A 144,179-nucleotide genomic window follows, 5' to 3' on the forward strand; every position below is an offset into this window, starting at 1 on the left:
TTTTTTTTACTACAGGAAACCAAGGAACTGTTGCTCAGCCAACACAAAGGGTTGTGATTTATACATTTTCATGTATCAATGTGATGCATTTAATCATCACATTGCCCTTCATGTTAAAACATTTTTCTTTTGAAAAACTAAATGTATGAAAACTAAATGGATTTATACAGAGCTGTCATGTAAATAGTTATTTAAAAATAAAAAATTTGAAAAACTATCCTGCTATTGATTTAAGTTGCAATGTCTCAGTTGAGTGTTTTGAACATGCATGCAGCAATCATAATATTATAGCTGACATTGACAAGTAAAGCTTTGTGGTTACATATCACATCTATTCTATACCACCTTGGAATAGGTTGGGTGATAAACGCTTCTTCCACCACCTAGTGGACACAGTACATGTCAACATATTTTCTCTGTTCTGTGTTACCAGTGCTGGCCAGTACAGACAAAGCCCAATGTTACCAGGAAGTTTGATGAGATATTTCTGTGCATATCCTATCAGTCACGGTGGCTCTGTTTGACAGACAGGTTTCTATCCGTTTTGCTGTTGAATGTTCTAATTTAAGCCACAGTCATTATTACCCCAATAGCACGAGTGGGTGGGTGTTGTATTACTGTCAGTCCTATGTGTCAGAATAGGCAGTCACACGTTTCCTTATGAGTTTCATATCAGCTCTCTGAGACTGGCTGATACTAGAACAGGAAATAATTGATGCCACAACACCAGTCATAACTCAATGGACCCGGCCCGGTAACCATCCCGATTTAAATCCCCAAATCCATCTGGCCACCATGTTCTCATTCTGTTTCTTTGTAGATGGAGCGACGTAAACACTCTCCTGTTAGTGCATTCCGCGGCTCTCCTGTCACAACACCGGGCCTGCTCGGAGGTTACTTCAGAGAAACAAAATAACCTTAGAACAACATGGACACTTCCTCAGACGGTGGGCGTGAGAAAACACTGAGCTACGTTGATCCTCAGAGCTGCTCTGATACTAATCAGGAAAAATGGTGGAAATGACTGAACGTTTAGAACAACAAATAACAGGCCCGGAAGAACTTTTCAGTAAATCTGAAAAGATCAAAACCAGGAGGTTAATCTCTATTACAGTGTAATACTTTACTACTTCCAAATGCTACATAGGGGAAATATAGTTAATATAATTATTTCCACGAATGTAGGGTCTACTGATTAGCCACTCAACGTGACCACACACATCAGTATATTCACCCAAAATGTGCATCTACAGTAGACGAGCACTTTACAGATTAATCTTGTACACTTGTCAACCTGTGGCTACATTAAACACAGAGAATAGACAAACAGCTTGGACAAAAGCAGGTATAGCTTTTGTTTTTATTTATAAATGACAGAAATTCAGTAAAGAAAACACTCAATAGAATAAATCACAGCTGCCAGAAATGTACATCTATGATAGAAGTAGTGTGATGAAAGTTTGTTTTTGCAAGTTGTGCTTATGGCTATTGTTTATGAATGCAAATCTAGAGATGTATGCTTTCTGAATTCATTCTATACTTTAAGAATTCACTCATGTAATGATGCAAGAGAAATGCATTTACACAAATAAATGAACTGTACAGTTAATACACTATACAATGTTAAGTACCAGGGGGTTACTGACAGACTATATTTCTAGAGCTTGTGATCAAGCACCGTTTTGACCACACTGCACAGGCATGACCTTGAACCTTGAAGGGCGGGGGGGGGGGGGGGGGGTCGTTCCACCAATTCGTTGCCTTTTGAGTAGTGTAACTTGGTGAAACAAAACAAACATTTTGTTCCACCTAATTTAAAAGGTCTGTCATAAAGAGCACATGTTCAACTTAATAAAAAAAAATGTTTTACCATCTCAAGAGGTTAAAACCCTGTTACAAATCACCATAACAGGGTTGACGGCTTTATCTTAAATCATCCATGAATCCCCTTGTGACAGGGGGAGGCAATTGAATGCTAGCTTCACAATTTAAAAAATGTATCGTTAAAACATTTATAGCCTGTCTATCTATGGGTAACAACGTTGATGTGTTATGCTAGAACTGCTCAGTTTTCCACCGCAAATTGCTCGAAATGGTAGAACCAGCTCGCCTGCTTTTACACGGTTTGACTATTAGATGTTCAGTGTTTTTTTTCTCTTTTTTCAATAAAAAAAGATAGAAATTAAAAAAAGGAATTGTTTACCATATTGAGTTGAGTTCATGTTATAGGGCTCACCTTAAGAGGGACAGTTGTTTTTTTGTTTTTTTTTATCTTAAAATGAATCACTAATCCCATGAAATAAATAACCTTTATTCATATAAAAAAAATCTGATTAATTGAATTTTCTATGTGGTCTATATTAAAGGGAACTTTATTTAATATAGCAGACTTTTAAATGCTATACTTGTGCACAGTTTCTACTTAACATATCAAAGGGACGCAAAAAGGCACTGATTTTGTGGTACGACCCAGAGGCATGTTAGGTTCTGAGTGAAGGGGATTGCCATTGCGTGACATCAGTGAGGACCTGATCTGTTTCAAGCATTTTAAACAAGATTACAGTAATGCACAGGATGCTCATTCTTAGGACAGCCCACCTACCTAGTGCCAATGGAGGGTGGAAAATACACAATACACAGAAAATACACAGTCAAGGTGTTATTGTAAAAATATGTACAGATGCAATATTTACAGAATATTTTAAAAGTTATTAAAAGTTGATCATGGCATAACAGATGGTTGAGTAAAATGTTTTTTGAAAATTGTACAATTCACATGATATAGAAAAAAACTAGTGAAATAAGTTTCACCCATTAGTGTTGTCTATTCCACCTAAGTTATTGTAAAATGTGTATTTTCTTAACAATCCATTACAATGTGTTATGATATCATGCTGTATAAGCCATCATAGTGGCAACATTAATGTTCAGGCACAAAGTATTCATTAATAACTTTATCCCACAGGACACACTGAGTCTTATCCATCTTAAAGAAATATATGACATCTCTTTGTACCTTGAATGCCCTCCGTAATAAGCTGACTTTAGCAGAGAGCCCATATTTAAGTGTCACAGTCAAAGGATGGGGCAGTGCTGGCCACAGGAGAAGTAGAGCATCTCTAGTGCATCTGGCTCCTGTGGAATTTTCTTGACATCTGTCTGACCTTTGCCAGACTGACCTTTGCCAGGCTGGACCACCACAACCTTTCCACCTCCCGGGCCTTCTATTAGAGGGTGCACTTTATTATCTGGCATCTTGAAGTCAGTAGGGGAAAAATCTGGCAGGGTTCCATTCTTCTCAGCCCACAACTTGGATTCCTCTGCATTGTCTTTACTGTCCTTCGAGACGTCACCCATGGCACTGCCCTTGCTGACAGAACTTAGGTCATCCTGGTACGGGTCTGAGTCACAGCCATGAGGCAGGTTAAAATAGGTGCACTTTGCCACAAAAGGCTTCACAGTCTTCACCATGTCCTCCCGATCGGTGTGGCCGAAAAGGGAGTATGGAACATCTTCTTTTGCGTCTTTGCACTCATCTTCCGTTAACGCAGATGTGTTCTTGTAAATATTAATAGGCTCTGAGACGGACTTTCTGATCACGCACTCTCTGAGGAGCCACTTGTTTTCTTCTATTGGGACACAGTCCCCAGGCCCGACCTGTGTATTGAAGGCGATACACCGCGTTGGCTCACTGTATGTGTCAAAAGAGCTTGTGGCATTGAAGTATGATAAGTCCAACATTACTTTGGTCCGAGCATTATGGAATGGGGAAAGGCTGATCTTACCAGGAAATTCTCTGGACTTTGGTCTTGGGACAGATATTGGCTGACTTTCACTGGCAAGGACTTTTTCATTTGTATCTTTCTTCCCATAAAGCCTTTCAATAGTTCTCCTGACAAAGCCTTTCGTGATGGATTTCTTCACATAATCATCCTCACCACTGGACATCTCAGTTGACGTCAGTGATCGATGACTACCGTCAGAAGTCCCTGGTCTGTTGTCAGACAGATCTGAGCTGTTTGGGCTGGTTAGTCTTGTTTGTCCATACTGAATGTCCACAATGCTTTTTGCCATAAACATTTCCTTTATTTTCTTGACCCTATTTCCCTCAGGCTCTCTAGTTATACAGCCATCATAGCTAAATGCTAGCGAGGAGGATTGTGGAGCTGGGGGGGACATGACTACAGTTTCTGATGTATTTATAGGCCACGTTGTCCTTTTACAAGTGTGCACAGGAGCTTTGTCTTGCTCTTTGACATCCTTAACAACATAATTGGTTGTTTGCATCTCAGATGCTTCCTCCACAAGCTCGGCTTGTTCATTAGATAGATGGGATACGCTTGTTAAATCATTGCCACCTGAGAAAGCGGGAACCTTTATGTGGGCAAACGGTTTGATGCCAGTTGTCTCTAATGTAATGCTTTTCCTTTGCTCTACATCAGCAATCTTCTTATCCAGTAGTTTTACTCGCTCTGCTACAGATGGTAATGGTTCCTTAAAACGGTTGGTTGTTTTTGCCTCAGTCGTTTCGTAATTCGTATCCTCCTCAAACGGCTGTTTCTCTACGAAGCTTTCCTCATACTCTGCATAACTCTCATCCTCTGTATATGGCTCATCCTTTACGCCAACATGTTCTGCCTCAGAGCTAGGCAGCTTCTCTTCACAGCGTACTTGCTTCTTCTCTGTGCCACGCCGATTATCCTCAACGTTGGCTTCTTCTACAGTATCAGACTGTTGTTCAAAGCTAACATGCTGCTCACTATCCTTTCCGCTGTCCTTGTCTATCCTGTCATCGCTAGAATGCTGTTTGACCAAGCTAGGCTTCATTTCTATGACAGTAGACACTATTTCCTTTTCAGTAGTCTGCTTCATCCATAAGTGAGTCTGCTCATCCTTCACGTAAATGTGTGCATTTGCATTGGGAAGGTTGTCTGCACGGTTTTCCTCTTCCTCGTCTAAGCTAGCCCGGTCGTCTTCAGGGGTATACTCTCTTTCCTCTCTACTAACCTGCATCTCTATACATTTAACCCCTTTCTCTTCGTGACTTGGTTTGTTCTCAATGTGACATTTGAGCTCTTCCTCTAAGCTAGCCTGATCTTCTTCAAAACTAGACATGTTTTCCTCACTGCTAACCTTTACATCTGTACATTTAACCCCTTTCTCCTCGTGACTTGGTTGGTTCTCAATGTGACATTCGAGTTCTTCCTCTAAGCTAGTCTGCTCTTCTACAAGACTAGACATGTTTTCCTCACTGCTAACCTTTACATCTGTACATTTAACCTCAGGCTCTTCATGGGTTGGTTTGCTCGCAACATGACGTTCCAGCTCTTCATCTGAGCTAGCCTGGTCTTCTTTAGGGGTGGACTTTCCGTTCTCACTGCTATCCTGCAGGTCCAAGCATTTGACCTCTGGGTCCTCATGGTTTTGGCCTATGTGACACTCACGTTCTTCCTCTGAGCTCGCCTGCTCCTCAGGGGTGGACTCGCTTTCCTCACGGCTAACCTGCAGCCCACAATAGCTTGGCTGATCATCTATGTAACATTGTTGCTCTTCCTTCAACCATTCCTCCTCCACACATTTACTTTCTGACACCACATGGCTAATTTGGTCCTCAACATGACATTTATGTTCTTCCTCTGAGCTAGCCTGGTCTTTTTCTATGCTTTCCTTACAGCTGACCTGCAGCTCCATAGATGTAACCTCCTGCCCCACATGACTTGGTGGGTTCTCAATGTAGTATTCTTGCTCTTTCTTCAAGCTTTCTTCCTCCTCCACATAGCCAGCTTGTATGTCCCCATCCTTCTCTTTAGCCTCCACAGAACAGGCTGGCTTGTCCAAATAGCCATCATGCAATACTAAACTGTAAGCTTGCTCTATCTCTGAGGATGTCTGTTCTTCATCATGGTTAACCTGTTTGTATGTACATTTAGCCTCCTCTTCTTCACAGTTGTCCTGCTCAAGTTCAGCACCTTCCTTATTCACTGCCTGTCTGTTTCTGTGGCAAATATAATCCTCTTTAAAGCTGTGTTCTTCTGAGGAGAAGTACTGCTCTTGCCTACTGCTTGGGCTCTCTGGGATTGGTGACATTGTATTTTCAGCCACCTCTTTGGGATGGTGAATATTTGTAAATGTTTTAATGATGGATTTAACATCAATAGTAGCCTCTTTATTAAGCACATTATCTTTGGCAGCCTCTTCATTAGGGACTGAGGTTGAATTGGCATTTACCCTTCCCTCTGGGGATGACTCCACTTTTTCATTAGCTTTTTCAAACATTTTTATTTCATTCCCATCCATGCTCATGCTCACCCCTGTTGAAAGGGCTGCCAATGCTTCCTTGACCTTTTCTGGCACATCAAGCTCATTTATTAGCTTATCGATGTCCAGTGCTTTTTCTTTAATGTTGTAGTCCTCCACTGGGCGTGTCTCAAACAAGAGATCATGCTCTGAACTGTTCAGCGCTGAGCTGCGACTTCTGACTTTGTCATTGAGTTCCTGGAAGCCCTTCCAACTTTGCAGCAGTTGTGAGGAAGTAGACTTTTGCAAATCTGACAGGCTAGCTTTCAACTCCTCTGCATCCTCTATGTTGGCAATTTCTCTCAGAGACTCTATCATTTTCAAAGCCTCAGCACAGCTTACACTGTTTGCATTCAATTCAGGTATGTTCCAGTTAGTGAAGCTTTCCTTTAAGGTAATAACAGATAAGAATGCCAGGAGAGCTTTGGAGGATGACCCAAATGTAGAGGCCACATGGGAGGAGAAATCAGGTAAGCTGTTTGACTTTTCAAGACAAGATGGACGATTGTTGTGTGTGATTTGTCTAATTGACCGAATTGAGAAACAGAGCTTCTCTAGCACAGGTTTCATGTCTGGCTGGGGAGGTAGTTGTTCTCTGTATGATGGTATCTGTGCTTTTGTTAGATGCTCCTCTGCTGTTACTTTTGTACTGTCTCCCTGATCCGAATTGCTCAGGTTATCATCACCATTTGTCTCTTCGTGATTCACCAAAGCGGGACTGGGAGGTGTTGGTGTCTTCTTCATGGAGGAATTGAGATGTACTGGCGTCGACTTAGGCGATAATGGCGTTTGGCGGCTTTTCCTTGGTAGAGGTGTCCTTTTCAAGGTGGGACTTACTGGGGACGGTTCGATTTCCAGAGGGTGATTTCTAGATACTGGCTTTTTTTTTGCCTTGAGTCTTGTAGGTGGTGACAGTCTATTTTTCAATGTGCGATTACTAGGTACTGGTATCTTTTCTGAAGAGAGATTACTGGGAGCTGACTTATTCCTCGTCATAAGAGTGGGTAAATTTGTTCTTTCAGGTGAAAAAGTGTTGTGCAATTGTGTTTTCAAAGGGATATGTCTTGGTAGTGGTGTCCTTCCTTGTTGAGGACTGCTAGATAATTGGGTATTTTCTGAAGTGGAGTCATTACTGGGTAATGAAGACTCACTGGACAATGAAGACTTATTTGATGGCGATGTCTCTTCCAATGAGTGGCTGTTCGGTAGTTGTGTTTTGTCTACTGTGATTTGAGCAGGATTTGATAACTGGGCCTTCTCCAAAGTAGGATTACTGGACAATGAAGACTTATCCACTGACAATCTTCTGAGTGATAGTTGCTTTTCTAGGGAGACATTACTGATCAATCGTGTCTTCTTCGTTGGGAGTTTAGGTGATGATGTTTCTCTCAGAGTGGAATGGTTGAACAATGTTGTTTTTTCCAATACATGGCCAGCGGGTGATAGATCCTCCTCTGATGGGGGGGAGATTGATAAGGCTCTTTCATCTGATGTGCGATTAGTAGGTGATGTCGAGATGAAACATGAGGGACTACTAGCTAATGAAGCCTCATTTAAGACGTTGGATATTACGGTTTTAGCAGGATGTGATGTCTTGTCAGATGAGAGACCATTAGAGATTGGTGCCTTATCCACCAACACCTTTTCCACAGTAGGATCACTGGATATTGATGATTTTTCAGCTGAGGCTTTCCTGAATGATAGTTGCTTTTCCAGGGAGAGATTACTGAGCAATCGTGTCTTTTTTGTTGCGAGTTTAGGCGATGGTGGTTCTTTCAGAGTGGAGTGGTTGAACAATGTCTTTTCAAATACATGGCCAGTCGTTGACGGAGCCTCGTCTGATGAAGGACTGCTTGATAAGGGTTGTTCTTCATCACCTAAACTACTAGGTGATGAACACATTAAATATGAGGGACTGCTAGCTACTGAAGACCCATCTGAGACTTTGTTGGACAATGGCGTCTTCTCTGTTTGTGTTTTAGCAGGCAGTGGTGTCTTCTCTGTTTGTGTTTTAGCAGGCAGTGGTGTCTTCTCTGTTTGTGCTTTAGCAGGCAGTGGTGTCTTCTCAGGTGAGAGACAGATTGAGACTGGGATCTTCTCTTTTAAGGAGCTATTTGGTACTGATGTATTTTCCAATGACAGATCATTTGGGATTGGTAGCTTCTCTACTGAGATCTTGATGGGCATTGATGTTTGTTCCAACGAAGGACTGTCAGAGGGTGATGGCTTTTCTACCGAGATTATTGCAGGAGGAAAGACAGAGAAACCGTTGGAGAGAGGTAGATTTTCAGCTGAGGGATTAGTTGGCAACCTTTCCTGTATAGTATCAATGTGTAATGGGGTCTTTTGCAATGATGGGTCAGAAGGACATGGTGGTGTTGTGTTTTCCATAGTCAGGTTTGTCTGTGTTGCTATATTTTCAAATGTTCTATTTGGAAATGCTGCTGTTACCAAAGATGGACTACTTGGTATTTGTGTTGTTTCTTTCAAAAAACAAGACTCATCTTCTTCAATGTCCATTTCACAATTGATTTCTGACACATCTGGAACAATGTCCCCCTCAGTTTCTGGCTGAGACATTGTTGGTGTCTCCACATTTTGAGTTTCCTCCACTGGGTCTGGGTACACAGTTGGGAGGGCTTTCTCTAGCCAGTTCTCAACATATTCATTGATATTAGAAGAGGACGAAAGGAGTGCAGGCAGTGACGAATCATGACACTCTTTTGCAATCCTTCTCTCCTCGTGCACGGACCTCTGCCTTTTCAGTGTTCCCTTCACCTGGGCCTCCGTAGGAAATGAAACGAGCAATGATTTCTTCTTTACTGAAACTGACGTTTCATTTCCATTTTCACTAACATTTAGTTCTTTCACTGACGATTCCTTTGGGTTTTCAATATTTAATTTGATTTCCTTTCCTTTTAGTTTATTTTTCATTAGATTTCTGGCAGGTTTTGGTCCATAAATTTTCCTTATCGATGCATTGCGGCTAAACCCCCCAGTTTTCACTCTTTTATTGTTTTCAGGACCATTTGCACTACTCTCTTTACGTCTTTTGTCTGGTGTTGTACTCCTACGAACCTGGTACTTTCTCATCTTGGTCTTTGAGAACCTTTTCTTGACTTTCTTTACAGCTTTAGTGGTGGAATTTTCTTTGCTTGCTTCAGAGACCAACTTTGGGATCTCGTTGTCTTTGGTGGGCTTGGAGAGACTGGTTTTATGGACATTTAGTACCCTGTGTCTTCGGACAGATCCTCCAGCTTTAAAACTGGGTATGGTGAAGTCAGATGACAGAGACTGGTCAGCCCTCCGCACGCTGATTGACTCTGAGGCTGTAGAGAGTCTTTCCAGCTCCATCTCTAAGTCATTGCTAGAGGAGAAGCGGGCTGTTTCCGAGGTGGCTGGTCTCCTATACATCAGACCATACGTGGACACACCCTGGACATTGTACTGGCTGTTAGCAAGGAAATTGTCCTGACAGGTCTGCTGCTCGTATATCTGCATTACACTTTCTCTGACTTCCTCCTCGCCATTTTGGATCTGTAAGATCTCAGCCCCCCCTGATTTAAAAGTGGATTGAGTCTTATTGTAATTGTTGATATCCATAGAGCCAACTCTCCTTGGTTTAGGGACTGGCCTGCTGCTGCATTGTCTGACCATGCAGTACTCCTCTTTGACCTCTCCATTCTTAGTTGTCTCTATGTAGGAGTATGATCCCACAATGTTCTCCTGAATCTCATCTCCTAATGGTGTGTTGATGTTCTCCAATGAGGCCTGCTTCTGTCTGGATCTCCTGGGTCCTGGGGTAGGAGCCCTCCTGAGAGAGACCTCACTGACATGTATTTTAGAATTATCCTCATCATCTCCTTCCACACTGGTAAGTCCACTGGCCTCTGGAGACATATCATCCTCATCATCATGATCCTCCTTGTTAGCATTGTACCCATTGATGGTGCCCATGGCGTTGGGTTGTGTTGGTGGTAGGGCATTGGACTCAGGAGATCTGATCTCCAGCTCAGACTCAGCCACACTGAGCTGGCTGGCCACACTGGACCTGGTCAGGGTGGTGGTCCAGTGGAGGGTCTCCTCCTCCTTGATGGTCAGTCGTACCTTCATCTCCACCGTCATGCTGCCATCCTGGTTCACCCGAAAGGACTTCTCAATGTCATCATCACCGGGCATACAGTTGTCTGCCCCTTCATGTCCGTTGTAGGTGTCGGCGTCCGTTTCGGCAACTGACTCCAGAAAATGGCCAGCCTCCAGCACCACAGATCCCGTGTTGTTACTGGGGAGGTCACACTGACTTCCTGCAACGGAGTGGTGTATCTGATTCACAAAGTATCTCTCTGACGATGAGGAGAAAAGATGTGATTTGCTGCTGGACACAGACTTCTTTTTCCCTTTGGAGTGGATCAAAGGAGAGAATGTGAAAAATGATGGATGGACATTTTTTTGGAGGTAAGGATGTTTCAGCAGGTCATCAAATCCCCCAGAAGCAAGAAGAAAAAGAGAAGAAAAACAGTAGTTAGAAAACCAGATCCACTGTCCACACTGTTCTTACTGCATCATGACGGGCTGCATATGAAGAGAGTAGGTCTATGTAGGTCATCCATGGTATTATGGATGAAACTAACGTCTCAGCACTTTCCCACTGCTTATCCCGTAAAGGTATGTAGACAGGGAGGGGATAGATTACTGCTAGACAGACAGCACTGTAGATGTGACATACATTCATGTCTAACAGTGCATCTTCATATTCTCAAAGTAATGCGAAACATGGCAGTTAAAAGGGATATGCTGTCAAAATTCTATTTAAAACATCAAGGCAAAAAAAATACAAAATGTTGAGTGAACATAGCTAATTAGACTTACGGGGTGCCGGTTGTTTTAGTCTTTTAGATGCCATTCGCCTGGCAGGAAGCCATGTTGGAGCAGAAGATCTCTGTGTCTTGTAGTTTCCAGACTTAAAGGCCTCCCGACCGGCAGCTACTACAATACCAGAGCATAGAATCAGAGCAGGGAGCCCATCCACCTGCAGACAGACAAATTAAATATGTTTTTATTGTACTCTAATAGAAGTGGAATTACATTTTAATGGGAAAAATGGCATCTATTAATTATTAAAATAGCCCACTTGTAAAATCCTGCCTTAAAGCTAATACTTTATTTATCCAAATTATTTTCACCAAATACCTAGTACCTAAATCATGGAGGTACCTAAATCATGTGCAATTTGCTAAAAAAATATAGAAGAGTTGAAATTATCAATTGAATTGTTTGTAATTGATAAATTGATAATTCAATAAATATTGGACACCAAGGCTAAATCAATCTCATGACACATCAAAAAAAGGTCCCTACTCCCTAGAAACAGTATCCCAGAATGCCTTCTCAGTTAATATGATTAACAATTAAGGAGCTTAGGACTTTCTCTTTCTCTGGCTGTTATGTGTCAGTCAGGCAACATGCTGCCAATCAGTTAAGGCTGGGTCACCTCCAGTCATGACGTGAGGGCATCACAGGATAATACCAATGTTGAGTGAGGTAAGAGTTGAGAGCCTGAACCTCTAAAGGAGAGGCACACGTGTTTGGTTACAGTATCAGCTGTATGTCCTGCTCTAACTGGAGCTTGAGGTTGAATATATGAAAGAAGTGTTACTGAACAATAACGAGCAAATCTGAAATTATTATTATTATTAGCAGTAACTGTAGTGTCCATAGGCATGGAGAGAGCACTTACCCTTCTTCCATCCGGTGTGTGTAGTTTGACCACAGGAAAGTGCATCAACTCGGACACGTAATCCAGCAGCGCCTCAAAGGTGGGAGTGGTCCTCTTCTGTAGCATCATATTGTGCTTGACACTTGGGTCCCCATTCCGAAACACCATTAGCCTCTTAGGTGTGCGCACAGTCACAGGTTGTTTTTTGCGCATGGGCCTGCCAGGGTTCTGCTTGGCCAGTTGCAAGGCCCGACGGCGGGCGCTCATGGGCCTGGCATGGTACCAGGGTGGAAGCTTCTTACTGGCTGCTGCCATGTTGATGGGTTTGACCTTCCGCTGGTCTGAGCAGATGTAGGCCTTCCCATCCTCCAGTTCATCTAGTGTGTGCACCGCATGGACACCCCGCGGGGTGGTGATGTTCCTCACTCCGAACGGCAGCGGGACCTTCTTGGAGAGGCTGTCCAGGAGGGCATCGAAGGTCTTAAAGGTGCGGCTGTTGATGGCCATGCGCAGGCCACTGAACTGAGGGTCACCGCTCTTGTAGAAGCAGACGTGCTTGGAGGCGATGGGGTCTGTGATATAGGGGTGACGTGACGTGGTCACTGTGTGCCCACTCCCCGAGGACTGGTCCTGGGGGGGCCTTCTTGGACCCACCTCACTCATTATGGCTGGTTAATAGGCTATGGAGAGAAAGAGATGAATGACAGTTGGTCATTTAATTAGAAGAAATCATGGTTAACACTAGATTGATTATTATCAAATCATTTTATTTGTCATGCGCCGAATACAACAGGTGTACCTTACAGTGAAAATCTTACTTACAAGGCCTTAACCAACAATGCCATTTTAAGAAAATACCCCAAAAAACAACTAAGAAATAAAAGTAACAAATAATTAAAGAGCAGCAGTAAAATAACAATAGCGAGGCTATATACAGGGGGGTACCGATACAGAGTCAATGTGCGGGGTCATCGGTTAGTCAAGGTAATTGAGGTAATATGTACATGTAGGATGTGTTATTAAAGTGGCAATGTATAGATAATAAACAGAGAGTAGCAGCAGTGTAAAAAAGAGAGGGGGGGCAATGCAAATAGTCTGGGTAGCCATTTGATTAGATGTTCAGGAGTCTTATGTCTTGGGGGTAGAAGCTGTTAAGAAGCCTTTTGGACCTAGACTAGGCGCTCCGGTACCGCTTGCCGTGCGGTAGCAGAGAGAACAGTCTATGACTAGTGTGGCTGGAGACTTTGACAAGTTTTAGGGTCTTCCTCTGACACCGCCTGGTATAGAGGTCCTAGATGGCAGGAAGCTTGGCCCGAGTGATGTACTGGGCCATACGCACTACCCTCTTTAGAGCCTTGCAGTCGGAGGCCGAGCAGTTGCCATACCAGCCAGTGATGCAACCATGCTATTGATGGTACAGCTGTAGAACTTTTGAGGATCTGAGCATCCATGTCAAATATTTTCAGTCTCCTGAGGGGGATTAGGCTTTGTCGTGCCCTCTTCACGACTGTCTTAGAGTGTTTGGACCATGATAGTTCATTGGTGATGTGGACACCAATGAACTTGAAGCTCTCAACCTGCTCCACTTGCAGCCCCGTCGATGAGAATGGGGGCGTGCTCGGTCCTCCTTTTCCTGTAGTCCACTATCATCTCCTTTGTCTTGATCACATTGAGGGATAGGTTGTTGTCCTGGCACCACACGGCCAGGTCTCACCTCCTCCCTATAGGCTTTCTCATCGTTGTTGGTGATCAGACCTACCACTGTTGTGTCATCTGCAAACTTGTTGATGGTGTTGGAGTCGTGCCTGGCCAGCAGTCATGAGTGAACAGGGAGTACAGGTACAGGAAGAGACTGAGCACGCACCCCTGAGGGGCCCCCGTGTTGAGGATCAGCGTGGCGGATGTGTTGTTACCTACCCTTACCACCTGGGGGTGGCCCGTCAGGAAGTCCAGGATCCAGTTGCAGAGGGAGGTGTTTAGTCCCAGGGTCCTTAGCTTAGTGATGAGCTTTGAAGGCACTATGGTGTTGAACGCTGAGCTGTAGTCAATGAATAGCATTCTCTCATAGGTGTTCCTTTTGTCCAGGTGGGAAATGGTAGTGTTGAGTGCAATAGAGATTGCATCATCTGTGGATATGTTGGGGCGGTATGGAAATTGGAGTGGGTCTAGGGTTTCTGGGATAACGGTGTTGATGTGAGCCATGACCAGCCTTTCAAAGCACTTCATGGCTACAGATGTGAGTGCTCCAGGTCGGTAGATATTTAGGAAGGTTACCTTAGTGTTCTTGGGCACAGGGGCTATGGTGGTCTGCTTGAAACATGTTGGTATTACAGACTCAGTCAGGGACAGGTTGAAAATGTCAGTGAAGACACTTGCCAGTTGGTCAGCGCATGTTCGGAGTACACGTCCTGGTAATCCGCCTGGCCCTGCGACCTTGTGAATGTTGACCTGTTTTAAGGTCTTACTCACATTGGCTAAGGAGAGCGTGATCACACTGTCATCCAGAACAGCTAATGCTCTCATGCATGCTTCAGTGTTACTTGTCTTGAAGCGATCATAGAAGTAATTTAGCTTGTCTGGTAGGCTCGTGTCACTGGGCAGATCGCGGCTGTGCTTCCCTTTGTAGACTGTAATAGTTTGCCAGCCCTGCCACATCCGACGAGCATTGGAGCTGGTGCAGTACGATTCAATCTTCGTCCTGTATTGACGCTTTGCCTGTTTGATGGTTTGTCGAAGGGCATATCGGGAATTTTTACAAGCTTCCGGGTTAGAGTCCTGCTCCATGAAAACGGCAGCTCTACTCTTTAGCTCAATGCGGATGTTTCCTGTAATCCATGGATTCTAGTTGGGGTATGTACGTACGGTCACTGTGGGGACGACGTCATCGATGCACTTATTGATGAAGCCAGTGACTGATGTGGTGTACTCCTCAATGCCATCGGAAGAATCCCAGAACATATTCCAGTCTGTGCTAGCAAAACAGTCCTGTAGCTTAGCAGCTGCTTCATCTGATCACTTTCTTATTGACCGAGTCACTGGTGCTTCCTGCTTTAGTTTTTGCTCTCATATTAATCTAATCCATCTATGGCAAAAAATGTTGTTTTTTTGTTTAAAATCTAATCTATCGATTTCTGAATGTGCTATAGCAACAAAAACCACTCTCTCCTGCTGTGTTTCGATAAGTAAGGATTCCAGGCATATGCGTTGTTAGTGGCTGGGACGTAGGGTTCAGCCAGGAGCTGATGGACAGCCAGAAGATCGAATGAAATGGTAGGAGGGACATCCCAGCTTCAAGTGGTGTCAGATTTCACATCCTGCTTCACACAGGCAGAAGAGACATACTGCTGTGTCCGTGAGAATCAGGGCTACTGCTCAATGCAAGCCATTTCGATTTATAATAAAAAATGTTGGTTGGAACCAGAACAGGTCCCCAAAACGGGGCTTTACACCTAAGAGGTTTTAAAGTGCTGTGAAAATATTTTCAAAATTAGTAATACATCATACAAGTGGGAGGTAATGCAACAATTATCTTTCCTTATGTACTTGAATGATTATGCTATTTCAATTATTTTTAAAAGTATATCTTTTTTTGTCTATTATACCTTCTTCTTTACCAAAGAAGAAGTGAACACATGATGATTATGATTACAGACGTAATACAAGAGACAGGCCCCATTAGCAATGCTCATTACGCATAAAGGACATCAACAAAAAATCACATTTTCCTCGTTAGGCCTAATTGTTTACTGGTCCGATTAAACTGGTAACAGATTGAGTGACGTCTTGAGGGCATATGTTGTTTACTTCAAAGGACATGGTGTTATCAGGCTTAACAGACTACTGCCAGATTACAACAAACTACAACAATGAATGAAACAACACTGTATTCATTATATAGGATTCTTTGCTATTTCAGGCTATTGGATAATATTAAAGTAGTTGAATATAGTTTAGTCTCTTTGATCCAATTTCTGATCAGGAATTTGTACAAATAAGCATTTGTGCTGATAGTGTAACTATTTATCACATAGGCCCTTTCATTTCTATCACAAAATATTATTGTAAAGTAACATTGCCGACACTGTTATATGGTAGAAATATACAACTTTATCTATATTTTATCTTAAAGGTTATCTATGTGTTACCTACAAAGTAGCTAGGCTAAAGGTAGATTAATTTGAACAGAGGTATATGCGACAGCTCAACTCCTCTCATCGACAATAAAACTAAAACTAAAGTAAATTAACATTTCATTAACATAAAAGATTGAGTAAACTCACCTAATATCCCATGATAAAAATGTCAGTTGGTGTATCCACAAAACTACCGACAAAATGCTCTGCATTATGGCTACTGTTGGCCAGCTCTGTGCTGGGAGCTAAGGGTTATTTAGGGAGGCAACATCATGATTAATTTGCTTAATCTTTACTCAAAGATAATCTCCCCTAGAACAGTGTTGTGTGTGAAGAGAGTGACTGTGTGTGATAGGCCAATACACTGCCCAGATCAAAGAATATAATTAATTCAGCTGTCATTCATTGTTTCCAGGAAGTAATTTGAGAGATTCCCACCTGAGGGTACTGTACTTATAATAATATTAGGGTCTAGATCAGCTTTAATATTGCATATAGATTGTAGCTTCCATCAATGTAATTGTCTGCGTCATCTCCAATCACCCATATATTTTTGGGTAAATACTGTATATACAGTACATTGATATATACACACATATAAACACACATACACACACACACACACACACACACACATACATACATATATATATATATATACACATATATATATATATACATACATACACACACACACACACACACACACACACACACACACACACACACACACACACACACACACACACACACATACACACATACATACATACATACATACATACATACATACATACATACATACATACATACATACATACATACATACATACATACATACATACATACATACATACATACATGTATATATACACAGTTGAAGTCTGAAGTTTACACAAACCTTAGCAAAATACATTTAAACTCAGTTTTTCACAATTCCTTACATTTAATCCTAGTAAAAATTCCCTGTCTTAGGTCAGTTAGGATCACCACTTTATTTTAAGAATGTGAAATGTCAGAATAATAGTAGAGAGAATTACTTATTTCAGCTTTTATTTCTTTCATCATGTTCCCAGTGGTTCAGAAGTTTACATACACTCAATTAGTATTTGGTAGCATTGCCTTTAATCTGTTTATCTTGGGTCAAACGTTTTGAGGAGCCTTCCACAAGCTTCCCACAATAAGTTGAGTGAATTTTGGCCCATTCCTCTTGACAGAGCTGGTGTAACTGAGTCAGGTTTGTAGGCCTCCTTGCTCGCACACACTTTTTGTTCCATAGGGTTGCGGTCAGGGTTTTGTGATGGCCATTTTGCCACAAATTTGGAAGTATGCTTGGGGTCATTGTCCATTTGGAAGACCCATTTGCGACCAAGCTTTACCTTCTTGACTGATGTCTTGAGATGTTGCTTCAATATATCCACATAATTTTCCTTCGTCATGATGCCATCTATTTTGTGAAGTGCACCAGTCCCTCCTGCAGCAAAGCACCCCCACAACATGATGCTGCCACCACCGTGCTTCACGATTGGGATGGTGTTCTTCGGCTTGCAAGCCTCCCCCTTTTTCCTCCTAACAATGATGGTCATTATGGCAAAACAGTTCTATTTTTGTTTCATCAGACCAGAGGACATTTCTCCAAAAAGTATGATCTTTGTCCCCATGTGCAGTTGCAAACCGTAGTCTGGCTTTTTTATGGCGGTTTTGGAGCAATGGCTTCTTCCTTGCTGAGCGGCCTTTCAGGTTATGTCTATATATGACTCGTTTTACTGTGGATATAGATACTTTTGTACCTGTTTCCTCCAACATCTTCACAAGGTCCTCTGCTCCTGTTCTGGGATTGATTTGTACTTTTCGCATTAAAGTACGTTCATCTCTCGGAGACAGAACACATCTCCTTCCTGAGCAGCATGATGGCTGCGTGGTCCCATGGTGATTATATTTGCGTACTAGTGTTGGTACAGATGAACGTGATACCTATAGGCGTTTAGAAATTGCTTCCAAGGATGAATCAGACTTGTGGATGTCTACAATTTTGGCTTATTTCTTTTGATTTTCCCATGACGTCAAGCAAAGAGGCACTGAGTTTGAAGGTAGGCCTTGATATACATCCACAGGTACACCTCCAATTGACTCAAATTATGTCAATTTGCCTATCAGAAGCTTCTAAAGACATGACGTAATTTTCTGAAAATTTCCAAGCTGTTTAAAAGCACAGTCAATTTAGTGTATGTAAAACTCTGACCCACTGGAATTGTGATACAGTTAAATAATCTGTCTGTAAACCATAGTTGAAAAAATTACTTGTGTCGTGCACAAAGTAGATGTCCTAAACAACTTGCCAAAACTATAGTTTGTTAACAAGAAATTTGTGGAGTGTGTGTATATGTGTAATATATATATATATATATAAATAAATAAAAAATTAAAAAATCCTACAATGTGATTTTCTGGATTTCTCTTTCTCATTTTGTCTGTCATAGTTGAAGTGTACCTATGATGAAAATTACAGGCCTCTCATCTTTTTAAGTGGGAGAACTTGCACAATTGGTGGCTGGCTAAATTGTTTTTTGCCCCACTGTGTGTGTATATATATATATGTGTGTGTGTATATATACACACACACACACACACAGTGGGGCAAAAAACTATTTAGCCAGCCACCAATTGTATTATATAACTCAACTCGTCGTGTCTGGAGGACAAAGAATGCTGAGTTGCATCCAAAGAACACCATACCTACTGTGAAGCATGGGGGTGGAAACATCATGCTTTGGGGCTGTTTTTCTGCAAAGGGACCAGGACGACTGATCCGTGTAAAGGAAAGAATGAATGGGGCCATGTATCGTGAGATTTTGAGTGAAATCCTCCTTCCATCAGCAAGGGCATTGAAGATGAAACGTGGCTGGGTCTTTCAGCATGACAATGATCCCAAACACACCGCCCGGGCAACGAAGGAGTGGCTTCGTAAGAAGCATTTCAAGGTCCTGGAGTGGCCTAGCCAGTCTCCAGATCTCAACCCCATAGAAAATCTTTGGAGGGAGTTGAAAGTCTGTGTTGCCCAGCAACAGCCCCAAAACATCATTGCTCTAGAGGAGATCTGCATGGAGGAATGGGCCAAAATACCAGCAACAGTGTGTGAAAACCTTGTGTGAAGACTTACAGAAAACATTTGACCTCTGTCATTGCCAACAAAGGGTATATAACAAAGTATTGAGATAAACTTGTGTTATTGACCAAATACTTATTTTTCACCATCATTTGCAAATAAATTCATAAAAAATCCTACAATGTGATTTTCTGGATTTTTTTCTTCTCATTTTGAAGTGTACCTATGATGAAAATTACAGGCCTCTCTCATATTTTTAAGTGGGAGAACTTGCACAATTGGTGGCTGACTAAATACTTTTTTGCCCCACTGTATATATATATATATATATATATACATATATACATATTATTTTCCACTAACCTCTACACTCAACCTCTCCCATCTATTTCTGATGTCCATCCATTTTCCATATATTTTCTTTTGTTTATATATATATATATATATTTTATTTATTATTATTTATTTTTTTACCCTGTTTTATCTTCAATTTCATGGTATCTAATTGGTAGTTACAGTCTTGTCTCATTGGTGCAACTCCCGTACAGACTCGGGAGAGGTGAACGTCGAGAGCCTGCTTCCTCCGAAACACAACCCAACTAAGCAACACTGCTTCTTGACACAATGCCCAATTAACCCAGAAGCCAGCTGCACCAATGTGTCGGAAGAAACACCGTGCCCTTGGCGACCATGTCAGCGTGCACTGCGCCCGGCCCGCCACAGGAGTCGCTAGTGCGCGATGGGACAAGGACATCGTTGCCGGCCAAACCCTCCCCTAACCTGCACGACGCTGGGCCAATTGTGCGCTGCCCCATGGGTCTCCAGGTCACAGCCGGCTATGACAGAGCCTGGACTCGAACCCAGAATCTCTCGTGGCAGAGTGCCTTAGACCACTGCACCACTTGCGAGGCATATATTTTTAACTGTGCTGTTTCACAAAAGTTCTGAACCTATATGTATTTTACAGACACATTATATTTTACATCAGTTATCTTGTTGTTATTAGTCCTACCCTTCAGCTCCATTCAATCCCTCCCATCTATCTCTTAACACCATCCAAATTTGATTTATATTTGTCATATATATTTTTTTAACTGTGCTGTGATGTTTCACAAAAGTTCTGAACCTTTCAATTATCATAGTTTCTACTAATTGTAAATTAAAGCAATATCTTTTTGCTAAAAGTGTTATTATATTGTTAATCGATTGACTATGACTTTTCAAATCACCCAATAGTGCTATCTGCAGAGTTAGCTCTTGTAAGGGGTGTGTAACTGGTGGCAGGGAAGTCAGACGCACGAGAGCAGAACTAGGTAATAGCCGGAGCAGTGTAATTGCAAAACCAACGGCATAAAGAAATAACCAACATGGGTACAAAACCGGTAAACATGTCCACAAGCACTACAACAAACAATTCCACACAAATACAAGGTGGAAAAAGAGGGTTAAATACACAGCAAACAAGACAAAACAAATGGAAAATAAAAAGTGGATCGAACGCCGCCCGAACAAGGAGAGGAACCGACTTCGGTGGAAGTCGTGACACTGCAGGTAAATTTTGCAATTCTTCAGCCATTTCTGGACCTGTAACCAAAAACAAGCTACATATGGACAGTACCAAAATAAATAATCTCATGACTATATCGCTTTGCAGCAAAATCTTCAGAGCATGTAAGGTTGTATCCCCCATACAGTATATATAACATTCTATTGGCTGCAAGAATTTTGTATAACAATTTAAATTTAAAAAAATCCATGTTTTGAATCCAGCGTTATTTTGCATATCAGTTCCTAAACCATGTGCCATGGAATTGATACATCTAAAATCTCTTCCCAACTATTTTCTATATGGCACAGCTGTCAATTGTTTGGTCCTCAAATGAAACTGGTATACCTTTTTATTCAGCACAATTTTCTTTAACCAATTTTGGTCTTTAATTCAGGGCCGACAGACAAGTTTCTTACTTTTTCTCCCTTCCACTTGCCTCTTCCATTTTTTTTGCAGTAATGCTGTAATTAGTTGGTTGTAATTTTGGGTAGAGCAGACATTTCCATATATTTTTGTTAGCTGCATGTGTGACATAACTCCACAAGTCATATTTATGATATAATTTACAAAGATTATGCCTGTTTAAAATTTTTTTTTGAAAAATTTGAGTTTAACCACAATAATTGTTGTATTATTTGTTCTGTCTTTGCTGTTGGATTAAACTGAAATTGCAACCAACTTTCTATGGTTTGTTTTCAAAATAGCTATTTTGGAGATTTATTTTCAAATAATCGAAATTGAGAGGTCGTAATCAGAAAAAAAGGGAAAAAAGCCATTCTTGAATATGAGACATTCTTACTAATTTGCTAGAGAACCAGTTTGGATTTAAGTATAACTTTTGTATGACTGACACCTTTAGTGAGAGGTCAAATGCTTTCATATTTAATAATTTCTGCCTACCAAATTCATATTAATTAAAAAAGGCCCTTTTAATTTTGTCTTTGCCTCCAGGTGTCGCCCATCTTCCCCATTATCCCTTGTGTATTTATGTTTGTCTGTTGCCAGTTCGTCTTGTTTGTCAAGTCAACTAGGGTTTTTGTGTCAGCTCCTGCTTTTTCCAGTCTCTCTTTTCTCGTCCTCCTGGTTTTTGACACTTGCCTGTCCTGACGCTTTACCCGTCCTGTACCTTTGCCCTTGTTGATGTAATAAACATTTTTACTTCGACACGGTCTGCATCTGTTCTTACCTTGATACCTGATAAGCATCATACCCAAGAACATTCGAGACTGTAATCACTGCCAAAGGTGCTTCAACAAAGTACTGAGTAAAGAGTTTGAATACTTATGTAAATGTAATATTACATTTTTTTGTAATACATTTTTTTTTCAAACATTTATTATGGGAGATTGTGTGTAGATTGATGAAGGATTTTTCTTTTTAAATGGACTGGATATTTATATTTACCATTCGGATCCTATTTCAGTAATATCAGATCTTCTTGTTGTTCTTCGTGTTGAGTGTCTGATAATTTACCATTTATATAGGAGTGGTTAAAACATGCTAATAACGGTCCTCTGAGTATATGAAAAAAAATGTTTGGTATACCTCCACTAGTACGCCATCCAGCCCTGGAGTTTTCCCAGACTTAAAGGCTTTAATTGCATCAATAAGTTCTTCCTCTGTAATTAGGCCTTCACATAAGTCTTTCTGTACAGCTGTTAATTTTACATTATTAATAGAAAAACAATCCATACGATTAGCTTAGGTTAGTGGAGATGGAGAATACTGAAATTAAAATGTATGCTTAAAGTACTTTACTTCCTCTTTCAAAATATTGTTTGGTGAAACATGGGTGACTGTCATTTGTAACAAGTTTCAGTAAATAATATTTGGTAGCATTTCTATGTTGAAGATTAAAAAACAATTGTGTGCATTTTTCCTCATATTCCATCCAGTTCACTTTATTTTTTATAATATATTACACTTGGTCTTTCTTGAATAAGTTCCTCCATTTCTTTTTGTTTTTCCTCTATGGTACAGTTTTTATTGCTATCTACTGTATCTGTACTGTTAGTCCCCCATTTCCTTTCTTAATATGGACTCTTTTGACCTAAATTGCTTTTGTATTTGAGATGAATACTGAATTGCATGGCCTCTAAAGGCATATTTAAAAGTGTTCCATACACTAAGGGGATCTGCTGTATCTATGTTATGTCAGAAAAAGTCAGTTATAAATTATTCTGTCCTAGTTTAAAAAAAGTTAGCATCCAACAGAACTCATATGGCAGGCGAAAACCTGAGACAAATCCAACCAGGAAGTGGGAAATCTGAGGTTTGTAGTCAAAGCTGAATACACAGTGTCTATGGAGTCAAGTTTCACTTCCTACGGCTTCCACTAGATGTCAACCGTCTTTAGAAACTGGTTTGAGGATTCTACTATAAAGGAGGGGCTCATGAGACCTGTTTGAGTCAGTGGTCTGGCAGAGTGTCTCAGGCTCGTGATGCACACTCCCGACAGAGTTAGCTCTCGTTCCAGTGCTTTTCTTCAGACACAGGAATTCTACGGTTGGAACATTATTGATGTTTTATGTTAAAAAAATCCTAAAGATTGATTCCATACATCGTTTGACTAGTTTCTATGACCTGTAACGGAAATTTTCGAGTTTTGGTCTGGACGAAGTGTTCGCGCCTCATGAAGATGAATTACTGGGCTGAACACGCTAACAACAAGTGGCTATTTGGACATAGTTGATGGTCTTTATGGAACAAATCAGTAATTTATTGTCGGACTGGGATTCCTGGGAGTGCCTTCTGATGAAGATCATCAAAGGTAAGTGAATATTTATAGTGTTATTTCTAACTTCTGTTGACTCCAAAATGGAGGATATTTCTCTGGCTAGATTGGGCTCTGAGCGCCGTTGTCAGATTATGCTTTTTCCGTAAAGTTTTTTTGAAATCTGACACAGTGGTTGCATTAAGGAGAAGTCTATCTTTAATTCTGTGAATGACACTTGTATCTTTTATCAATGTTAATTATGAGTATTTCTGCAAAATCACCGGATGTTTTGGAATCAAAACATTACTGGACATAACGTGCATATGTAAACTGAGATTTCTGGATATAAATATGCACATTATCGAACAAAACATACATGTATTGTGTAACATGATGTCCTATTAGTGTCATCTGATGAAGATCATCAAAGGTTAGTGATTCATTTGATCTATATTTCTGCTTTTTGTGACTCCTCTCTTTGGCTGGAAAAATGGATGTGTTTTTTTGACTTGGCGGTGATCTAACAATCATATGTTGTGCTTTCGCTGTAAAGTATTTTTGAAATCGTACACGATGGGTAGATTAACAAGAAGTGTATCTTTCATTTGCTGTATTGGACTTGTTAATGTGTGAAAGTTACATATTTCTAAAAAATATTTTCAAATTTCGCGCGCTGCCTTTTCAGCGGAATGTTGTCGAGGGGTTCCGCTAGCGGAACGCCTGCGCTAGAAAGGTTAATGAACATGCACCTGTGGAACGGTCGTTAAGACACTAACAGCTTACAGACGGTAGGCAATTAAGGTCACAGATATGAAAACTTAGAACACTAAAGAGGCATATCTACTGACTCTGAAAAACCCCAAAAGAAAGATACCCAGGGTCCCTGCACATCTGCGTGAACGTGCCTTAGGCATGCTGCAAGGAGGCATGAGGACTGCAGATGTGTAAATAAACTGTACTGTGAGACGCCTAAGACAGTGCTACAGGGAGACGGGACGGACAGCCGATTGTCCTTGCAGTGGCAGACCATGTGTAACAACACCTGCACAGGATCGGTACATCCGAAAGTCACACCTGCGGGACAGGTACAGGATGGCAACAACAACTGCCCGAGTTACACCAGGAACGCACAATCCCTCCATCAGTGCTCAGACTGTCCGCAATAGACTGAGAGAGGTTGGACTGAGGGCTTGAAGGCCTGTTGTAAGGCAGGTCCTCACCAGACATCACAAGCAACAACGTCGCCTATGGGCACAAACCCACTGTCACTGGACCAGACAGGACTGGCAAAAAGTGCTCTTCGCGGTTTTGTCTCACCAGGGGGGATGGTCGGATTCGCGTTTATCGTTGAAGGAATGAGCATAACACCAAGGCCTGTACTCTGGAGCGGGATCGATTTGGGGGTGGAGGGTCCGTCATGGTCTGGGGCGGTGTGTCACAGCATCATCGGACTGAGCTTGTTGTCATTGCAGGCAATCTTAATGCTGTGCGTTACAGGGAAGACATCCTCCTTCCTCCCTCATGTGATACCCTTCCTGCAGGCTCATCCTGACATGACCCTCCAGCATGACAATGCCACCAGCCATACCGCTCATTCTGTGCGTGATTTCCTGCAAGACAGGAATGTCAGTGTTCTGCCATGGCCAGTGAAGAGCCCGGATCACAATCCCATTGAGCACATCTGGGACCTGTTGGATCGGAGGGTGAGGCCTAGGGCTATTCCCCCCCGAAATGTCTGGGAACTTGCAGGTGTCTTGGTGGAAGAGTGGGGTAACATCTCACAGCAAGAACAGGCAAATCTGGTGCAGTCCATGAGGAGATGCACTGTAGTACTTAATGCAGCCGGTGGCCACACCAGATACAGACTGTTACTTTTGATTTTGACCCCCCTTTGTTCAGGGACAGATTATTCCATTTCTGTTAGTCACGTCTGTGGAACTTCTTCAGTGTATGTCTCAGTTGTTGAATCTTGTTATGTTCATACACATATTTACACACTTTATGTTTGCTGAAAATAAATGCAGTTGACAGTGAGAAGACGTTTTTTGCTGAGTTTATACCTCATTATGTACTGTACCTTAGCATTTCGTATCTCTCCAAAACCATGACAGTGATTTCTTTGTAGGAGGTTAAAGGCAACATTTGAATTATCGCAAATCAAAACTTTGGCTACCCGCTGACAACAGACAATACATTAATTTCATACATATTATGGCAAATATTGCTAAATTAAAACAAAATATATAGTTTTAAGAGTGTTAGCCTGATAATTTAAATGTAAAATAGAAAATATATAAATATATAAATTACACTATAAGTGAGAATATCACTGAATACTGATAATATAAAGTGTAATTAGTAGCACATATGTCTGGAATCTTATAAAATTAAAGCAGGTTTGTCCATTCTGACCAGTAGGGCCAGCAGATGGTAGCTTACCCATTTCTAATTGTCCAGCAAGGTAAGGCAAGGCAGTAGACCTAATCTCATTCTTTAGATGATAAGGATTAGGGGGCTTTCCATTAGAATACCCTCAGAGAGGAGCATTTTATTCTCGATGAGGTGAGGTGTGTAGGGCACGCACGTCACGCCATGCCATGACACGGTCATTTCTGGGATACACTTACCTTTACGTTGAGTTTAGCCCACCTTCTCACGTTGTTTAATTAATACACCTGTATCCTGTTCATGCAATCAGTGGCACCAGTGCATGCAATGTACCTTGAATATCTTTGACGTTTGTGATCCCACATTTTCCTATAGAAACTATATTTATTATTAAAACACTTTTTATTTTTGATATACGTCTAACTTTCAACAGATTACAGAGTTATCAAGGTTGTAGAGTGGATTATGGTGAAATCTGAACTGAGGGTATTAGCCGCTTGTTTATGATCATCTGTATATCTGCACTCAGATGTTATTCAAGGGTGACCAAAACTGAACTACACCAACTATTTATAGTGAGAGAGGGATTTACTCAGGAGGTAGCTTCATTCCTGAGAAGGCCTGCTATGTAAGGCCTTGATCAGTATAGTAAGGGACCAAAGGAACATTATAATGCCAATTTTACTTACAGTAAGAAATGTTTGAAAACAAAACAATGTCAGAGTGACATGATGTAACAGCAAACATCCATTTTAAAATTATAATTGTGTGTGTGGGAGCAGCATGTGTTTCTGCGAGTGTGTGTGTGTGTGCTTGCTTGATATTCCAGGAAAGAATTCCCGCTGAGCCTGACCAGACAGACGTGGAAGAATTCAGGAATGCCACTGCAGCCTCCCCGTGCATCCACTGTGTGGCCTGTTCCCAAAACAATACGGAGCAGAAAAATTTGACAAATCCTTAAAAGGAAGCTGGAGTGAACAATGGAGGAAGGCCTCCAAGTAAACAGGTAGGCTTGGAGCCTGCATACCCCTCATTTCAATCCTCTCCTCCCTCCAGTGATAAGAGACTGGGGAATGTTTAAAGCAGGGGGCTTAGGTTGGGCGGGGGGGGGCACACAGATAGAGCAGCAGAGATCCTGTCCCACAACTGACATGTCTTGTTCCTACTGAAAATTCACCCAAGCTTCAAGCTTCATCCACCTTCAATGTTAACACAAGGGTTCTGCTTCTTTAACTTTCTCAGTCAGATTCTACTAAATCAACCAAACCAATCTACTACTATGTCAGTGTGATCATTTGTGTTTCTTCTTCCTCTTCTTCTCACAGTCCCGATTACACTTAAAATCACACACTGTCACAACATCTGTCTCAACAGATTCCAAGTGCATTGCCACTCATACCATACCCTTAGCATCTATAACTAATTGGTGACAAGTTAGATTCAAACCTATTCTGTTAACAGGAAAAAATGTGTGGTATGTTTTGCCCGTTGTACCCTCTCTATATTTGGCCTGGTGTTCTCTATGCAGCTGCTCATGCAGATCTGTCTGGGCGTACTCACATCAGACACCTCTCTACGATGTAATTCCTCAATCCACGGCCACACTCCTCCAGTATGTCACACACTAAGTGTTGGGGTCAATTCCTGCTCTTCAGGTCAACAACACTCAGCATTCAGAGAAATAAACACCTTGGTTTTGCTCTTTGTTCTAAAGAAGTTATGGGAGGCAAGAAACAAAATCTTATTGAGTGCATTGTTTTGAATTAGAATATGCCTATATGGCTGACGTGGGTTCCTGGGAAGATTCCAACCATCGCAGCTGCCAGGCAACCAATTATATGTAACTCAACTGCAATCTCACCAACGAGTTACGGCTACGACTGGCCATTCCAATTAAAAACCAAGCAGCTGGTCAAGCTCCTATCTAAGCTATGCTCTGTAACATACACCAAAGGAAAAGTTTTGATATTTTCAGAGATTTCTTAGTTGAGTATGTAATGGTACAAATTACATTTATCCTGAGAGGACAGTTAAATGTGGAGTCAAGTAAAAAAAAAAAAAATCCGGCCTGCCCACTTTGTTAATGTCCAAAAAATGCCTGCTATTCAGAATTCCATCCGACTGACATCATGCTAATATAGGGTTGCACTTTTTTCCCTTTTTCATCAGCGGAATTCCCAACTTTTGAATGAGCAGTGTCTGCCAAACAGGACTCGAGGTCACTCCACCCATGCATGTATATGCACACACACTTCCCATATCGACAGATCCTCCCAAAACACACATTTGCGGACAGAAACACACTCAGAGGTCCCACACCCCTTCCATTTTACAGCGCTCTGTATCAGCTGTGCCAAGTTTCTAATCTGCCTGGTGACATCCCTGCTTCCACCATGGGGCAGAGGGAGAGATAAGCACACTCCTCTGTGCGGTAAATCACTCCACACACCCACTCATTCACTCGTTTGACTATTATTCAATTAGCCTGCTCTCACAATGGCCACGGTACCAGACTTCTACAATCAGACAACAAAACGGCTTCTACAGTAATTAGCCAATGACATACTCCTGGTTTTGTTATTGCAATACAAGCTAGATGATGGATACTGCATCCAGTACTACGTGATCACTTACATGGGCTCCCTGGGAAACAATAAGGCTTTTATAATGAACCTGCGGTGAAATAAATTGGGAACAAACTGCCTGCAGTCCTAATTATAGGACTGACTAATTACTAGTGTTATACTGAATCAGACTGAGCAGACAGTCTACTGTAATATCCCTATACTTGTGACTGCTTGGGAAATGCTCCCACTGAGCTCTATAGAGAATACTACGACACTCAACAAGTACTAGGGGAGAAATGACTAATAGACATACAGTAATTTGATAATCTAAACATGTTTCTATTACGCCCCATTGTAATGTTGTACATTTCACAATCTTGAAGTGTGCAGAGTAGACGTCTCTTTTGGGTCGGTTGGGAGACAACAATCATTTAATAGCTCACGCAATCATTCAATAACATTGTAATAAAAAAGCAGAAATGGTCACCGTGTGAGTACTGACCCCAGGGCTGAGTGCCACACGGCTGTTAGCTTTGGAGAGAAGTGGAGCGGGCGGAGGGCCAGTCTGCTGCCGGGACGGAGGACGGCCTGGCTATGTTGCGCCCCAGATAGCGTCCCGGGGTGAGGAGTGATTTATCCGTCTATGTTTGGGATGGGGCCACCATCAGACAACCTCCCTCTGATTAGGGGTCAGTCTCAGACAGAGCAGCCAGCCAGCCATGAGTGGAGCAGCACAGACCAGACGTGCAGCCTGCCTCCGTCGCGTCCGAGCCCCCGGATGCATCCTGACCACCACACAAATGGAGTTTCCATACACTGCCCCAAACACACACACACACACACACACACACACACATTGGTGAGCCAGGAGTCAACCCAATTGAGGTGGCCTTGACATTCCCTCAACACAACAACAAAAGGATTCGGTGAATCTCAGTCCCCCACTGTTTAACTCCTGTCCCAGTGGAGTATTTAATACCACTGTGTCTTCCTAACACTCGGGGTTCACTTGCAGGTTACTGCCGCCCCTGTTTTACTGGGGCCTTGGATCCATTGTAGGCATTTTCTGAACATTGCAATAGCTGACCCTTTCAATATAAAGGTGAACCCCTTCAGTTCACTGTACCTTTCATTTGTAATCTTAATTCCATTGCTACAACTATAATTATGTATTTAATCAATTATCAGTATTTATTATTTTTATTTCATAATCAGTGCTTTGAGCTCAATGTATAAAGTGGTTTATATATTTTATATATATTTTTTAACATGATTTCATTTTGTTTCTTGCTGAATTTGTAAAATTACAAAAAAAGCATATATTTTTTGTACTCTTCCATACAGTGTTATGACAAAGCAATGTGCAGTTTTCACGTAGAAAACTACGTCTTCAGAAGTCATTTTCCAGTTATTCAAGGAAGTGACTGCTAATCAGTACAGATTAAAACCTGAACAATACATTGTAAACTATCTACACAACTATACCGGGAATGTTCATAAATCTTACAGCCATAACTACTATCTGCATCGGAGTTTCTGTTCTGCAATATACAGGGAAACAGAGGGCTGGACAAAGCCTGGAAATATACTAAACGACCTCATACAGAGTACATGCAGGATATTTACTGCCCATTTCTATGAGTGATTTACAGTCCTGTATAGATACCAGGACAATAAACTATGATTGATCAGACTACATATACATAGGGAGATGTGATGTAATTCCATTGAAGCCATTCAGGCTTTATCCCATCAAACTGTAGCCTACTGTACATTCAGCCCACAACACTCAATTAAATCATACACATTCACGAACAAACACATACACACTCTCCTGCCTCTCCTCTACCCCTTGGCTCTTTCTCTCCCCTCCTCTCCTCTGTATCTCTCTCTATCTTTCTCACTGATTTCTTAACACCCCTGTTCCAACATGAACATGAAACAGCATACAGGTGTAAGATCTTAATTTGACCTGTATTTGTTGCTTGATCGGTGGTTAGGCTATTAGCTGGTCAAAATGAGGCTACATAAAAAGTGGAATACTGTTAATATAACCGTGTGTTAGTACGGGTTTTCAGTAATTGTATGTAAATCCTCAGCAACAAAAAAAGTGATCCAATTAAGTTCTTACGTCTGTATGCACACAACAGCAGAGAATGAAATCACCCTGTAGGAAATGCCTTACAAAAACAAAATCACTTTTCAGATCTATGCAAATAGAGCACATATGGGGAAGTCTAAAGCGAAATGGTGATCCTGTATTGTCGTGACCAAACAGTGAGCTGTGCTGGGGATTACAGGGCCAAGGATACCCCTCCCTCTCCTGCATGCTCCAAATAGGGCCCACTGGTGTTCACATGCTGGTTCTCTCCCTTACCTCCCAACTCTGTGTCTGCAAATCCCAACGTTACCTGCACACCTCCCGGCCCTGATGTTTGACACAGACCATGTGACACATACACTCACCTACATATTTATTTGGACAGAGAAGGTAAAACTTTTAATCTGGCTCTATACTCCAGCATTTTGGATTTGAGATCAAATGTTTTATGAGGCAACAGTACAGAAAGTAACCTTTTATTTGAGGGTATTTTCATACATATTAGTTTTACCATTTAGAAATGAACGCACTTTGTGTATCTAGTCCCCCTATGAAAGTGTCATAAGTACTTGGACAAATGCACTTATAGTGTGTTACATTTTGTCAAAGGTTTAGTATTTGGTACAATATATTCCATGCACACAATGACTACATTAAGCTTGTGACTCTACAAACTTGCTGGATGTATTTGCAGTTTGTTTTGGTTGTTTCAGATTATGTTTTTGCCCAATATAAATGAATGGTAAATAATGTATTGTGTCATTTTGGAGTCATTTGTATTGCGAATAAGAATATCATGTGTTTATTAACACTTCTACATTAATGTGGATGCTTCCATAATTATGCATAATCATGAATGAATCGCAAATATTGTTGAGTGAGAAAGTCACAGATGCACAAAGATCATGGGGGGTGTGATATTTATGCTTCTGTAACTTTTTCACTCATCTTTATTCACAATTCATTCATGATTATCTGTAATTATGGTAGCATCCACATTACAAATGAGACAACATTTGGTGTCATTTGCCAGTCATACAGAGCCTGAAGACAAAATGCTCAACACCAACCACAGTGACAACATAGTATATAGCCTGGCCTACTTCTAGCCTATTACTACTACAACAACAATACAATAGTCAAGTGCGTCATTTTAGTTGATTCTCCCAAGCTATGTCTTGGGAGTGAAAATAGTGTGCTCATTGTTTTTGCTATTATTAGTAGTAGCCTAGGCTAACACGGCTAATACAATTAGCCAGTTAGTCAAATACCGGCCCACCCTCTCAGAATGTCGAGGTCGAGAAAACAATGTACTGCTCAATTGTCACCGTGTGTGGATTAGGAAAACGTCGATTAATTTAGGCAGACTGGTGAATTTCGAGTGAAAATAAAAATAGAGAATTTTGCTGTCCTGTGTAACCTTCCCATTTCAAATTGTAAGTGAACCATTTGCTAAGGATGGAGTTTGGTGACACACTAATCATTTTTGCAAAGTGCAAAGATGTAGGTAATATAATCAGCAGCTGCACCTCACCGTGTCGAAAGTTCCGTTGAAAGGCTGCTGCCCTGACAAACTGCGCGAGACTGCCCTCTGGCGGCATTTTTAAAAATTGTATTTTAGTTCAGCTTCTAACTTTATTTTCAAAGGGATTCAGAAAGATGAATTTTCTGGTGCAAAAAAACGGCACAATATTATATTAATTATATAGAACTATAAACATAAAACGAATTGCATGTAGACACATCTGAGAAAGCAGGATGAGAGTAGCCTTCAGTAGCTTAATGTCTTTTGAATGGGTGTCAATTTATGGATAATAATACACGAGGCCTGGATACTGGAAAGGAGACTGTACTTGAAAAAGGGAGGAACCCGCCGTCTGCTCTTGGGGAACTGGAAGTAAACTGTTTGCTATTCTAATGACACAGTGTGTTTATAATATGTTTGAAGTTTATAGTAGCTCAAAAACATAAATGGAGACTTACTTTCCTGTGTAGGACACACTCTAAAAAAGGCCTCTGTTAAAAAAAACATAAGACAGACCTAACATATATTCACTATTAATTCAATACTGTGGAGAAACCTAGTAGCACATTTTGATTTAATGAATTTGTTATATTTCAATTCAAACCCTTAAACTTGAATAATACTGTTATAAGTTATTATTAGTAAGATAGTCCTTGAACAATAATGCGTAACGGAGTTATTTAGCTACCAAGCATAAAAGTATAGGCAACCCACCTATGCCACAGATGTCAAAGTGAGAAAAGAATAATGGCAGCTAGGGACTATCTGTTGTTGCAGATGTACCAGTGTGGGTAAGTCATGTTACTGGCGTTCTCAGCACTTGGTGTGAGTCTAGTTCCTTGTTGTTTATCCTACGACAGTGTTTTTAATATCGCACCTGAACTGACACACACACACACACACACACACACACACAAACACACACACACACACACACACACACACACACACACACACACACACACACACACACACACACACACACACACACACACACACACACACACACACACACAACAAAGGGGCCTGACCCAGGTCATGACACTGACCTCTCTCACTCTATTTAGATTTTATTTTCATTTTTTTTTCTTTTTTAGGAAATCCTACCGGTGATCCCAAAATAGGAAGAGCGGTGTGAATTTTATAGAACAAGGTTTCCTCTCGGATGGAGGATGTTCCCAGCCTATCTTTCATGGATAGAGCAAACAGGAGTCATTGGGGCGAGGAAGTGTGAACAGGTGCTCTCGGAAATATTCAAAGATCCACAGAAATAAAACACAATGGTCCACTTTAATCATATTATCACTGCCACTAAACACTATATCAAATTCCACTATATTCGTTTTTCAATTGAAATGTTCTTTGCTGGATTTTTTTTAATGTTCTGGTTTTATTAGTATACATATTATCAAAATAAATAAATATGATAAAAACCTTATTTAATATTGATTAATATATTTTAAATATCAGTTACTTTGATTATACCTAATTTCAAATTATTATAAAATTAAAATATTTTACTTATGAAATTGTTTATTTATTTAGAAATAAATACTTTCAGTGATTTGTAACTTGTCCTTTATGGGTGGTTCTATTCAAAGCGCAATTGTTTATGAAATAAAATTTGAATGAAGGTCTCCAGTAGCCTCAGAAGCACTCTGTAGGGTAGCACCATAGTGTAGCTGGAGGCAGCTAGCTTCTATCCTCCTCAGAGTACATTGACTTCAATATAAAACCTAGGAGGCTCATGGTTCGCACCCCCTTCTAAAGACTTTCTACCAGCATGTCACATGTGCAACCAGAGGGGGAAAAAACTCTAGAGCACCTTTACTCCACACAAAGAGACACATACAAAGTTCTCTCTCACCCTCCATTTGGCAATTCTGACCATAATTCTATCCTCCGGATTCGGGAGGGGTTGAAATATATTATGGATCACAAAGGGAAACCCAGCCGCTAGCTACCCAGTGACGCGAGCCTACCAGACGAGCTAAATGTCTTTTATGCTAGCTTCGAGGCAAGCAACACTGAAGCATGCATGAGAGCACCATCTGTTCCAGATGACTGTGTGAACACGCTCTCTTTAGCCAGTGTGAGCAAGACCTTTAAACAGGTCCACATTCACAAAGCCACAGGGCCAGACGGATTACCAGGATGTGTACACAAAGCATGCGCAGACTAAGTGTCTTCAGAGACATTTTCAACCTCTCCCTAACTGAGTCTGTAATACCTACATGTTTCAAACAGAGCACCATAGTCCCTGTGCTCGAGAAAGTGAAAGTAACCTGCCTAAATTATTACCTCCCCGTAGCACTCACGTTGCTATCCATGAATGCTTTGAAAGGCTGGTATTGGATCACATCAACACCATCATGCCGGAAATCCTAGCCTAGACCCACTCAAATTCGTATACCGCTCCAACAGATCCACAGATGACGCAATCTCAATCGCACTACACACTGCCCTTTCCAACCTGGACAAAAGGAAAAATCCTGTTCATTGACTACAGCTCAGCATTCAACAACATAGTGCCCACAAAGCTCATCACTAAGCTAAAGACCCTGGGACTAAACACCGCCGTCTGCAACTGGATCCTGGACTTTCTGACGGGCCGACCCCCAGTTGGTAAGGGTTGGTAACAACACATCTGCCACACTGATCCCAAACACTGGGGCCCCTCAGGGGTGCGTGCTTAGTCCCCGCACGACACCATCACAATCATAAGTTTGCTGACGATATAACAGTGGTAGGCCTGATCACAGACCACGATGATACAGCCTATAGGGAGGAGGTCAGAGACCTGGCAGTGAGGTGCTAGGACAACAACCTATCCCTCAATGTGAGTAAAACAAAGGAGCTGATCGTGGACTATAGGAAAAGGATGGCCGAAATGGTCCCCGTTAACACCGACGGGGCTGAAGTGAAGCAGGTCGAGAGTTTCAAGTTTTTTGGTGTCCACATCACCAACAAACTACCATGGCCCAAACACACCAAGACAATTGTGAAGAGGGCACAACAACACCTTTTCCCCCTTAGGAGACTGAAAAGATTTGCCATGGGTCCCCAGATCCGCAAAAAGTTCCTCAGCTGCACCATCGAGAGCATCCTGACTGGTTGCATCACCACCTGGTATGGCAACTGCTCGGCATCTGCGCTACAGAGGGTAGAGCGTATGACCCAGTACATCACTGGGGCCAAGCTTCCTGACATCCAGAACTTATATACTAGGCAGTGTCAGAGGAAGGCCCAAACAATTGTCAAAAACTCAGTCACCCAAGTCATAGACTGTTCTCTCTGACACTGCCTAGAATATAGGTCCTGGGTGTCAGGAAGCTTGGCCCCAGTGATGTACCGCAGCGCCAAGCGGTACCGGAGTGCCAAGTCTAGGACCAAAAGGTTCCTTAACAGCTTCTACCCCCAAGCCATAAGACTGCTGAACAATTAATCAAATGGCCACCAATTAATCAAATGGTCATTAATCAATGACCCTCCCTTTGTTTTTACATTGCTGCTATTCACTGTCTATTGTCTTTACAAATTACCTCGACTAACCACCCCCGCACATTGACTCAGTACCAGTACCCCATGTATATAGCCTCATTATTGTTATGTAATTTTCTTGTGTTACTTTGTATTTGACATTTTTTTACTTTAGTTTATTTAGTTAATATTTTCTTAACTGTTTCTTCAACTGCATTTTTGGTTAAGGACTTGTAAGGAAGCATTTTACGGTAAGGTCCCTTCCCCTGTTGTATTCGGCGCATGTGACGAATAACATTTCATTTGATTTTGACTTGACTTACACAGTAATCATGACAACTTCCATAGGACGTCCTCCAACCTATCAGAGCTCTTACAGCATGAACTGACATGTTGTTCACCCAATCAAAGGATCAGAGAATGAATCTAGTACTGAAAGCACAAACTACAGCTAGCTAGCACTACAGTGCATAAAATGTGGTGAGGAGTTGACTCAAACAGAGAGAAACGCAATAGCTGAACAGTTTTCTTCCAAAATTAAGGAGAAGCAAGAGAGAGAGAGTAAGAGAGCTAGCTGTATTTTGTAGTATACATTCTCTCACTTTCACTTTCTTAGCTAGCATCAATTGCAGCTAGCTAGTTTAGCCTACTTAAACACCTGGCTCAAACAGAGAGAAATGCTATGTTAGCTAGCTGACTATGTCTATCCAACACGGGAACTCTTCCAAGTCAATGTAAGCTTTTGTTTTTTAAAATTTATTACCGCCGGGGCCTGCTTGTGTTACTGCTAAACTGCTTGCTGCTGACTGTACACTGTACTGCATGATTGTAGCGGTTTTACAAACTCATTAGTTCTAGTAGCTGGTCACAGACAGCTGATGTTTTGTGCACTGAAGTCCACATGCGAAGGGAAAAGGTGAGAGGAGTAGAACGCGTAGATAGACGCGAGAAGGAATTATATATACTGTTCATGAGCTGTTTGTATGTGGCTGCTATGGAAGTGAACTGTGTTTGTGTGTGATTCATTGTGCCGATTATTTTGAAAAATGTATCTTAAATGGAAGCAAACGTAACAAAAAGGGATAACCATACCTGAATATGTCCAGTAGAAACTATAATTTGCTGTTGGACTAATGATCGCACCCTAGATCAGCTCAATGCAGGCAAGAGTGTGCAATGCGGTATTGAATGTGTCACTGCCTGTCACCTTGATTACTCAAAATTCTCTCGACCTGTGCACCTACGTTGTAAACTTGAATTCATAGGCGTTGTAGCAACCTCATAATGGGTACAGGGTAAATTTGAGTATCATGCAGTAGCCTAACCCTATTGATGTTACATTGAGCTGGGTGAATGGAATATAAATGACAGTCATCCAATATGCTGTAATAGACATAAGGCCATGTTCGTTAAAAAAGAACCACCCTCCCTCATCTAAAACGGCATCGACCGCCACTGTGCTGGTAAAAGTTAGTAGTCACTGTTTGTCAATATAATGTCTGTTGACAGACATGCACAGGGGTACAAAATTGATCTCTGATACTATTTCCTGAGATTTTCCTTAAGTATGTGATGCCTTGACATACAGGGGGTAGCTGTGAAGAAAAGATACTGGGAACGAACATCAACACTACCCCCCAGTTATTTGTGGGCTCGACCACAGCCTCGCCTCCCCATACCCCCACCTCAATCCCTTTCTTCCTATGGCAAATAAGCCACGAGCTAAATGTTTAATGTACAGTATATACATTCACAGTGTGTGCTCTGCTGTTAACATTTTATTTATTTTAGTGGTAGTATTTATTGGTTTGATCATGTTGACATTTCCTATTTTCCTTCAGGCAGAAATTAGTGCATTCATATAGCATAACTCTATAAACGGTGTATAGAAAATATTGTATAAAAGTAAATTATAAGGCTAAAAATCAAATTTTATTTGTCACATACACATGGTTAGCAGATGTTAATGCGAGTGTAGCGAAATGCTTGCTACTCTTAATGTCTCTGAAAATGGTGCTGTAGAACCACTCAGCGAATCACTGATATAGTAACTGAGGTCATGTCAAAAGGAGAGGGACCCACATTATGTTTCTTCACCACCCACACCCACTCCTGTGAGAGCTATTTATAACCGTATGAGACAAGGCAAGGGGCAGAATCAGAAGAAAAACTAAACGATTGAATCACTGCATGGAACAGAGATTGACTTGATGTGGACTATATTTAGTGGCAACACAACTGGACCCTGGTCGTTCTGACAGGCAGGGGCTATGAAACCGATCAGTCCCCGAGAAGGAGGGCATTTGCCTGGGATTATAGAACAACCCTCCACCCCAAACCCTGGTTTAGACAGGGAACAGACACACCCTCCTCTGTGTCTGCAGCTGTCTCACATTCTGTATATGCAATCCACTATTATTGACTTCATTGGCAGCCAGAGTTGCTTACTGTCAGTTTTACTGTCCTTTCTTTCTCTTACTTTCCTTTTTTTAATGTGATTTAATTGCACAACCTAAATATTCCAACTGTTCATGACCAAGAATAGTTTGCAGGGAACTGCTTTGATTTTGCTCTTGCATGTTCTCTGTCTTCCTGGGTGCCAGTTATGACTTAAAGTATGCAGGTTTTGCTTTGGTTGTTGTTCAGATTAATAGATTGTATCTCATTAGTTTGTTTTGTGTGTTTTTGTTGTCATAGTAACCCTTACCAAATACTCAATTGGAGGCTTAGGGCAAAGCCAGATTATTCAAGGCAAATGTTATTCATAAGACATAACATGGGTCTCTTCTGTCTGTTACAAAACAGACACAGAGGATTTTCAACAGTGTTAAGTTGTGTCAGATATTGGGGTATCTATTTATTTATGTTTTATACTGGTTAAAGCTGTTTGTGACTTTATCTGTGAGTGGATGAAACTTGTTTTACCATGTTTGTGGTAAATAAAGCCATATTTCCCAAGTTGTTAGTGTTTGAATAAAGCTGTATTTGTGAAAGGCAGCTAGCTACCTGAGGTAAGATTAGTGCACTGCTGTGATTAAGTGCTCCTGTGTTAAAGTAGGGAGCCGCCCGGCCGAGCCTAGAGGTAATCTCCCTGACTACTCCCCTCCCTCCCCTTCCCGGCCTGGCCGGCCACTCGCTGTCAGGTAGGCCTCAGGAGACTTCACCACCTCTCCTAGTACACAGGAGCACCACATAAAGCCACTCTTTCTTGGACTGTAGGGTACGTCTATCAGTGTGTTGTCTCACTCTCTCTCTCTCTGTCTTTTCTTATCCATTTTCCTGCCCATTTTCCTGCTCCCCCCAAACCATCCCACTCCCAGTCTGTGCAGGTGACCCCCCCCCACCCACCCACCCACCCACCCACTCTGTTGATCTTGCTGTGGGGATAATGGTCTGAGCTGGTCGGTTATGCCATTAGCTATCCCAACAGAGCTAAACCCAGCTGCAGACTGAATTTACACAGATTCACACCAATTAGACTGGATTCTCCAGTCTAGCCCAAAGGGAAGTGTGTCACATGTTATGAAGGGGGGAGGGGGTGCAAATGTTTCACCTGTTGGGCGAAACATTTGCCTATCTGTGTTTTGTGTGTGTGTTTGGGGTAGTACTTATGTATTACAGTATAAAGAGAAAATGGCAGTCATATGCTGCGCTGGATTAATGACCATCTTGGATGTTTTAAGTGGAAAAAAGCACAATGTGTAACAAATTAGATTAATAAAATAGGACTGGGACAGTCACCCGCACTCGGATATGGTTTATCCATATGTTTAAAACAAGCCTTTTATTGTTCTTGAAGATTTAAAATCTCTAAAACGAGAGCATCATTATGAGTGTGGGAAGTACAGGGAATAACCTTGAGCTCCAACCTCTGCTTGTGTTACATGGGAGAGATTTCAAAACATTGGACATGAACAAAGTGGAGGAATATACGGCTTTGGAACATGCTTCCTCTCGAGCACTGAAAATGTTTTCTGGGGTCAGGGGGATTGACCCTTTAGAGAAGAACCTCTTCCTTTCAAAAAGGAACATCTTTATTTATAAAACGGTACCCAGTTGTTCAACAATAAATACATCTGAATTGTTGTCTTGATGCACTTCATAATACCTTCCTCATCCTTTCAACATCAAATGTCCATATTCTTTATCTGTTTTCTAAATGAATCCATGCTATAGATATACTATCTGTTGAAAAACTTAAACATATACCTTTTATTTGGCTATCATTATATATTTGTATAAAAAATGTTTAGTATTGTATGACTCTCCATTGTCTAGCATGGGTGTAGTAAATATACTCAAATTTAATGGCCTCTGTCATTAATCAGGGGAGACTAAATCACTTAGAAACAGGATGTCCGGGACATAAACTGTATTCCCATACTGTGAAAACAAGGCGCCATGTGTAAATCAGACCCTGAGATCACCTCTATTCTAAACGGGGCAGGAAGCCGGTCCAGAGTCTTCCACTGTGGATGAACTTAGTTGCCAGGTGATCTGTTCCAGAACATTCCACAATGATACCATCATGAAAAAAAGGTGTATATTTGTTAGATTTTTTTTTTTTTTTACAATGTTGTGAAATTAATCTAGACTACCACTAATGTCTACACAGTATACTAATAAGTCACTGCATCAAAAAATTTGATTATTAATAACTTTAAACACATGGTCTATAACCTCTACAGACTAAGTAAATGTTGCTATATATAAACAATGAAAACATTGCACCAATAACTAAATATGGCTACCCAGGAGCATTAATATACTGTAAGAATCTATGTGGTACAGTATTTCAACAATGAAAAGAGGAGGTAATGTAATTAAAAACCAAAAAACAGAGAAGGGAACATATATTTTGGTTCAAAACTTTATTTTTTAAAAGTGCAAAAGTATAAAACAGCTATACATAAAACCTTCAAATAGTAACTATACATTATCTATTTTCACAAAATGTATTTATATTCCTGCTCAGGAGCTTTCCCCTTTGCACAGTGTGTGAAACTATCATCATCACAATTCAAATGTCCTATAGCTTCTCAGCTCATAAAGTGACACAAATTGAATGTCCTTCACACAAAAAGAAAATAACATACTGCATTTAAAACCTCAAATTAAAGAGTTCCCACTGTCCCCACTTGACTTGAATGGTAACAGAATGAAAGAGAAAGACAGAGCTAGACAGGGAGGGAGAGATAGCGAGAGAGAGAGAGAGAAGATAGAAATAGAGAGAGGAAACAGAGAGAGACATTTGAGGTCAGGTTATGTACTGTAATAGCTGCAGTAGTAGAGACGTGATTGACAGACAGGGCGGACCAGGAGGTTAGGAGTTGTTGTAGTTACAGTAGTACACTGTGCTGGCGTCAGAGAGCACAGAGGATATCAGGTTCTCAGGTCCCTGCATGTTGGCCTCATGCACCCCATAAGACAGGCCTGTCATGTCTCCAGGTCTGGAGGAGCTCAGGTACTGCTCAAACTCACTGCGGTCCACCTCCCCAATCAGCTCTGAGGGGTGCATCTGCTCCACCTGGTCTGCTGGGTGGGGTTGGGACTCTGGGGGAGGGGAGAGCTGTCCTGCCCCATGGCCTGGATGTCGCTTGGGGTGACTGGGGCTGCAGTGCTGGCTGTAGTACATGGCCAGTTGGTTGAAGGTGGGGGGCATGGGGCCAGCCTGGGAGGCTTGCTGCTGCTCTGTGGGGGAGGAGTGGTGTCTGTGGAGCATGGGGTTGGCATGGTGGTTGGAGTGAGGGTCCTGAGGTGGGTACTCTGCCCCCTGAGAGTGGTAGGCATACACGGGCATCATGTGGCACTCCTCCTGAGAGTGGCTGTGGAAGAACATGGAGTCTGTCTCCACGGCATCCAGCGGGGACGTGTCGGGGGTGGGCAGGCAGTAGGATTCGTAGGAAGCCCCTCCGAGGGCCTGGGCTTCGCGGTAGTGGCCGAGGGATTGAGGTGACACTTGGTAGCCATGCTCATGGTGGTAACCCATGCTCTCCATACACACCCTACCTTCCCCACCCAGGGAGGTGCTCTGCTGGTTGGGCATGCTGTGGACCAGGAACCCGGAGTCCAGGCGCTTAATCCTCTTCGCCTGCTTCCTCCTCCGGGGTCGGTACTTGTAATTGGGGTGATCCTGCATGTGCTGCACCCGAAGCCTCTCAGCCTCCTCTACAAACGGCCGCTTCTCCGAGACAGGAAGGGCTTTCCACGACTTCCCTACAGATCAACAACAAAGCCCACGTCAGTTAAAGCGGCATCAGGCATGTAGTCTGGTGATGCGCTCCAAAATAGCTCATCATCAATTTAGTAACAGCAGAGCTTTCATTTCGAAATAACATTAGTGTTATTATTGATCGTACATTTGTTGTGATTGATTCATTTGAGTTACCTAGACTATTTCAATGGCCAGAATAAGGGCAGGGTGATGCGTTAGCATCATGTGCTTTTTCAAGAGAATTATGCTTTTTCAAGATAATTTGGTCCTATGCAAAGAGCCTACTACAAACCAAAATCATGGAAGTATAGGCATAAAATAATATTTAGAATATTGCTGCTCGAATATATGCAGTATGCTTCCACGTGGTAACACACTGCTTAAAATTATACAAATTCCCTAGCATTTGATCATAATATTTATGAAATATTATTGAAATACTTGCTAAACAAGAAATTCCCATTGGTCTTTACAAATATCACGTCAGTAACAGGCCTACACAAGCAATTGCTATTTAATTTCCTTACCCAACATTTTGCTCAACTCCGCATTGTGCAGGTCTGGATTTTGTTGTGCCAGCCGCTTGCGCTCATCCTTCGCCCACACCATGAACGCATTCATGGGTCTCCGGATCCTGGGCTCATTCTTCCCACGGTTCTGGTTCCCGGAGCTGGACTCGCTCTTCTCTTTGGTGTCCCCGAGAGGGCTCAGGGGGTCTGCCCAGTGACAGTGTCCCATTCCAGGCATCATGATTGAGATCGCGCACCTAGCCTGGTTCTGATCGTCACTGGCGTAACCCGCATCGGGACTACTCATCGCTGTTCACCTTCGGGCTATCGACACCAACCGGGCAGCAACTCGCGTAGATAAAATGAGAAAATAAGTGTCACTTGCTGTTTAGGTATATAAAATGAAAGTTTTAATAACGCAAGTAAGAGTAACGATTCAAGACTGAGTGGAAAATGTCCGTCACTGTTAGATAATAGCTTGGAGCTGACTAAACTAGAACTGACTATCTACTCTGAGGTTGGGGATACTATAAGCGCATAGGCAACCAATCACAATAGGGTGGGAGTGCTCAGTACGCCTGAGGTGTAAAAAGTTTCAAGTTAGCTGCCTTCCAGCCTTGTTGGGAGCGGGATACCACACACTGTCCTCTGTGTAATATGAGGTGCCCACTGTTAGAGAATGGATTAAACATTTCATTTTCATTTAAATGTATATTCGTTTTTTTCTTCATGTGATACAAGACTGTGGGCGTAGGCCTAGTGTTACTGTGCGTTTTACAGTTATGATTCAAATAGAACATATTGAATTTGTGACATAAACTCCACACAAATGTTTTGGATACATCAACCTATAGGGCTACAGGGGAAAAATAATGCCTAATTGAGCAAATATCAAATAATTAATAGTCTACAAAGTCATTTATTTCAGAAACATTTGAATTCAATCCATGTGCTGCTGTTCTGCGAGACATGTTCTCAATTGCTCATGCCATCCCTTTTAAATATTTGTTTACGTTTTTTGTCATGTTTATATAACTTATCACTGTATACCACCTGTAAGTTTAAACTATCCTAAAGTATATATTATTCAGACATAGGTCTAATACACACGCACTCTCTTTCATCTGTGTATTGCGATGCTGGATTTGGTAACTGGAAGTTCAGGTTTACGCAGGAAATAATTATATTTCTAATGCGCAGATTTTAGCATCATTTTAGACTGTCTGCCAGGGTTCACAGCCATTGACTGGGGCTGGATGTAGATTATGTTGATTCAAAGAAGCGTTAATTAGGGGTTAGACATTCTTATAGGAGATGCTGGTGAATACACTATATTTGCAAACAGTCGAGATAGATTAAATGAACAGTCATCTATCGGCCTTTGTTGTCTGTGAAGTGCAGAACCTGGGACCACAGTTAGGGGACACAAGGGCCATAGGCAGTGGTGATTATTGGACCGTATTCCTCAAGGCCGAAACATGACATGGTTGTATCTGACAGCAAGGCTAGGGTAGGTCTCCAAATCGGTTTCTCTCACCCTAGCAGAAGTTATTTTTTAAACGTAACCTTTATTTAACTAGGCAAGTCAGTTAAGAACAAATTTGTATTTACAATGACGGCCTATGGGGAACAGTGGGTTAAATGCCTTGTTCAGGGGCAGAACGACAGATGTTTACCTTATCAGCTCTGGGATTCAACCTGGCAACCTTTAAGTTACTGGCCAAATGGGCTAACCACTAGGCTACCTGCATTATATCCTTGTCTTTTTACTTGAAACTGTTAAAACAAGTAATTAAATTAGATTTAATTTAATTACACTAATATATCACTAAAAGTATGTTGCAGGTGACCTTGGTCACTCTGGATCCTAAACCCTACACACACTACTCTCCTCCACACATTGGCAGGAGCTCACCTGAGCTGAGTACTGGCATCTCAAATGTTCTACTTCTTGAGCTCCTGTTCCTCTTATAGAATATTAGCTCAAGAGTATTGTGGAGCTCCTGCACCTAAATATAAACAATACCGGCACCCAAAATGAGTTCTAGTACCTTTTTCAGTCAAAGTCAAGCACTGGTGGTGGATGAATGAGGGTGTGTAATTGTGTATACTTTGTAAAGTAATTTATCAGTCCTTAAAATTAGGAATAAAAGAAGTCCAGCAGCCTGAAAAAGCTATATATAGGAAGTATTTAAAACTTCAGAAAAATCACTTCTTCTTTTCATCTGCCACAGATATGACCACTGTTGATATAAAACCATGGCTGATCCCTTGTCTATCGCCTACAATCCTGTAGAAAGTCACCAATCACCATGCAGCCTACATGAGACCTGAGAGAACAAGGTGAGGTGAGAGAGCTACTGTTGATTGAATCATCTGCAGCCAGAATATCAGTCCACCCACACACCTCACACTATTTGAATGTTTTAATAAGCAGTCGAGAACCAAGCCGTGTCCATAGTGGTCAGGAATCAAAACAACAGCCAGAGACTGCAGGCATCCTTATCAGTAACGGCAGGGCTTAACCTGCCAGCTCCCTTCTTTTCTTCATCTGTCCTCGAGCCGTTCCCATCATGCCATGTAGACACAGTTAGATACAGCATGTCAGACTGGAGCCTTTCCTCTCTCAGGTCAAAGAGGGCTGACAGAAATATGAGAGATGCTTATACAACCCCATCGTGCCCTGTCTCGGTATAGCAAGGGGATCCAGAGTATACTGGCTGACCCTTTTGGAGGGGGTGGTGTTAGAGGGGTCTTGCTCTGTCACAGTCCGTGCGCTCGGACAGGATCTGGTGCTATAATATTGGCATCGTCTATTTTACAGCTGATGACCTGATACGGTTTTCCCCCGTGATCTCATGACTGGACTGAAACCTCACGAGTTTGAAAATGTGTGTGTGCATGCTTATATATGTCTATGTGTGTGTTTGCATGTGTGAGTGCCAGCAGCTATGGTGTGTGTGTGTGTGTGTGTGTGTGTGTGTGTGTGTGTGTGTGTGTGTGTGTGTGTGTGTGTGTGTGTGTGTGTGTGTGTGTGTGTGTGTGTGTGTGTGTGTGTGTGCGTGCATGCCTTGGCTGTCTCCTGGTGTGTGGGAGAGAAAAATACTATATTTTGATGGGAGAAGTCATAAAGCCACATTTCCTATACAAGGTGAGGTTCAGAGTCCCCCCAGAGGAGGGGAGTAGGGCAATAAGAGGAGGCGACACGCCCCGCGGCCATCCCCCGTCCTCCCGTGTCCCCCACCCCGTGCCTGGGGAGTCTGGGGCTGGGTGGGGGCCAGGGCTCTCGACGCCAGCCTCTGGGCTCCACGCTCAGGGAGAGGTCACTAGGCTTGCTTACACAATGGCATTATCTCAGTTCCAGCCTCGGCTACTGCAGCGGTGAGCACTTCCTGTCCCTCCGCAAGCACTTCCTGTCCTTGGCGTAGCGGCACAAACTGTCCGCCTTCCAAGCGAGTTCTGACACACTGTCGAGCTGCTGGTCGCCAGACTCACTGTATAAATGTCTGTGGGCGGCTTTCTTGGGAATTGCACAATGCGATTGCCGAGTCCTTTGTGTTGAGTTGCGAGGCAGCCATGTTTAGTTTAAATCACTGGTACGGAAGGCATATATATGTTAGCACTCTGCTCAGATCCCAAGACACTATCAGGCTATAAGAGCCTGAGCTCGGTCAAAGCCATAGAAAGGCAAAGGTTTACCAATGGAACTACTACTCAATTTCAAACGTCATCATTCATTGGAAGAAATAGTATCGTGGATATTCATTTATGCTATTTTGAAACATTAATTCTTCCAATTTCAAGGCCCTCCAACAGTGACACACAAAAAACACATGAAAACACAAATGAACGAATAAATGAAGGCTAAAACACACAGTGCAATCACTGACCAATAGGAAGTGAATAGAATAAATAGTTTAGACTAGGTCTGATTATGATTACCTCTATCAACTGCCTTGACGGTGCTTGCAGGAAGGGGGAATGGGGAGGATGGAAGAGGAGGTTAAAGAGGGTAGAATGTAATGCAACAGGTGTTCTCAGTCATACACCATACTCCTCTCTCCCTCTTCCATCACCAGTATGTAAATAGAAATCTAAGGTGATTAAAGCCACTTCATAGTGGCTAATGAAATGCCATCAGACGCTCAGCCTCCATTAAGGCTGAGTTGTGAAGCGACATGTAGTTAAGATGACATGCTGTATCTATTCTTTTGCAACGCCCCATATACTGTAGGAACACAACTCTCTGAAGCTGTAATAACCCGGCTAATTCAGTATCCTTACTTTCCATTGTGTAATCAAATCGGTGAATGTATGTTTGACTATGGTATTTAGACTTTTTATGGGTTTTTTTTCCGTTTTTTTAAATGATCTCATTAGTAATCTGATCCATGAAACAGATATAAGATATGAAAGCTTGTGCTCAGGTCAGGTTACGCTCAGATGGCTGATGGGAAAGGTTGTGTGTTGGTTGAGTGTGGTCCTGTTCATTTCTTACTTCCCTGTGTTAAAGCCTGTGACCTCAATGTTTGGACTCCACAATCCCACAATACCTCAGTGTGAAGCAGATCAGAAAATGAACAAGAGAAAGATCTTACTTTCTTTCTGTCCTCAACTGACATACCTACCAGTCGATGTTGTTATTGTAAAAGATCATGTGTTTTCAATGACTTTTCTTGTTAAATAAAGGCAAATAATAAAGTCACTGAATACAGTGCATTCGAAAAGTATTCAGACCCCTTGACTTTTTCCACATTTTGTTACCTCACAGCCTTGTTCTAAAATTGATTAAAAAACAAAATTCCTCATCAATCTACACACCATACCCCATAACGACAAAGTGCAAACAGGTTTTTAGAAATTGTTGCAAATTTACAAAAAAATCAAAAACAGAAAGACCTTATTTACATAAGCATTCAGACCCTTTGCTATGAGACTCAAAATTTAGCTCAGGTGCATCCTGTTTCCATTGATCATCCTTAAGATTTTTCTACAACTTGATTGGAGTCTACCTGTGGAAGATTCAATTGATTGAACATGATTTGGAAAGGCACACACTTGTCTTTTAAGGTCCCAGAGTTGACAAGGCAGGTCAGAGCAAAAACCAAACAAATTGTCCGTAGAGCTCCGAGACAGGATTGTGTCGAAGCACAGATCTGGAGAAGGGTACCAAAACATTTCTGCAGCATTGAAGGTCCGCAAGAACACAGTGGCCTTAAATGGAAGAAGTTTGGAACCACCAAGACTCTTCCTAGAGTTGACCACCTGGCCAAACTGAGCAATGAAGGGGAGAAGGGCTTTAGTCAGGGAGGTGACCAAGAACCCGATGGTCACTCTGACACAGCTCCAAAATTCCTCTGTGGAGATGGGAGAAACTTGCAGAAGGATAATCATCTCTGCAGCACTCCACCTATCAGGCCTTTATGGTAGAGTAGCCAGACGGAAGCCACTCCTCAGTAAAAGACACATGACAGCCTGCTTGGATTTTGGAAAAAGGCCCCTAAAGACTCTCAGACCATGAGAAACAAGATTCTGTGGTCTGATGAAACCAAGATTGAACTCTTTGGCCTGAATGCCAAGTGTCACATCTGGAGGAAACCTGGCACTTTCCCTACGGTGAAGCATGGTGGTGACAGCATCATGCTGTGGGGATGTTTTTCAGTGGCAAGGACTGGGAGACTAGTCAGGATCGAGGGAAAGATGAACAAAGCAAAGTACAGAGAGATCCTTGATTTTAACCTACTCCAGAGCTCTCAGGACCTCAGACTGAGGTGAAGGTTCATCTTCCAATAGGACAACAAGAGAAAATAGCTGTGCAGCGATGCTCCCGATCCAACTTAACAGAGCTTGAGAGGATCTGCAGTGATGAATGGGAGAAACTCCCCAAATACAGGAGTGCCAAGCTTGTAGATATATACCCAAGAATACTCGAGCCTGTAATCGCTGCGAAAGGTGCTTCAACAAAGTACTTAGTAAAGGGTTTGAATCCTTAAGTAAATGTCATCACTGTTTTTTTATATACATTTGCAAAAAAATCAAAGTTTTTTGCAAATGTCATTATTGTGTGTCGACTGGTGAGGGGAAAAAACGATTTAATCACGTTTAGAATTTGGCTGTAACGTAACAAAATGTGGAAAAAGTCAAGGGTTTTGAATGCTTTCAGAAAGCACTATACACCCCCCCTCTTAGCCAAAAGGCTGTGTGTGTGTGTGTGTGTGTGTGTGTGTGTGTGTGTGTGTGTGTGTGTGTGTGTGTGTGTGTGTGTGTGTGTGTGTGTGTGTGTGTGTGTGTGTGTGTGTGTGTGTGTGTGTGTGTGTGTGTGTGTGTGTGTGTGTTGTGGGCTATAGATCCCCCTCAGGGGAATGCTGGGAACATGAGGCCATGAGGAAAGGGGTGCAGGGGTGGATGTGTGTGCCTCAGACAAGCACAACACAGAGTAAACCCTCTCCCCTCTCTTTTCATTGTTCTGAAGGCGTTAATCTGTCAGGGATCTTCTGGGAATCAGGTGGGAATCTCCTTGGGCACATTGTCATTGTTACCGGTCTGGGCTCATTCTGGTACCCTCTCGTCCCTTTCTACCACCCCAACACACTCATGCATGCTCGCACACTCTCTCTCACACTCCTCTGGGGGGACTCTGAACCTCACCTTGTATAGGAAATGTGGCTTTATGACTTCTCCCATCAAAATATAGTATTTTTCTCTCCCACACACCAGGAGACAGCCAAGGCACACACACACACACACACACACACACACACACACACACACACACACACACACACACACACACACACACACACACACACACACACACACACACACACACACACACACACACACACACACACACACACACACACACACACACACATCGCTCTGGGCTGATGTAGTTGTGATTAAACCTGTTCTTGTTTATCTCCACAGGTCAGTTCAGAGATGAGCATATCCGCCTCATCCCCCGCCTCGCCTTCACTCTCTGTCTGTTTGATTAATCCCAGTCCTGGATCCAAGACACGTTTTCAATCTTCCTTTAGTCATGCTAACAGGAGGATGTTTGAAAACTTTTCACCTAAAGTTGTGGTAACCTCTGGTTTTGTGGACTTCCAGGGGGTCGAGCAACAATAAGACGGAAACGCAAAGTAAAATAATCAAAGTCACTTTCCTGAGTACATGACAACTATGGTAGTGTTTCTTCACTCATGTAGCGTATGACTTCATAGGATATAAAACTATTCCTCTTCAGTTTACAGTAATGTACTGTTAAACCAAGTTTCTTTGGAATTTATGGTAACATACTGTAAAAAAAAATCACAGTAACTTACAGGTAAAAAACTGGCTGACAGTAACTGGCTGACAGTAACTTACTGTAAAAAACACAGGATTGTTTTTACAGTGCATATACAGAAAGGATCAAACACTTAAAATGTTGAAATGCCAAATGACCAGGGATATACGGACTAAAATGAAAGATAAGATTATAGGATGAGTCCCTTTAGGTCCCCACTGCAGTCTGTAGAGTGATTGGGGACATGTGTGTTTGAGTCCAAATGAATCCAGACTTAAATGAAGGTACAGTCTGATTAAAGTGACCCCTCCTGCCTATTCCAGTAACTTTACCTGTGATTGATAAGTCATTGTGTCATCATCACCATTTTAGGATAAAAAGGATAAAAGTCTCACTCACTCGTGAATCACATTTTAAAATAGAAGCACAGGGGTGACTATTAGTTAACCGGGGAAAGGGAAAACCCATGTTTCCTTACTCAAATGAACAGAGAGGTCAGTCCTTAAAGGGAGGACAATGGCCGCATCCCAAATGGCGACCTATTCCCTGTGTAGTGCACTATGGCCCTATGGGCCCGGGTCAAAAGTAGTGAACTATACAGAGAATAGGGCACCATTTGGGACGTAACCGATCTCTTTCATCTTGATCACTTTTACTGCCCTGACCTGCCTAACTCTCCACCAATGACCACTGCATTGTCTTGGCCCACGGGCTAATTGTGACTTGTGTTTATCATTTTTATGACTTTATCCGTGAAGACAGAGGTATGGCTGGCTTCCTGACACTCCAGGCTTCTTTTTAAACCAATCACATTATTAGGGTCAACATTGGACGCCCCGTCTTCAAACTGTATTGTTTTCGTCAGTGCAATAATGTTCCCAAACTGATAAGACCCTATCTATTTTGGGTTTTGCGCAGAAAGGGATTTGTCCCTGATACATGATTTCTGTGTTCCGGGGAAGAAGTTATTTTAAGAGTTAAGTTTCAGGGACAGCATAAACTGTGTGATAAATGGGGGATACAGTCAAATCTGAAAAATATCTCTAAGATCTGTTTTGTGGTATGATCAGGATGACTCGTGGTGAGAAAAATGTGTAACCTTTATTTAACTAGGCAAGTCAGTTAAGAACAAATTCTTATTTACAATGATGGCCTACCGGGGAACAGTGGGTTAACTGCCTTGTTCAGGGGCAGAACAACAGATTTTTTACCTTGTCAGCTCAGGGATTTGATCCAGCAACCTTTCGGTTACTGACCCAACACTCTAACCAATAGGCTGTAGATTGTCTTTAAAGGGGCCATCAGCAGTTAAGACATCTATTTATGGACTTAATTATGAATGCCATGTACCCATTTATTAGAATATAACTTAGAAATGCCTCATGAGCTTAGCTCAATTGTCGTACCCAATCAGAACTCAACACACTGTATATGCTTATTTACCTCCAATGTTTGTTTACAAAGTAAAAACTATCATTTTGATATCATGGATGGTCAGTCCTTGCATCCAGGGCTCTGCCTATGAATTTCTCCAGCCCCATCCCTCAGCTTTTTACCGCTTTGTTATTGTTTCTACTGTTGATTGCCCATTTAAACAGCGGTATTGTTCCTCTGACAACTTAGCTACCACATAAATAGTACTCTCCACGTCTTGGCATGCATTTGACCCCTCCGCCCTGAAAAGAAGTCCCTCAATTCATCTCATCTGTCACACATAAAGGTGACGCATAATAGCACCTTCCTATTTCCATTCCTATAGTTTAACACATGCAGATGCCTATGCATCCACGTTTGTGTGCCTTTTAACTAACTGTTGAGTGCAGAATATGAGTTCATTCCTAATCTGTGCACCGTGGCCCATGCCTTTGAATGGGATGAGAGGGACAGTGGGGCCTTTGTATGTGACAATCAGGGTGTGAATCGATTCCTCAGGCGGTCAAATACTCCTCTCTCTTTCATGCGTGGCCTTTGCCTGGTCGAGGTGCTAAAGCGTCACCGCAGAACAAAACGCTGATACCCCCAAGGGTGCTAACTGAACACCATGTTGGCGCGAGAGGCGACCAAGGCGACCAATACCGATCAATAGTGTGTGATCAGTGGTCTACTCTCTCTCTCTCTCTCTCTCTCTCTCTCTCTCTCTCTCTCTCTCTAGGCACAGACAGGGGATCTGTGGATCAATATGGTGAAGCACGAGAGCTGGAGAGGAAGAATGATCTCTTAGACAGAAGATAAGAGAGACACCATTGCACATTGCATTCAGCGACAGCATAAACATCTGCATCACCGGTCTGGCTTCTACTTATTCAACACAGTGCCTAATGAAGAAACTCAATGCTACTGCATTGATATAAGTTTATGATCTCGTGTGGTTTGTTCATTTGTTGACTAATTGATCATTGTTTATTGCCGTGATTGAATGTCATACATTTGTCGTAAAGAGATTGCAATTACGATTTTGTTTGGACACCATTGTTCATTTTCGGGAACTTCCTCACAAACGTAGTGACTTCTCCTTTGATGGTTTGTGGCGACACGCTCTTCACAACGCTCATATCCCCTTCATATATGGAGATCACTGCACCGTCACAATGATGCTGACATAATACACATGCAGTGTATTCGGAAAGTATTCAGACCCCTTGACTTTTTCCACATTTTGTTACGTTTCAGCCTCATTCTAAAATTGATCTTCGCACAATAGCCCATAATGACAAAGCAAAAGCAGGTTTTTAGAAATGTTTGCGAATTTATTTAAAATGATGGAAAAAACGGAAATATCACATTTACATTAGTATTCAGGCCCTTTACTCAGTACTTTGTTGAAGCACCTTTGGCAGCGATTACAGCCTTGAGTCTTCTTGGGTATGATTGGCACACCTGCATTTGAGGAGTTTCTCCCATTCTTCTCTGCAGATCCTCTCAAGATCTGTCAGATTGGATGAGGAGGGTCACTGCATAGCTATTTTCAGAGAGATGTTAAATCGGGTTCAAGTCCGGGCTCTGGCTGGCCCACTCAAGGACATTCAGAGACTTGTCCCGAAGCCACTCCTGCATTGTCGTGACTGTGTGCTTAGGGTCGTTGTCCTGTTGGAAGGTGAACCTTCGCCTCAGTCTGAGGTCCTGAAAGCTCTGGAGCAGGTTTTCATCAAGGATCTCTCTGTACTTTGCTCCGTTCATCTTTCCCTCGATCCTGTCTAATCTACCAGTCCCTGCCCCTGAAAACATCCCCCACAGCATGGTGCTGCTACCACCACGATTCACCGTATGGATGGTGCCAGGTTTCCTCCAAATGTGACACTTGGCATTCAGGCCAAAGAGTTCAATCTTGGTTTCATCAGACCACATAATCTTGTTTCTCATGGTCTGAGAGTCTTTAGGTGCCTTTTAGCAAACTCTAAGCGGGCTGTCATGTGCCTTTTACTGAGGAGTGGCTTCCATCTGGCCACTCTACCATAAAGGCCTGATTGGTGGAGTGCTGCAGAGCTGGTTGTCCTTTTTGAAGGTTCTCCCATCTTCACAGATGAACTCTGGAGCTCTGTCAAGTGACCATCGGGTTCTTGGTAACCTCCTTGACTAATACCCTCCCCCCCCGATTGCTCCATTTGGCTGGGCAGCCAGCTCTAGGAAGAGTCTTGGTGGTTCCAAACTTCTTCCATTTAAGAATGATGGAGGCCACTGGGTTCTTGGGGACCTTAAATGCTCAACTGTGGGACCTTATATAGACAGGTGTGTGCCTTACCAAATCATGTCCAATCATTTGAATTTGCCACAGCTGTAGAAACATCTCAAGGATGATCAATGGAAACAGGATGCACCTGAGCTAAATTCCGAGTCTCATAGCAAAGGGTCTGAATACTTATGTAAATAAGGTATTTCTGTTTTCTGTGGAAAAAGTCAAGGTGTCTGAATACTTTCCGAATGCACCGTATCAGCCCTTACAAAAATGTCCATTCAATATAATCCACATAAGAATTCACATTTTCTGTTGTATTAGGATTATTTTCCTACTGTAGCAAACTGGCTCAAATTAAGACCATACACCTGTATAATGCCCATAAAGGAAACACGGGACATTACACACAAAATGTGCTGGTCCACAAAGGACCCACACAGCCATATCCATTAAAATATTCTTAATTAACAGTTCAAAATAATGAACTTGTAGTTGTGTTCATTAAATAACTTTCTCCAGATATCCCGTGTCCCTACATGTTTTACAATATAATATAAAAACACCTTCAATTATGGGTATTCTTTAATTGATTGTGTTTCATATGTATGCCTAACATTCCAAATACAGCCTAATCAACTTGCAGATTTGTTCCACTTAAAACAAAGGCTACTGCACATGCAGCTTCTCTTCCTACTCCCATGCATATACAGTTGAAGTCGGAAGTTTACACACACTTATGTTGGAGTCATTAAAACTCGTTTTTCAACCACTTCACAAATGTCTTGTTAACAAACTATAGTTTTGGCAAGTCTGTTAGGACATCTATTTTGTGAATGACAAGTAATTTTTCCAACAATTGTTAACAGACAGATTATTTAACTTATAATTCACTGTATCACAATTTCAGTGGGTCAGAAGTTTACATACACTAAGTTGACTGTGCCTTTGAACAGCTTGGAAAATTCCAGAAAATGATGTCAGGGCTTTAGAAGCTTCTGATTAGGCAAATTGACATAATTTGAGTCAATTGGAGGTGTACCTGTGGATGTATTTCAAGGCCTACCTTCAAACCCAGTGCCTCTTTTCCTTGACATCTTGGGAAAATCAAAAGACCTCAGAAAATAATTGAAGGCCTCCACAAGTCTGGTTCACCCTTGGGATCAATGTCCAAATGCCTGAAGGTACCACGCTCATCTGTACAAACAATAGAACGCAAGTATAAACACCATGGGACCATGCAGCCGTCATACCGCTCAGGAAGGAGATGCATTTTGTCTCCTAGAGATGAACGTACTTTGGTGCGAAAAGTGCCAATCACTCCCAGAACAACAGCGAAAGAGATCGTGAAGATGCTGGAGGAAACAGGAACAAAAGTATCTATATCCACAGTAAAATGAGTAATATATAGAAAGTAACCTGAAAGGCCGCTCAGCAAGGAAGAAGCCACTGCTCCAAAACCGCCATAAAAAAGACAGACTACGGTTTGCAACTGCACATGCGGACAAAGATCGTACTTTTTGGAGAAATGTCCTCTGGTCTGATGAAACAAAAATAGAACTGTTTGACCATAATGACCATCGTTATGTTTGGAGGATAAAGGGGGAGGCTTGCAAGCCAAAGAACACCATCCCAACCGTGAAGCACGGGTTGGCAGCATCATGTTGTGGGGTTGCTTTGCTGCAGGAGGGACTGGTGCACTTCACAAAATAGATGGCATCATGAGGAGAGAAAATCATGTGGATATATTGAAGCAACATCTCAAGACATCAGTCAGGAAGTTAAAGCTTGGTCGCAAATGGGTCATCCAAATGGACAATGACCCCAAGCATACTTCCAAAGTTGTGGCAAAATGGCTTAAGGACAACAAAGGCAAGGTATTGGAGTGGCCATCACAAAGCCCTGACCTCAATCCTATAGAAAATGTGTGGGCAGAACTGAAAAAGCGTGTGCGGGCAAGGAGGCCTACAAACCTGACTCAGTTACACCAGCTCTGTCAGGAGGAATGGGCCAACATTCACCCAACTTATTCTGGGATGCTTGTGGAAGGCTACCCAAAACGTTTGACCCAAGTGAAACAATTTTTAAGGCAATGCTACCAAATACTAATGGAGTGTATGTAAACGTCTGACCCACTGGGAATGTGATGAAAGAAATAAAAGCTGAAATAAATAATTCTCTCTACTATTATTCTGACATTTCACATTCTTAAAATAAAGTGGTGATCCTAACCAACCTGAGACAGGGAATTTCTACTGGGACGAAATGTCAGGAATATTGAAAAACTGAGTTGAAATGTATTTGGCAAAGGTGTATGTAAACTTCCGACTCCATCTGTACATGCAGGCCTACCCTGGCATTATATTGTCCTCTATGGTGCTTAAATTACAGAAAATGTAGAGGAATGTGCAGTGTGTTGTTATCACACAGCTGTGGTTTTATGGAGGAAATGCACTGTGTGTGAGTGCTTCCTCTCTGAGCTCTTCCCTTTACTCTAACGGTGTATAGAAGCAGCACTATTGACAGGAAGATCCTACTTTAATGTTTATACCACATGTTAATTAGCCTCACATTTTAATTACTCTCCCATACATGTTCTCATCACTCACAATGTAAGGAGGCCATACCATTCACTTAACGCTCACACGTAGCATCCATTCAATTATTACTCTCAAAATATGCCTGTCTGTGCAGTCATATATCAAGACAGATGGTTTGTGACACTAATGATGCTGAACAAATGACTTGTGAAAATTGTATTTATTTTCTTAATTTGATGACAGCTTTTTGGTGGATGTTATTTTAACTTTCAGTGCAGGAATTTAATTGATTTAAGAGAATTGATCATCTAAAAATATGACAGTCAAATGAACGTAGCCAGTTGTCTACATTACATACAAATTTCTAAACTTTACTCAGTGACATGCACACAAAGGAATAATTTTATCAATACTTAAGGTTGGATGTCTTTTCGAAATTCAAAGGGACTTATTGCTCCGGATAACCTCTCAGTGTCTGAGTTCCTGATGTTAAAACAGAGATAATCTCCTGACAGGTCATTTACACACAATGGTGTGGAGCATCAGTATCAACCCAGTCACAACTCAGTACCCTCACCAAGTCAATGTGCTTTCAATGTCGACCTCAATCTAAATATAAAGAACAAAAACATTTTCCTCCATTAGAACATAAACGTATTTCCCAAAAGCCTTCAAAGCTAACCCAAACAGATAAATTAGTAATGTAATTAGTTGTCGAATTCCGTCTATTATGGAAGATAGAATATCTTACAAGGATCAATAGTATTGTGTGTTGAGGACAGTGTCTGGATCTAAGCATGACACTTAGCCTCACACTTAACTTTTGAACTTTCAACCTAACCTCAATGACAAGTGTCAGATGACCAACTTCCCCCTGTGATATTCTCACAAGATAAGAGGGGAAACTCTCAGACATACAGTACATACCCACAGTCAGAGACCCTGAATACTATCCACTGCCATCAGTATACACATGCACAATACAACATTCATACACTTACATAGTTAGCGTCCGAAATGGCGCCCTATTCCCTATTTAGTACACTACTTTTGACCAGAGCCCATAGGACTCCGGTCAAAAGTAAGGCGTCGTATAGGGAATAAGATCCACAGGCATATATTGAGACTTAAGAGAAACTTGACCACTTCTGAATGTTAAACATATCTTTCTGACATCGTGGTCGATACACAGCAAGTGGACCTTGAACTTTGTAGCGATTGCTGCATTTGCGCAGCAGGTTATAAGGCTTTCTGGCTCGATACCATCAAAAACATTGTCTTATTGCTGGGGGCTGTGGAGTATTTGGGACCTTATCAGATGGCCTTGTGGCTTTACAATAACACTGGCTCTATCAGTGCCAGGCAGACCCCTATCTGGCAGCGCTGGCCTACAACAACTATAAATACAGCATGCAAACTACGCACACACACACACACTCAAGACGCTCCCAACCTGGGGTGTGTGTGCATCCACTAAAACATGGGATTTATAACGGACTGACCATGACACTGCAGGGCAGTAAGTGTATTATTCTAAGACCATACGTGTCAAGTGTTTAAAGTAGGAGTGCTGATCTATGGTCAGTTTTGCCTTTTAGATCACAATGATTAACACTCCCATTCGGAGTCACTTCGCCGATGATGAGAACAACCCTATTCCACCCGAGGAGGAACTTCATTTGAATGATGTGGAGACAACGTGTGACGCTGAAAGCAAATTCCACATTTCATAACCTGCTGCCACATGAATGACCACTTCGATATAATTCAAGGCCCTAGGCCTACACTTTTGGAATCACCAGTGTGGTGCAATGAAATACATTTCCACAGAATTGTGATATCTGTGGCCACAATATTGTACGGCGATGCACAGTATGAATTTCCCTTTATTAGGTAGGAGGTCAAGCACAGATTTGATGGACCGTTTCTTATGAGGTGCAGATCTACTCCCATTGTGTGATGAAGCACAGATTTGCTGAGAAAATCAAAGCTGTTGATTTCCTGCGCTGAGGAAACCCCCTTTACGGAGAATGGCTTGATAATGCCCCAGAGCGCCCCAAGCATCCGTTCAGATAAATAAATTCATAAATAAAAACACGTCCGATGACATTAAATGTATTGTTCCTCTTTCAGGCTATGAAGTAGGAACCATATTGTTTATAATAAATAAGTGTATTAGCAGTTTTGGCCCAGGTGGGTGACAGGGTCCGGGATATCCCCCTACGGCCCCCGCCACTCACACCCCTAGGCACCTACGTGCCCAGGGCAGAACGCTTCCATTTAAGGCGGTGGTGGCCTAGGAAGTGGGGTGCTGGGTAGTGGCAGGCTGACTAGGCTGAGCCCCTGTCACGTTTTCTCGTGTGATAAGAGCAGGAGCAGGAAGCCATGTGAGGGCAGGAAGGAAGAGTGCTTAAGCTGCCTGGAAGGAGTGAGAGAGGGAGAGAGTCGGGAGCAGTGGAGAGGGAGACTGAGCGTAGAGAGAGAAATACCATCAACGTATATACGGGGAGTGAACGATAGTAGCAAGAGGAGAGCGGGAGTGAGAGGCGAAAAGAGAAAAGCAAGCTGTGTGGGTACGTCCCCAATGATACTATGGGTCCTGGTCAAAAGTAGTGCACTACATAGGGAATATGGTGCGACTTGGGACGTTTCCTGTACTCCAGTCCAATGACCTTAGTGGAGTCTCTCTGTCTGTCTGATGAAACCACAGGCTTAGACAGGTGGGAAGGCTACAGCCCTCTGGCCACAGTGGACTGAGTTCTCTGTTGGGAAGCCCAGAGGGAAATAGGGAACCTGAAGTCCATGGGGGAAGTGAGTGGACGACTACATTTGGTTAGAGAGGCCAGGAAACACTGATACATACATCCACAGCTCCAACAGACCACACAATGACTAAGAAATAATATGGATGGAAATGATTAATCATAATGCCATATTGTGGTAGTGGAAGAGATAAAATATGCTAATATGATAAATGTGAATTACATAAAACCCACAAAAAAACATATACAGCTAATAATAAGTCAAACAACACATTCAACAACTCTTTCCTTCCCATGTTAAAAGTGGAAATAAATATGTGCTATGAATATAAAGACGGACACCCCTTGACACACCTGAACTATTTGGGTCGTCATAGTCACAGGTGAGAATGTCAGAATCTCAGCTCCACCACTCAACTCTGTTTTTCTCAAATTCCCTCTTTTTAATCAGTCTGTTCATCTAAAAAGGATTTCTCTATTTTGAGGATTTTAATCCAGGGTCTGTGTTAATCTCTGGAACTCAGGGATTGGAAGAGAGTATGGACGGGGCATCAAATTAATTTCATGGGGCTCAGTGTGAACTGGGTATGGTCATGAAGGTCAAATGGTCGCTGCCTCTTTTGTTTATTTTCCAGTCATATGAAAACATATTTGGAAACTTGAAGACAGGAATTCATGTCAGCCAAAAGGGTGGAAATGTAACTAAATTAAATGTTATGTGAACAAGGACTGATTATATAAAGAGCAGTCATTGTGGCAATATAGTCCTGCAGGCCAATGGATGTGGAAAAATACAGGTCAAAGATGGCTGTGATTAGGATTGATTCCACAGCACAGGTAGACGTTGCATGCTAGAGTGGGCCCTCCCCTGGAGCTAACTGGGATTGCACCATTCTTCCAGGGCACTCAGAGTTTACTGCACTCCATGGATGTGTCCCAAATGGCACCCAATCTCCAATAGTGCACTACTTCTGTCCAAAGGGCTCTGGTCAAAAACAGTGCACTATGTGTATATATATATATATATATATATATATATATATATATATATATATATATTTTTTTTTAATATTTATATTTATATATACATACAGTTGAAGTCAGAAGTTTACATCCACCTCAGCCACTAGAATGCCCACCCAAATCACACCCTGACCTAACCAAATAGAGAAATAAACAGGCTGTCTAAGGTCAGGGCGTGACATCCACTTTTTTTCCAAACATAAAGATGGTCATTATGGCCAAACAGTTCTATTCTCTAAGGTCAGGGCATGACAGTACCCCCCCCCCCCCCCCCCAAACCTGACTCTATGAGGGAGGGTCAGGGTGGGCATCTAGCCTCGGTGGCGGCTCCGGTTCGTGGCGTAGACTCCGCTCCACTTGCTGATCCCTCAGCTTCCGTGGAACCGGACCATGGATCGTCGCCGGAGGAACGGGACAGTGGATCGTCGTTGAGGACTCCGGACCGTAGATCGTTGCCGGAGGAACCAGACCGTGGATTGTCGCCGGAGGAACCGGAACGTGGATCGTCGCCGGAGGCTCCAGACCGTAGATCGTCGCCAGGGACTCCGGCCCGTAGCTCGTCGCCGGAGGCTCTGGACTGCCGACCGTCGCCAAAGGCTCTGGACTGCCGACCGTCGCCGGAGGCTATGGACTGCCGACCGTTGCTGGAGGCTCTGGACTGCAGACCGTCGCTGGAGACTCTGGACTGCAGACCGTCGCTGGAGACTCTGGACTGCAGACCGTCGCTGGAGACTCTGGACTGTAGACCGTTGCTGGAGACTCCGGACCTTAGATCATCACTGGAGTCTTCATGCCATGAATTCGGGCAGTGGACCGTCTCAGGAGGTTCCAGACTTTGGACCGCCTCAGGAGGTTCTGGACTGTGGACTGTCTCAGGAGGTTCCAGACTGTGGACCGTCTCAGGAGGTTCCGGACTGTGGACCGCCTCAGGAGGTTCCGGACTGTGGACCGCCTCAGGAGGTTCCGGACTGTGGACCGTCTCAGGAGGTTCCGGACTGTGGACCGCCTCAGGAGGTTCTGGACTGTGGACTGTCTCAGGAGGTTCCAGACTGTGGACCGTCTCAGGAGGTTCCGGACTGTGGACTGTCTCAGGAGGTTCCAGACTGTGGACCGTCTCAGGAGGTTCCAGACTGTGGACCGCCTCAGGAGGTTCCGGACTGTGGACCGCCTCAGGAGGTTCCGGACTGTGGACCGTCTCAGGAGGTTCCGGACTGTGGACCGCCTCAGGAGGTTCTGGACTGTGGACTGTCTCAGGAGGTTCCAGACTGTGGACCGTCTCAGGAGGTTCCGGACTGTGGACTGTCTCAGGAGGTTCCAGACTGTGGACCGTCTCAGGAGGTTCCGGACTGTGGACCGCCTCAGGAGGTTCTGGACTGTGGACCGTCTCAGGAGGTTCCGGACTGTGGACCGTCTCAGGAGGTTCTGGACTGTGGACTGTCTCAGGAGGTTCCAGACTGTGGACCGTCTCAGGAGGTTCCGGACTGTGGACCGCCTCAGGAGGTTCCGGACTGTGGACCGCCTCAGGAGGTTCCGGACTGTGGACCGTCTCAGGAGGTTCCGGACTGTGGACCGCCTCAGGAGGTTCCGGACTGTGAAATGTCGCCGGAAGCTCTGGACTGGGAACTGTCGCCAGAAGCTCTGGACTGGGAACTGTCGCCGGAAGCTCTGGACTGTGGAGGCGCACTGAAGGCCTGATGCGTGGGAGAGGTACAGGTGGCACCGGGCTGATGACACACACCTCAGGGCGAGTGTGGGGAGGAGGCATAGGACTTACTGGACTGTGGAGGCGCACTGGAGGTCTGGAGCATAGAGCTGGCACAACCCGTCCTGGCTGGATGCTCACTTTAGCCCGGCAGGTGTGGGGCGCTGGCACAGGACGCACTGGGCTGTGAAGGCGCACTGGAGACACGGTGTGTAGAACCGCATAACATGGTGCCTCAACGAAAACACACACCCCTGGGCGAGTGCGCGGAGGAGATACAGGACGCACCGGAGGCCACCGGTGCACATGGCACCGGACTGGTGTTACGCTCCTCAGTACGCCCGCTCTGCAGTGCTCTCAACACCAGCACCTCTCTCCGGAATCTTGCGTCGAGCTCCTCACTCGATTCCCTGACTGGCTCTGGTTCAACCCTCGGCTCCGCCGACCACTCCGTGTGCCCCCCCCCCAAATATCTTTGGGGGGCTACCTCTCGCTACCTGATCTTGTCGCCATTCCTCTCTCGCTGCCTCCGTCTGCTTCCATGGCAGTGTCTTGTCCCCTGCCATTACCTCCTCCCAGGTCCATGATGTCCTCCACTCCTGGGCACGCTGCTTGGTCACTTGGTGGTGGGATCTTCTGTTACGTCCGTAGTCGGAATGAGACCAAGACACAGAGTGGTAAGCGTACATCTTACTTATTTTTAGATGAACACCAAAAAAAAAGAAAAACATGAAACGAACGTAAAGCTCTGTAATGCTAAACAGGAACTATACAAAGACAAGATCCCACAAACTAAGGTGGAAAACAGGCTGCCTAAGTATGATTCCCAATCAGAGACAACAATAGAGGGGTGGCAGGGTAGCCTAGTAGTTAGAGCGGTGGACTAGTAACCGGAAGGTTGCAAGTTCAAACCCCCGAGCTGACAAGGTTCAAATGTGTGGTTCTGCCCCTGAACAGGCAGTTAACTGACTGTTCCTAGGCCGTCATTGAGAATAAGAATTTGTTCTTAACTGACTTGCCTGGTTAAATAAAGGAAGAAAATAAAAAAAGTAGACATCTGCCTCTGATTGGAAACCATACCTGGCCAACAAAGAACCAGAATGCCCACCCAAATCATACCCTGGCCTAACCAAATGGAGAAATAAACAGGCTGTCTAAGGTCAGGGTGTGACATCCACCTTTTTTTCAAACATAAAGATGGTCATTATGGCCAAACAGTTTGATTTTTGTTTCATCAGACCAGAAGACATTTCTCCAAAAAGTACAATCTTTGTCCCCATGTGCAGTTGCAAACCGTAGTCTGGCTTTTTTATGGTGGTTTTGGAGCAGTGGCTTCTTCCTTGCTGAACGGCCTTTCGGGTTATGTCTATATAGGACTCATTTTACTGTGGATATAGATACTTTTGTACCTGTTTCCTCCAGCATCTTCACAAGGTGCTTCACAGGGTCCTTTGCGGTCCTTTGCTGATTTGCACTTTTTGCACCAAAGTACGTTCATCTCTAGGAGAGAGAACGCGTCTCCTTCCTGAGCGGTATGACGGCTGCGTGATCCCATGTTGTTTATACTTCAGAAGCTTCTAAAGCCATGACATTTTTTTCTGGAATTTTACAAGCTGTTTAAAGGCACAGTCAACTTAGTGTTTGTAAACTTCTGACCCACTGGAATTGTGATAAGGTGAATGATAATCTGTCTGTTAACAATTGTTGGAAAAATGACTTGTGTCATGCACAAAGTAGATGTAGAAAATTACAGGCCTCTCTCATCTTTTTAAGTGGGAGAACTTGCACAATTGGTGGCTGACTAAATACTTTTTGCCCCACTGTAGGTAGATAGATAGATAGATAGATAGATAGATAGATGATAGATAGATAGATAGATAGATAGATAGATAGATAGATAGATAGATAGATAGATAGATAGATAGATAGATAGATAGATAGATAGATAGATAGATAGATAGATAGATAGATAGATAGATAGATAGATAGATAGATAGATAGATAGATAGATAGATAGATAGATAGTACCAGTCAAAGGTTTGGACACACCTACTCATTCAAATATTTTTATTTTTACTATAATAATAGTGAAGACATCAAAACTATGAAATAACACATTTGGAATCATGTAGTAACCAAAAAAGTGTTAAACAAATCTAAATATTTGAGATTTGAGATTCTTCAAAGTAGCCACCCTTTGCCTTGATGACAGCTTTGCACACTCTTGGCATTCTCTCAACCAGCTTCATGAGGTAGTCACCTGGAATGCATTACAAATTAACAGGGGTGCCTTGTTTAGAGTTCATTTGTAGAATTTCTTTCCTTACTAAAATATTTGAGCCAATCAGTTGTGTTGTGACAAGGTAGGGTTGGTATACAGAAGATAGCCCTATTTGGTAAAAGACCAAGTCCATATATATCATCCCATCTGGTTTGCGCTTAGTGGGACTATCATTTGTTTTTCAACAGGACAATGACCCAACACACCGCCAGGCTATGTAAGGGCTATTTAGCCAAGAAGGAGAGTGATTGAGTGTTGCATCAGATGACCTGGCCTCCACAATCACTCGACCTCAACCCAATTGAGAGGGTTTGGGATGAGTTGGACCGCAGAGTGAAGGAAAAGCAGCCAACAAGTGCTCAGCATATGTGGAAACTCCTTCAAGACTGTTGCAAAAGCATTCCAGGTGAAACTGGTTGAGAGAATGCCAAGAGTGTGCAAAGCTGTCATCAAGGCAAAGGGTGGTTACTTTGTGGATTTTTTTTTGAAGAACACTTTTTTTGGTTACTTTGTTATTCCATATGTTATTCCATATTCCATATTTCATAGTTTTGATGTATTCACTATTATTCTACAATGTAGAAAGTAGTACAAATAAATAAAAACCCTTGAGTAGGTGCATCCAAAATTTTCACTGGTACTGTATATATTTGCATTTTTCTTAAGTGTAGTTTTGTAATTCAATTAAAACAAGCAGACAAAAGAATTGCAGGTAACATTTTTGCAGTAAGACAATGGAGTAACCTTAGCTGTAGGTAGCCACACGTTGTTTTCCCCACAGGCGGTCAGGGCTGCGACGTTCTATCTAATACCAACTAGGACTATAGGGTTCTATTTGAGACGCATTCTGGTAATATGTTTTAATTGGGTGTAGTATCCTACTAAGTGGGGGTTTCTCCCTTGCTGTAAACTCTATCAGGTACAGGGCCTCCCCAGCTGCCACTAAGCAGTAAATAAATATGAGACTATTGTTTTCCTGCAGTCTAACTGTCCTTGCTCTCCCGTGCTGAGTAAATGCACACATACAATGGGAGGCCGGGCCGCAGTGTCAGTCGTCATCCCCTTGGATCCCCGCTCCAGCTCTCCTCACCATGGGAAAGTGGCTGCGGAGGAAAGGAGAGGCTGACAATGAGGTAAGTTTGCAACCGATGCTTTTCCCAAATGAGGTTTTACATGGAGTCAGCCTGCATACATACGTTCGACAAAACACCCGGCTCACAATTTTTTTATAGCTTCCACAGCGACATTACAGTAAATGTGAACGGGTCTCAGATCCCAACAAATCTAATCCAATCAAGTTTTATTTGTCACAGGCGCCGAATACAACAGGTGTAGACCTCACAGTGAAATGCTTACTTACAAGCCCTTAACCAACGATGCTTTAAGAAGTTTTAAGAAAATGAAGTGTTAAGTAAAAAATCGAAAATAAAAGTAACAAATAATTAAACAAACAATAGAAGAAAAAAAACAATAGCGAGGCTGTATACAGGGGGTACCGTTACAGAGTCAATGTGGGGGGGGGGCACCGGTTAGTCAAGGTAATTGAGGTAATATGTACATGTAGGTAGAGTTAAAGTGACTTTGCATAGATAGTAAACAGAGAGTAGCAGCAGTGTAAAAGAGGGGTCTTGGTAGCGCTTTGATTAGCTGTTCAGGAGTCTTTTGGCTTTGGGGGTAGAAGCTGTTAAGAAGCCTTTTGGACCTAGACTTGGCACTCTGGTACCGCTTGCCGTGCGGTAGCAGAGAGAACAGACTATGACTTGGGTGGCTGGAGACTTTGTCCATTTTTAGGGCCTTCCTCTGACACCATCTGGTATAGAGGTCCTGGATGGCAGGAAACTTGGTCCGAGTGATGTACTGGGCCATACGCACTACCCTCTTTAGTGCCATGCAGTTGCTCTCGATGGTGCAGCTGTAGAACCCTTTAAGGATCTGAGGACCCATACCAAATCTTTTCGTTCTCCTGAGGGGGAATAGGCTTTGTCGTGCCCTCTTCACAAGTGTCTTAGTGTGTTTGGACCATGATAGTTTGTTGGTGATGTGGACACCAAGGAACTTGAAGCTCTCAACCTGCTCCACTACAGCCCCGTCAATAAGAATGGTGGCATGCTCAGTCCTCCTTTTCCTGTAGTCCACAATTACCTCTATTACAACAGGGTTACATTATTGTTGATATAATTTTTTGTTATTTTATATGGCACTCTTTAAATGACATTTTATTAACCTTCGAGAGGAGAAAACAACTATAGCATTCGGCGTGTTGATTTGTCCTTCCTGAAGGGTGTGCTACTGCTGAGAAGATATCCCCCATTAAAGTCTGAAAGTTGTGAGGCTTAGTGGCCACCTCAGGGTGCGTGGCTTCCTCTGCTGTTTCTCCACATGAAAAAGGCGGACAGCCAACGTACTGTAGTCTCCGAGAATGCCTGGAAGAATGAGCTAGGAGGCCTTGAGCTATAGGCTGTGGCGATTTTAGCATATACTCTTGGTGGGGCAACCTCACCCCAATTTTTTTAATGCTTGCCTGCAAAGCCACTACAAAACAATTCATAAATTGGACTACAACGGTGATAAATGGCGCCCACAAACCAAACGGTGCCCACAAACCTTTAGAGCCGACATAAAGCTGTCCCAACAGCAGAGGCCCAACAGCAGTCCCAACACCTTACCACTGCTACACCTGGCTATCAGCGGAGCCTTGTCTGTCAGCGAAACAGTTAATTCAGCTTCATTTACTGCATTTTAAAAAACATAGTTGATATGGGTGACTTCCTTAAACTAAAGTGGTTTCTACTGACAATTGAGATGTACAAACTATGGCATAAGGGGATGACAAGCGGATAAGAGGCACTAAGGTTCTGCATTTATTTTCTTAGTCAACCTTGTGTTCTGGTTCGTTGTGTTCTTGAACGTAGCCCTGTCTTTCATTTTTGTTCATTGATTTCACCTGTTAGTTACTTACCTGGTCTCCTCAGCTCCTTATTTAGTTCTGTTTATGCCTTTGTGGTATTGTTCATTTTGACTCTACTAAGCCTTATCCTAGCTCGTTTATGAGAACCAGTTGTAGCCTTCAGTCCTAGTTTGGATTCACCTGCCTGTTTGCCTACCTGTGTATGACCATTACATGTGACCAAGATTCCTGCCTTCTGCAAAGGCAAAATAAACACCTACCGTGCTCTGCGTGTGATTCTACACATTTTTCTCTGAGTATTCATTAGAGGCAATCCGTAATTTTGTTAAGACATTAATGAGCATGCTAGGACGGAAGTAGTCAATACACCCATTTGTTCAGCACTTTTGATATGTACAGCAACAGAATTCAGAACATGGGCCGTTCTTACAGCATTCTCCCTGTACACCAAGTCATATCTCTAGGATAAATAAAGGGGACATATAAGCATACAATGAAAGTTCTTGCAGTATTCAATGATGACATTTCTCTAAAAAAAAGATTATTGGCTACATGTGCACCACCAAGTCAGACCAGTAGTCAAAGTTATGATGGGCAAAAGGGAGCAAATTATTATGGTGAGGCACATTGGCTACTAACAGCTTACTACACAACATACACTTAGTACTTTCTTAGCTACAATATACATATTTCCTTTACATATTAGAAGACCTTTTCAGACTCACCTTGCTGTGATTACTTCAATAGGAAGGTGGTGCGATGGTCCTTTGTGTGCAAATTTTGTCATCAGTCTGGCATTCTCTGGATTTATGGTGCTTTCAAGACAACTGGGAACTTGATCTTTAGGTCGGAGCACTGAAAAAAGGCTTGAGTTCCCGACTTGGAATTCTGAGTTTAATCCCAGTCGGCGCTCATTGTTTTTCCCCAGAGTTCCCATTTGTCTTGAACTCACTGAAAAATGAGATTTCCCAGTTCTGAGTTTCCAGTTGTTTTGAAAGCAGCAGAAGTCATGCTGGATTGACAGCATGGCCAATGCTGAATGTTTGTCCTTTTAAGCTTGGAAAAGAGACCCTTAAACCCAGACTCGGACCACACATCCACTACACTGAATAGCAGGCCAGTGATTACTTTGCAATGCTTGCAGTTAGCCACTGATTCCTTTCTAACCACTCATTGTTGAATTTGCATTTTCCAACTCCTTGTGTAAGGTTTATGGCCAACGAGCACCAATATGTTTTATCTATGATATCTGTTCATCGTTTCTCTTCATATGACAAGTATTTGGCAGTGAATTGTCAACTTGATTCATGATGACTGCTATCTGAGATTTTAAAAGTATGTTGACTTGATCAGCCCAATCAAAGTGTGTGTGTGTGTGTGTGTGTGTGTGTGTGTGTGTGTGTGTGTGTGTGTGTGTGTGTGTGTGTGTGTGTGTGTGTGTGTGTGTGTGTGTGTCATTTTATCTGTGGCCAATGACCTTGAGCCTTCTTGGATGGGCACTTCCAATGTAACTACTGCAGCACCCAAGGGGCTTGAATTTTTGAGCTCTCCCTATAGATTTTGCGATGATGTAGTGTCCCCATGAGTGAGCGAACACTGAGCCAATCATGGCACAACTAGAGAACATTACCAACCCTTACGCTTCGTATTTTCCGCTGGCTGCCCAACGACCACAGAAAGCACAGAGCTGAAACACCTGCATTTTGGAGCTGCCTTCCTCAAGAAAGCAAAAAAGAGACCATGTTTGTATGCGGCTTTAGTAACTCAATGATTTTGGGGGATTTTTTAAAACATTTTTTTGCAAACTGATGTGACACGTATTAATAGCTAAATAACATGCAAAACATGCACAAAAAAACATGACACCTTTGCTACAGGTTGCTACTGGCTATAGGTACCCAGAACCAGAGAGGCCCCAAGAGGAGGCACATTACTCAGGCTTGTCCCTACCCTAAGCGAGCTCAAGTTGCCCAGGCCTGCCTATGCCCGGCACAGGCAGCGGACACTGCAGCTCCATCGCATAATCACCGATGACATACATGGAGTAGTTTTCCAGATTGGTTTTCCTGTTTCTCCAGCTGCGAGTCGGCAAACAGTACAGGAAGAATAACAGAGGTTGCAGCCAGGCTCCCAGAAAGTGGCATTTATAAACAGAGCACAAATAAAAGTTGAAAGGCGCACTGCTCTACTCCTGAGAGCCTAAGAGAGAGGGGGAAGTGAGGCCACGTCCTCCCTTTTAACACCCACTGCCTTTAAACAGCAGGCAGCCTAGCGCTTAAGCGCGTTTGCCCAGTGACCGAAAAGTTGCTGGTTCGAATCCCTGAGCTGACTAGGTGAAGAAAAAAAATCTGTCAATATGCCTTTGAGCAGGGCACTTATCCAACATTTCTCCTGTAAGTCAGTCTGGATAAGAGCGTCTGCCAGATGACACACATGTAAAAACCCTGCTCACTTTGCTATACTACCTTCAAATGCTTCCAAAAACATTCTGTGACCCCCCCCCATTTCCTCCAGGTGAGATTTTTATAATTACAGTAAAAGGCCATGTCAATCTACACACCTTACGATAAGATACCACAAATCAACATATAGGCTATGTGAAATAACAACATCAATCTCATTGGTGTGTACTCAGGTGCCAGTGAGCTTTATGTGGTGGCCCTCTTTGCTCTGTCAGGTCAGGTGGCTATCCTGTAGGCAGAAGATATGGGCCATTGTCATACAGTGGTGCTCCGGTCAGCATTGTGACTGCAGCTGAGAACTAGCTACCCTGCTGAGAGGCTGGGGCTGTATCACTCGGGCTTACCCTGCTAAGCCAATTACTACAGGTGTTAAAGTCCTCGTGTCAATACAAGCTAACAGGTGCCCACCATTGAGGGTGGAACAGCAGGATGGAGAGCGTGTGAGGACGAAGGTGTGAGGGGACGGCCAGATTGTGCCCCCATGAGACATGCTGTTGGAATTGCTACTGGAATTCTCATGTCAGGCAGTGACACACACGGACGGACGTCGGACGCACGCACGCACACACGCACACAGGTATTGTTCACGTCCCTGACCATCACACATTGCTAACAGATTCCTTTACCTTCGAGAATAGGTCGTCCAGAGAAGGCACATTCCACAGACACATCAAAGACCATTGAGGAAGAACTGTGAACGACACATCTTAAATTGTATAGGAGCTTGTTACTGGGATTTAGAGTTTAAACTGCAGAGGAAGGGTGTGCTTTGTTTTAGTGTTCACTACTGACCTGATATTTATTTACAAACAACATGATAACAGCGTCATTATTATTACCTAATCAATACCTTTCTATTCCTATGGGATTCTAGGCTACATGGGGCGGCAGGTAGCCTAGTAGTTTGAGCGTTGGACTAGTAACCGAAAGGTTACAAGAACAAATCCCAGAGCTGACAAGGTAAAAATCTGTTGTTCTGCCCCTGAATAAGGCAGATAACCCACTGTTCCTAGGCCACCATTCAAAATAAGAATTTGTTTCTAACTGACTTGCCTAGTTAAATAAAGGGAAGAAAATAAGTAGCACTGAGCACATTTCAGTAAATATCAAATCGTTACCAATTGTTAAATACATATGAATGGCATTCATTATAATGTATTACATTTGTAAAGCACATGTAGGTTATATATTGAAGTTTTAACCTGATAGTGACCTAGAATTATTTTGCTTCTGAAGGGATGTCCCAGGTGCATTGAGGTATGGAGAAAAAGCACAGGGAATCTTTTCCTGTGACGTGTCGACACGGCAACATGCCATCTGGAAGGCACATCAAATCAGTCTCATCAAATCATCAAAACACAACTGCACAAACAGTCAAACACTCACATGCATACTCCTACTCTGAGTCATAGTGCACCATGAGACATTCAGGAAGCGCTCTGACGTCATTTCCAGAGGACGTAGTGTATGAGGGTAGGGTAGTGGGCTTGGTGCTAAATAAACAAACTCCAGATGATCACTGTGAGGGTAGCTCCTGTGAGTTACTCATCGTTAGTTACTCATCGACCTTACACTGATCTAAGTGTCCAGGGCCGGGTTTTTCAAAAATGATCTATCCTGATTTTTAAGCTGTCAGATTGGATTAAATAGAAGGAATAGAACGGGAGTCCCCATTCAAGTCAAGGATTCGTCCGTTCTATTCATTCTACTGTTATGCATTTAATCCGTAGGAAAAATCCAAACAGATAACTTTTGAAAAACTGGGCCCAAGTGATCATTTACAAAAGTATAACTCAACAGATTGTTTTTGGTCAAACATACACAAATACAAATAGCATGCACGCATGTGCTCACAAACACACGCACACGTACGTACGCACGCACACACAGCACATACGACTACACACACATTGAGGGTTGTGTGTGTAATCAGTTCCTATATGTGTTTGTTGACAGTCTCTGGGCTCAGGGGCTCTAATAGAGTATTGTATCTTCCCAGCAGGTCACAGGGGCCACACACAGATGCCCCATTCTATTCAGTCTATCTGTCAGACTAAAACCCTATTACTGTAATCAGCTGTCTGGTTCTCTGGTGGTGTCTCCCAGTTCCCAGGTCTCTGTCTGGGTCCCTGAGTCCAGAGGCACTTACTCCACTCCACAGAAGGACCCCCACTGTGTTCCCTGTGGAGACCAAAGGTCCCCACTCCCCATCACCTCTCCTCTTTCCTCTCTCTCTTCTCCCACCTCCATTCTCCTCTCTTCCTTCTCTTCTCCCACCTGCCTTCTCCTCTCTCCATTCTTCCCCTCTCATCTCTACCTTCTCCTTATCCCTCTCCATTGTCCCCGGAGACAGTGACCAATGCCAGGTTCCTACCCAAACCAGTCAATTATAGCCTGTGTCTGTGTAAAGACCTGTGAGATTAACAGGTGAAATCCCTTTGAAACTGCGGGACTGAGACTACCCTGATAAGGTTATTGTAATCTGATTGGCCCAATTAGAGCTTGATGGGAGTCGCTCCAGATAGACTCATAATTAACTGTTCTGCCATCAGATTTTTATCAGAGACAGATATTTGATTAATGAATTGGTTTTAAAAGGTGGTGGTTTTATAGGTTTTAATCTCAAGCACGCTGTACACCTACAGCGGATGGTGGGCATTTTAAGCTGGAGTCAGACACACATTCCCCTGCCTGTTTATTTTAATTAATTAATGAATGCATTTAATAATTTTCCGGGCTCTTTAAGTGGTCCTTTCCAGTGGCACGTCTATCAAACAGACTTTCTATTACATTATATACAGAAACACAGTCAGTTTCTAGTTAAGAAGCCATTGAGTGTCTTACTTCAGACTGTTTCCTGTTTGAGTTTCCTTCTCGTCCACAGACAGAGGAGACATTCCTGAAGGAGAATTCACGGATGAGCACTATCAGTAGAGAGCAGCCCTGGATTTACCCCAATTGCACCCTGTGCCTAGAACAGGAAATCATTGATGACCTTCATGTTTGAGTTGAAAGAAGAAAATCTCCAATTATAGCTGTTAAAATCTGAAGAATGCCCTCTGTAAGCAAATGCCGACCTATTTTTAGGTTGAATGTAAACCCACGTTATTTATAAGATCAATACTCTACATACCGAATTCTAATATTTATGGATGTTATCTCTAACTATGAAACTGTTTTAGTCCTAGGAATGTCTCCTTAGGACCTGCCACATAGTTGACATATCAGTCTCCAGATTCCATAAATTCTTAAAACTGATAACTGAATGGGTTTCTAAGACATTCCACCTTGAAAGTATACACATTTCCTGAGTATAATGTAAATATGCAATATTATGCTAAACTAAATTTAGACCACTTCAATTTATATTTATCCCCTGTCTCGGCACAATAGTGCAAAAAGATGGATAATTCACGTACAATTTCTACTTCACATGTAGATTCACTCATTATAAATCTAAGGAATTAAATGAATTGTTTCCACTTGCCCTACTGGTGTCCTCTGCTGTTTACTGTTGATCATAGGAATCCTTTCACTGCTATTGTTGACACTGTCTTTGTTTGTCCTTCAGGAAATCCCTGAAACTGAATATTAATTGTTGCTAAGAGACCAAACTACAACAGAAAACACACTTGAGGAAATTTTTATGAGTTTAGAGAGAGAGAGAGAGAGAGAGAGAGAGAGAGAGAGAGAGAGAGAGAGAGAGAGAGATCAAGCCTTATCCTGTTTATTGAGTAGTTGTTGTAAACTACATAACCAAAAATTTGTGGACACCTGCTCATTGAACATTTAATTCCAAAATGATGGGCATTAATATGGAGTTGGTCGACCCTTTACTGCTATAACAGGCTTTCCACTAGATGTTGGAACATTGCTGCAGGGACTTCCCTTCGCTGGGAGATTTCCCTTCACTGGAACTTAGGCGCCTAGGCCGAACAATGAAAAACAGCTCCAGAACGTTTTTCCTCATCCACCAAACTTTACAGTTGGCACTATGCATTCGAGCAAGTAGCGTTCTCCTGGCATCCACCAAACCCAGATCCGTCCGTCAGACTGCCAGATGGTAAAGCGTGATTCATCACTTCAGAGAACGTGTTTCCACTGCTCCAGAGTCCAATGGTGGCGAGCTTTACCACCTCTCCAGCTGACACTTGGCATTGTGCATGGTGGTCTTAGGCTTGTGTGCTGCTGCTCAGCCATGAAAACCTGTTTCATGAAGCTCCCAATGAACAGTTCTTGAGCTGTCGTTGCTTCCGGAGGCAGTTTGGTACTCGGTAGTGAGTTTTTAATTGGGGACAGATTTTTTTTCTTTCAGCACTCGGCGGTCCATGTGAGCTTGTGTGGCTGAGCTGTTGTTGCTCCTAGACGTTTCCACTTCACAATAACAGCACTTGCAGTTGACCAAGGCAGCTCTAGCAGGATAGAAATTTGACGAACTGACTTGTTGGAAAGGTGGCATCCTACAAGTGTGACGGTGCCTCAATTGAAGTCACTGAGCTCTTCAGTAAGGCCATTCTACTGCCAATGTTTGTCTATGGAGATTGGATGACTGTGTGCTAGATTTTATACACCTGTCAGCAACGGGTGTGGCTGAAATAGCTGAATCCACTCATTTGTATATATTTGTATATTAGTGTATTTATGTGTGAGAGAGAGTCTCTCAGTCACACATAAACACAGTGTCTGAGGGGTTTACATGAGTGTCATGGGAATGGATCTGACGTCAGATGTCTTCCGTACATTCAGGTGGCTGTCGGTTGGAGCCTGGAAGTGCTGAGGAGAGCAGCTCTTCAGGCCCCTAATCAGCCCTCTCTCCCTGGGCCTCCATCCTGCACTTCCCTCTTCCTCACAATAATAACTGTCCCTGTCATTATTCAATGTTTCCTCATGTGAACCCTTCATAAAGAATGCTTATGAAAATATGCGTTGGTGAATCTGAGTGGGGTTGGTGGAGAGTGGGAACTTGTGATGTGTTTTAATTTTAGCATGGAGCTCTGCCTGTCTGGCCCTATGCCCTGCCACAATGCTTGACGAGTCAATAGTTTGCACTGGGTTAGCCCAGTCAAGTTGGGGCAGAGTGGGATAAACATTTTCATATCTGGATAAACATTTGGCAGCCAGAGGCATACGATTTGGGAGATGTGTAATATTTTTTGGCATATTTTTAGAGCCTTTGTGAGATGTTTTAAAATGAAACAGGAAGTTTGGAAGTTTATGCCCCTGGCGCCATTTCCCTCCCAACGCCCGGGGACGAGAAATACACAGGGCCAGAGATAAAACTGTATGTCAACAGCCTGGCTTCTGCCAACGGCTGGACAAGCAAGAACAGCCTCTCAGTCCACTTCAGTTTGTTGATATAACTAATAAATATTCCAGATCATTTGTAGCCAGTCATCCATCATAATAGAAATTCAAAAGAAACTTGTTCTTTATAAACAAATCTGTTGAAATGTTGCATAATTTGGTGCACCACACATTTGAATCTGTTACAAGTAGCATTCACATTAGAGTATTTTCTGTTAATTACTACAACAACAACAAAAATGTAAAGGTTCTTTTAGATATATTTATAAAACATATTTGGTTGGCAAACCACTCTTTTATCAATAAGAGTGCATTTTGACAACAACAGAACAAACCATATGAATAATAATGCTAAACATGTCATGTTTAAAACGTGTAACGTAATTTCCATACATCTAAATAGTAACAATAGGTTGGGGGGAAAAAATATCATTTCAATAAATACATTTGGGAGTTGAAATGCTGTACACGCTAAAGCCTCTCAAGTGTTCAGGACCCCTATAGGCTACCCCACTGGGGATCATTCTACTCCAGGGGCTCTGGCTGGCATGTGGACGGGCCAAAGTACTGTTCAAACTCACTGGGGTCCAGATCATAGAGCATGTCCAGCTGAACCTGCTCCAGGTAGAACTCCAGAGAGGGGCCAGTAGGGGGGCACAGCTGGGGGCCCGAGGCCCTGAAGTCCCCTGGCTCCCTGTGAGACATAGCACAGGCTGGGTTGGGGGGCCCACACTGCTGCAGCCCATGCTGGGTAGAGTAGTACGGATGAGGCTCTGCTGGGTATGCCTCAGTGTTAGAGTACATTAGAGGCTTGTTAGAGAATGTGGCTGCTGGATTTGTGTAAATTAACCTGTCTGGGAAGGTCTCCCTGGGAAGATGGGAAAAGTATGCCTGGGAGGATGGGTAGGTGGCTGGATGTGGGTAGGCTTGCCGCTGATGGGACTGGTTCTGGATGAGGTAGTTGAGGTCATAAGGCGTGGTAAAGTCTTTACTGCAGAGGGTGGAGAGAGGGACAGTGGCCTCCACAGGCAGGGGCCCTTTGGGGCCCTTCTTCAGCTGCTTCTTCCTGCGAGGCCGGTACTTGTAGTTGGGATGGTCAATGGTGTGCTGTACTCTCAGGCGCTCTGCCTCCTGCATGTAAGGCCGCTTCTCTGCCAGAGACATGGCCTTCCAGGTCTTACCTGCAGCAAAACAATCATGTCAGTTATCAGTATATAATTGTTGAAATATGAATAGTCTCGTCATAGTTTTAATTTAAATGGGAATTATTTGAATGAAACTTACCGAGAATTTTGCTGAGGTCGGTATTCTCCAGGTCAGGGTTGAGTTGGGCCAAGCGTCTGCGTTCCTCCTTGGTCCAGATAATGAAGGCGTTCAGCGGCCTTCTGACCCGCGTCTCTGCGGATGATTTCGGCTCAGGACTGGCGCAGCTGGAGTCAGAGTTGACCGAGATAGGACTGGTTGGGCCAGAGCCGGGGGACTTCGCCTCGGACATCAGCTCACTCTGGGAAGACTCACAGCAGAACTTGTCGCTTTCAAACATGGCTTTCGTTGGGCACAGTTCGAAATGTGTGGAGATCGGATCAAAGTACATGGTTACTATCTTTTTAACCTTTGACGTTCCTCTCCTACTCCAGTATTGATGGTGACCGGCTATATGCGCTCCTTCCACCAATGGGAGCCCAGGAGGAGTGGATTTAAGGTGTGAAATCCAGGTGTTTTCTCAAGTCATTGATAGTCCTTGATGCCTCAATCTATCATCAGTCATTCATCAGTCATGAAACCGAAATTGACATTTAATGTTAAATCAAAAGAATACACGTAAGCCTATTATTTATTTTCGACAAAAATAAATTTCTAATATCCCTTTTAAAATGTTTCGTGATAAATGCTGTCATGGCTCGCTGCAATGACTGACTGTTCGATTGCATCACGACAATCTTGGCAAAGTTGACATAGGCCTAGATGTCTTCACAGGCTGTTAATAAGGTATTCATTGCAGATTTACTTTTTAGGAATCTGGCAAATTACTATTCCTAAAATGAATCGGATGACTACTTTATTCCCCCTTTGATATATCTTTCTGTTTTTTTTTATTGAGGCATTACCTTTTCCTGTGTGTGATAATCAAAACGAGATAAATTGGTCGTCACTCTAACATTAAAGTTATGTGGCAGTACTTTAGTTATTCATTAAAAGACCACGGGCCACGTGCAAATTGCCCTCTCCTCTTATCAGGTCCACTGTCTCTATCAAAGCACATTTTACAGGACGGTAACAAACATGATCAAGGCAGCTCTATTATAAGATTAAGGCGCACAAATGTTTACCACCAACAAAAGAGGTATATCAACTTTTGAAAAGGCCGCATTACAAGCTCACCTTTGTGTGTGACAATGGTCTATTTCAAGTCGATTCATCAGTAGGTCTATAATAAAATAAATGGGCTATTGAGCTAATGCCATCTTGGACATGCTGTGGGTGTTCATGGGTTAACACAAAGACATATCCATTATGTAATATATCCAGTAATACATATGTAAGAAAAATATGTAGCCTATTTTAAACAGGCCTTTTTGATAGCTTGGCGTGCATGGTCGTGTTGCTTTTGCCCTGTCAGGTTTTTCGGAGTGATAAGATTTGCACAGGAAGTCCTAAAAGGTCAGGAAGGAAAATCTATTGGAGTTGTGTGGTACAAGGGACAGTGTAACCCCCCAGAGAGCTAGGGCGAGCTTGTTTTCATATAAACATGTTTCATTTGTACAACTCCTGAGATTGTTCATGAACTCACAAACTTCGATGTCAAAATAACCTCAGCGAGTCAACAAACCCTGGCTGTGAAGCGCAGCCTTTGAGTTCAGTCAGTATATTCCTGTTGATTTTCAATTTGCATGACTAGTCTAAAAAAGTCTTAACATTACATCATTCCTCTCGGTTTCATCTGATAATCCCACTCTATTTTCTTTGATTACACATCTGATTATACATCCCATCAACTTCAACAATGGAGGCTAGGGTCATTACAAGCAGTTTATGTCGATGTGGAATCAAGACTACATAGAGGAACGCCCGTCATCCATTCTGGCCTGTACCTGCAACGTTTTCTTTGTGGCTAGACGACTTGCTGTCATGTCTTCAGCCTCGGCTGTTAGGATGTCAAAACGGCATATAATGGGTCTTATTGTGAGAATACACACGACAGTGTGCTTCATTAATTTCGGCCTCCACCTGCACTGTTTTGTAGCGACAGACCAATTGCTGTTATGTAGTCCATGTCTTTAGGCCCCGTAAAAAAAAAGGTAATGGATGTTGACACCTTGGTCAAACAGAGTCAGTTCTGATGTTGTTGCCTCCGTTAATTCAATAACAGGAGGGAGGTCAGGGTTTCTTTTTCATTTAGATCCTCCTCTTTTAGACCGTTTAAAGTAGACTCTTCAAAGTAGAGAGATCGGTCTGAGAGTCGGCACAACGAAACTTTGGGCCCCGAGGTGTATGTTTGTGAATTGATACAATCTATGCTTGCTTATTAGACCGTCTAATGGTAACAGAACGAAGTAATCGAATTGAAGTGAAGTACTCCAATTGAAGCATAGGCTAGCCACACTAAATGTGGCTGAGTAGGCTATAGCCCTATTTGTTTAAATTGCTCTAGGCCTAGTAAAATATGTTAATGAGGTTTATATTTTCATGATCTCTCACAGGGTCCGTTGATTGCGCGCTTTGACATTGCATACGAAACTAATCACATTAAGTTATATTGCCCAATGGAAATTTCAAAGGATTTTTTCAAATTCATTTTCGTTATTGTTTATTAGTTTACAAACGAATGAGTTAAAGACATACATTTTGTAGGAATATAGCCCATTTTCATATACTTTATTAGATGTCCACACGATCGAGTTACACGACACAAGGAGTACTTAAGTGAAAGCAAGTATTATTAGCATAATAAAGCCAATAAAAACATATTTTTTTGTATACCCACAAAATGTATTACACTGTTTTTCAGGGACTGTAAGAATTAGGGTTGGAATCCACATCCGAGTGTTAGAAAGCACACAGACAGCTGCCGTGAGAAAAGCGCTAATGGATTTAATTAATTCGCTTGAACGACTCAGCATGAATACAATAATGTTAGTTTCGGTTGACGTTTCTGTAAATTGGGCAAATATTGAAGAATTTAGTAATATCTTGACATTGAAAGTAGCTCATCTTATTTCCCACATAATTATATTATCTATTTACAGTTGATGTCGGAAGTTTACATACACTTACGCTGGAGTCATTACAACTCGTTTTTCAACCACTCCACAAATTACTTGTTAATTAACAAACTATAGTTTTGGCAAGTCGGTTAGGACATCTACTTTGTGCATGACGCAAGTCATTTTTCCCAACAATTGTTTACAGACCAATTATTTCACTTATAATTCACTGTATCACAATTCCAGTGGGTCAGAAGTTGACATACACTAAGTTGACTGTGCTCTTAAACTGCTTGGAAAACTCCTGAAAATGATGTCATGGCTCTAGAAGCTTCTGATAGGCTGATTGACATCATTTGAGTCAGTTGGAGGTGTACCTGTGGATGTATTTCAAGGCCTACCTTCAAACTCAGTGCCTCTTTGCTTGACATCATGGGAAAATCAAAAGAAATCAGCCAATACGTCAGAAAAAAATCATTGTAGACCTCCACAAGTCTGGTTCATCCTTGGGATCAATAAAAAAAAGCTTGTTTGAAAATGGCTCTTCCAAATGGACAATGACCCCAAGCATACTTCCAAAGTTTTGGCAAAATGGCTTAAGGACAACAAAGTCAAGGTATTGAAGTGGCCATCACAAAGACCTCAATCCTATAGAAAATGTATGGGCAGAACATAAAAAGTGTGTCCGAGCAAGGAGGCAAACAAACCTGACTCAGTTAAACCAGCTCTGTCAGGAGGAATGGGCCAAAATTCACCCAACTTATTGTGGGAAGCTTGTTTGACCCAAGTTAAACAATTTAAGGGCAATGCTACCAAATACTAATTGAGTGTATGTAAACTTCTGGCCCACTGGGAATGTGATGAAAGAAATAAAAGCTGAAAGAAATAATTCTCTCTACTATTATTCTGACATTTCACATTCTTAAAATAAAGTGGTGATCCTAACCAACCTGAGACAGGGAATTTTTACTGGGACGAAATGTCAGGAATATTGAAAAACTGAGTTGAAATGTATTTGGCAAAGGTGTATGTAAACGTCCGACTCCATCTGTACATGCAGGCCTACCCTGGCATTATATTGTCCTCTATGGTGCTTAAATTACAGAAAAGGTAGAGGAATGTGCAGTGTGTTGTTATCACACAGCTGTGGTTTTATTTCACATTCTTAAAATAAAGGGGTGATCCTAACTGATCTAAAATGGGAATGTTTACTAGGATTAAATGTCATGAATTGTGAAAAACTGAATTTAAATGTATTTGGCTAAGGTGTATGTAAACTTCCGACTTCAACTGTACCTTTGGCATTTACTGGTCATAAAATAAGACATTTTGATTTATTTTTAGAGTTGTCCTAGATTTTCATTATCTTCTTAACCATTCTGTTTTGACATGAACTGCAGGTAGGTGAGTAATGATTCATCAAATTGGTTTCTTAATCTCTGAATGGATGTCAGTATGCTCAGAGTAGGCATATCATTGCATTGCTTCATGCATGCCATTGTGATGGTTGACATCTAAGCAACTAGGGACAGTGCTGTTGCTGAATGGTCACTATAATGTTTGTATGGGGATTGTTCTCTGAAGATTCCCCATCACAATGTTCCATTGTATTGGACAGAAGTCATATATGAGACACTCCTCTCTGTCTTCAGTCTGATTTGGAGTGAGCCAGGATGGAGGTCTCCAGGTGTCTCCACTCCAGTCGACCTGCCCGAGGAGCACCTTCTCTGCTACACGCTCACTGGATTACCGGGGCTGTGGGAAGATGCAGCCATAGACAGGCCAGAATAAAGATCCCTGCTGGGACAGTGGCTTGGATATGGATCATGTATGTACCTGCCTAGGACATGCTGGAGCAAATTCTGTCCCTCGATGGACCTAGGACATGTAGTAGAAAGAGGAAGCTCGCTGGATGGAGTGACGTGAGGCTGATTAGCTGGATAGACTCATCTTCATCACCAGTGGGACCATATTGCATTGTGTCAGTGTGGTATGCTCGCATGGGGTTACACTTGTAGAATGATCTTCACCAACCATACTTTGAAACTCTGTGTGTTTGAAGTAACTCCAAGGACAAATGTGCAACAACAAAATGGAGACCCGAAAAAATAGAGTATTTCTAACAAGAGGATGTAAAGCAAGGTCATGTGTCTTGGGGGCTTTGTTAACGAACCTCTGTATTCCAGTGGACTCGTATAAAACAGGCCCACATGGAGATACGGGTGAGTTTCCATACAGTGGCTGTTCATAGCAAACTGTGATCTGAGGTTTGAGGTGTGAACTGCATTGTCACAAAACCGTGTGAGATGGCATTATGTGGAGTGGGTCTCTGCATGGTGACTGTTGGTTCAGACTCCTACTGTATTGTATGGACCCAGGAGGCTGGCATCGGTTACACTGTCAGCCTCAGACATCATTCTATGCAGCAGCCTTCCGCCCTCTTCTCTCCTTCTGCCTGCATCCAGCCAGTGCTAATCAGGTATTTGAGCACACACCATAGACTAAGGCCTCAGCCCCAGCACTTGTAAACAGTGCCCTGCCCTGGGGATAACTGAGAGGATTACCCCCCCCCCCCCCTTAATGTGGCTTAATGTGGTCTCATTAGTTGAACACAATGATGTCCCCACCTCTCAGAGCAGATAACACACCATGCTTTTAGCCCCAAACAGAGCTTAAAACCCATCCTCAGACCATCAAACTCAGGCTGCAGACAGCGCTGCAGTAGCAGGGGCCAGACACAGAATGGGTGTATTAGGCTACATCATTTTTGCTGTAATTTCATCATGATTATGTATTTATTTAAGGGTGATTTGCATTTTTTTTTAAGATACACTTGAAATATATATTTTAATACATCTTTTTTTATCTGTTTTCTTTTCATGTTTAAGTCCAATGCTTGGAATATGAAATAAAACAAGACAAACACGATCCAGGTACTGATATCACAATGTTGTAATACATTCAGTGGTTATGAAGAAGTCAAATATATACCCAATAAACAGCATGTTAGCAAGAACACAACACTGTTGGTTTAGAAAAGACAAATATAAAAGAGGCATCTAGAGATCCAACAGGAACCAATGACGGCTGTCTATTGTGTCAGGCCTCTGTGACATGATGAGGAAAAAGCACTTCAATGTCCTTATCCTATCATCGGATTTAAACTTCATTCCTGCCTATGATGATTTATTGGTGTAAATCCCTTGTGGGTTACACATAAATGTCTTCCATTGCAAAATGCATTGCGCCGCAGCTCTGAAATATGCTATTGAAGGGAAGATCATTTTCAGTCATGCCTAAAAACAATTATATTCTTTGTAAATGAGCAATTGTATTCTGGACCTGGTCCTCTGATAAGACCCTTATCTATTAAATTGAGTGCTTCTTTTATTATCCGGGCTATTGAGCTTGGGCATTTGATGAAGTGGTGTCGTATTGCCACAACAGGCTATTGCACTATACATCCAATCTAGACAGTCTCAGTCACTGATCCTCTCTGCTGTTCTACAGCGCTGTCATGGACACTGCATTCCATCATGGTGCTGTGCACTATACCAGATTCTCATAGTTTAACCAAAGGTAAAGACTTGTCCCCTAGTGATGTACAATATAGCCCTTTGATCTGTCCCACCGTACTGTCCCACTGCTCCTCCCTGTCCTGTCACTAGTCTTGTCTGTGTGTCTGTCTTGCCTGTGTGATCCCCCTGGCAGACAGACAGACAGACAGAGCTCCATCTGATTGCAATCGCCTCTAATTATTAACTGGTCTGGATAAGTATCAGTGTATAACCCTCACCAGACCTGCGAGACACCATGATATCTGCGTCTGTCCCAAACGACCTACTCAGCGATAGCTGATAGGCAATCACAATGACCTGGTCTACTTGAACAACGACAATGTTGAATGTTTAATTAGATAGTCTGCCCAGTTCACACTATCACACTCAGACATTAGATGATTTGGAGCACAAGCCATGGTAAATGCTTTGTAAACTCCCAGCAAATATTTGAAATCTTAAATGTTGGATAATTGCTTAGGGAACTCGATTGATGGCGTTTCTATAAAACGTTGTTTTGTCTGTCTAATTTAGGGTTAGAGCCTAATAACACTTTAGTCTACTATTATACTAAAGTGATGCTTTCTGTGTAGATACTTAAAAATTCAACATATACTCCAGCCTAGGGATTTCAGAGAACCATCCCGAAGATTTAAACCAGATTCAAACGGATTTCTGTTGCTTTGAAGATAAGGACTGTAGCTCTGCAATAAACAGTAATTGTTTAGTTGCTTTCCTGTGGTGTGATTTATTTCAAGTACTGTGCTGTAAGATTTCAGGCTTGTTTTCCCGGCAGGGCCTGACGTGTGTGTACAGTGTCAACTAGGTGTATATGTTGGTTTATTATCTTCAACAAGAAGCCAATTCTGAGATTCCCACCTCCATCACCCGCACCCCCCCCCCCATTCACACATGACTCCACCTAGAAAAACACTCATGATGACCTTCGAATGTGACCTTTGCACAGTATACAGAAATAGCATAATACGATTTCTAACTACCTAAGTAGTAACAATGGGATTAAGACATTTTTCATTTAGAAATTAACAGCTGTGCACTGTAAAATTCCTCTAACATTGCAATTGTGAAAGTCTAAACCAAACAAGGTGACAACCATGCCACCGTTGGCAATTCCTATTGCAATACTCCCAAGCTATTTACAATACACACACTAGATAATACAGATAAAATAATACAAGTAAATTCATATCAACATTGTTCAGTTCATATGAACTGAAGTAAAGTTTATTTCTATTGAAAATCCCTGCATCATCAGTACGAGTATAGAAAGAGCATGGCAGTGGGACTACTGAGGTGCTGCTGCTCCACTACACGCTCACACACAAACATATGCTTCCCTAGATAAAGACTTTCATGCAGCAGAAAGACAATGTCAGCGTAGAATACCAAGTTATTTATGGAGAACGTTTTGTCTTAAAAAAAAAATAGAAGTGGGATGGGAAATACTGTATGAATATAAGGGCCTTTTCAGATTTGATTTATTATTTTATTGATGTGGAATACCTCATCCTAGTATTGCCGGAAAGGGTTATCATTTAGATAGCAATCAGGAAGTGATTTTGGAGCATTACATCAATACAATCATGGCATTTTCTAAATACTCTTTACATATCAGTCAGCTTTAGATCATAACAGGGGTAGAACTACAAGTGTGTGTGCCTCAGATTGTGTTCCAAACAAGAGGGGGGGGTACAGTCGTTTGAACGTCCAGGCCAGGATACAGCTGCCTATGACTCATTTCAAACTCCCCCTTCTCCAGCCGAGGCAGCCCATTTTACATTTAACACACATCAGCAGGCATCTGCTTCCTGTTTTCATTCTTTGAGTCATCTTATGTTTCTTATTTCCCCCTCACCTGTTGGGGTCTATGTTCCTTCCATCATGTTGGACATTGGTGTTTCCAGCTCGGGGAACTAAAGCACCACCAGCGGAAGTGATCATTACAGCACTTTCATCCGAGACTGCAGTGGGGTTACTTATCAAAGTCAACACATTAGTCCAAGTGTCCGCTATCCCAAGAATTTCTCTGATCAGTGCACGACAGTACCATGTTTGTAACCTAATCAAAATGAACTCCTCCATCCACTATAAGCATTGATCATAAAGCATGGTGCATTACATACAGAGCTGCACCGTAGAAATACATTGTCAGATCTTGGGTGAAACACCCCTAAGATGAACGACAGAACAATGGCACTAAATTATGAACATTTAATACAACCCACGCAGTAGATCAGTGGTGTTAAGAAAAGCTGAATCTATTGTCAAGTTGGGCTCAGAGACATTCATTTTAAAAACAATCACAAAAAAAATCATGACATTTATGTACATCAACAGAGCGAGCATGTAAATTTGAATCATTTATGAACTGTAATATTGGAGCAGTTTATCATCAGTCGGTTTCAGTATCTTCTTCTCGGCCATGTTGACGACCCAGCCTGGTGAGAGGCCAAAGAAGATCTGTCTGGGGTCCTTTATCATAGAGAGCACGTGGAACAATTTGTCTTTGGAAATGTCCGGTAAAACGTAGCCATACTTCTGGGCCAAGGCTATCCGTGCTTTTTGAATCTTCTCTGGATCTGCCAGGTAACCCCGGTTGGCAGCATCTGTGTAGTAGGGGACCATGTCTTCCCCAGGCAACATTCTCTTTGGAATGGGCTGTCCACTTATGAAGAATGGGACAGGCTTACAGAGGACCGCTAACAGACAAGAGGAAAGCAAAGGGTTTACAAACACTCCAAAATGCATACAATTTAAGTGGCGTTATGGCAAGATCATTAAGTTTTGGCCGAACGTGTCACTACTACTCACCAAGACTTCTGGGGTCATAGAAACCTGTAGTGACCATCCCTCCGTTTCTCTCAATGGCAGCAATGGCCTCTTCAGACGCCATCTGAACTTCTATGTTGACTTTCGCCGCAAAGATACCAGCACCCTAGTAACACACACAATTGGATGCAACATTAAATAAAATAGACTTCCAAAACAGAACAAACTAGCGGGATGGGAAAAACAGTCTTTGGGTATCATAATGACAGCTACAATCTTAACTAAATACTGCCACCTACTGGCAAAAGATAGGTGCACTAAATAACTACAGATCCAAATAAAATCTAAATCAAATGTTATTTGTCACATGTGCCAAATACAACAGGTGTAGTAGACCTTACTGTGAAATGCTTAATTACAAGCCCTTAACCAACAATGCAGTTCAAGAAATAGCCATACTCCTTGCATTACATATGTAACAGGGTTGGTTATGTTTCCACATGCCTCTAAAGAAAGGTGTATTTAATGTTCAAGCATTCTTATTGGTTGGTCCAATTCCGATGACAAGGCGTGCTGGTTTTTGCCCCGACTGAAGAACTTGGATTGCAATGCTTGGAGTCTGTTTTTGAGCGTCTCAAAGCCCATAATCTGAAGTTGGCTCCAAAGAAATGCCATTTCATGAAGAGGTCAGTGCGGTTCTTGGGGCATGTCATCAGTGAAGGTGTGGCCACAGACCCAGAAAAAGTGAAGGCTATCGCAGGGATGACAGAGAAGGATCTCATGGAGGATAACATGGATGTGCCCTCCCAGGGGAAGATTCGGTTCTCTCAGAATGAGAGAACAGGAGTTCATTGAGGGGTGCTCCACCATCGCTAAGCCTCTGCATGGGCTGACAAATGGGCCGAAGGCACCAAGCCATGGCAAAGGCAAGAGGAAACGAGGAATCCATAGCAGCAGACTGGACTGGTGAGTGCAAACAGGCCTTTAGTCAGTTGAAACGAGCTCTCCTCGATCAGGTCATGCTCGGCCAGCCTGTGAACAGAGATGGGTTGCTAAACTCACTCACTCCCAAGAATGTCTTTGCTGATGCACTCAGTAAACAGCCATTTGTGCAGCAGAGCGCTCTCCACCGCATCACAAGGGTTCCATACAAGTCCCTGCTGGAAGAAGCTGCAGGAGTTCATACTGAGAAGGTGCAAGATGTGTTCCGCTGGTCGAACCACCCATTCAACCTCGAGAGCTGCTCACCGTCAATTGAGGCAGATGCCTGTGAAATTGTCGTGGACTGCCAAACTACCTCCCATCCTTCTCCTGGTTCTCTGTCAAATGAAGTGGTGCCAGCAGTCCTGAGGTCGCAAGGGGATGCTGGTCTACAGAACGGTGCGCTGCTACTGCCTCAGCTCACTCAGTCACTGGTGCCATCTGAGATGTCAGATGTGAGAGTGCTATCCTGTGATGACCTGATATCAAAGCAGCGCCAGGATGACGCACTCGCCAGATTTGTCTTCTACGTGGACAGGGGCCGGAGACCTTTTAGGAGGAAACGTGGGCATGAACCACTCGAGGCTCTGCAGACTCTGAAGACCTGGGAGAAGCTCACTCTGAAAATGGGTGTACTATATCGCGTTACCAAAAGTTTGCTGTCAAAAAAGAAGACGTACCAGTATGTAGAACCCACCTCCATGAGGGCGACAGTTTTGAAGGGTGTCCATGATAAAGGTTCTTATCGTCACTGAGTGTACTGAACATGTAACATGCATGCTTTCCTAAGGGGTCTTTAAATTCCCCTAATTCTCTTTAGAGAATAGTCTTTACACTGGAATATTTAGTGACATATATTGCAAGGTATTGCATACCTCATTTTGTTTCTTTATAGTATTCAGCGGGGGAGAATGTAACAGGATTGGTTATGTTTCCACTTGCCTCTAAAAAAAGGCGTATTTAATGTTCAAGCATTCTTATTGGTTGGTTCAATTCCGATGACATGGTGTGTTATTGGCCCCGCTTGCAGATAGGGGGAGATCGAACGTCAGGTCTCCCCAGTATGAAAATGTGATGCAAGGGATTTTGCCACCGACAGCCATCAACATCATTAAGCCCTGCACAACTAACATGCTGTTTCCTATTTAACAACAGCTAATAAATCATGATCAACTTGGACCACTGGCTGGGGTGATTTATTTGGACAAAACACAATGCAAGGAGAGTAAGATTAACATCTTACATATACACATAAGCACTTAACTGCCTTTGTGAGATTGTGCTTCATCGCCAATGTTTAATTGAAGCTTCTGTAACAATTAACTCCCCCAAATCAAGCGGAGACATCGGCTAGCTATGACAGTTTACGTGTGAACGTAGCCAAGACAACCATCTTACCTCGCCAACAAGCTGAACACCATAGTCCCTCTTCTGTGGCTGGATGGTCACTCCCCTGCCATTAACCAGCTGAGTCAGGTCAATGGGCTGAGTGGGGTCAACCCGGCCCAGGTCAATCAGATACTGCAGCCTGTTCAGGGTCAGGGGCTGGTACTGAGCCCGTCGACTGGGAAGAAGAGCACATATTTGTGAGTATAATCTCCTGTCTCTAGCTATGTATGTACAGAGATGCAATATGAAAAGTTACAAGGCCTTTTTTGCTTCTAGGCCACCAACTCTGTATAGTATGATCATTTGATGATAGAACATGGTGTGTTCAACAATGGACATCAATGTATTTACCTGTGTCCCTCATTGTAGCCGTATTTTGGGATGGCTAGATAGAAGGGAGTCTGACCCCCCTCGAACCCCAGACGAGGTCGGTTGCCTCGCTGCCTCTCCCCCTTGTGACCCCGGCCACTTCGGTTTCCTCCATGTTGGCCTCTGCCTCGCTTCTTCTCCTGCAAAATAATAGACAAGATGAAAAATACCAGCGTTAGAACATCCGTACATATTCTTCACTATTTATGTTCAATAATATATCCATAGTAATTAATCGCTAATTGTTTGTCATTGGCACAATGAATTCATGCAACGAATGTCTGTTTGAGACGAGACCAAAACTGTCTGACAAAAAATTATAGTAGAAATTATAACTACTATGCTATTTGCTTGTGTTTGATAGCAGACAGTGATGATAACTGACCAATTGTGTTAAAAAAACAGATGTTGTGCTTACATTCTAGGGGTAAACAAGAGATTTAGCTATAGATGGCTTGCTTGTACAAATAGTAGCTATCTTTGGCTGGCTAAATTACAGTAGCGAGCTAACGTTAGCTGATGGCTACTATTAGCCATGCTAGTTAGCTTGCTAGCTATTCAGCAACTGATGGTCTGGTAAACGCATACTTACAGCCTTCTTGGTCCCCGGTTCAGGTCGTAAGTTTGCTAATGAAATACGAGGCAAATTCTGCAAAATATCTAATGCCTTCCCACTAGGTTTTCTCGTAAAAGACATCGTCCTCTCCACATTTCAACGTCACCCAAGGACAAAATCGGCTACCATGGATATGGCTCACGTGACACACAATCTGGCTTTTGCCGGAAACGGAAGTGCCATTGTTTCACAGACTTTTAGACCATCTGTATTTTCTACGAATTGAATGGATTAGTACATTGTCCTATCTACTGGGTTTACCAGTTAATGAATTCTTACTGCGCTCTCTCTTTGCCAAACTGATGCCCGCGAGTACGGAAACATACTGTTCCCGCAACTATCGCATGTAATAACAAGGGTGATACAAATTTAACGTTTTCGTTCCATCCAAGGATACATTGTCAATTCTCTTGGAGAATACCAGCTGCCTGTACGTTGTATGTGCGGTAACAGTATGTCAGTGCCCTTGCCTGCTATTGTACCTGCCGCTCGGAAAGCCACTGCAGCGGTGAGTTCAGATGATTTTTGACAGCGAGTTTTGAATGCATAGTTTATTGTTGCTGACAATAACTTGCCCTCACAATAAAACTATAGTCTCACTTACGTCTGTATTCTCAGTAAAGGACCACTAGTGGGAAGCAAGAATCAAGTGTTTTAGTGTAGGGCTGTAACAAAATCCTTCACAGTAGCTCTCCAGGTGGAGGGTTGGCCACCCCTGACCTAGATTTACCAACCATAGACATTGAAGTGTTGTCAATAAAGCTAACCACGTTGTACATTTATGTATATATTTTGCATTACAGGTGATATTTCTTCATGGCCTAGGTGACACTGGGTATGTGCAGCTTATTAGTTTCATCTTATCTTACTCCTTCCACTCACCATTGACTTCAGGGTTATCTGTTGTTATTATTCCCTTTCACTATAGTCTATAGCTCATAAAATGTCATTTGCTTTTGTTCATAGCCATGGCTGGGCAGAGGCCTTTGCTGGGATCCGGACACCACATGTGAAATACATCTGTCCTCACGCGTGAGTACCTTTGTGGACAACTACAGCTCCTGTATTTGGATAATGTTGATGATAGTGATTATTGATGACATTGGGTTTAGTATACACATTTATTACTGACATTGAAATATTTTTGTTATTTTGATTTTTCAGTCCAATCAAGCCTGTTACATTAAACATGGGGATGTCCATGCCCTCCTGGTAAGAAGGGACGTCTCTTTCATTTGATATAAAGTAGGCAATATCGAAGAACAGTACTATTTGGGTTAATCACTCCCCTCTATGTTTTAGGTTTGACATCATCGGATTGCAAACAGATGCAGAGGAAGACGAAGCTGGTATTAAACAGGCTTCAGAGAATAGTAAGTTTGAGTAGTAGGTTTGAATGTAGCAGTACTAGGACATTACAGTATGATGGAGGTTTAAAACGGTATGAACTTGAGCTTGACATGATTCTATTTGAGCTTGATTTGATTCACTGCTTCCAATCTCCTCAGTTAAAGCACTGATAGATCAAGAAGTGAAGAATGGAATACCATCACACAGAATTGTTCTTGGTGGATTTTCTCAGGTAGACTAGTGTATGACAACAAAAAACTGTAAAACAATGCTGAAATCTACATAATTCAGTGGTAAGACAGTAACTATTCATGTTTTTGTGTGCTTTGGCATAAATAGGGTGGAGCGTTGTCTCTGTACACAGCTCTCACAACCCAACAGAAGCTGGGGGGAGTGGTTGCCCTCAGCTGCTGGCTCCCTCTACGGAACTCCTTCCCCCAGGTAATACAATTAGAAGTGTTCTGTGGTGCACTTAGGTTATGCATATGATCCATTCAATTGTTTTGGAATGCAAACAGTCTATCAGCTTGTTACTTTACCAAATCACACAAATCAACAATGTTCAAAGTCCAAGACAGACCAAATCATTTAAGAGGCATTGCAAATTGTAGCTGATTTGAAATATAACCATAATGAAATCTTTTTTCAGGCATCGAGAAGCTCTGCCAACAATGAGATGCATGTCCTGCAGTGCCATGGCGAGGCGGACCCTCTGGTGCCCGTAATGTTTGGATGTCTCACTGTAGAGAAGCTAAAGACCCTCTGCAATCCATCCAACATCATCTTCAAGACCTATCCCAGAATGCCACACAGTGCCTGCCCTGAGGTTAGTATGGTTTGCACAGTGGCAGTGAGAAGAGACTAGAATGAAGATTGGCACTTTTTGAAGACTTTGGACATGCACTATTGAATTGATATGAAATGACTTTATATTTTGTGCAGTAATACTTGTCTTTCTTGCATCCCACAGGAAATGATGGATATCAAGCAGTTTATTGAGAAGCAGCTTCCTCCAATCTAACAGACCCACACACCCACCACCATCAGAGCTCATCGAAGGTGACACCTGTGACGCTCCATAGACTGTCTGAACCACAGACCTCACTCAATAGAACCTGCTAACTCTGGCTGTCAGAGACAGTCCGAGACAGGCCCTAGGGCTAGAGACAAGCTGGGGTGAGGGACATCATAACTAAAACTATTGTATTTTCTGCTGGAGCCAGGTGGAATCCTCAGTATTTGAATCGTTAATGTTGTCAGTTGCCAGTAGTGTAGCTGTTTGCTATTGGGATGCCATCTTTCCCAGGGAATACATGTGTTGGGAGTATCTTAGATTGTATGGTTTGAAAATATGATTCTTAATATGTTGATTTGTAACAAATAACTTAATGAATGTATAAAAGCCTGATATAATGCAAGAGTAAAATAAGAATATGGCATAAAAGTATTGTGCTTTAATAGATTTGTAAGAATTGGAAGCAATGTTCTGTCGATTCAATACACAAATACCATATATGAATGGTCACATTATATTTATTTCATACATATATTATATTCCTGTTTACGTTTTGTGTGAGAAAAAAAATTGGACTGAATCAGCATCACAATATTAAAATCCACAGGCAAGATCTATTTCCAGGTATCAGCTTACACTATATGTAAAAAGTTACTATTATTGTGATCAACTGTTGCACCATTTCTGTGATATTTTATTCAAACGATCTTGAAGGTGAATGATCTAATGCCAAGGCACTTCCCCATGTCTTCTTAACAATAAGTCAAACCTAATTTTATGCTTTAAGGCTGACAATAGACCTACACACGAATGCAGTGCTTACTGATACAACATGCTTCCCCCTCAGAAAAGTGCAATGCTAAGTGCTAGGGAATATATAAAAATATAAATATATATATATATGCAATCGGAAACTGAATCTAGCGCATGTTCTTGCTTGCTCTGAGTATTTTGGAAAGTCAATATTCAAGGTAATATAAACAGTAGTTTACACCTTAATAAATACTGTTTGGCAAATACAGCTTATTAACCTGTTGATCAATCAACATTTGAACTGTAACTGAAAGCTAAACCTAAAACCCCCTTTGGATAAGACAAGTGTCCTCTAAAAGCAGTGCAGAGTGATTGATGGTGAGTGAGAGTCTATGGCTCTGTGGCAGGTGGCTGTTCAGCCAGGTCCTGCAGCAGCTCTGCGTACGCTGTGGAGTTCATGTAGCGTGGGTATGAGTCTCTCTGCATTAGCGTGTAGATCTGCTGCTGGGCGTCTTCGAACGTGTGCGACGTGGGCTCCAACATGTTCTTGTTAATCACGTCTCGAACACGCGAGTCCAAACTCACCTGGAGAAGGAAATAACCATTTAAAGGGAATAAGTATACTCTATAGAGAGAGAAAAAATGATAGGCTTATTGCTTGAACTTAGAGCGTAATTAGAGTAAACCACCTCAGTCATATAAATGCCTAGGGTGGTGTAGGCTCACCTCTTTAGGGGAGAGGATGGAGATGAAGTCCTTGTAGATCTGTCGTACTTTATCCTCCACCACAGTTTTGTTGGTCTCCTTCTTCAGCTCCTCGCAGGCCAACCAGAACATCATGTTCTCTTCACTGAACTCTGTCCTCAGGAACTGGCGGAAGTAGCCCCGCCCTGCAGAGCTCTTCATCAGCCTCTCAAATGACATGTTCCATGTCATCGCATCCTCCAGAATAGGCTTGGGGCTACAAAAGAGGGACCATGCGCTTTATTTCATACAGTAGATATCGTTGAGACTGTTCAATGTCAATGTTTCAGCTCTAGCTCCATACAATTACATATGGAACTCCTAACATATAATTACTCAGAACATTAAATGACATACAAGTAATTTAATAGGATCTCCATGTCTAGAGACCGCATTTAAAGTCGACATTAAACAGGCTAAACTATATCCCCTCTTCTTTTTTCTTACATTATGTGGCTAGCTGTATAGGGGATATACTTGTGAAGAGCTGATTCTCATTATTATACAATATTTATCACAATATTCTAATCAATGATATGCCTAATCTTAAGACCTATATGCTCACACAACCATAGTCATCTGATTGATTGAAATCTTGAACTCGTGAAGTGTTATATGATTTTGATGTTGATCGCTAACGGCGACCAGAGTATTCCAGAAGTTACCTGTCATCACAGTTTGCGATTTCCTCTGCTCTCCTCTCATAGGTGTTTTTTTTTATCCTCTCATCCTCCGCCCCAACAGTCAGACTGAAAAACAGTGAAAAACAATAGAAATAGAAAATGTATCAATGTACAATGTGTGTTTCTGCTATTGTCAATTGGGATGGTGGGTAGCAGAAAGAGAGGCATGTTGTTAGTTTCAAGCGGTGAAAAAAAGTGGTGGGAGGTGCACATCCTGCTTCATGAGCTCTGCAGGGGGGGGGGGGGGCTTCTGTAAACACTACTGTCATCCAGTCCTTGGAGATGTGTTGCAACACCTGGTGTGGCAGTCACCTGTAGTCTAATTAAAGCCCTGTGAGAATCCACCACATCTGTGCTCCCCGGCCACACTCTGTAGCGCTGCGACAATTAGCATAGCTGAATTGAGGTTGGTGTGGAGACAGAGACTATTCCCACTCAATGGGGACTGAATTAGCATGCTCTTATTCTGCACACAACAGGAAGAGGCATAACTTGCTTACGTACAGTGGGGCAAAAAAGTATTTAGTCAGCCACCAATTGTGCAAGTTCTCCCACTTAAAAAGATGAGAGAGGCCTGTAATTTTCATCATAGGTACACTTCAACTATGATAGACAAAATGAGAAAGAAAAATCCAGAAAATCACATTGTAGGATTTTTAATGAATTTATTTGCAAATTATGGTGGAAAATAAGTATTTGGTAACCTACAAACAAGCAAGATTTCTGGCTCTCACAGACCTGTAACTTCTTAGTTAAGAGGCCCCTCTGTCCTCCGCTCATTACCTGTATTAATGGCACCTGTTTGAACTTGTTATCAGTATAAAAGACACCTGTCCACAACCTCAAACAGTCACACTCCAAACTCCAATATGGCCAAGACCAAAGAGCTGTCAAAGGACACCAGAAACAAATTTGTAGACCTGCACCAGGCTGGGAAGACTAAATCTGCAATAGGTAAGCAGCTTGGTTTGAAGAAATCAACTGTGGGAGCAATTATTAGGAAATGGAAGACATACAAGACCACTGATAATCTCCTTCGATCTGGGGCTCCACTCAAGATCTCACCCCGTGGGGTCAAAGTGATCACAAGAACGGTGAGCAAAAATCCCAGAACAACACGGGGGGACCTAGTGAATGACCTGCAGAGAGCTGGGACCAAAGTAAAAAAGCCTACCATCAGTAACACACTACGCCGCCAGGGACTCAAATCCTGCACTGCCAGACGTGTCCCCCTGCTTAAGCCAGTACATGTCCAGGCCCATCTGAAGTTTGCTAGAGAGCATTTGGATGATCCAGAAGAAGATTGGGAGAATGTCATATGGTCAGAGGAAACCAAAATATAACTTTTTGGTAAAAACTCAACTAGTCGTGTTTGGAGGACAAAGAATGCTGAGTTGCATCCAAAGAACACCATACCTACTGTGAAGCATGGGGGTGGAAACATCATGCTTTGGGGCTGTTCTTCTGCAAAGGGACCAGGACGACTGATCCGTGTAAAGGAAAGAATGAATGGGGCCATGTATCGTGAGATTTTGAGTGAAAACCTCCTTCCATCAGCAAGAGCATTGAAGATGAAATGTGGCTGGGTCTTTCAGCATGACAATGATCCCAAACACACTGCCCGGGCAACGAAGGAGTGGCTTCATAAGAAGCATTTCAAGGTCCTGGATTGGCCTAGCCAGTCTCCAGATCTCAACCCCATAGAAAATCTTTGGAGGGAGTTGAAAGTCCGTGTTGCCCAGCAACAGCCCCAAAACATCACTGCTCGAGAGGAGATCTGCATGGAGGAATGGGCCAAAATACCAGCATCAGTGTGTGAAAACCTTGTGAAGACTTACAGAAAACGTTTGACCTCTGTCATTGCCAACAAAGGGTATATAACAAAGTATTGAGAAACTTTTGTTATTGACCAAATACTTATTTTCCACCATAATTAATTTGCAAATAAATTCATTAAAAATCATACACTGTGATTTTCTGGATATTTTTCTCATTTTGTCTGTCATAGTTGAAGTGTACCTATGATGAAAATTACAGGCCTCTCTCATCTTTTTAAGTGGGAGAACTTGCACAATTGATGGCTGACTAAATACTTTTCCCCCCCACTGTAGATGTCAATAACTCCATAACATAAATGTCCCAGTGTGCTTTTCCCCCAATGAGACCGTGTGTGTAACTGGCTGACACTCAGTTTTCATGCTCTGCTGTTTGTGTCCTGTGCAGAGCGTAAGAGTTTAGTGTTGGAAGGAGCATGGTATGGAATCTCATTATAATAGGTCCCCCTATGTCCCAAATGGCACCCTATTCCCTATGTAGTACACTACTTTTGTCAAGAGCCCTATGCACCCTGGTCAAAATAAGTGCACTATATATGCAATAGGGTGCTGTTCGGTAAGCAACCCCTTACTATGGACAGTATAGTCATAGATAGAACAATGAGACAGATCTTTCACTGGATGTATAAATATGAAGCATCAGCTTGGCATTGCCACGAAATCCAGCAGCCTGCAGTGGGAGAAGATGGAAGGATATGGATTTTGGCCTACATTCTGCACATTTTCTCATCAATGAAACTTTTGATCTCAATACAGTTTTATGTTCCCAAAACTAGAAACTATAAAGTTTGGTTGACTTTAGACTTTGCCAAAGTTTTTAAAAAGCTAGTTGTTTAAAAGGAGTGCAAAGGCAAATTGAGTTACTGCACACACACATTTCACAAAGTAGACGTTCCCTAATTGAAATATGCAGATATATGCCAGAACGGGCCAATAGAAAACCTCACTAGCTCGTGCTTGGCTATCCCCACCTCCCTGCTTCTTCTTCCCACTATGACTCATCTGTTCCCATTGGAAACGACAGGCTATGGTCTATGTTGGTTTAGTTATAAAAATATTTGGTATAGTGGTACCTACCAGGAGCAGCTGCAGCAACAACACCAGCAGAAGCAACAGGCATTGGAGGCGTTGGTGGGCGTGTTCCCCATCCCGTGCTGCGTTTGGAGAACACTGGCAGCAGCTTCCTGGTGCACCTGCATCTGTCTCTTGCGCATCTCCACCCGCTCGGACCCCATGGGCTGCAGACCAAGACACAACATCATGCTGAAGATGTAGGACAGACACACAATACAGGAGAACACACACCCCGACAAAACAATGCAGCACACTGCAATCAATTCGGTCCAGAACATGATGACATAGAAGGCAGGTGTCAGTCATCCATCTCTAATCCATATCTTCATGTGGATGAATACGACATTTTAAAGACTGGTACAACATCCTGAAACCATGGTACTGTATAATCATCTCAGAGGAAAAATATTACTGAGGGAATCACCATGGCATGTCGTCACATAATTTCGAGTGCGCATGTCTTTCGGAATACTCTGACCACTTCAACATAACAGAATGATCCCTGCGCGAACTTTTACACTGTCCAAGCTTTAATTTATTACAGCGAGAAATGTAGTACCATTTGGCTATGCAAATTACGGTCACTGACAGTAATGCATAAATATATATCAGCTATTAAACGCCTATTACCAAGCATTATAGCCTATCATTTGCAGGATCAAACTATTGTAGCGCGCTCTGCGATGAAAAATGCACTGGACGAGAAAGACGGAGGCGTGGTGTTAGTTATACAGACAAGGCGTTACTGCCTTCATCCTAGCATCCTCAGATGCAACACAGATGGATCCTTGGGGGTTAGACAGCATTTTAAGCATGTATTAGGTTCTAATAAAGACTAAGAATACATGTAACGAAATAATACAATACTTAAAGCATTGGTGCTTTTCTTAAAAAATGGACAACATGGCATCTGGTGCAAGTTATGACTACAGCAATAAATACATAACCATTCAATTGGATAGCTACATCCCAAAGATAGAACGAGATTGTCAAGAAACTATGCTGGCAATAATTATCTAGTCCTCAATCATGTGTAAAAATGATAATTATTGTAGATTATACTGACTGAATTCTCATTTGCCATCTGGATTGTTGGTGTTGAATCTAATTCACAGTTTAGCATTCAATTATATTTCAAAGAGGAAATTCCAATGTAACTGTACTCACTGTCACCATGAATGCCAGAATACAGGTGATTCTTGCCTCGATCACATCCGTCTGCGCTGGTCTGCAACGGACAAATTGCTTTGCTCGATGCGCATGCGTTTTGTTCGAGTGCAAAAATATGTTCTGTGGCTGAGGCTCTGAAGGGCGGACCAGCTTTTACTGGAGGCTTCGCCCGATGGGTGATAATGCTCTCATATTATCATCTGTTGCATAGCCTACCTCACAGCAACTGATGAAACCGATACATCACCCACCGACCATGAGTGCTGGATATTTTATTTTAGGTTCATCATCATGATACAGGGTCCAGACTTCAAACCAATCATAATAAACCTATGTAATGGTCTGGGTCATTGATATGGCGTTAGAATTTGTGACCAACGTCTTCCCATGATACAAGGCCAAATATTTCAGCCAACTCGTAGCTGGAAAACCACCTTACCTCATTGGAGAGCATGGATATGGCCCATCTTTGCATATGAGAGCAGTAGGTGCCGACAGCCACAAGATAGCAGTAGCGATCTAGCTATGTTAAAAGAAAGGCACGTTCCAGTTTTGATAGGACTTGATGGATGCTGTATTGAATATGTTTTCGAAGCAGCGCCAAGTTAAATATCAGATATCTTTGCTGCTAATACGAGCGAGAAAACACATACAGTGCCTCCAAAAAGTATCCATACGCCTTGACCTATTCCACATTTTGTTGTGTTACAGGCTGAATTCAAAATGGATTAAATTATACAGTTGAAATCGGGAGTTTGCATACACCTTAGCCAAATACATTTAAACTCAGTTTTTCAGAATTCTCGACATTTTATCCAAGTAAAAAGTCCCTGTTTTAGGTCAGTTAAGATCACCACTTTATTTTCAGAATGTGAAATGTCAGAATAATGGTAGAGATAATTATTTATTTGAGCTTTTGTTTCTTTCATCACATTCCTAGAGGGTCAGAAGTTTACATACACTCAATTAGTATTTGGTAGCATTGCCCTAAAAAAAGTTTAACTTGTCAAACGTTTTGGGGAGCCTTCCACAAGCTTCCCACAATAAGTTGGGTGAATTTTGGCCCATTCCTCCTGACAGAGCTGGTGCAACTGAGTCAGGTTTGTAGGCCTTTTTGATCGCACTCACTTTTTCTGCCCATACATTTTCTATAGGATTGAGGTCAGGGCTTTGTGATGGCCACTCCAATACCTTGACTTGGTTGTCCTTAAGCCATTTTGCCACAACTTTGGAAGTATACTTGGGGTCATTGTCCATTTGGAAGAGCCATTTGCGACCAAGCTTTAACTGATGTCTTGAGATGTTGCTTCCATATATCTACATAATTTTCCGTCCTCATGATGCCATCTATTTTGTGATGTGCATCAGTACCTCCTGCAGCAAAGTACCCCCACAACATGATGCTGCCACCCCCGTGCTTCACGGTTGGGATGGTGTTCTTCAGCTTGCAACTCCCCCCCTTTTTGGTTATTATGGTCAAACAGTTCTATTTTTGTTTCATCAGACCAGAGGACATTTCTCCAAAAAGTACGATCTTTGTCCCCATGTGCAGTTGCAATCAATAGTCTGTCTTTTTTTATGGCGGTTTTGGAACAGTGGCTTCTTCCTTGCTAAGTGGCCTTTCAGGTTATGTCGATATAGGACTTGTTCAAATCAAAATAAAATAAAATTTTATTTGTCACATACACATGGTTAGCAGATGTTAATGCGAGTGTAGCGAAATGCTTGTGCTTCTAGTTCCGACAATGCAGTAATAACCAACAAGTAATCTAACTAACAATTCCAAAACTACTGTTTTATACACACAAGTGTAAGGGGATAAAGAATATGTACATGAAGATATATGAATGAGTGATGGTACAAAGCAGCATAGGCAAGATACAGTAGATGGTATCGAGTACAGTATATCCATATTACATTTACATTTACATTTAAGTCATTTAGCAGACGCTCTTATCCAGAGCGACTTACAAATTGGTGAATTCACCTTCTGACATCAGTGGAACAGCCACTTTACAATCGTCATGTCTTTTATTTTTTTCCAGTCCATGAAACCGTTTCCACGTGTTGACATATATTTTGTCCAGTTGTACAGGTGAAATGAGTACGTAAACAAAGTGGCATAGTTAAAGTGGCTAGTGATACATGTATTACATAAAGATGCAGTAGATGATATAGAGTACAGTATATACAAGTTTTAATGACTCCAACCTAAGTGTATGTAAACTTCCGACTTCAACTGTATATAGACCCGTGATTAGTTTCCAAGCAGAGAATCATCTACTTGAATACAAGGTAGGCCTTAGTCCACATGATTATACATGTGTAAAATCACATAATTTCACATGTGAAATCATGTTTAACCATGTGGTTTTGGAACACATGACATGTGACGATATTTCACAAGAAGTTTTACATGTGGATGTTCACATGTGATCACATAACCTTTCACATGTGAAATCATGTGAAACCATGTGGTTTTGGTACACTTCACATGTGATGATATTTCACATACATTTTCACATTATCACATAACCTTTCACATGCGAAATCCTGGGAAGCCATGTGGATTTATAACACTTCATAGGTGGATTTTCCATGTTTTGCACATGTAAAATAAATTTCCACATGTGAAATCATGTGGTTTTGGAATTTTACACACTTTGACATACATGTTTACATTATGTTTATTTTTACAGTAATTATTATTCAACATGTCCTCACCTGGGATATGAACTCACAATCTACTGGTTGACGGCATGCCGATACTCCTGCTACCATATCTGTGTCAATAACACATTTCACCTGGCTTTGGACTTCAAAGTAAATCTCACCTTTGTTAAAATGACATTAAAAGTATTATATTCATCATGGGGATTTAGGAGTAACATAAAAATAGAATAGTATGCCACACCAACATTATAAACTTTCACATGTGAAAATCTAACTCTCACATGTGGAAATGTATTTTAACATGTGAAAAACCTTCACAGGTGAAAATTAATTAGCAGTTGTCACGTGTAGTTTCATGTTATTACATGTTTCTTTTACATGTTGTCACATGTTATCCCATTAACATCCAATAGGATCACATGTGAAATTGATATATACAAGACAATGTACATTTAGGCCTATGCCTACGTTATAGCATGCTTAGGCCTATATAGGTGGTGTCTAGTATGGTTGAATATTTTCCTTGTATTTACAAATATTCCACCCCGAGAATAAATTACTTTTCTCCCGGGTTACCAGGTATTTCCCGTCAGAACAGGAAGTGCCATTCAAAAACAATATAAAGCATATAAATAGGCCTATGTCTGGATTTGATTAAAAAAAATTCAAGCCTGATGCAACCTGAACCTGAAGAGTAATACATTAAAGACTTTTAATGAGCCCAAGCCCCAAAATCACAAATGATTGTGCCACTGTTCCCAGGCCGTCATTGAAAATAAGAATTTGTTCTTAACTGACTTGCCTGGTTAAATAAAGGTAAAACAAAGTAGTGGTGGTATACAGAGGATATCTCTATTTAGTAAAAGACCAAGTCCATATTATGGCAAGAACAGCTCAAATTAATTTAAGACATGGTAGCCAAGCCAGGTCAGTCAATGCGGAAAATCTCTAGAACTTTTAAAGTTTCTTCAACTGCTGCAAAGAAATCACTACTAAAGGACACCAATAATAAGAAGACACTTGCTTGGATCAAGAGTACACGAGCAATGGATATTTGACTGTTGAAAATCTGTCCTCTGGTCTGATGAGTCCAAATTTCAGTCCAAATGTCTTTGTGAGACGCAGAGTAGGTGAACGGATGACCTCCCCATGTGTGGTTCCCACTGTGAAGCATGGAGGAGGAGGTGTGATGGTGTGGGGGTAGTTTGCTGGTGACACTGTCTGTGATTTATTTAGAACCCTAGAATTCAAAGCACACTTAACCAGCTTGGCTGCCACAGCATTCTGCAGTAATAAGCCATCCCATCTGGTTTGCGCTTAGTGGGACTATAATTTGTTTTTCAACAGGACAATGATACAAAATACACCTCCAGGCTGTGTAAGGCTATTTGACCATTGAGCGTGACAGAGTGCTGCACCAGATGACCTGGCCTCCACAATCACCCAACCTCAACCCAATTGAGATGATTTGGGAAGAGTTGGTTCACAGAGTGAAGGAAAAGCAGTCAACAAGTGCTCATCATATGTGGGAACTCATTCAAGACTGTTGAAAAAGCATTCCAGGTGTAGCTAGTTGAGAGAATGCCAAGAGTGTGCAAATCTGTCATCAAGGCAAAGGGTGGCTACTTTGAAGAATCTAAAATATAAAACATATTTAGATTTGTTTAACACTTTTTTTGTTTAGTACATAATTCCATATGTGTTATTTCATAGTTTTGATGTCTTCACTATTATTCTATAATGTAGAAAATAGTCCAAATTAACAAAAACCCTTGATTGAGTAGGTGTGTCCAAACTTTTGACTCGTACTGTATAATTCCTTCTTTCAACTATCTACGCGCTCTCCTCCTCTGACCTTTTCTTTTAGCTACTAGAACGAACTTGTTAGTAAACACGCTGCAATCATGCAGTAGAGTGTGCAGTAGTTGTTTGAGCCTGGTGTTTGAGTAGGCTAAACTAGCTCGGTGCGCATTCATCTAGGTAACTGAAAGCGAAAGAACAAAAAATAAACCCAAATAAAGGTCCTCCCTTTCCACCTCTGAGGAGCCTCCACTGTTTCAAACTACCTGTGAGTTCTATTGGCTACTGTATTTTTAACATTCACAAAAGAATAGCTTGCATCCGTTCTTCGAATAGTCTATTTGTATAAGAAATGCAAAAAAAATTATGTCCAACAAGCTATTCTCGTCTAGCTTTTCCTGCATGAGACATGATTTTTAAGGAGAGGCCAGCGCAGCACAAGTGCGTGCGTATTGTGCAAGAGGCAGAGGCTATAAGTTTGAAACATATTATGCATAACCCATCATTAATTAGGCAAATATATGGCTAATACTGTATTGAATTTATTACTTGAAAGAGGTAGTCTGGGACATCTATTTATAGGGCTATGTATCAATCTAGAACAGGATGATCTATTTTGGGTGAAATATGAAGGGAGTTGATGGAGAGAAAGACTGCAAGAGTGCTCAAGTTTGCACTGATTAAAATAAATTATATTTGAGTGATAGGCTGTTTTAAAACTCTGCAGATGCAATTAAAAAATCATAATCTTTACAATTAAAAAGTAAGGTGACTGCCGAAAGCCAGATGGAGATGAGTAAATTACCCTTGCATTCGGTCTTTATATTACTGTAGCATAGGCTGCAGCAAATGCAACAAACCTGTTACAAGAAAAAAGTTCAATTTCATGCCACGCTGTTCATATGAATAATTTATTATCAATTTCTTATCAATTTTTCTTATACATTTCTAGCAGTTATGATTTTAGGAGCAATGATTTTTAGTAAATCTCAGTAACCGGGTTCCCACCATTCAACCCTAGTGTCTAGTTGTTGACACCATGCAGCACCTACTGAACTCAGCCAACTGAACTGTGTGGGTTCATTTGAGTTCAGCCTTAACTGACTTTATCAGAGAGATGAAAAAAACAAAAAAGCCTAATGACATCTGGGACTATCCCCAAGAATGGGCATGATGCCTCCATCAGTTGCATCTCTGTCCAATTAATTGATAATTAGTTTCTCTGTTCGTTGAGCTTGAAATTCAGCAGAGAGAAAGGACTTGTGCATTTATACCTACATAAGCAAATAGACAATGGCTTGTGCATTATAGTGAAATTATCTATCACCTATGCTTGTTAGCCTAATCATCTCTGCCAGTTTCTTATGAGTAGCATATTGCAAGTTTGAGTGTATGCTAATGTGTGTGTGTGTGTGTGTGTGTGTGTGTGTGTGTGTCTGTGTGTGTGTGTGTGTGTGTGTGTGTGTGTGTGTGTGTGTGTCTGTGTGTGTGTGCGCAGAGCCATGGGAAATACAGTGCATCCAGAGAGTGTTCAGACCTTTGACTTGTTTCACATTTTGTTACGTTACAGCCTTATTCTTAAATTGATTCAATTGTTTCCCCCCTCATCAATCCACACACAATGCCCCGTAATGGCAAAGCAAAAAAACTTTGTTAGAATTTTTTGCAAATATTGCATTTACATAAGTATTCTGATCCTTTACTCAGTACTTTGTTGAAGCACCTTTGGCGGCGATTACATCCTCTTGTCTTCTTGGGTACGATGCTACAAGCTTGACATACCTGTATTTGGGGAGTTTCTCCCATTCTTCTCTGCAAATCCTCTCAAGCTCTGTCAGGTTGGATGGGGATCGTTGCTGCACAGCTATTTTCAGGTCTCTCCAGAGATGTTCGATCGGGTTCAAGGCTGGGCTCCGGCTGGGCCACTCAAGGACATACCGAGACTTGTCCCGATGCCACACGGGCGGCCAGCTCTACAAAGAATCTAGGTGGTTCCAGACTTTGTCCATTTAAGAATGATGGAGGCCAATATGTTCTTGGGGACCTTCAGTGCTGCAGACAGTTTTTGGTACCCTTCCCCAGATATGTGCCTCGAGACAATTCTGTCTCGGAGCTCTATGGACAATTCCTTCGACCTCATGGCTTGTTTATTTGCACTGACATGCACTGTCAACTGTGGGACGTTATATAGACAGGTGTGTGAATTTCCAAACAATTGAATTTACCATAGGTGGACCCCAGTAAAGTTGTAAAAACATCTCAAGGATGATCAATGGAAACAGGATGCACCTGAACTCAATTTTGAATCTCAATATAAAGGGTCTGAAACTTATGAAAATAATGTGTTTATATTTTTAATTTTTAATACATTTGTTACAATTTCTAAAAACCTGTTTTCACTTAGTCATTATCGGGCATTGTTTGTAGATCGATGAGGGGAAAAAAATGTAATACATTTTAGAACAAGGCTGTAATGTAACAAAATGTGGAAAAAGTCAAAGGGTCTTGTCACGATCGTCATTGTAATCATACTCGGACCAAGGCGCAGAGTACATGAAGTTCCACATGTTTAATTGAAATGAAACTCACACAAAAATAAAAAATAAAGAGCTAAACTAAACGTGAAGTCATGGAGTGCTCACAGGCCACTACACACAAACAAGATCCCACAAAAACCCAGTGGGAAAAGGCTGCTTAAATATGATCCCCAATCAGAGACAACGATAGACAGCTGCCTCTGATTGGGAACCATACCAGGCCAACATAGAAATACAAAAACTAGAGTACACACCCCGACCAAACCAACATAGAGAATAAAAGGCTCTCTATGGTCAGGGCGTGACAGGTCTGAATACCTTCCGAATGCACAGTATACTATACATATTTCTGACCACCTCCAAGATGTATGATACCTAATAATGGTGTAGTCACTGTGGTATTTCACCTAATAGATATGAGAGTTTATCAACATTGGATTTCTTTTCCAATTCTTTGTGGGTCTGTGTAATCTGAGGAAAATATGTGTCTCTAATATGGTCATACATTTGGCAGGAGGTTAGGAAGTGCAGCTCAGTTTCCACCTCATTTTGTGGGCAGTCTATCAGGAAAAAACTGTATTCCTGCTCACTCATTTCACTGTCTCTCCCACGAAGCTGAAGTTGCAAATATGACACTGGAAATATGGTATATGGTGATTTACATTACCAGCAAAAATGTTTGATCTGATGACAGATTCTTTTGAAAACTAGATGTACACTTCTAGGCGGTGGCGATTTTAGCATGTAAATCTGTGTGGGTCAAAAAATAAATTGGGATGCTTGCCAGCAAAGCCACTACACAACACTAAAAAATACATGAATTGCACTAAAACGGTGACAAATGGTGCCCACAAACTGTTAGGGCCTACATAAAGCCGTCCCTACAGCAGAGTCCCAACAGCAGTCCCAACACCTAACCACTGCTACACCACCTGGTTTTCAGCAGAGCCTTGTCTGGCAGCGAAACAGTTCATTCAGCCTCATTTACTGCTTAAAAAAACCCATAGCTGATATGGCTGACTTTCTTAAACAAATGTGGTTTATACTGACAATTGAGATGTACAAAGTATGGCATAAGGGGGCGACAAGCAGATAAGAGGCAATCCGTAATCCGTAAGACATTAACGAGCGAGCAACGACGGACGTAGTCAATATAACTATTTGGTTAGCACTTTTGAAATGTACAGCGACAGAATTCAGAACATGGGCCTTTCTTACAGTTGTAGAACAAGTCAGAACCGCAGGATAAATATAGGGGGCATATAAACAGACATTGAAAGGTCTTACAATAATCAATGATTACATTTCTCTAAAACAGTTTATAGGCTACATGTGCACCACCAAGTTTTAATTTTTTTAATTTTACCTTTATTTAACCAGGCAAGTCAGTTAAGAACACATTCTTATTTTCAATGACGGCCTGAGAACAGTGGGTTAACTGCCTGTTCAGGGGCAGAACGACAGATTTGTACCTTGTCAGCTCGGGGGTTTGAACTTGCTAGTCCAACGCTCTAACCACTAACTAACCGCTCTAACCACTAGGCTACCCTGCCGCCCCAGGGTTATAACAGTAGGCAAAATTAAGAGGTGAAAATAGACCAAATTATTAGGGTGAGGCACATTGAATACCATTTGGGTCTTTGCGTGTCCAAAAAGATACAAGTCATATAACACTATTTGACGCGTTAAATAAGCTTTTAATTTGAAACATCAAATAACACAATTCTATTATAGGGCCAGCATCCCGGAGTCGCCTCTTCACTGTTGACGTTGAGACTGGTGTTTTGCGGGTACTATTTAATGAAGCAGCCAGTTGAGGACTTGTGAGCTTGTCCTCTTGCTCCGTTGTGCACCGGGGCCTCCCACTGCTCTGGTTAGGGCCAGTTTGCGTTGTTCTGTACGATATTTTCTGTTTCTTGGCCATTTTTTGCATGGAATAGCCTTCATTTCTCAGAACAAGAATAGACTGATGAGTTTCAGAAGAAAGGTCTTTGTTTCTGACAATTTTGAGCCTGTAATCAAACCCACAAATGCTGATGCTCCAGATACTCAACTAGTCTAAAGGCCAGTTTTATTGCTTCTTTAATCAGAAAAACAGTTTTCAGCTGTGCTAACATAATTGCAAAAGGGTTTTCTAATGATCAATTAGCCTTTTAAAATGATAAACTTGGATTAGCTAACACAACGTGTCATTGGAACACAGGAGTGATGGTTGCTGATAATGGGCCTCTGTACACCTATGTAGATACTCCATTAAAAATCTGCCGTTTCCAGCTACAATAGTCATTTACAACATTAACAATGTCTACACTGTATTTCTTATATTTTTTTCTTTAAAAAATAAGGGCATTTCTAAGTGACCCCAAACTTTTGAACGGAAGTGTATATTGTTTTCCTTTTTAAAATTTTGTTTGCTAAAAATGTGGGTCTCAAAACACCCTTCTGTTTTGTCGATAACTAACGTTTTTCCTCCTGGGGAGGAGAGGCGGACCAAAATGCAACGTGGTTGAAGTTCATGTTTTTTAATAAGAAAACTAAACATGAACATAATACAAAACAATAAACGTGGAAAAACCGAAACAGCCCTATCTTTATTTTTTTATAAAAAATAATTTATTACCTTCAATACCATTCATTCTTTACAACGCATAATTTTCATACATACTCCAATAATGGTATTTTAATTTAACTACACAAAAACCCCAAACAAAACCTCAGGGGAGCATCTTCCCTCCCCGTCACCCTACAAACTACCTTTCCCTATCTCCCCGTCCCTAATCTATCCCCTTACAAATCTAAATGACACCCAGCCCTAAACCCCCTTCCAACTCTCCCGAGCAGCATGCTGCCCCCACTTCCTCTCCTCCCTCTTCATCCTCCCCCTCAAATCTCCTTCCACCCTCCTCACTATCCCTTCCACCCCCCAATTTCTCCCTGTCTTCAGCATGTTCTGCCTGGCTTCCCACAGCCCCCGTTTAAAGAGACTCATGAGAAGCCAGAGCAGAATCCTGTCCCTATCCGTCCCTCTCGCTCTCCCTACACCTCTCTCTAACCTGGCCAACGTCAATACAAAATCCCCCCTTACCAAACCTAACAACACCCGTGCCCTAGCCCATACTACTCCGGCAAAGGCACTGTCCCAAAAGACATGGCGCACAGTCTCCTCCCTGCCACAAGAGGATCTTGGACAGGTGGGGGATTGCACCAAACTATACCGGTACATGATGGAACGTACCGGCAAGCACTTATGGAGGCTCAACCAATTCAGGTCCTTGAGACTGTTGTCCAGACCCCGCGCCTGCACTCCCTCCCAGACCACTTCCGAGATGCCCACTACAGGCCCCGGACTCCCTGCCTTTCTGACCTCCTCGTACAGGTGCCTGTGATCTAAACCTACTCGGGCAACTTCAACCTCAGGGTGCGCACGCAGCCACTTGGCTGCATGACCAAAGTGCCACGGCAGCTGTTCCGCCCGAGGACCCGTGTTAGACCACACCATTACGCTTCTCGCCTGATACGAGAAGAACACCCGCAGGAGGTAACCGGACGGGTGTATCACTGGATGAGCAAGCTCCGTTAACAAGAAAGAAACAAAAATTGCGTCCAGCTTGAGGGGGAAATGTGGTACCCCTCTACCTCCCTCCCCGATGGGACAGAGCCTGCGTGCCCTGGCGACCCACTCGCACCTGCCACTCCACATGAACTGAAACACAAGCCTCACTAGAGGCCTCCTCAGACAAGCCGGCAATGGGTAGATGTACGCCAAATACAAAAGAGATGGCAACACATCCACCTTTAGGACCAGGTCTTTGCCCATAAAAGACAAATACCTAGCCTCCCACATTGCTAGCTTCCTCTGTACCACTGCAATACGCATGTTCCAGTTTAGCGTCGCTGAGCCGGAGGTCTCAAAATGGACCCCGAGAATCCTCAGGGCCCCCTCACAGAGAGATAACCCCGGGCACATCCGTTCTACCGCGCCATCTTCCGAAAAACTTGACGGAAGACTTTGCATGGTTCAGAACCGCTCCCGACGCTCGGGTGAAATCCCCAAAGATGGCAAGGGACCTTGTCAGGCACGAGTCCTTGCACAGCAGCAAGGAAGTGTCGTCGGTGTACTGCGTCATCTTAACACGCAGCCCACCACTTCCAGGGATCAACAAGCCTTCCACCCCTGTGTCTGCCCTAATGGCAGCCCCCAGAGGCTCCATGTACAGAACGTAGAGGAGAGCCGAGAGTGGGCACCCCTGCCTGACCCCAGACGAGAGGTCAAAAACATCACCCAAGTGACTATTTACACTAACTCGGCACCCCGCTCTGACATAATGTACGAATCCATCCTATGAACTTCTCCCCAAATCCTAATCGACCTAACACCTAAAAAGGATCTATTCACGCGATCAAAGGCTTTCGCCTGATCTAGCGCTGCTACCATTAAAGGCAGTCCTCTATCTTCAACCCAAGCGATGGAGTCCCTGATTAACTGTAGGTTCCATCTAATAGAGCGGCCCTCTACCCCGCACGTCTGATCCTCATGGACGACGTAGGGAAGGGCTGTGCGCAACCGGTCTGCTAAAACCTTTGCAAGTAGCTTGTAATCTACACACAGCATGGTCAACGGCCGCCAGTTGCCAAGGTCTGTTACTTCCCCCTTCTTATATGAAAGTGACAGCACACCAACAGCCATTGATCCCCCCGGGACCCCCGTCTCAAGGATGGCCTTCAAGACTTCGAGAACCACTGGTCCAAGTATACCCCAAAACATGAGATAAAACTCAGCCGGCAGCCCATCCATCCCAGGCACCTTCCCTTTTCCCATCCTCCTAAGAGCGCTCTCAACCTCTTCTAGTGAGATCTGGGCCTCCATCACTTCTCTAATGTCCTCCGGCAACCGCCTGGACAAGTGTTCTAAAAACACATTTCCCTGCTCTAAATCTATTTCCCTTTCCTTAAATAAACCTTGGAAATGATCAGTTGTCACCCTGACCATATCCTCTGGTTCTCTAACTATACTACCATTTTCTTCCCTAACACCATGCATTACCTTCTTACTCTGTCTGGCCCTAACCGACTTAAAGAACATAGCAGAACAAGTCTCATTGTGTTCTAGAAAGCCACTATGCGCACGCTCCAGGAAAGCTCGAGCCTTCCGCTCCTGCAACTCCCTGAGCTGCGCCTTTAGGGTTGCGGATCCCTCCCAGTCAAACAACCCGCCGAGGTTGCCTGTCTCGTACTCGAGTTCAATTAACCTTTGGATACGATCCACCTCCCTCCTCTCCTCCCTTTTTTTCCTCTTGCAATATCCTATTATAAAAGCCCTAATCCTCACCTTAACTAATTCCCACCACTCTGACACCCCCTCGCACATGGACCGGAGGCCTTCAAGCCTCCAAAAGAAACCAAAAAACCTGTCAACAAAAGCCTGCTCCTCCAGCACATCCCGATCTAACTTCCAGTACCCTCTACCAAAGAGGCAGACTGGCGACCCCACCTGCAGGAGCACCCCGTTGTGATCCGAAAAGAAAACAGGCAACAGTCGCCCAGACAACAAAAGACCTGGGTACAAAAATATAGTCGAGCCTCCGCGCAACCCCCTGGAGTTGCGCCATGTAGGACCGGCCATTTTCGGAGTAGTGTGCAGGCCACCATCAACCAGACCATGGCAAGCCATGAGCCCGGTGATGGCGCCTGCACTGCTATCCCCCCCTATTGCTAAATCTGTATTAAAGTCCCCCCCTATCACTAATTTCCTATTTGTGACACACAGGGGCGCCAGACAGTCCACCATCTCCCTCCTGTCTGCCACCACCTGTGGCCCATACACCACCACTAATCTAAATTTACAATCCCTTATCGTGACATCCACCCCTATAACCCTCCCCTGCATCACCACAAAAGAACCCTCCACTTTTACCTCCCTGTGCCCACACAAAATCCCCACCCCGATGAGTGCACCCCCCCAATACCCCAAACCGACTCCCCCTTGTCCCACTCCCTCTTAACCCTACTAACATCCCCTCCATCCCTCAGGTGAACCTCCTGTAAAAAACAAAAATCAAACCCCACACCCTCCAGATAACTAAAAGCCGCCCTCTTAACAAAATCCCTTAAACCCCTTAAATTGAAACTAACAAAAGTAAAATTAGACCCCATGAAAGAATAAAATAAAAACATGTAATACACTCTAATACTAAACCCAGACAGAAAAAAAAATAAACCAGGAGACTCACCCGATGCTCCCCTGCTCCATATCTACCGGTGATAACACCATCCGTACTCCCGACGTCTCTTCCTGCATCTCGCCAACCCAGGATGCAGGAATAGTGTTCAGCTCCGGGGTGCCCTGCACCCTGGGTCTACTCCCACACCCCTCCCCCTCCCCAGCGCTGCAGCTAGTTTGGAAAAAAATAGGGGAGGCTGAGTCCCCAAACAAAAAACTCCCCACCTCCTCCTGTACCCAGTCCTGGGTCTTGTTATGTGTGTCCCCACCCAACAGAAGTTGAGGGCCTGGGGAAACCAGCAGCAACCCAGAGGTTTCTCCCACCCCCATCGCTCTCTTGGCCATCCCCTCTCTCTCACTGTCGGCCAATCGCACCCTCCTCTTCACTCTCTTCTTTGGTGATGGCGGCAGTGGTGAGATACCACCCCCCCCCCGCCATCTCCTTCACCATACCCCTCATCTCTTCCACCAGGGCACTTTCCCCCCACTCCACTTGCTCTTCCACCGTCTCCTTCTCCACCACCCCTCCCTCGCTTTCTTCTCTCTCATGCTCCTCCACTTGGTTGCCCTCTTCCGCCGCTTTTCCTGGTTCTCCTACTCCCGTGCCTTCCGTTTCCTTCTCTCTTCCATCCTCCGCTTCTTGCTCCTCCTCCTTCCTTGCCGCCTTCCCCTCTGGACCTGTACTCTGGTCATGGGCAATGCTTCCTTCCCCTCCTCTTCTTCCACCATCCCCCGCTCCTGCTCCCCCCCCCAGCCGCAGACGCGTATGACCTCTGACGAGCCGGGCACCCCCGCCACAGGTGTGCTGACGAGCCACGTCTTAGGCTCGTCACAATCCTTCGCCTCGTGCTCTCCAGATTCACAAAATCTGCATTGTCTTGTGCTGCACGAGGCGAAGATGTGGCAGTAGGCCATACAGCGCCTGCAAAATGGGGGCTGACGTGCATAAAACAACGTCCCCCTGTCAGCCCCTAGGGAGAACATAGCAGGAGGATGGAGGTAGCCACCATGTCCCTTTGGGTCCTCCCTGAGGAGGGCCTGGAAGCCTCTCCTCCCATTCCAAAACCCAAAGGAGTCTTTGAGGTGCCTTGCTGAGGAGACGTTATCCATGTATCTTCCCAGAAAGGCCCTCACCTCTTCGTCCTTAACGTATGGGTTGTACATGTTGACAGTTACAACCCTAAAGTTGTTCTTCGCCAGGCTTGTTATTTCATAGTGGCTCATCGGCCTCTCACCTCCCACTGCTCTTGCTCTTCTCAGGATATCATCATGTTTCTCCTCTGTATTTAGTGCCACGTCGTATGCTCCCTCCAACGAGTTGCCTTGGAAACAAAACACGTCCTTCACCGTCAGCTTTAGAATCCCCATCAAGATTGTCCTTCCAAAAGTTTCCCGTCCTAAAGGCTCCAACTCCTTCTCCTTCCAAGCAAACCGAATCGTGTTGGCCACCCCAATCCCATGGACCGACTGTGTTGATGGATTTTGCACCATCTCCGCAAGGAGAATGGTGCACCCGGCTCACGTTCTCTTCCAAAACCAGGAAAAAAGAAAATCCAAAGTGACTGAGCCTATCTGGTGCAAACAAACACAGAGACAGGAACAATCACCCACAAAACCCAACACAAAACAGGCTACCTAAATATGGTTCCCAATCAGAGACAATGACTAACACCTGCCTCTGATTGAGAACCATATCAGGCCAAACATAGAAATAGACAAACTAGACACACATTATAGAATGCCCACTCAGATCACACCCTGACCAAACAAAACATAGAAACATACAAAGCAAACTATGGTCAGGGTGTGACAATAACATTCAAATCAGCATTGAAAAAAGGTGCAAATTTACATTTGTTCTGCCTGAGTAAGTAGTGCCCACTACGAAGACACCAAATGTGTTTGCTGGACAGCTGGAAAAGAACAGGAAAAGGCTTTTGTAGGCTACATTGAGAACCATACTTAGGTAGCCTGTTTTTCCCACTTGATTTGTGGGTAGTTGTTTTCTGTTTAGTGTGTCTGCACCAGACAGAACTGTTTTGGTTTCCTTTTTTCGTTCTCTTGTTGTTTTTTGTCATTAAGTGTTCCGTTCTATTAAATATCATGAACACTTACAACGCTGTGTATTGGTCTGATCTCTCATACTCCTCGTTAAGAGGCAGACGGAGAGGACAGCCGTTACACAACATGACTCCCTGTTCAAATAAAGGTTAAATAAAAATAAACTGTAACATATTACATTTAGAAAGTAACTTATCAAACCCTGGTGATTGGGAGAGCCGCAGAAGGGGAATATTTATCCTCCTCCACTTTGTATGACAACTGGACTATAAAACAAATTCAATATAGCAGATCGCTGCTTCAGAGGTCTCTCTCTCTCGCTCTCTCTCTCTCACGTCTCTCCCTCTGTGTGTGTGTGTGTGTGTCTGTATGTGTAATAAATCATAGCCAAGTAGTCATATTTCCAGACTGATATCCTGGTTAATAGGCCAAGCTATTGGAGCCCAGATAATGTACTACAGTAGTGCATGTGAGAGTGTATAATATTTAATAGCAAACCATGAGACAGCACATCTGAGTCTCTCTCAGTAAAGATTTAACCCTGCCTTAAGGGCTGTTTTTATTATGCATGTGTGAACTGCCTGTAAAATATTAGATTTAAATAAATATTTGATCATTTAATTTGACAATAAACCACACATTCCATAACACTAAGGCCTTGAAATACACATTAGATAAATCAAATCATTTTCTGGTGGTTCAGCAAAATATGGCATATACCAATCAATCGTTAAAATGTAATTTATAAAGCCCTTCTTTTTACATCAGCAGTTGTTACAAAGTGCTTATACAGATATCAAGCCTACAGACAGACAAAATAACAATAAAAAATACATAGAAAATAGCATTAATTAGTATACAGATCATAGACACACAACAATCATCAAACTGCACCATCACAATGTCAAGTATGTGAAAATAGTGCAAATAACCTACATAGAGTAGGATCATTCTCAAGTAGCTGAGTCGAGTCAGGCCCGGCAGTCCTGAAATTAACATTTGGGCTTTGATTTGATCAAGGTAGTTCAAGTAGGGGTCCCACATCTTAAAGGGTAGACTGCGATATGACACAGATGCAGAACTCAAACAACACAGTGAGTCAAAGCGAATCTGTGTACACGTGGAGATACTTCATGTGACTATATGAGTGCAAAGTCTTGCATTTCGCTCATCTCAATATCTGCGACGCTGCTCGTGGTAACGTCATTTCGCTGAGTTTACCTTTAGAGAAATGATACGACTTATTTTTCAATGCTGTAGAGAAAGCTTCACTGGGAAGTAAATCAATGACCCTTTGTTCCTATTAAATTCTTGATTCTCGAGGAAGAATACATTTCCGCGCACAATATAGTAAAATGTGTAAAAGATGTGTAACGAAATCTAAGAGGCAGCTCATCTCTAGTTCCCAGTATAGAAGACGCTGCACCTAGCTGGAGAGAGCATTCAAAAACCTTATCTGTCTCCTGTACAACTTCCAACCCAAATGTTTTTATGTAAGGACAAGCCCAGAAGTAATGAATAAGTGAACCTTCTGCACACTGACACATTACAAAGACAAGAAGGGTTCATTCTATGTCTCGACACAGGAGTGACATACAGTTGATGTAGGGTCTTAAATTGCATTTCCCAGGCTGAGTTACAAGCTAGGAAATGGGATGGTTGTACACACATTTCTTTCCAGTCTGCAAGCTTTATTGGGGAGCCTATATCAGCCTCCAATAACACCATAGTTTTGTCTGCATTATCTTTCTTCAAATTGCACAGTGAGTTATAAAATAGTTGCGTGATAGATTTGAGCTGGGTATTCTTCAAGAGGAGATGGAGAAGCCCTCTGGATGCAATTTCAGCTTTGCAGATCTAAAACTACGAACCGGAAAGAATCTCTCTTAGAGATGACACATTTACCAACAATCTGGCCAAATGTAAGGATTTTATCATCATGCGCAATATTTTAAACATCATTGATACCCTTACTTTTCCATCCCAGGTGGGAAATCAGGGTAATCATGCAAAGGGGAGTTACAATTATTATGACCTTCTGACTGAGCATGTTCTTCAGCATATACTGTAATTGTCGTTCATCAGTTTGGTTATCGTTGTCTGGGATATGCATGAAAGGTTACTGAGTGATTTTGTCCCAACAGGAGCTGATTCACCATTAAGTCAATAGGAACTTGGGTTTTCAATACACCGCTCGAGGATAAATCTCAGTTGAGATGCCAGTTTATAACATTTAAAGGCCCAATACAGCCGTTTAAAAAAAAATATCAATATCAATTTATTTCTGGGTAACAATTAAGTACCTCAAGGGTCTCCTCGGGGGATCAGTGTGCTTTTGTTGAGGGGGAGGTGGGTATCCGAGCTCCATCAGCCAGGACTAGACATTGGGCAATCAAAATCGACTCTTCCTGGAAAATGTTGGCGCTCCTCTCAACAACACAATGAGATTATAACTACCCAATGACTCAATTAAGTAGGTCTGCTGTCTGTAAAGAAATGGAAGGTCTGTTGGTTGATTCTGCTGCTACGATTGGATAATGTGCAGCTGTTTTCCCCATTCCCCGTTTATTGCAGCCTCCTTGAGATTTGTTTGATTGACATGAGCCAACGAACGAGACACACCATCGCTAATGTTATGTTGAATGTTTCCAACTCAAACATCCTCACATTCGTGAGCTAACGCGAGCATCACAAACACAAATCCAGGCTGCATCACATCCGTCCGTGACTGAGTGTCCCATAGGACGGCGCACAATTAGCCCAGCATCATCCAGGTTTGGCCCGGGGTAGGCCGGCATTGTAAATAAGAATTTATTCTTAACTGACTTAACTAAAGGTTAAATAACATTTTACAAAAATTAGGCAAAGTCATAGCAAAGAAATCTTAGCTAAAACGTTTTGTGTTTGGAATTGCAGTATGTGTTTAGTTTGAGAATTTGGATGCAAGCTAACTTTTGACAGACTGGTTTTGCATGGACAAACAAGAAGCGGTTGCTCAGCAACCAGATACCAACGTGTTCTGTGGAGAAAAAAATGGATGTTTGGGAATTAATCTTGTTCCAAAAATAGATGGTTTGGGAATTAATCTTGCTTTTTAATGCTGGTAATGCGTTTCATGTATTATTGCTTAAATAACACACCCACATCAAATCACACTCCCAAGACGCAAATCACGTTTCAGAAAACAAATCTCTTAATGAGGATAAGTTCAGTCCCCCTTTAAAGGTGGTTCTATAATATCTAATTGTTAAATGTTTATAATGTCTACCACTGTCTTGCAATGTAAACTGTAGACTTCTGTCTGTTTCACAGTAGCCCTAAGGGGCAAATCAGCAAGTGACTGTGTCTTGCAGTGGGCCGGGCGCATGCACACTGAAACGGTCGCCAGGTGCACAGTGTTTCCTCCGACACATTGGTGCTGCTAGTTTCTGGGTTAAGCGTGCCTTGTGTCAAGAAGCAGTGCGGCTTGGTTGGGTTGTGTTTCAAAGGATGCACGGCTCTCGATCTTCGCCTCTCCAGAGTTCGTACTGGAGTTGCAGCGATGGGACAGGACTGTAACTACCAATTTTTTATGGCAATTGGGGAGAAAAATGGGCCAGAAAAATGCTAAATATTTCATAAGCCTCCAAAGTTTCAAAGATGCCTGCAAAGTTTCAGAAAAAGCTGCTAAATATTTCAAAATGTGAAGTTTCATGAAAGATTGCAAAATATTTCAAAACCTGTGAAGTTTCATGAAAGGCTGCAAAATATTTCAAAGCCTGCAAAGTTTCATAAAAAAATGGCTAAATATTTCGAAGGTCTGCAAAGTTTCATAGACACCTGCGAAGTATCATAACAGGCTTCAAAATATAAACAGTACTTGACCCAACCCAAAGCTCCTGTACACAGAAGGATGCTACATTGGGAAATTAAAGGCCCCTGAACACAATATATGATCTTAATGTGATCCCCCTGTTGCAGGATTGTAGTGTATGTGAGGTTCAAAAAGGATCCTGAAGTTTTTAATTCCCACTTTGAAATTACAGACTTGATTTCCCTTTATGAAAAATGTACCAGTCAAAAGTTTGGATACACCAACTCATCTTTATTTGTACTATTTTCTACATTGTAGAAATATGCTGAGCACTTGTTGGCTGCTTTTCCTTCACTCTGCGGTCCAAGTCATCCAAAACCATCTCAATTGTGTTGAGGTCAGATGATTGTGGAGGCCAGGTTATCTGATGCAGCACTCCATCACTCTCCTTCTTGGCCAAATAGCCCTTACACAGCCTGGAGGTGTGTTGGGTCATTGTCCGGTTGGAAATAAAATGATAGTCCCACTAAGCGCAAACCAGATAGGATGGTGTATCGCTGCAGAATGTGGTAGACATGGTGGTTAAGATTGCCTTGAATTCTAAATAAATTACAGACAGTGTCACCAGCAAAGCACCATCACACCTCCTTCTCCATGCTTCACGGTGAGAACCACACATGCAGAGATCATCCGTTCACCTACTCTGCGCCTCACAAAAACATGGCGGTTGGAACCAAAAATCTCAAATTTGGACTCATCAAACGAAAGGACAGATTTCCACTGGTCTAATGTCCATTGCTCGTGTTTCTTGGCCCACGCAAATCTCTTCTTATTATTGGTGTCCTTTAGTAGTGGTTTCTTTGCAGCAATTTAACCATGAAGGCCTGATTCACGCAGTCTCCTCTGAACAGTTGATGTTGAAATGTGTCTGTTACTTGAACTCTGTGAAGCATTTACTTGGGCTCCAATTTCTGAGGCTGGTAACTCTAATGAACTTATCCTCTGCTGCAGAAGTAACTCTGGGTCTTCCTTTCCTGTGGCGGACCTCATGAGAGCCAGTTTCATCATAGCACCTGATGGTTTTTGCAACTGCACTTGAAGAAGTTCTTGACATTTTCAGGATTGACTGACCATCATGTCTTAAAGTAATGATGGACTGTCATTTTCTTTGCTTATTTCTGCTCTTCTTGCCAGAAATGAACTTTTAACAAGGGCACACCTGTTAATTTAAATGCATTCCAGGTGACTACCCATTGAAGCTGGTTGAGAGAATGCCAAAGGTGTGCAAAGCTGTCATCAAGGCAAAGGTGTCTACTTTGAGGAATCTCAAGTATAAAAATACATTTGGATTTTTTGGTGTTATTTCATAGTTTTGATGTCTTCGCTATTATGCTACAATGTAGAAAATAGTAAAGAAAATAAAAATCCTTGAATGAGTGGGTGTGTCCGAACTTTTGATTCTTACTGTACATATAAAAATATACCCCTACAAAAATGATCATTCATTATAATCTACATAATAATTCACATTTCCTGTTGCTGCAGGGTTAATTTCATGCTCTTGCAAACTGGGTCAAATTAAGATCCTACGTCTGTATTGCATTTGGCCTTAAATACATTCGGGAAATCGGATTATAACTCCATTATATCCATCCTTCGTCAGTTCTTAGAATACATCCAGTTTACAGACCAATCATCTACTAATCATCCAACATCCTTCTCCTCTCTCAGAGAAAGAGCAGGCATGGTCACTTCAAATATTATATTGTTCGAAAGTGTGCTGTTCGGAATTCTCTCATATCTCTTAATGGATAGTCATCTTTGTGGACCCAAAACATGAGTCCTATGACCAAGGGATTTATTTATATTTTTAATTACAGATGAAAGGGAAAATCCAAATGGGTCACGTCTCTGAGAGAGGAGTAGGACATTAAATTATTAGTAGATAATTGGTCTGTATACTGGATGTATTCTCAGAACTAATGGGGCCATCATGAATCTAATTTCCCAGCCCGGATCTTAAGAATGTATTCAAGGCCAAAAGCAACATGTTGTGTAGCATATTTCTGTGTACAGGAAGGAGCCTTGGGTTGGGTCAAAGTTTATTCCATGAAATTGCGCAGGCGTCTTTGAAACTTTGCAGGCCTTTGTGTCACGATCGTTATAAGGAGTGGACCAAGGCACAGCATGATTTGGGTTCATCAAAATTTATTTGAATGTGAACCAGCAACAAAAACAATAAAGCGAAACAAACAAACTTACATACTTGTAGGGCTCAAAAGCAACAATACAAAAACAAGATCCCACAAACAACAGGTAGGAAAAGGCTACCTAAATATGATCACCAATCAGAGACAACGATAGACAGCTGCCTCTAATTGGGAACCATACCAGGCCAATATAGAAATACAAAAACTAGACTACACATATAAATAATAAACTAGAACACCCCCCAGTCACACCCTGACCTATTCCACCATAGAAAATAAAGGCTTTCTATGGTCAGTACGTGACACTTTGATATATTTTGCAGCCTTCTATGGAACTTTGCAGGCCTATGAAATATTCCACAGGCTTGGTTGAAACTTTGCAGTCTTCAACATATTTTCACAGGCTTGGTTTAAAGTCTTGCTTTATGTGCGTGTCCTGTCACTGTCACATTCTGACCTTAGTTCCTTTGTTTTGTGTTTTGTTTTAGTATGGTCAGGGCGTGAGTTGGGTGGGTTGTCTATGTTAGATTTTCTATGATTTTCCATTTCTGTGTTTGGCAGATTTAGTTCTCAATCAGAGGCAGCTGTCAATCGTTGTCCCTGATTGAGAACCATATTTAGGTAGCCTGTTTTCTATTTTCGTGGGTGGTTATTTTCAGTCTTTGTGTGTCTGCACCAGACAGAACTGTTTTGGTTGTTTCTTTGTTGTTTTTGTTATTCAGTGTTCAGTTTTGATTATTATTAAATAAGATGAACACTAACCACGCTGCGCTTTGGTCCTCTCCTTCTTCCACCCAAGACAACCGTTAGTCACTTAATTTGGGAAGCTGATTTTCCCATTCGGACCACTGCAGTAATGTCATTATAGTTGCGTGTCGAAACCCATGGTTCAGTTTTACTTTTTATTTTTTAGTCATCTAGCAGACCCTCTTATCCAGAGCGACTTACAGAAGCAATTAGGGTTAGGTGCCTTGCTCAAGGGCCCATGGACAGATTTTTCACCTAGTCGGCTCAGGGATATGAACCACAACCTTTCGATTACTGGCCCAAAGCTCTTAACCATTAGCCTACCTGCCGCCAATTTTCTCTAAACAGCCACAAAAAAATTCAGCCAACTTTAGCCACCGCTAGCTAAAGATCAATTGCAGTGGTAGGGGCATATTGCAATAGTCAAATTTTCTAGCTGTACAATACTACACTTCCCCTTCAAGGTTTACATTATTTCCATTTCAAAATGGGAGAAAGTATTTTAACATGAGCTGTCACTGAAAACCATAGATAAATCCTGATCTCCATATGATCTGTTATCAACTCCGCACTTATCAACACAGAGTTGTGCTGCGTCAAGCGTCAGCCCTGTGCCAGTAGCAGAAGTTCTCTCTAATGTATCCTCTACATTTTCCTCCTGCCATTTTTACATACTTCAATTACAGAGCAGGGTGGTCTGCCTAAACTGTAGCAATTCTGAGGGGAGGCAGTCTGAGGATGGGAGGCAGCCCCTCAAGCAGCCCCTAAAACACAGTCATTCAGACAGCTCCTTTTGGGGCGGCAAGGTAGCCTAGTGGTTAGAGTGTTGGACTAGTAACCGGAAGGTTGCAAGTTCAAAACCCCCGAGCTGACAAGGTACAAATCTGTCATTCTGCCCCTGAAAAGGCAGTTAACCCACCGTCAGGCCGTCATTGAAACTAAGAATTTGTTCTTAACTAACTTGCCTAGTTAATTAAAGGTTAAAAAAGACAGCCTTTGGCAGAACCTGCGGGCATTGCCCCTTGAGTCATTTGGTCAAATATTTGCCACAATGTCCAGGCCAAAGAGTTACATGGTGGTCAGTGAATGTAAGGCCAGGAAAAGTCGTGCTTCATACCTTTTAAAGTAACTGTCCAATAAAAATTGTACTTTTGAAAGTTAATATTCTGTTAACTCATAAACAAATAATGTTGTTGACTCATCTTGTGCTTCCCCTCATCTTGTGCTCGTGTTTGTGGCCAAAGCATAAATTAGAGAAAAAGCTCTTAAAAAACCTCACCTCAAACTTGTATCTCAACATTTTTTAAATATATGCTTGCTATTTCCTTATAGAGGATGACATCCTCATGAGGGGGATGAGCTGGCCAATCAGTGGTTTACTCGTATTTATATTTTTTATGACTGATATACACCCACACAATTCTGTTGTTGGGGTACATTCACACATATTTCATATAAATCTGGAAACACTGGACAGTTACTTGAAATCAAATATCTAGTGTATGCATGCCATAGCTAGCCTTTGTCTCAAGGATCTTGCGAAAGAATGGGACAGGTTGATTGGCCAGGAAAATAGACACAGTTATTAGCATTTAGATGAGTGTTCTGTTTGTCTGTTGTTGCCATATGAAGAAATCGAATCATCTCCGAAAAACTACAGAAAACCTTTTACCACAATGTGAATAAAGAGTCTCTTTGTTCGACTGCATGCCACGTTCCCAATTCCCATATAGTGCACCTTGTTATTACAATATTAATTCTAATAACCTTTTTATTGCTTCTTGAGAGTCAGGTGGATTTTTAGGAGAGAGGAGTGAATTCTGTGTTTCACAAGACCATGATTAGATGGAATTGCCTTTGACCTTGACATGGAGAGACTTTTATTGAGCATCCATATTGGAACACTTTCATAATTTGATATTGCTTTCTCTTCGAAAACAGCCAGCACTTGAGTTTCAGATCATAGTCCATCTGGCCATAGTGCCAGTCTGGCCGCAAGAACAGCCCGATTCAGTCATTTATCTGTCAGGGAGAAGCAGATAGTGGGCCTGACAATGGTCAACCAATCGTTAATGCTTTTACTGAAGAGTGACACTTGGAATTGAATGCAGATTTAAAAAATATCTTCTAAATGTTAAGAGATATTGTCACGCCACGACCGTAGATTGCTTTGTATGTTTCTATTGTTGTTTGGTCAGGGTGTGATTTGGGTGGGCATTCTATGATTCTATGTTTCGGCCGGGTATGGTTCTCAATCAGGGACAGCTGTCTGTCGTTGTCTCTGATTGGGAATCATTCTTAGGTAGCCTGTTTTCTCCACTTTTAGTTGTGGGTAGTTGTATTTCTGTTTAGTTGTTGGTTCACCATGCAGGACCGTTTCAGGTTTTCCTTTTGTTATTTTGGTATTCAGTGTTCAGTTCCTTATAATAAAGATGAACACGTATCCCGCTGCATTTTGGTCTGACGATTCCTCTTCTTCTGATGAAAGCTGTTACAGATATGTAACCTCTATCTGGACTGTTTATTGATGTATTTCAATCTAGCACAGACACCGTCTATTTTAGCGGAATCTGGCTTCCCAAAATGTTGACGACATCATGCTATTGTTCAGAAGTTCAGATACTTGCTGCCTCTGGGGCCTTAAAGTGCAGTTACTATTGATGTTTTTGCCCTTGTGGCAGTAACTATAGCCAAATGGTCATGCTTCAAGAGGGCCACCATTGTTCCTGTTCCCAAGAAAGCTAAGGTAACTGAGCTAAACGACTACCGCCCCGTAGCACTCACTTCCATCATCACGAAGTGCTATGAGCGACTAGTCAGGGACCATATCACCTCCACCCTACCTGACACCTTAGACCCACTCCAATTTGCTTACCGCCCCAATAGGTCCACAGACGACGCAATTGCAACCACACTGCACACTGCCCTAACCCATCTGGACAAGAGGAATACCTATGTGAGAATGCTGTTCATCGACTACAGCTCAGCATTTAACACCATAGTACCCTCCAAACTCGTCATCAAGCTCGAGACCCTGGGGCTCGACCCCGCCCTGAGCAACTGGGTACTGGACTTCTTGACGGGCCGCCCCCAGGTGGTGAGGGGAGGTAACAACATCTCCATCCCGCTGATCCTCAACACTGGGGCCCCACAAGGGTGCATTCTGAGCCCTCTCCTGTGCTCCCTGTTCACCCACGACTGCGTGGCCATGCACGCCTCCAACTCAGTCATCAAGTTTGCAGATGACACTACAGTGGTCGGCTTGATTACCAACAACGACGAGACAGCCTACAGGGAGGAGGTGAGGGCCCTCAGAGTGTGGTGTCAGAAAAATAAAAATACATTTCTGTACAGTTGCACCGACCAGTAAGCTGCTCAGATAGCTGATGCTTAAAGTTAGTGAGCGAGATATAAGTCTCCAACTTCAGCAACTTTGCAACTCGTTCCAGTCATAGGCAGCAGAGAACTGTAAGGAAAGGTGGCCAAAGGAAGTTTTGGCTTTGGTGATGACCAGTGAGATATACCTGCTGGAGCACATGCTACGGGTGGGTGTTGTAATGGTGACCAGTGAGCTGAGATAAGGCAGAGCTTTACCTAGCAAAGACTTACAGATGACCTGGAGCCAGTGGGTCTGGCGACGAATATGTAGAGAGGGCCAGCCGACAAGAGCATACAGGTCACAGTGATGGGTGGTAAATTGGGCTTTGGTGACAAAATGGATGGCACTGTGACAGACTGCATCCAGTTTGCTGAGTAGAGTGTTGGAGGCTATTTTGTAAATGACATCGCCGAAATCGAGGATCGGTAGGACAGTCAGTTTTACAAGGCTATGTTTGGCAGCGTGAGTGAAGTAGGCTTTGTTTTGCGAAATAGGAAGCCAATTCTAAATGTAATTTTGGATTAGAGATGCTTAATGCGAGTCTGGAAGGAGAGTTTACAGTCTCACCAGACAACTAGGTATTTGTCGTTGTCCACATATTCTAAGTCAGAACCGTCCAGAGTAGTGATGCTAGCCGGGCGGGCGGGGGCAGTGATTGGTTGAAGAGCATGCATTTAGTTTTACCAGCGTTTAAGATCAGATGGAGGCCACGGAAGGAGTGTTGTATGACATTGAAGCTCGTTTGGAGGTTTATGAACAACGTGTCCAAAGAGGGGCCAGATGTCTACAGAATGGTGTCATCTGTGTAGAGGTGGATCAAGGAATCACCCGCAGCAAGAACGACATCATTGATATATACAGAGATAAGAGTCGCCCCGAGAATTGAACCCCATGGTACCCCCATAGAGACTGCCAGAGGTTCCGGACAACAGGCCCTCGGATTTGACACACTGAACTCTATCTGAGAAGTAGTTGGTGAACCAGGTGAGGCAGTCATTTGAGAAACCAAGGTTGTTGAGTCTGCCGATAAGAATACAGTGATTGACAGAGTCAAAAACCTTGGCCAGGTCGATGAAGACGGCTGCACAGTACTGTCTTTTATCGATGGCAGTTATGATATTGTTTAATACCTTGAGCGTGGCTGAGGTGAACCCGTGACCAGCTCGGAAACCGGATTGCACAGCGGAGAAGGTATGGTGGGATTCTCAATGGTCAGTGATCTGTTTATTAACTTGGCTTTCGAAGACTTTAGAATAGCAGGGCAGGATGGATATAGGTCTGTAACAGTTTGGGTCTGGAGTGTCACCCGCTTTGAAGAGGGGGATGACCGCGGCAGCTTTCCAATCTTTAGGAATCTCAGACGATACGACAGAGAGATTGAACAGACTAGTAATAGGGGTTGCAACAATGGTGGTGGATAATTTTAGAAAGAGAGGGTTCAGATTGTCTATCCCAGCTGATTTGTACGGGTCCAGGTTTTGCAGCTCTTTCAGAACATCTGCTATCTGGATTTGGGTGAAGGAGAAGCTGGGAAGGCTTGGGCAAGTAGCTGCGGGGGGTGCAGAGCTGTTGGCCGGGGTTGGGGTAGTCAGGAGGAAAGCATGTCCAGCTAGAAAAATGCTTCTTGAAATTCTCGATTATCGTGTATTTTCGGTGGTGACAGTGTTTCCTAGCCTTAGTGCAGTGGGCAGTTGGAAAGAGGTGCTCTTATTCTCCATGGACTTTACAGTGTCCCATAACTTTTTGGAGTTAGAGCTATAGGATGCAAATTTCTGTTTGAAAAAGCTAGTCTTTGCTTTCCTAACTGACTGTGTTTTTTGGTTCCTGACTTCCCTGAAAAGTTGAGTGTCGCGGGGACTATTTGATGCTAGTGCAGGACACCACAAGATGTTTTTGTGCTGATCGAGGGCAGTCAGGTCTGGAGTGAACCAAGGACTATATCTGTTCTTAGTTGAGGTCAATATCCTTCCAGGATACCCGGGCCACGTCAATTAGAAAGGCCTGCTTGCAGAAGTGTTTTAGGGAGCGTTTGACAGTGATGAGGGGTGTTTTTTTGACCGCGGACCCATAACGGATACAGGCAATGAGGCAGTGATCGCTGAGATCCTGATTGAAAAAAGCAGAGGTGTATTTGGAGGGAAAGTTGGTCAGGATGATATCTATGAGGGTGCCCATGTTTACGGATTTAGGGTTGTACCTGGTGGGTTCCTTGATAACTTGTGTGAGATTCAGGGCATCTAGCTTAGATTGTAGGAAGGCCGGGGTGTTAAGCATATCCCAGTTTAGGTCACCTAACAGAATGAACTCTGAAGATAGATGGGGGGCAATCAATTCACATATGGTGTCCAGGGCACAGCTGGGAGCTGAGGGGGGGGGGTCTATAACAGGTGGCAACAGTGAGAGACTTATTTCTGTAGGGATTTGTTTTTAAAATTAGACGTTTGGGCATAGACCTGGAAAGTATGACAGAACTTTGCAGGCTATCTCTGCAGTAGATTGCAACTCCTCCCCCTTTGGCAGTTCTATCTTGACGGAAAATGTTGTAGTTGGGGATGGAAATTTCAGAATTCATGGTGGCCTTCCTAAGCCAGGTTTCAGACACGGCAAGGGCATCAGGGTTGGTAAGTAAAACAAACGTAGGATGGAGGCTTCTGATGTTAACATGCATGAAACCAAGGCTTTTACGGTTACAGAAGTCAACAAATGAGAGCGCCTGGGGACACGCAGGCCTGGGTTAACCTCTACATCACCCGAGGAACAGAGGAGGAGTAGGATGAGGGTACGGCTAAAGGCTATCAAAACTGGTCGTCTAGTGCGTTGGGGACAGAGAATAAAAAGAGCAGATTTTGAGAGACGATGAGAGAGGTTGCATCTCTGGAGGCACTAGCTATGCTAGGTGAGGTCACCACATTTATGGGAGGTGCGACAAAGAGGTATCTGAGGCATGTTGAGTGGGGCTAGGGGCTCCGCAGTAAAATAAAACAATGATAATTACCCTAAACAACGTTCAGCGTTCATAAAGTTAGCATGCCAGGGCTAGCAGAAGCGTGACTAAATAGCTAGTAGCTAATTAGCTGGTTAGCATCTGATGAGTATTAGCTGGTTAGCATCTGATGACTAGAGCCCTGCACAGCCATGAATTTGAACCCCGAGCCCCACCCATGCCCTCCAGGTTCAGGGCCTCACCCTTTCCGAAGCCCGAAATCAGAAATAACATCCACGGTCAGTAAATCCATTAACTGCTCCGTGCTGTCTGTCACTTGCTCCCTGTGTCCTGCTAGCTCTGCATGTACTCTGCTCATGGTGGCTCTGAGTCTGTTAGTTTCCATAGAAAAGGCTCTGCTTGGGCTACTCTGCTCAATGAAGAGACATGAGACAGCAGTTAGCTGCAAATTTATATCACTCTAAATTCCGACAAAACTCAAGGAACAGTATTATTTTCTGTGAAATAATCTCACCTGTTTAATACACTGAGTGTACAAAACAGTAGGAACACCTGCTATTTCCATGAATCCAGGTGAAAGCTACAATCCCTTACTGATGTCACCTGTTAAATCCACTTCAAATCATTGTAGATGAAGGGGAGGAGACAGGTTAAAGAATGATTTTTAAGTCTTGAGATAACTTAGACATGGATTGTGTATGTGTGCCATTCAGAGGGTGAATGGGCAAGACAAAAGATTTAAGTGCCTTTGAAACGGGGTATGGTAGTAGGTGCCAGGCGTACCAGTTTGTGTAAAGAACTGCAGTGTTGCTGAGTTTTTCACGCTCAACAGTTTCCTGTGTGTATCAAGAATGGTCCACCACCCAAAGGACATCCAGCCAACTTGACACAACTGTGGGAAGCATTGGAGTCAACATGGGCCAGCATCCCTGTGGAACGCTTTCGGCATCTTGTAAAGTCCATGCCCCGACGAATTGAGGCTGTTCTGAGGGCAAAAGGGGGTGCAACTCAATATTAGAAAAGTGTTCTTAATGTTTTGTACACAGTGTATTTGACAAGATTAAAGCACTTCTGACACCATGTTATGATCTTAGTCAGATATGACTGAAATGCGCAGCAGAGCACAAGCATATGGCTCAGCTTCAAAATGTTAGTGATCAATTTAGTGATACCTAAGTCCTGCCCGCACCCTAATTATTGATTAAAAAACAGGCCCTACCCGGCCCTAACCGAACATACAATGTTGAGGCACATCAGGCTCGGGTTGGGTAGCAGAAGGGTCAAAGGTCAAAATTCCAGGTCGTCTAGGTCAGGGTGTTGGGCTCTACTCCAGACTCATTGGTAGCACTGGTACTCCCAGCTTATAATGTTAGGAGCACCACATAAAATTTAGGAGCAAAGGTAAGCTTTTTTTTAATTGACTGAGATTTATTTGGGCCTCAACTTTCTGTTAAGAGTTAAAATAGTAGAATAACATTTAGAAAATATGGTTGTGCCTCAGAAGTTTTCTTTTGTTATGTCATACATTGACACCCACTCAATGTCAGCTAACAATTATAACCCTAACCATAACCAGCTTTTTAAGTAATCATGGCCGAATACTGACCGGGCACGCAGGGCCCGTGCTCAAGGCCCTGACCTCCATGGGGCCCCCATGTATTTTGTTAGTCACTCTCACTCAGCTATCATTTTAACATGGCATAAGTCATGGAAAATTTTGTGGAATTGCAGGAAATTGGCTGTTAAAATAAACAAATTGTTTTCTACGCCCCATGGCAAAATGTGCAAAGTTGCAGAAAACTTGCTTTAAAATTTGTTCACTCTGCCTAAAATTATGCTAAAATGTTGATTCAAACACCTGTCATTGAAATTACAAATTCATTTGTGGAATATTAGGTTTCTACATTGTGTAAAAGCACTCTTTTCCTATTACGATGCATTACAGAGAAAGTTGTACACCGTCTCTTTAAAAACATCAGGTTAGTGATGAAGACATGCAAGAGATCTGTGATTCATTCATCGCTATGATCATTGATCTCCTGAAGAAACTATCCTGAAGAAGCTACCCCTTTCTTTCTTTGCCCCCATATGTTTGGATATGCTGGTAAAGCTTGTTTTAGAACGGCCCACAAAATTGTTCATTAATGTAAAATGCGGTCTCGTCAATCTGCATTTGACATTCAAACATTGCACCTGTAGTATGGAAAATAAGCGTTGAGCTGGTTGAGCTAGAAACAAGCCGTTCTTTAATGGTTCTTCCTCAGCGCTTAAGTTTCCCTGGAGAACTATTGCATGATAAATAACCTCTTAGTTAAATGTGGGGTTCTACTGTAGAGTTTTTCAGAATTCTAAAAAGTTCTTGAAATGTATGGAAGCCTGCAGGTGTGTTCCTTTCATAGCACACAACAAATTAGCCAGTGTTAACGAACGTTGATTTCTCAATGTAACATTTCTAGTATTGATTCAATAGTTAAATTAACACTGTAAAGAGTTAAATTAACACTCGGTAGTGTAAATGAACCCCAGTGTTGGTGTTGAACCAAAACCACACCCATCATTATCATATTTCCCAGCCCGCTCTACTGCAGGTAGATTTTTTTTGAATAGTTTATTTCAATATTAAGGTTTTTGCATGTACATTTATTGATTAATTTATCTTATGCTACTGAAATATAAATAACATACATTTTTTTCTAAACTGTTCAAATCTGTTACTTGGACTTATTGCACCTGTTACTGAAATAGTTGTTCCAATTTCGATGTTTAAAGGGATACTTTGGGATTTTGGCTAACTAGCGCTAGCACAATTGCTCACGAGCATGCAAGTGGATATAGACTTTCAGTCATTGCACTAACGCTAGTTAGCATTGGCTTGCAAAACTACTTCTAACTTCCTTCATACTGGATACAGAGAAATAGAAATGGTATCCACAAATTCAATCTGACTCTGGGGAAGCAGCTAAAGGGCCTCATTGCCAAAATCCCGAAGTATCCCTTTAAGGTAGTCTCAGAACGTCATCTTCATAACCCTGGCACTCGTTCTGAATGCAGGATGCGGATGAATAAAAATTCTGAATTACACATCACTTCGCAAGCCAGCATAATGTGTCTTGATGTGGCATGTTAGCTATGAGATTCAGGCAAGTGTAGTAGGGTATAACAAGGTCCTCAAAATAAGGCCTTATGAAATATGTATTGTATTACACAATGTTATTTTAATATCATATTCACCAAAGATCTCACTTGGTGAAGGCAACAGAACTGAATATTCATGAATGCAACAACCATGTCTCTATCACTAGCAAACACACTCATGGGTGGTACTGGTAACTCTAAAATTCATTTGAAAGCACCCTGGGAAATATGCAAATAAGGCTTAAAACCCTAGACCAGGGCTATTCAATTCCGCAATGGTGCTCCAAAAATGGAATTCCAGGTCGTACCAAAAACTACTGTATTTAGGAGTACATGCGACCAAAATTATCACACTTTAGAGCCCTGCCTCCAGATGGTAGCAGCAGGCTCTGAGATTCTAGTCATAATCTCCCCAAAGTTGGATCCCTATGACCTGCGATCTCTAAATAACTATTGATAAACATGCTGAGTCTAACTGTGTCTGCCATGGGATACTTTGCAGGCAAGATACACTAATATGCTTGCAATTACATTTGTAGGATTTGCAGCAAGTATACAACTTTTATCTTTATTCTGGAGTTGAATTAAAGATTTATGATCCCCTCCTCCATCCTTGTGCTTTGCAGTCCTTGTGCTCTGCACAGTGAATGATGCTTCCCGGATCTGCAGTATGTGTGTACTTGCGTGTGTATGCGTGTGTGAGTTTTCGAGCCCGAGCATGCATTGACTGTGCTGTAGATTTGCTCTCCCTCTTCCTCCCACCTCCCGTCTTACAATGTTGATTGGTTGATCTGGGCTACAATATTTATTCTATAAGTTGAATGGTGGGAGTATACAGAAGGAGCCTGTTTCTTATGGCTCTAACACTCCTCTCTGAGGGGAAGATAGTAGAAGCACAGAGAAAAGGGTAATGGACCGCTCAGCATTCACGCCTCATTCAGCAGCCACATGTTCAACACCAAAGTGCCTAAGGACCGGATTTGAAGAAATACATTAGGCATGCCCAAGTCCAGCCCTCGATGCCATTCTGATGGTGCTTCTTTTCCTTGCCACTCAACTGGTCAATTAAAGTTACTTGGTTGAAAACTCCTGGTTTCTCAAGAGTGGATTAGTTCTCATTAAAAAGCGAGCCCAAAACTTGATTTCTCAAATCTTCTGTCAGTTGAAGTGTATCTCCAGATAAATGGTTTCCGGGAACGCCTTGAAATGACATTGTACATCACTGCCCACTCACCACAGTTCATCGTTAAAATGCCTATTGTTCACTGGTAACTGTCAAAGAGACTGTTAGCTTCACAGCCATCCTTCCCATTACTTTGTTCTCTATACTAACTCACCTGCAGCTCACAGAGGCTCTGGAGGTACATGGACTAATGTGAGCTTTATGGGGGAATTAATAGGAAGATAAAGACAGGCCCTCATGAAATAATTGCCCATGACAATGACTGCAGATGTACTGCCTCAATTAGAAAGCAAAAAGGAGCCCATCTCTCCATTCCCCTTCACTACCGCTCTCCACTCTTGCAGTACCTAGTGGACTTTATTTTACATTGGTTAGATTGTAAGGGGGTGCATTTAGATGACAAGGCCATATCCACCTATTATGAAGAAAATAAAAGGATGAATGTTGGAAATGAACCGTGAGCAACTAGGTCGAGGCCACATTGCTAGAAATACAGTGTCATTGATAAACAAGCTGGGTAAAGAAGCACTCATTGACTACAGCTCATGCATTCCTTTTCCTATTGCAAAACTCTGGGCGCTTTTCTTTCCTCCAGATTGTCTCTGGCATTTTCCTTCTTTTTTCTCTTCCCCCTACAGCGCCAGCAGCAGAAGAAGCTCTTCTCTTGTTTCCTCTGCCGTGATGCAATGCTGCTGTTACTGCCAGGGGTGATGCCTCACCAGATCATCATGATAACCAACAGTCGGTTTATTTCTACTAAAACGTCTACTAATGGTGCCTTTTCTCTTCAATTTCAAAGATTGTTGTCTTTATCATTGCATGTTACTGACATTGAACACTGGTTGGAGCATACTCTACGAATCCTTTTTTATTACACAGCGAGGATTCGTAGGATTTGACCTAAATCCTGTTTCATCCCTCTGGTGCTCCCTGCTATATTCCACCTCCCTACGTTCTCAAAGGAACATATCCTGAAAACAAGGCCACTTATATCTCAGAACCCATACAAAGAGAAAAGTATGTCCCACTTTAAACACTCTAACGTACATTCCATTATCCATCTCATAAAATAGTATTTTGGGGATGTTCAATAATGACTTTCAGGATGCTACAAGAAAAATATACAGAGTGTTTGTATGTCACCAATAACAACTTTTCTGGACAGTAGACTCATACAAACATTTGATATGGGTTAACAATTCCCATTTTCCATTTTCCCATTTCAGCCAACACAGTTGTTTTATTGCATTCGGGGATGCACATCCCATTGTGTTGGTGTTTCTCGTTTGGCTGATGCCTATCGTGTTTGCTTTTCTAGTCCATTACAAAGGGACATTAGAAAAGATTGGGTGCTGTTCTGGCTTTTTATTTGCAGTATTAAGATGCTATTTGCAGCTACTGTCAAATTAGAGCGCTTTATTTGCGGTGGATTTCAAAACATTGTAGCTGCTCTCTCTCGTTTCCCATCCTCTATTATGAATCATGATGATTCATATTCAGTCCCAAGGTCTTCTCTTGAGAGATTATATTTGTTTCTTGGGGCTGATATTTATTTATTTGGGCAGATGATAACTTTTTAGCTTCAGACTTCCTACTTGTGCAAATTTAAAACAAATCCTTCTGCTCTTCCCATAGTTTTCCCATGTACTGGTATACTACCATGTGCACCTCACCAAACCCACTGCTTTCAATTCTCTCATTTCAACCCCACTCCTCTCGACTGCGACTCTTCTCCTGGCTGTTATTGTACAGTAATTGAGAGTGTGTTGTAAATCAACTCGATGATATAAAGCCAGACATATTGTGTGCAGTCAGCTACAGTGGGTTTTGCTGCTGTAATGGGTGCGTGTTGGTGGCAGAAAACCAAAACATGCAAAAAATAATATAAATGGGTACAAAATCCGTCACACACCGACACATGACTCGCACAGAACATACAATGAAACAATCTCCGACAAGGGCATGAGGGAAAACAGAGGGTTAAATACACAACATGAAATTGATGGGATTGGAGCCAGGTGTGAAGGAAGACAAGACAAAACCAATGGAAAATGAAAAATGGATCAGTGATGGCTAGAATGTCGGTGACGTCGACCGCCGAACACCGCCTGAACAAGGAGAGGGACCGACTTCGGCGGAAGTCGTGACAGCTGCAATATATTATGAACAACATCAGGTTACTAGGGAATGTTTGATGCCATGAAAAGTTCACATCAGGGTGGGGGTATACCTGAACATTTTTTGTAAATAAGGATATTCTTTTAACAGGGGCCGTATAGAAATGTGCTTTTTTTTTTAAAGGTAAAATACAGTGCTTCTGTGTGAAAATGGCTTTAGATTCTGTTAACTTGTGTCTGCTTCTTAGACACTCTTGTTCTTCATGCTGAGCTCATTTGTCATCCAGACCAGACTCCCACAGCTGTCTGAGCTAATGAAAAATTGCAACACTTTCTTTTAAGGGGGTCCTTTGTAATAACTCAAAGTTTACACTGTAATAAAAGCATATAATGGGTGGTAATTGCAGTCTGTAATTACAGAAGTGTAACAACGAATACTTGTTCACATGCTTGTTACAAATGTGCAAGTTTCCACTAAATTCTCCAATTTAGTATTTTGTTTCTTCTCAGCTGCATCCGATTCAGTAACAACTGTCACAAGGTTGTCTTGGACAGATGCACTGGGTGTCCGAGATTACAAATGTTGGAGGCTCTAATTACCTACCGGTGAACGCACAAAAAATCTTGTTTTTGCTAGCACTTGACCCCAAAAAGTGTATAATCTGGGTTCACTTGATTGAGTTTACAGAAACAGATCAGATATATGTCAACCTCACGGACTGGGGTCTGCCATACAGGTGTCATCATAGACAATAATTTAAAGATGTATTTAGAATTAATATGTACGTTACCCATTATGACAACCTGAACCTCATTGCCATCCAAGTGGGAGAATAAACAAAAGAAAAGTCCTCTCACTGTCAACTGTGTTTATTTTCAGCAAACTTAACATGTGTAAATATTTGCATGACCATAACAAGATTCAACAACTGACACAAGTTCCACAGACATGTGACTAACAGAAATGGAATAACGTATCCCTGAACAAAGGTGGTCAAAATCAAAAGTAACAGTCAATATCTGGTGTGGTCACCAGCTGCATTAAGTACTGCAGTGCATCTCCACTTCATGAACGGCATCAGATTTGCCAGTTCTTCTGTCATCCCACTCTTCCACCAAGGCACTTGCAAGTTCCCGGACATTGCTGGGAGGAATGGCCCTAGCCCTCACCTCCGATCCAACAGGTCCCAGACGTGCTCAATGGGACTGAGATCCGGGCTCTTCGCTGGTCAAGACAAAACACTGACAGGAAATCACCCACAGAACGAGCAGTACGGCTGGTGGCATTGTCATGCTGGAGGGTCATGTCAGGATGAGCCTGACATGACCCTGTTTCATTTAGTTTTGTCTGATTAGTTGCACCTGTTTCTTGTTTAGGTTTTTGGTTTTGGTCTATTTAAACCCGGTAGGCCCGCCGGCTTTTGGGAGGGCTTGTTTCCTGGTATTTGATGTGTGTGATTTCTGTGGAAGTATTTTGTTCTCAAACCGTTTCGTCCTGTTGTTTTGGACTGGGTCTTATTGCGCCCGTGTGTGTGGCGTTGACCGACACTGTTGTTTTGGGAATAAACATTCCACATATACACTACCCTGCCCTCTGCGCCTGACTCCTCCACCCACTACTTCTAGAATTACATGACACATGTTCATTAATTGTTTATGGTTAATTGAACAAGCATGGGAAACAGTGTTTAAACCCTTTACAATAAAGATCAATGAAGTTATTTGGATTTTTACTAATTATCTTTGAAAGACAGGGTCCTGAAAAAGAGACATTTCTTTTTTTGCTGAGTTTAGTATACCACAGAGTACATGTAATATCTGTGCAATGTAATTACTTAGTGTTACACATGATTTAACTAGTTCAAATGAAGTGTATCTTGAGGGGTACATACTTTTAATTAATGTTTACCTGCACAATGCGTTATATAGTTACCTATGAGCAATTACCATATACAGTGCATTCAGAAAGTATTCAGGCCCTTGTTACAGGCTTATTCTAAAATGTATAAAATAATTTTCCCCTTCATCAATCTACACACAATACCCTATCATGACAAAGCAAAAACAGGTTTTTAGAAACGTATGCAAATGTATAAAAAAATGAAATATCACATTTACACAAATATTCAGACCCTTTACTCAGTACTTTGTTGAAGCACCTTTGGCAGCGATTACAGCCTTGAGTCTTCTTGGGTATGATGCTACAAGCTTGAAACACCTGTATTTGGGGAGTTTCTCCCATTCTTCTCTGTAAATTCTCTCAAGTTCTTTCAGGTTGGATGGGGAGCGTCGTTTAAAATCTATTTTTAGGTCTCTTCAAAGATGTTTGTTCTTGTTGATGTCCGGGCTTTGGCTGGGCCACTCAAGACGATTCAGAGACTTCTCCTGAAGCCATTACTGCATTGTCATGGCTGTGTGCTTAGGGTCATTGTCCTGTTGTCCTGCCACCACCATGCTTCACCGTAGGGATGGTGCCAGTTTTCTCAAGACATGACGCTTGGCATTCAGGCCAAAGAGTTAAATATTGGTTTCATTGGACCAGAGAATCTTGTTTCTCATGGTCTGAGAAACCTTTAGGTGCCTTTTGGCAAACTCCAAGTGGGCTGTCATGTGCTTTTTACTGAGGAGTGTCTTCCGTCTGGCCGCTGCAGTGATGGCTGTCCTTCTGGAAGGTTCTTTCCATCTCCACAGAGGAACTCCAGAGCTCTGTCAAAGTGACCATCGGGATCTTGGTCAACTCCCTGACTGAGACCCTTCTCCCCTGGTTGCTCAGAACCCCCTCTGGGGGTTCCAGACTTCTTCCATTGAAGAATGATGGAGGCAACTGTGTTCATGGGGACGTTCAATGTTGCAGAAATTGTTTGGTACCCTTCCCCAGATCTGTGCCTCGACACAATCCTGTCTCGGAGCTCTACGGACAATTATTTCGACCTCATGGCTTGGTTTTTACTCTGACATGCACTGTCAAATGTAGGACCTTATATAGACAGTTGTGTGCCTTGTGAACCTGAGCTCAATTTCGAGTCTCATAGCAAAAGGTCTGAAACTTATTTTAGTAAGATATTTCTGTATTTGATTTTTAATAAATGGACAAAAAAATGAAAACCTGTTTTGGCTTTTTCATTGTGGGGTGTTGTGTGTCGATTGAGGAGGAAAACAATTTAATCCATTTTAGAATAAGACTGTAATGTAACAAAATGTGCAAACAGTCAAGAGGTCTGAATATTTTCTGAATGCGCTGTACTTACTCCTAATTACCAAGTGAAAATACATACCAAAAAGGATGAGCTTCCAATTCAGCCAACTTTATTGCAACATGTCAAAATACTTTACATTTATTACAAAATAATAAGGATTTTTATTGTTGAATTAATAATTTGATGAAATAGATTAAACAAAGATATAGGCCTAATCAGAAACACAAAATAACTATTTTAGTGGTGACTCAAATCTGCAGCCTATCGTATAGTGTGCAGAATAGCTCGCTAGCAAATTCAGAGAAAACTGTATTGTCTTTTTCTCCCCCCTTTAACATTACAAGTAACAATGGAAATCGACAAAGTCTCTTGTCTTCATCTGTTTCTTTTTTGTAAGCATTTTCCCATCCTGAAGTCTGAGACCTTGTGGGACCTTGTGTCTCATGTAATACCCTTGGATATGGACAAAGAGCATCTACAGTTGAAGTCGGAAGTTTACATACACTTTAGTCAACTACATTTGATCTCAGTTTTTCACAATTCCTGACATTTAATCCTAGTAAAAAGTCCCTGTCTTAGATCAGTTAGGATCACCACTTCATTGTAAGAATGTGAAAGGTCAGAATAAAAAACTAGTTTTAATGACTCCAACCTAAGTCCACTCAGCAAGGAAGAAGCCACTGCTAGAAAACCACCATAAAAAAGCCAGACTACGGTTTGCAACTGGACATGGGGACCAATATCGTACTTTTTGGATAAATGTCTTCTGGTCTGATGAAACAAAAATAGAACTGTTTGGCCATAATGACCATTGTTATGTTTGGAGGAAAAAGGGGGAGGCTTGCAAGTCGAAGAACACCATCCCAACCGTGAAGCACGGGGGTTGCAGCATCATGTTGTGGGGGGGGGGGGCTTTGCTGCAGGAGGGACTGGTGCACTTCACAAAATAGATGGCATCATGAGGACGGAAAATGATGTGGATATATTGAAGCAACCTCTCAAGACATCAGTCAGGAAGTTAAAGCTTGGTCGCAAATGGGTCTTTCAAATGGACAATGACCCCAAGCATACTTCCAAAGTTGTGGCAAAATGGCTTAAGGACAACAAAGTCAAGGTATTGGAGTGGCCATTACAAAGCCAAAGTTAAACAATTTAAAGGCAATGCTACCAAATACTAATTGAGTGAATGTAAACTTCTGACCCACTGGGAATGTGATGAAAGAAATAAAAGCTGAAATAAATAATTCTCTCTACTATTATTCTGCCATTTCACATTCTTAAAATAAAGTGGTGATCCTAACTGACCCAAGGCTGGGAATTTTTACTCTGATTAAATGTCAGGAATTGTGAATCGCTGAGTTTCAATGTATTTGGTTAAGGTGCATGTAAACTTCCGACTTCAACTGCACATACCAAAAGATAGTTTTGGGGTGAAAAATATAAACGCAACATGCAGCAATTTCAACGATTTTACTGAGTTATGATTTCATATCAGGAAATCTGTCAATTGAAATACATTCTTCAGACCCTAATCTATAGATTTCACTAGATTGGGCAGGGATGCAGCCATGGGTGGGCCAGGCAATCAGATTTTTTCCCACAAAAGGGCTTTATTACAGACAGCAGTACTCTTAGTTTCATCAGCTGTCCGGTGGCTGGTCTCAGAAGATCCTGCAGGTGTGGAGGTCCTGGGCTGGCGTAGTTACACGTGGTTTGCAGTTGTGAGGCCGGTTGGATGTACTGCCAAATTCTCTAAAACGACATTGGAGGAGGCTTATGATAGAGAAATTAACATTAAATTCTCTGGCAACAGCTCTGGTGGACATTCCTGCAGTCAGCATGCCAATTGCACGCTCCCTCGAAACTTGAGACAACTGTGGCATTGTGTGGAGTGACAAAACTGCACATTTTAGAGTGGCTTTTTCTTGTCCTCAGCACAAGGTGCGCCTGTTTAAAGATCATGCTGTTGAGTCAGCTTCTTGATATGTCACACCTGTCATGTGGATGGATTATGTTGGCAAATGATAAATGCTAAAATGGATGGAAACAAATTTGTGCCCAAAATGTGGGATATAAATATTTGGGAGAAATATTTACTTAATAAACTAAAGAAAAACGATATAATTAAATAAAAAGTTACAATAACGAGGCTATATACAGGGGGTATCGGTACCGAGCCAATGTGCGGGGGTATAGGTTAGTCGAGGTAGCTTGTACACGTAGGTAGGGGTAAAGTGTGTGTGTGTGGGTGGGGGTGGTGTACCTTCTGTAGCGCCTTATGGTCAGATGCCGAGCAGTGCCATACCAGGCGGTGATACAACCAGTCAGGATGCTCTCGATGGTGCAGCTGTGTAACTTTTTGAGGATCTGGGGACCCATGCATCCTGAGGGGGAAAAGATGTTGTCGTGCCCTCTTCACAACTGTCTTGGTGTGTTTGGACCATGATAGTTTGTTGGTGTAGACACCAAAGAACTTGAAACTCTCGACCTGCTCCGCTACAGCCCCGTCGATGTTAATGGGGTCCTGTTTGGCCTGCCTATTCCTGTAGTCCACGATCAGTTCCTTTGTCTTGCTCACATTGAGGGACAGGTTGTTGCCAGGTCTCTGACTGCCAGGTCTCTGACCTCCTCCCTATAGGCTGTCTCGTCGCTGTCGGTGATCAGGCCTACCACTGTTTTGTCGTCAGCAAACTTAATGATGGTGTTGGAGTTGTGTTTGGCTATGCAGTCGTGGGTGAACAGGGAGTACAGGAGGAGACTCAACATGCACCCTTGATGGGCCCCAGTGTTGAGGATCAGCCTGGCAAACGTGTTGTTGCCTACCCTTACCACCTGGGGGCGGCCCGTCAGGAAGTCCAGGATCCAGTTGCAGAGGGATATGTTTAGTCCCAGGGTCCTTAGCTTGTTGATTAGCTTTGTGGGCAGTATGGTGTTGAATGCTGAGCTGTAGTCAATGAAGAGCATTCTCACATAGGTGTTATTTTTGTCCAGGTGGAAAAGGGCAATGTGTAGTCAAATCAAATCAAATCAAATCAAATTGTATTTGTCACATACACATGGTTATCAGATGTTAATGCGAGTGTAGTGAAATGCTTGTGCTTCTAGTTCCGACCATGCAGTAATATCTAACAAGTAATCTAACAATTTCACAATAACTACCTTATACACACAAGTGTAAAGCAATGAATAGGAATATCTACATAACAATATATGGATGAGCGATGGCCGAACGGCATAGGCGAGATGCAGTCAATGGTATAGAGTACAGTATATACATATGAGATGAGTAATGTAGGGCATGTAAACATTATATAAAGTGTCATTGTTCAAAGTGGCTAGTGATACATTTATTACATCCAATTTTTATTATTAAAGTGGCTAGAGATGAGTCAGTATGTTGGCAGCAGCCACTCAATGTTAGTGATGGCTGTTTAACAATCTGATGGGCTTGAGATAGAAGCTGTTTTTCAGTCTCTCGGTCCCCGCTTTGATGCACCTGCACTGACCTCGCCTTCTGGATGATAGCGGGGTGAACAGGCAGTGGCTCGGGTGGTTGTTGTCCTTGATGATCTTTAGTGTGATAGGGATTGCGTCATCTGTAGATCTGTTGGGGCGGTATGCGATTTGGAGTGGGTCTAGGGTTTCTGGGATGATGGTGTTGATGTGAGCCATGACCAGCCTTTCAAAGCACTTCATGGCTACCAACGTGAGTGCTACGGGGCGTTAATCATTTAGGCAGGTTACCTTCGCTTTCTTGGACACAGGGACTATGGTGGTCTGCTTGAAACATGTAGGCATTACAGGCTCGGGAAGGAAGAGGTTGAAACTGCCATTGAAGACCCTTGCCAGTTGGTCCGCACATGCTTTGAGTACACGTCCTAGTAATTTCAACTCATGAAACATGTGACCTATAGCAACAATCACAAACAGCAGGGAGTATGTGCTAAGGATTCCTCTCAGAATCATACCTCCATATTGTAATTTAATTTGAGCTGGTGCTCGAGAATGTTTCGGGAACAGACAAGTTCCCGAAACAGAAAAAACAGAGGTTTCTCTCTCCCAGAGCGTCTCACTCTCTCGGCCTCTCACTGTTACAAAGAGGCTTGCTTATCAGATTGCTTATTGTTATTCGGCAGGATGAAGGAATATTCAGATGTAATCCCTCTGACGGGGGTGTGAGGGAGATGAAAACATGGTGGAGAAATGGGGGGGTCATTGGTCGGTTCAAAGAGAACAGGAATCTGCAGGAAATAAAACACTGTGTTACTTAAGCCGGGGGAATAAGAGGATTTAAGGCAACCCCTTTGACACTATTATTTGTAGGCCACAGTGGTTATTTTGTCTTAAGCTGATCTAAGAATATTAGTGCTGTGTCTGAATCAGGTATGATGATTTTTCACAAACACAACCTCAGGTAACACAACCTGAGGCTTCCCCTGACTGCGGGACTCTCAGAGCAATAATTTTCATTTTGTTTGTCTACATGTCCTCTGACATGGTATGTTTGTTCTGCCAAAGATGGGTTGTTATTGCTAAGATGTAGGGATTTGTGGCGGTTGTGTTTGAGTGCGAGTGTGCGTGGGTGTGTGTGTATGTGTATGGTGTGGTGGGTTTCAAGTTTTATTATTCATATTTATGGGATATGCGTGGTATACACCGTTCAACAGAAGTCTTTCTTTCAGATTCCTTCTCGACTAGGCTACAACAATAGGAAATGAGACAAGATAAGAATATGAAAATAAAGTAAATGGCTCATTAGAATAGAATAAACATTTGAACCTAAGCATAATACAGGGAGGCACAATTTATAGTCAAATATTTTACTGTGAATTGGGGAGGGGGGATAGGAATTGGGGAGGGGGGATGTGTGTGTGTGTTCTCCACATAATGCACTTACTATATACACTGGAAGTAATTAGTTCAGCTTAACATCCCCTGAGTAAGTGCATCTTATTTCCCCATCATAACAATAACTATGAGAGGCACTGAGGTGAGATTATTCCTGAGATATTCTCAGCCATATTAGATTTAGAGGCATAAACACCATTAAAAGCACCCGTGTGTGAGCTATGTGTGAAGGCTTGGGCAGACTTCTATACTCCAAAGTAATTTAGAGTCAATACGATGGAGTCCACTGAGATCAGCACAGCTCTGACTGGAAATGAGCCAACCGATCGCTCCTGACAACTCTTTACACAACTTACCTTCTCTGACAGAAAGTTTAGGAAGACTTTTTGTGCAGTTAAAGGGATAGTCCAGAATTTTGACAATGAAACCCTTTATCTACTTCCCAGGGGTCAGATGAACTCATGAATGAAATGTATATGCCTCTGCATTCAGTATGAAGGAACTTAGAGGTAGTTTTTTACAAGCCAATGCTAACTAGTGTTAGCACAATGACTGGAAGTCTACAGAAAAAGCTAGCATGCTTTCAGTCATTGCACTAATGCTAGTGAGCAATTGCGATAACGCTAGTTGGGAACTTCCTTCAAACTGCACATAGAGACATAAAAATGGTATCCATGAGTTCATCTGACTCTGAGGAAGTAGATCAAAATCCACAAATATCCCTTTAAGCTTGTTTTTTCTCCAGGGGAAGGCGTTACCTGCTCTCTCTGACGTGTACGCGGTCCTCGACTTTCCTGACTCAAGAACACACTTAGCACTATTGGTAGCTGTCATAACACCAAGTTGTGAGGAAAGGTAAGTTTTCAAGGCTGCTATTGTACCCAGAACTCTCTGGTTGCGTTTGTCATCTTAGGCCCGAGGCTGCACCTCTGCTTGGGCCTCCGTGTCCTTTTTTCTGCCACCATGTTCTGGTGACAGGTTTGCAGTGTTATCCTTGTTGTTTCCACTGTTGTCTTCGTTCTTTCTGAGTCAAAGACCCGGTTGTGTTGCCATTCTCGAATGCTAAGATCTATATAACATTAAACCTGCCCTTTAGTATGGCTTTTAGGGCCGTCTGGAAATAAATGAAAACGAATTGATTGGAGGGTCGGGAAAACCCAGCTTTTGAGCAGTCCGCCATAAATGGAAGCCCTATCTCTGGTCTTTACTTTCCATTCTGAATGGCATTCGAACTAAACAGAGGCAGCATCCTGACATGCAGTTGAAACACATAGAGCATACACAGGTACCATGCAGACCAGGATTTATAGGATGAGTACAGTAACTACAGCAAAAACAGACAAAAAGGATTCTGGTAATAAATACAAAAGCAGATGCTCTCTGCATCCCAATGGCACTCTATCAGTGGTGGAAAATTACCCAATTGTCCTACTTGAGTAAAAGTATAGATGCCTTAATAGAAAGTTATTCAAGTAAAAGTAAATGTCGCCCACTAAAATACTACTTAAAAATTATCTGGATCAGAAGTAAATGTAATTGCCAAAAATATATTTAAGTATCAAAGGTAAAAGTACAAATCATTTCAAATTCCTTCTATTTAGCAAAGCAGGCTGAACCATTTAACTTGTTTTAAAAATGTATGGATAGCCCGGGGCACACTCCAAGACCCAGACATCATTGACAAAGAACTGTGTTTAGTGAGTCCTCCAGATCAGAGGCAGAAGGATGACCATGTGTTCTCTTGATAAGTGCGTGAATTGGACCATTTCCTGTCCTGCAAAGCATTCAAAATGTACTGTAATGAGTACTTTTGGGAGTCAGGTAAAATATCTGGAATAAAAAGTACATTATTTTCTTTAGCAATGTAGTGAAGAAAAAGTAGTCAATATTATAAATAGTAAAGATCAACCAAAAAACTACTCAAGTACTATTTTAAAGTATTTATTAAGTTCTTTACACCACTGCACTCTATTGCCTACATAGTGCTCTAGCCAAAAGTAATACTTTATTTCAGGAATAAGTTGCCATTTGGGAGGCAGTCACTGTTCTGGGAACGTGTCCACGAAGTGTCTCAGAGTAGGAGTGTTGATCTAGGATCCATTTTGTCTTTTAGTTCATAATGAATACGATTGTATGGGTAGATCCTAGACTCTCTGACTGAGATGCTTTATGGATACAGGCCCCGTTCTTTATCATCGGACTCCAGCTAAGCAGAGTTTATTTCCAGATTGGGCTAATTGATGTGACATTTTGTGTGCTTGTGTGTGAGTTTAGTAATGGCCTATTTTATTAAGGAATTAGTTGCTTTTCATCTGGCTTGCCTAATGTCCTGCTTTGATGTAGGCCTATAGGCGTTATTAAAAGTAGTGAACAGAATTTTTTGAAGGTGTCATTGTAAATAAGAATTTGTTCTGACTAGTTAAAGGAAGCAAGTTCTTTCAGGACAACCTTGTACATGGCTTGATTCCTGCGTCCTTCACAAAGACAAATCTGCCCGATTCCAGCTTTGCCAAAGCACACCCAGATCTCCACCAAGCACTCCACCAAATTTCCCAGTGGGTGCGAGACACTGTTGCTTGTAGGCCTCTCCAGGTCTCGCACCCACTGGGAAATTTGGTGGAGGATCAGTGGTGATCTGGGCACGCTTCAGCAAAGCTGGAATCAGGCAGATTTGTCTTTGTGAAGGACGCATGAATCAAGCCACGTACAAGGTTGTCCTGGAAGAAAACTTGCTTCCTTCTGCTCTGAAAATGATCCCCAACTCTGTGTCAATAAATATATATACAGTGCCTTGCGAAAGTATTCGGCCCCCTTGAACTTTGCGACCTTTTGCCACATTTCAGGCTTCAAACATAAAGATATAAAACTGTATTTTTTTGTGAAGAATCAACAACAAGTGGGACACAATCATGAACAACCTGCCTAACCATCTTCCCTGTCCCTGCTGAAGAAAAGCAGGCCCAAACCATGATGCTGCCACCACCATGTTTGACAGGGGGGATGGTGTGTTCAGTGTGATGAGCTGTGTTGCTTTTACGCCAAACATAACATTTTGCATTGTTGCCAAAAAGTTCAATTTTGGAACATCTGACCAGAGCACCTTCTTCCACATGTTTGGTGTGTCTCCCAGGTGGCTTGTGGCAAACTTTAAATGACACTTTTTATGGATATCTTTAAGAAATGGCTTTCTTCTTGCCACTCTTCCATAAAGGCCAGATTTGTGCAATATACGACTGATTGTTGTCCTATGGACAGAGTCTCCCACCTCAGCTGTAGATCTCTGCAGTTCATCCAGAGTGATCATGGGCCTCTTGGCTGCATCTCTGATCAGTCTTCTCCTTGTATGAGCTGAAAGTTTAGAGGGACGGCCAGGTCTTGGTAGATTTGCAGTGGTCTGATACTCCTTCCATTTCAATATTATCGCTTGCACAGTGCTCCTTGGGATGTTTAAAGCTTGGGAAATCTTTTTGTATCCAAATCCGGCTTTAAACTTCTTCACAACAGTATCTCGGACCTGCCTGGTGTGTTCCTTGTTCTTCATGATGCTCTCTGCGCTTTTAACGGACCTCTGAGACTATCACAGTACAGGTGCATTTATACGGAGACTTGATTACACACAGGTGGATTGTATTTATCATCATTCGTCATTTAGGTCAATATTGGATCATTCAGAGATCCTCACTGAACTTCTGGAGAGAGTTTGCTGCACTGAAAGTAAAGGGGCTGAATAATTTTGCACGCCCAATTTTTCAGTTTTTGATTTGTTAAAAAAGTTTGAAATATCCAATAAATGTCATTCCACTTCATGATTGTGTCCCACTTGTTGTTGATTCTTCACAAAAAATACAGTTTTATAACTTTATGTTTGAAGCCTGAAATGTGGCAAAAGTTCGCAAAGTTCAAGGGGGCCGAATACTTTCGCAAGGCACTGTATATAACATAACACCCAGGAAAAAATGAAGGGAACACTTATATATATACTGCTCAAAAAAATAAAGGGAACACTTAAACAACACAATGTAACTCCAAGTCAATCACACTTCTGTGAAATCAAACTGTCCACTTGGGAAGCAACACTGATTGACAATACATTTCACATGCTGTTGTGCAAATGGAATAGACAACAGGTGGAAATTATAGGCAATTAGCAAGACACCACCAATAAAGGAGTGGTTCTGCAGGTCATAACCACAGACCACTTCTCAGTTCCTATGCTTCCTGGCTGATGTTTTGGTCACTTTTGAATGCTTGCGGTGCTTTCACTCTAGTGGTAGCATGAGACGGAGTCTACAACCCACACAAGTGGCTCAGGTAGTGCAGCTCATCCAGGATGGCACATCAATGCGAGCTGTGGCAAGAAGGTTTGCTGTGTCTGTCAGCGTAGTGTCCAGAGCATGGAGGCACTACCAGGAGACAGGCCAGTACATCAGGAGATGTGGAGGAGGCCATAGGAGGGCAACAACCCAGCAGCAGGACCGCTACCTCCGCCTTTGTGCAAGGAGGAGCAGGAGGAGCACTGCCAGAGCCCTGCAAAATGACCACATGTCTGCTCAAACGGTCAGA

At 42.5% G+C, this 144,179-nt stretch overlaps 7 protein-coding genes across 7 annotated transcripts in view; 2 read left to right on the forward strand and 5 right to left on the reverse strand.

Moving 5' to 3' along the window:
• Positions 1 to 217, forward strand: part of LOC135517450 (treacle protein-like) — a 10,672-nt gene extending 10,455 nt beyond the window's left edge. The window contains exon 11 of the mRNA XM_064941762.1: positions 1 to 217. This exon is cut by the window's left edge and continues 2,952 nt beyond it. The gene's annotated coding sequence lies outside the window, so the exon portion shown is untranslated.
• A 2,858-nt stretch (positions 218 to 3,075) lies between these two features.
• Positions 3,076 to 12,676, reverse strand: LOC135516971 (oxygen-regulated protein 1-like). The gene is made up of 5 exons (XM_064941027.1): positions 12,035 to 12,676; positions 11,167 to 11,326; positions 9,376 to 10,850; positions 4,438 to 6,684; positions 3,076 to 3,657 (listed from the first exon to the last, which is right to left on the reverse strand). The coding sequence occupies exons 1-5, from the start codon at positions 12,674 to 12,676 to the stop codon at positions 3,076 to 3,078; spliced, it is 5,106 nt and encodes a 1,701-aa protein (XP_064797099.1).
• A 27,754-nt stretch (positions 12,677 to 40,430) lies between these two features.
• Positions 40,431 to 42,816, reverse strand: LOC135517451 (transcription factor Sox-17-alpha-A-like). Its single transcript, XM_064941763.1, has 2 exons — positions 42,320 to 42,816; positions 40,431 to 41,794 (listed from the first exon to the last, which is right to left on the reverse strand). The coding sequence occupies exons 1-2, from the start codon at positions 42,606 to 42,608 to the stop codon at positions 40,902 to 40,904; spliced, it is 1,182 nt and encodes a 393-aa protein (XP_064797835.1). The 5' UTR covers positions 42,609 to 42,816; the 3' UTR covers positions 40,431 to 40,901.
• A 31,950-nt stretch (positions 42,817 to 74,766) lies between these two features.
• Positions 74,767 to 75,835, reverse strand: sox32 (SRY-box transcription factor 32). The gene is made up of 2 exons (XM_064943724.1): positions 75,526 to 75,835; positions 74,767 to 75,422 (listed from the first exon to the last, which is right to left on the reverse strand). Exons 1-2 carry the CDS (start codon positions 75,833 to 75,835, stop codon positions 74,767 to 74,769), a joined length of 966 nt encoding a protein of 321 aa, XP_064799796.1.
• Positions 75,836 to 84,220: 8,385 nt separating this feature from the next.
• Positions 84,221 to 88,299, reverse strand: LOC135517452 (large ribosomal subunit protein uL15m-like). The gene is made up of 5 exons (XM_064941764.1): positions 88,125 to 88,299; positions 87,515 to 87,672; positions 87,173 to 87,338; positions 84,836 to 84,959; positions 84,221 to 84,723 (listed from the first exon to the last, which is right to left on the reverse strand). The coding sequence occupies exons 1-5, from the start codon at positions 88,227 to 88,229 to the stop codon at positions 84,386 to 84,388; spliced, it is 891 nt and encodes a 296-aa protein (XP_064797836.1). The 5' UTR covers positions 88,230 to 88,299; the 3' UTR covers positions 84,221 to 84,385.
• Positions 88,300 to 88,415: 116 nt separating this feature from the next.
• Positions 88,416 to 91,130, forward strand: lypla1 (lysophospholipase 1). Its single transcript, XM_064941766.1, has 9 exons — positions 88,416 to 88,656; positions 88,952 to 88,983; positions 89,115 to 89,180; positions 89,313 to 89,360; positions 89,451 to 89,521; positions 89,657 to 89,730; positions 89,838 to 89,939; positions 90,148 to 90,324; positions 90,469 to 91,130. The coding sequence occupies exons 1-9, from the start codon at positions 88,588 to 88,590 to the stop codon at positions 90,517 to 90,519; spliced, it is 690 nt and encodes a 229-aa protein (XP_064797838.1). The 5' UTR covers positions 88,416 to 88,587; the 3' UTR covers positions 90,520 to 91,130.
• LOC135517455 (regulator of G-protein signaling 20-like) lies at positions 91,012 to 96,825 on the reverse strand. The gene is made up of 5 exons (XM_064941767.1): positions 96,770 to 96,825; positions 95,606 to 95,766; positions 92,676 to 92,759; positions 91,993 to 92,227; positions 91,012 to 91,851 (listed from the first exon to the last, which is right to left on the reverse strand). The coding sequence occupies exons 1-5, from the start codon at positions 96,776 to 96,778 to the stop codon at positions 91,657 to 91,659; spliced, it is 684 nt and encodes a 227-aa protein (XP_064797839.1). The 5' UTR covers positions 96,779 to 96,825; the 3' UTR covers positions 91,012 to 91,656.
• Between the last annotated feature and the right edge of the window lie 47,354 nt (positions 96,826 to 144,179).

This window comes from Oncorhynchus masou, chromosome 28 (assembly GCF_036934945.1).
Source record: "Oncorhynchus masou masou isolate Uvic2021 chromosome 28, UVic_Omas_1.1, whole genome shotgun sequence".
NCBI lineage: Eukaryota > Metazoa > Chordata > Actinopteri > Salmoniformes > Salmonidae > Oncorhynchus > Oncorhynchus masou.

What these genes read in the sequence shown, in the direction of transcription:
- LOC135517452 (XM_064941764.1), bottom strand. Translation starts at nt 88,229, where the DNA reads ATGTCTTTTACGAGAAAACCTAGTGGGAAGGCATTAGATATTTTGCAG. An exon ending in AACCGGGGACCAAGAAGGCT is followed by an intron (nt 87,673 to 88,124) that starts GTAAGTATGCGT and finishes ATTATTTTGCAG; the next exon opens with GAGAAGAAGCGAGGCAGAGG. An exon ending in GGCTACAATGAGGGACACAG is followed by an intron (nt 87,339 to 87,514) that starts GTAAATACATTG and finishes TCTTCTTCCCAG; the next exon opens with TCGACGGGCTCAGTACCAGC.
- LOC135516971 (XM_064941027.1), bottom strand. Translation starts at nt 12,676, where the DNA reads ATGAGTGAGGTGGGTCCAAGAAGGCCCCCCCAGGACCAGTCCTCGGGG. An exon ending in ACACACCGGATGGAAGAAGG is followed by an intron (nt 11,327 to 12,034) that starts GTAAGTGCTCTC and finishes GTCTGTCTGCAG; the next exon opens with GTGGATGGGCTCCCTGCTCT. An exon ending in CCAAGATGAGAAAGTACCAG is followed by an intron (nt 6,685 to 9,375) that starts GTTCGTAGGAGT and finishes ATTACCTTAAAG; the next exon opens with GAAAGCTTCACTAACTGGAA.
- LOC135517455 (XM_064941767.1), bottom strand. An exon ending in ATCGCAAACTGTGATGACAG is followed by an intron (nt 92,228 to 92,675) that starts GTAACTTCTGGA and finishes CCTCTTTTGTAG; the next exon opens with CCCCAAGCCTATTCTGGAGG. An exon ending in CCATCCTCTCCCCTAAAGAG is followed by an intron (nt 91,852 to 91,992) that starts GTGAGCCTACAC and finishes TTCCTTCTCCAG; the next exon opens with GTGAGTTTGGACTCGCGTGT.
- lypla1 (XM_064941766.1), top strand. Translation starts at nt 88,588, where the DNA reads ATGTGCGGTAACAGTATGTCAGTGCCCTTGCCTGCTATTGTACCTGCC. An exon ending in GGGATGTCCATGCCCTCCTG is followed by an intron (nt 89,361 to 89,450) that starts GTAAGAAGGGAC and finishes TCTATGTTTTAG; the next exon opens with GTTTGACATCATCGGATTGC. An exon ending in TAAACAGGCTTCAGAGAATA is followed by an intron (nt 89,522 to 89,656) that starts GTAAGTTTGAGT and finishes CAATCTCCTCAG; the next exon opens with TTAAAGCACTGATAGATCAA.
- LOC135517451 (XM_064941763.1), bottom strand. Translation starts at nt 42,608, where the DNA reads ATGAGTAGTCCCGATGCGGGTTACGCCAGTGACGATCAGAACCAGGCT. An exon ending in GGAGTTGAGCAAAATGTTGG is followed by an intron (nt 41,795 to 42,319) that starts GTAAGGAAATTA and finishes GTTGATCTGTAG; the next exon opens with GGAAGTCGTGGAAAGCCCTT.
- sox32 (XM_064943724.1), bottom strand. Translation starts at nt 75,835, where the DNA reads ATGTACTTTGATCCGATCTCCACACATTTCGAACTGTGCCCAACGAAA. An exon ending in CGACCTCAGCAAAATTCTCG is followed by an intron (nt 75,423 to 75,525) that starts GTAAGTTTCATT and finishes GTTTTGCTGCAG; the next exon opens with GTAAGACCTGGAAGGCCATG.